This window comes from Dermacentor silvarum, chromosome 2, assembly GCF_013339745.2.
Source record: "Dermacentor silvarum isolate Dsil-2018 chromosome 2, BIME_Dsil_1.4, whole genome shotgun sequence".
Taxonomy (NCBI): Eukaryota; Metazoa; Arthropoda; class Arachnida; order Ixodida; family Ixodidae; genus Dermacentor; species Dermacentor silvarum.
This window is the reverse complement of record NC_051155.1, coordinates 214989560-215100714: the sequence shown is the minus strand read 5'-3', so window position 1 is coordinate 215100714 and position 111155 is coordinate 214989560. Positions and strand designations below refer to the sequence as shown.

Below are 111155 nucleotides of genomic sequence, written 5' to 3'. Positions count from 1 at the left end.
TGCTGCCTTATCTGCTACTGTGTTACCGTTTTGTTATGTACAGAAAATATAATATATATATAATATATATATATATAATATATATAGAATATAACACTCCCAGGGTGTTAGTTCTAGTTGTAAAACATACATACCCCAGAAATGGATGGGAAGAGAGAGAGAGAGAGAATAACCCTTTAATGTGTAAGTGCAGCTTTGAGAGGCTCCTCATTCCAGAATGCCTTGAGCTCGGGCCCGCGTCCGGGGCCCTCGCAATCAGCCGTTGCTGATCTTCGAGGTCGGAGTTGGCCAAGGCTCTCTCCCAAAGCTCGTTCGTGTGGTAAGGGTAAACGGCTCCGCGGTAGCTCAATGGTAAGAGCATCGCACGCGTAATGCGAAGACGTGGGATCTTTACCCTCCTGCGGACAGTTGTTTTTTCATCCATTTTCATTTCCATTAATTTATCATTTCTTTAATTCAATTAGTAAGTACAAGTAATGTCCCCTATGCTATCCTTGGTGTGATTCTTCGTTGGCTTCTTATGATATGATTAACAGAAATCGGGCCCCTCGGTTCCCTTTCTTCTCGTTCATTACATAACGAGGGCTCGAATCCGGCAACATTGATGCCTTAAGGTAGCATATGTGGGTTTGTTGACCAGTTGCCATCACCCAAAAAGGTCACGTGCCCGTGACGCCTGCGGGAGAAAGGATGTTCCACATCCGCCGCCATGGTTTGTGAGTGGTGGTGCTGGCTATAACACTCCCAGGGTTAGTTCTAGTTGTAAAACATAAATACCCCAGTAAGTGGATGGGAAAACGGCTCCGCGGTAGCTCAGTGGTAAGAGCATCGCACGCGTAATGCGAAGACGTGGGATCGTTCCCCACCTGCGGACAGTTGTTTTTTCATCCATTTTCATTTCCATTAATTTAAATCATTTCTTTAACTCAATTAGTAAGCACAAGTAATTTCCTCTATGCTATGCTTGTGTGATTGTTTGTTGGCTTCGTATGATATATATATATATATATATATATATATATATATATATATATTAATATATATATATATATATATTATATATAGTTAATTTGTGCTTCAATGCATAAAGCAACGTTTTTGTAAGAACTTAACCGGAACACCAATGCATTTCTTTCTCCGCAAAGTTCGGGATTAATATCTCGAAAACTGGTGTCATCTCGAGAATTCGTTCCAAGTGGAACCGCCTTGCGAACTCCATGGCTAAAATTTGTAAATTGGAATATGGGCCATCAGGTAATTAGTTAAAACTTAATTAGCGAATTGCTGTTAATTATTTTAATTATGAATTTCAATTTATATGCCAGTAATGTCCGCCTCTTCGAGTAGTCCAGCTCATGAACTAGAATTGTGCCATCTGCCACAGGCAACCTTTAGGAATTTTTGAAAGAGTTCGCTGAAACACCCTGTACAATATATATATATATATATATATATATATATATATATATATATGATACTGAGAGAAAGATCGCTCTTCTTATTCATGACGTTATGTCACAACGGCTACATCAACTGTTCCAAAAGGATGAAATGACAGACCTGATATTGCCGGCATCTCTCAAAGAAATCCCACACAGAGACTGCCATCCTAAATGCCTGCTTCTTATGCCGTCGTACTTATGTGTGCTATCCATATGTACCATTTTCTTTCCGCGAAAACTGACTGTGATTATTTACAGCAGCATATTAGTTCCGCATTCCGCGATGAGTTTGCATATAAAGTTTTTCGATACATTTTTTTTGTTCAGCGCAGTGTAGTCTTTGCATAAAGCATTCTGTTTAATGAATTAGATAAAAAATTAATTATGTTGACTCAATTATAGATACCGCTTCTGCGAGAACAGCAAGGATGAAGTGAAGTGTGTGTATTCAAATAACTGGATGAGGATTAGTGTATAATGCTTAGCAAAATGCTACCGTATTCCGGAAAGTGTGCAAGAAAACAACCACTAATGAAACTATACACTCGGAATCGGAACTGTACATTTATCACCGCCTGACCCGTCGAAAGGTGTGCGATTATGCCAGGAGTTTGATGATTGTTTCATCGAGCGATTTATTCCTCTCGCATTTTATATGCGAGTTCAGTATAGTTGTTTCCTCTTATTTAAAATAAGTACCACATAAAATAACACCAGAGCACACACTGCATTGAAAAAAAAAAAAAAGCGAAGGGGAACTGGGAGGTTTTGAGCGATACGGTTAGTAAATAATAAGAGACAGAGATAGAGAGAGATGAGCTTACTTGAAACGCCGCGAAGCATTCGCCCCTCTGACGAAGAACGAACGTTTCAAATTAAAAGCGCTGCAAGGGATTCACTGTTTACTCGGGCAAGCAACAAAAGAGGGAAGTGTGCTCGAAAACTGGATTTGCATACAATCCCACCGACGCGTGTCTGCGCGAACGTTCGCGTCACCGCAGGAAATAAGCCCGACCGGTAAAAGAACGAAATAAAAGCCAGAAACAATCATGACAGGAGTGATACGAGGAAAAAAAAAAGGGGAAGAAAAAGTAATAATAAAAGCTGTTTGATATGAGCATTAACCACGGCTTGCGGGGAGTTTGAGCCGCTAGAGCGCGTACGATTCATTTCCATGATGCCGCGGCGAGGGCCCGGGGCGGGCACGTAATGAAGCGCGCAACTATGAAGAAGGAGAAAATTAAAGAACAAAAACAGTAAAACAGGCAACAAAAGCCCGAAAAAGAAGGTAGAGGTAGAGCGGGTTCTCAACGAGTCAGGTTAAGCCACAGCGAAGGGTGATTCTGCAGACGAGCTCTCGAAAATGCTCGTTTAATGCAGAGTGTAGGGCACACGGTCCAAGCGCTCCATAGTCATAACCAATAAAAGGTCACATTTTATTCGGGGATTTGCACCTGGAACGAGAGGGCGATTGCGTTAATATGATGGTCTCTTTGGGGAGCAGCAGTGTTCTTTTTTTTTTTTTGTCTTTCTTTCACGTGGCTCTCTGCGTTCTTTCCCGGGGATGACATTCGAGTACAAGTATGGAAACGCTCTCTGCGACAGGAATGTGCTAAGTGTCTTCAACGTTTGCAGCTTTGCTCACCTAGAAAGGGCGGCATACCAGAATACGTTGTGCCTGCAGCTGATACTACACGGACCTTTGAATAAGTAAATTCACAACTACGTTCTCAAGGCGTGAAACAGTTGTTCTTACGTTTAACTCTTGAGATGCCGTGTGATTTCACGCGCCGAAATAAGGAGCAATGCTTAGCAGTTGCTATAACAGAAAAAAAAATATACCATGAAAGGGGTATTTATTCAAATTCGTCCAAGAGAACGAAAGATAGGAACAGTCCTATAGCTCTTGGCATCAACAACACGAGAGCTCGGGTTTCGCGCCGAAGAGATGGCAGTGCCTACAGCGCTGCATGCATATTCTCCACTACAATTTCCCCCCGCAGCGAACTTGAGCCATCTGGTGACCTAAGGTGATGACACGACGAGGGGGTCGTGGTATCGGCTTTAGGCGGTTGACGTGAACCGTCTCGCGGCCACGGCGGCTCATGTCCGACGATGGCGTCACCGGCTGGACTACATAGTTCACAGGCGATGTACACTCGACGATCCGGTACGGACCCTGATATTTTGGAGCAAGCCTTGGGCTAAGGCCTGGGTGTGGAATGGCAGCCGAAGCCAGACGTGAGAATCAATGGCGAATGACGGTGCAGGCTGATCGTGGTCGCGGCGATTCTTTCTGGATGCGTTGGGTATCGGACGTCAATGAGCGAGCCAGCTGACGGCACTCTTCAGCATGCCGAGTAACTTCTGAAAGAAGGGTGAATTCAGAGGCGTCGGGGTGACACGGAAGTACGGTGTCGAGAGTAGAGGATGGGTGACGTCGATAAAGAAGATAAATGGAGAGAAGCCTGTGGTAGCCTGAGTGGCGGTATTTTACGCGTACGTAACAAAAGGGTCGTCCCAATCGGAATGGTCAGACGCAACTTATAATATAAGCATGTCACCGCGGCTGAACCGTTCCTTCGCCATTGAAGGAACAAGAAAACTCGGGTCTCACGCCGAAGCGATGGCAGTGCCCACAGCGCTGCATGCATATTCTCCACTACATTGAAACATTCTCTTGTTAAAATTTACGGATAAGCTGAACAAAACGGCTGTCCCTCGTGGCTCTCCCAAATTTGTGCGAATGAGCTCTTCAGGCATACTACCGATATGAGTGATATTCTCGGTAGACTTTCTTGCACATTTGGGACTACGGCTGATAGCGTCATTATTAAGAAGAATAAGAAGAAAATTGACCCCTCACACTTATTATAAATAACTTAGAGCATCGGGGCTTGAAAGAGTCGATTGTTAAGACGAGCATCGTTAGATCTATTATTACTGTTTAACGCGACAGCTTTAAGAGCCCTGTGTTGCAGAAAATCTGGCGTCGGCAACCGGCGTGCGATGCAGGTGGCGGAGAAAATCCCCAACCACCCCACCGCGCAGGCCCTCCACGTGTTGCAAGGTTTAGGTGAACAAAAATTGAATTTCGCACAGTGATATCCGTCAGGAAAAATGGTAAAGTACGACTTTACCATTCGGCGTCGGACTCGCCGTCGGACTGTTTACCAATCGGCGTCGGATGGTAATTTGAATGTACGAGAAAACCTCATTCTGCTACGAGGAAACTCAAACACAAACCCCTTTTCCAGCATTTCTACCAGACTTACAGCCGCGCGTTGTGATGCGCACGGGTCCCGATAACGCTATCGCGTTCTACTCTTAAAGGCGAAGCTTAAGCGTTCTCCAATTTTTTTGTTATCATGTATGATTAGTGATGATGACTATGAGATGATTACGTGCCACGAGTAAACACAAGGAAAACGAAAAGTGAGTTTAGACAATTGAAACAGCTGGAAGGCCCTTTTTCCGTTCGAAATGTTTGAACGGTGCTGGACTGACTGGTGAAATCAATAACTTCCGCCAGCACGTTTATTCCAAAATACAGAAGCATGTGGGAAAAACAAAGCGCGAATGTACTGCGCAAGTTTGTGGACGAAATGAAAAAAAAAAAATAACGGTCTCAGAAGCAATGTAGGTGAAAACAGCTCTACGACTGCGTCAAACCTGTAGCATATAAGATGCACTCGAGACATTGCTTCGTGCACTGCGTGCCAGACTTTCGCCAAAAGAAAGGAAATGACAGACGCTCGTGATGCGGGCATCGAATATACTGGAGTGTTCTCCAAGACCAAGACGCGCTGGCAAACGAGATCACAGGAACTGAAAAATCATTGGCTCGTTCGCCTTTGCACAAAAGAAAGAAAAATTGTACCGACTTCAGGAATAACGTCTCTCGGGCCTGAGGTCTGGGACCTTGTAGGACCTCGTGGTACATCGGCGACACCTACTACACAAGAAGCCGCTGCTCTTGTGCCAAAGAAGTCTGAAACTTTTGTGATCCTCTTTCAAAACCTCCTGCCGCGCACAAAGTCGTTCCCACTTTGAGCACTGTAATACGACGACGCTCGCCCTCCCCCCTCTTCTCGCTATTGGTTGGAAACAGGTGCGACCTAGGTAAGTTTAGTTTCCTTTCAACTCCGAAGCTCCCACTTCCAGACGCAGAAAGGTCTAAGGGAGCAAAAGAGAAATACGGACATATAAAAGAAAGTGTTTCCTCGCGCCGACGCCGCGAGATGCCATTGACGAAAAGTCGTTTCGACAAGCACACACCGAGTGGCGCGATCTTCGGCAAAAAACGAGGACCGTTCTCCCGCCAAAGGCGGCTCTCAAAAGCACGTTTACGGCGCGCACTGGATGCTCTTCCCGGCTGCCGACGCTTTAGAAACTGAGACCACGATAGCGCAGGAAACTTGCGAACATCCATGCAAGCGCAGAGCAGGCGCCCGCACGCGCGCTCTCTCAATCGCACGCACACACACACACACACACACACATACACACACGGAGCGCCTGCTACCAATATTGCTGCTGGAAAGTTCTTGCATCGTCGCCTTTTCTTTCTTTGTTGATGTCGGGATCAAGTTTTAGGTCTTGCCTTCTTTTGTGAAGACATCCGGTAACGGCAGAGTCAAAGGCGGCAATACCCGTTTGGCTCCGGAGAAGAGCTTCGCCGATCGTGCCTGGCAACGCAAGTGGTTTCGCGGCAGCCACCACGATGAACGAAATTATGGGAGTCATCAACAAGGGGCAAAAGCAAAACGGAAGACTTGGCAGGCAATAATAATAATAATATAAAAAAGAAAAAGAGAGAAACGAAGAAGAAGAAGAAGAAGCCAAAGCTACTGGCGGTGCTTGCCACACTTTGAATGCCGATGGGCGTAAAAGAAGTTCTGCGTTAGGAAATTTGATCTTGTATATAGCAGTTCGCTCGCCTTTTCTTGCTAGTGGGTAGGAGCCAACAGATCAGGACAGCTAGGAAAAGGATATTTTCATGCCCAGTTGACTACTTGGTAAAGCGAGGCTAAACAAAGACTGTTGATTTCTCATGCTAGGTTTTAAAGATGAACGGCAGTTTTCGTGTTTCGGCAGTTAGTGTTCCTCGAATGGATATGACGCATGGATTATTGACTTCCGTGTCGTTTACTCGCAACGCTTTTCATGTATCAGATAGCTATAACAACGCTATGGAATGTCGACAAGCGATGTAGCGTATTGTTGGCTCATTGCGAAGACACAAGTATACGTATTTATCTGAAGAGCAGCCATTCGCAACCGATAATCTCCTGTCCATGTAAAGAAAAGCAATGTATTTTCTCATTTGTTCATTTGTTTGGTGATAATGAGGTTTAAAACACCCTGAAGCAACACAGGGTCAATGGGAGAGAGAGATTGTGGTTGTGAATTTTCTGCAGCCCTTTAGGGAGCATGACTCAGTGCCTTGGGGAAGAGGTGGGGGATGCAAAGAAGTAAGAACAGATGAAGAAAAGAGAGAATGTCGAGGCGATTACACAGTCCTTGGCTGTCAGGGGTAGCCAGGCGGTGCATTCACAATTTACACGACAGCGCCGTGTCCCCCAGGAATGTGAGAAGGCGCCTGAAGGATGGCAATGGGAGATACCGCAGTAGGAGACGGGGAGGGGGGGGGGGATGAGAAAGAAGAAAAACAAAAGAAATGAAATGAGGACAACGAAGTGACTCTAGGGGCATGGGTTCTTCTTGCGCCTTCACAGAAGAAAATAAAGATGCTATAGATGGTCCACGTTGAAAAGGAATCAACATCAACACTTTATTCGAGCGAAGCTTGTATAGGCTAGCGTGCGCCGGCGATGTAACGCTAATACTACTATGGCTCATACTCACATTGGATATGCAGGTATGAGCCAGGGACAAGAAATAAAGAAAGACAGAAGGAAGGAAAGAAAAACAGATAGAAAGGAAGGAAGAGAGAAAGAAAGAGCAGGTGCGAGGAAAGCTGCGCTGGCGCCAGATCACGTGACGCGCGCGACCAATCAGGCTCGTTTGGTGTGTCGCGAGGAGGGAAAAGGAAGGAAAGGGGTTGACGCGTGCTCCGACGGGCTTTCCTCGCCTCAGATAAGTTTAGGCGTCCGGATGGGAATGCCACGCGTGGTGCGTTCCGCCGAGGAGCAGGCCGAGTTTGAGGCGCGGCGCCGCGAACTTGCTCGGGAAAGGGCTTGTCGTCGACGTGAAGATTCTAACGTGAGGGCTTCCGAAGCCCAGGTGAAACCCCGAGTTGCGGACTCCGAGTTGCGGGAGCGCGATGTTGAGGCCAAACGTCAGCGAAGAGCCGCCTACCCTGAATTTAGGGCAAACGAAGCGGAACACCTGTGACAGCGTCGTCTTGCCACAAGCTTCGCTTACCCTCACTCAATTCCTGGACCGGGGAAGGGCTCAAAAGTTTTTTTGTGCATTCCTCCCGCGTTAACTTACAAATAGTATTAACCTCCCTGCCTTTCCCACCCCGATTCTCTCACTCTCTCTATACAATTAGTATTTTCTGACACCCCTCCCGAGTTGTCGCATTGTTTGAAGGTTATATACACGGCCTATATTTCTCAGCTACCGATTCCGATGCACAGCACATGGGGCGGACGAGTAGACCGCATAAAGCTTTGTTGCAATTTTTGATTTGTTGATGGGAAATCGCAGCCGTGCTAACCGGCCTGTGCATATATAATACATAAACAAGTACACTTTGTAGACTGTTGACTTTAATCCAACATTTTGGTGGGGAGGCTTGCTCTTGAGCCGGATGAAACGTGGGATATCTTTAGATGGCGGAAGGATTGTTGTAACCCAAAGATTAATGTTATATAAAAACAGGAACTTTCAGGGCTGTACATTTTTCGTTGTGCTCTAGACGACTTCACTGCTAGAAGCATAACTCCAGGAATGACCGGACATTAGTGAGAAGAATACGGGTTTCGTGCCATGAGAGTACGCTCACACTGCCAATAGAAGGTGGACACATTTTTTCCCCTGAAAAATAAACGATGGCGCCAACGATGAATTTTATGTCGAAGAGGTGGTGCAGTCGCTATGGAGGCTCTTGTCCTTGGAGCTACCTTACTGAAGTGAATGAGTTTGACTTTTTTTCAGCCTTCTTTTAGTTTCTTGCAGCTATGAATTGACAACGAGCGTGTTGCGTAGTGAATGGTCTTATCATAATCGTGCACAATCACCCTCATTATTACAAGCCAATTTTGTGCCGTTCTCTTGTTCCCGATACGGTTTCCATTTCCTCATACCACTAGCCATCCTTTTCGAAATAAAAAAATTTTATTTATTCATTTAAGCCCACTGCGGGAACAAGCCCTCTTCCTGAGTCTTCCAATTGCTTCTCACTTTCGTCAGCTGATTCAAACCGGTGCGTGCAAATTTCGTAATCTCATCCCACCACCTGAGCCTCTATCGCTCTCGACGTCGCCTCCCTTCCATTGACACCATATCGTTATTAAATTAGACAACCGGTTATCAACTTTACGCATTACATTAGCTGCCCAACTTCATTTCTACCTCTTCATCTCGACACGTTCGCTCTTTCGACAGACAGACACCTTCCGGTCTCCTAAAGTTACGCCTTTAATTTTTCTTTCCAATGCTCGCTGCTCCGTACTTATCTTCATCTCAAACGTCTTGGTTTTCTCTGAAAATTTCATCCTCGCAAGTAGTTCCTGGTTGAATGCACTGATTTTATACCTTGCTTTTTTAAAATAATGTTGGTAAACTGTCTGGGCTGCGACACACGCTGCAAGCCATCTTTATTTTGAAAATTTAATAAAGGGTATCCTTTGACTACTTCCACTAGATAAATATGCCCTTTCCTTGATAAAGTGCCATGACTCAGGTTCATTGGTCAAGACACGGGACCGTCTGTCTGTCTGCCTACCATCCACTCCACGACAAGTCGGTATCGTGCCGCGCGCGAAAACTACAACCTCCTCATCTAACATCGCTTAAGCGCTGCAAGCGAAAAATGTGCATACTTCCGCGTAAACGGCAACGACCCTAACAGAGGCGTTATATACAGAGTCACCACCGGCTCAGATCTCGGCTTCTCAAATCTGCCGCCGCGCAGAGCCCACCACCTCTCTTTCAACGAACACATTACGAGAGAAGGAGAGAAGCGCGCAAAGCGTCTGAGCCCCGAAGCAGAAGGTTGCAACGCCGTCTCGCCGGCGCTCGTACCGCTGGCCACCAGCGCGTCGCCTTGGCAAGGTGGCCAGCCGAGGGCGCCCCCGGCACAATCGGCTCACAGAGCCCGCGCGTTTCCCCGCCAGGGAAAACACCGAGTGCCCGAAGAGCATGCGCAGCCACGGGTGCATCCCCGCGAGCACGCCGAGCGCGAGCTCATCTCGCTCCGCGCTGCCGGTGGTGTAAACAGAAGCCCGGCCGCAGCCGCCGAGTGCGTGTGTGTGTGTGTGCGTGTGCGCGGTCTCTCTCTCGGCTGCTGCAAAAACGCGCGCCACGCTCGCCAGCTCCCTCCTGACGCCGCCGCGCGCTACAATTCCGAAGCGCACCGGACGTTCTCTCCCTTATCCACGGTTTCACTCTTTCTTCTTCTCCGAAGCTACCACGGACAAGTGTTTCTCTCTCGGGCGCAAAGTTATCCGACCAACCAGTCGCCGAGTTCTGTCGTCGTCGCCGCGTCGCCACGTGACATTCGGAAAAAAAGGGACACCGGCACTGACGCCTGCGACGACTGTCAGGAGATGCATTACCGGCGGGTCGTCTCGGTGACACAGTTTTTCGTGAGTTAGTCTAACGTGATCACCTGTCCGCCAAAAGTACGAGTAAAGAAAGTCTATTTCTCTTGTTCTTGCTTCTGGAAGAAACTCAAGTAAACTTTCGACCGGAAAATGGATGGGACAGCAATGGTCAACTCTGTGTGGAGAACGCTGCTGTGGGCTGCGGTCTCCACGGTCTGCGTCGTTTCAGCTAGTGGTGAGTGAAAAAAAAAAAAAAAAATACTCGATGTCAGTAGCGACACGGCCTGGCGTTGATGAGGTGGCATTAAACAGCAATGCGGCCGCCGCAGCCGAGATTCGATCCCACGACCTCGCGCTGCTGAGCACGAGGTCGTGCGATCGAATACCGGCTGCGGCGGTCGCATTTCGATGGAGGCGAAATGTAAAAACGCCCGTGTGCTTGCGTTGTAGTGCACGTTAAAGAACCCCAAGTGGTCAAAATTATTCTGGAGCCCTCCACTACGGCATGCCTCATAATCAGAACTGGTTTTGGCACGTAAAACGCCAGAAAAAAAGAACAAGAAGAAGAAAGATCGAGATGGAGAGTGTGTGGACATAATGCGCTTTTCGCATCTGTATTTGAATGCACAGTCACGAACAGGTAACATAAACAGGAAGTAAACAAATAAGTGAGAAAGGCAAACAAGAAAATTCCGTGGCAGAGAGATAAATTATGCTAGATTATGAAGTGTGCAGGTCCTTAAAGTGGTTCAGTTAACGTAGGTAAGGATGATCGGAGATGACTGGCAGATGTTTCTCGCCTGCACTGGCGTAATACATAATAACGGCAACGCTAACATAACCGTGATGCTAATGCATCTTAACACACGTACTGCTTGCTGTTTGTACGTCATGACGATAACTGCAAAAGTAATGTCGAAAGTGTAATAGTAGTCTTTGTTTATATATTTAACTATCCTGGGAAATGAAACAATCATTCAAACGAAAAAAGGGGTAAGTTTGACTGTATAATGAAACACACTTTATCAGAGAGGAGTGCGCTATGACCGCCCTTTTCGCTTTGTCCAACTTCGACACTATAGAATCGAGTGGTGTTATTCGTGAAACATGCAGAGACACAGACCTCCAAGAGGTAAATGCGGCACGCATTATCGACGTGCCCTTACAGAATGTCACCTGCAAGAGGACGTCCGTTTTCCTGAATTACCTCTGCCGCCAGCGACGTCAAGTGCAAAAAAAAAAAAAAAAAAAACCACTGGCGATGTTCCGAAGCAACTCTGCTTTCGCGATCGTTGTTTCCTTTCACTTCTCCCTCTCTCCCTTTTTAAATTTCTGATTGCTATTATTATTTTTCCACTGAAATGTCGTGATCGCGCTCTTTGTTTTTAGACACACTGGCAGACAACTCACGGCATGTCGGGACTTTGCCAGTCAATTTGCATTCGTCTGTTATGGTCGTATCGAACCGCGAAACGGCAAAGGTCGTGCCTGTACCGGGGTGTCTTCGGGACCAGCGTTCATGGATACATGCTTGGCTTGGCTGACATTACTTATTTATTGCATGGGCATGGCATCGTAATAAAGGTTGCGCAGTCGATCTCATTTCCATTTTTTTGTTGATTGATTTCTGCAAGTGTGCGGCGTATCGTTTTAGGCGTATTAACAAAAACCATGTTGATTTCCTGTTATTTGTCTATAACCTGTGTACAATTCCTTGATCAGCTTATGAAAACTGACGCATTGTGCCTTGTGACAGTACGGGCACCGATAGATTGTTATGTGGCACTGTAAAATATTTCTTGCTATAATTATTAATACTAATAGTGCAGCAATCGCATGCGAACATCTATCTCTTCATTATTACCCGAGAGGTAGCACGTCCCTTTCTAATGCAGAAACAGTACTCGTAGTTCTTACTACAACTCGTTACAGCCTGCAACTTTAGCTTTTGGCAATGAATAATGCCTTTTTAGGTGTCTCAACTGGCTATAGGTATATACACTTGTGCAGGTACGCGAAACGGAAACTTATTTTGTCAGAATGCTTGGAGCCATCGTACATAAAAAAGTAGAAAATGTAATTAAAACATATTGCAAGCAATAAAAATGCAATAAGCGCAATTGTGTCTACCAGCTTCGCCGAAGTTCCGCTTTCATTAAATACATGCTCAACGTCTGGGAGCGGGAGCCTCGTATGGCGCACAGGTACCACGTCGTTTGAGTTTCTGGCAGCTCCACTTTTACCGCAAGAAAGTATATAAGTCATACTACCTTTCCATAAATTATGCGGCAGAAGAATAGCGTAATAAAGTATCCTTATTTCCGGCTTTTCCATTTCGAGGCGCCTTTTTCGTCCTTAAAGTCATTCATTCATGTGCGAATGGTTTCTTCGCTAGTCGAATAATAAATTAGGGCGTCGTATTTGCTACGCAGACGATAACCTGTAATATAAATTTTAAGTCTGTGCAGTTTGAGGCTCAAACAAGCCATATTGCCTTTGAAAGGTATAAAGTATAGAAAAAGTTTAGATGGCTATTCAAGCAGACAAAGCTTTCGACTTCGCAGCAGAAAAAAAGCCCAAGTCGAGGAAAACAGAAAAGGAAGAGTGGACATAAAAAATGGCGAATACGTTATTTGTTTTCGGCAATTAGACTTGGCGAAACTAATTAAGAACGGGAGGTGACTTAATGGTCTCTCTGAATTCTTAGCTGGCGGGTTGTAGCTCATTTGTCAAAAGGAAACTGCATAAGTCTGTGTTGTGCGTCGGGCTTATAACGGGACATTGAACTCTACCATAAGGTCCATCTTTAAACTGGCGGCCACCCACTTTGTTTAAGAACACCTGAATGACTTCTTTCGAAATCTTCACAACATCGATTTTCTCTTTTTTAACACACAAGCGCAACATCTTGTCGCAATATTAAATTGAATTAATTAGCTCCTGCCCAAGAGTAGAAAACTATCATTTGAGAAACTTCACTGCCCGCACGTCTGCTTTATCGGATAGAGAAACAATTATGCTGATTAGCTATTGGGTAATATACTGCCCTTAAAACCTTACTTTATCTGCGTGTACAGGTAAAGCCTGCAGTGAGTAGACTATTAGAGTGAGGCCTTTAACGTCCTATAGCACAGCACAATGGCTAACGAGGGACGTCATCTGGAGTTCATTGTAATGGGCACCCAAGAACGGTACACGAGCGGTTTTGCATTCCGCTCCCATCAGGATCGATGGGAGTGGAATGAGCTCGATTGTTCAAATGCGTTCGATCGAATGCGTATCGAACCGGGATCGAACCCGAACCTCGTGCTCGGCGGCGCAACGCTATAACCACGTATTCTTCGTGGCAGGCACGGACAGAACATGAAAGTTTATGAACTAGCGTTAATGGTAGTGCGTTCATGCTATCGTGGGTGTGTGCACGTGAGCGCGTTTGTGTCTATTCCGACCCGTGTGTTTGTGTGTGGGCTTGAGCTTGTGTGTGCGTACATGGGTGTGTGTTTTTTTATAGGTGCGTGTTTTTTGTGTTCGTGTGTGCGTGCATGAACACACCAGCCTGCGTGCCATGTTAGCCCAAGCGAGTGGCATAGAGAGCGGCCTTATGCTCTGGAACAAGCACTAAAATTGTACACTTCCCACTTTGATTACCATTCCAAAAACTTCGCCTGTTCCCATCTTAGCTATATTGCCTCATTTGCTGAGCAGTGCCCGTGACGTAGCGACGATGGCTCGCTAAGCCGTGGGTTTTTGTAGGTTCCTATTCGTTTCGTATTCTAAATCTGCGATTCACCATTTAGAGAAGGTGAGTGAAATGGGCGAAGTGTTGATTAAAATATCGGATTAAAAAAACTCGTAATATATAACAATTACGATTCACGGAACTCTAACTGGTCCTAATGAGGGCCTTCTCTAGGAAGCAGAAACTAAGTGTTTTCCCCCACACTGTTTAGTCATGAATACGGCTGTAAAGATCCTTTTTTTGCATAACTAGTGCGTTTTAAATGCCCTTTTGATATTGCGCTCTTCACGTATGCGCGCTTCTGCCATAAAAGCCAATGAATCGTATTTGGAATAACAACTGCTATGCATCCGTCTGTATTTTAGCTCTGCAAGAACGGTGTTATAGTCAGTACTTGTTTTCAGAAAATGTATTTCGGAAGCCTGGAGCGACCCACACTGCTCCCAACGAGAAGCCTTTTTAGAACAGCAACAAAACTTATTTTCTCTCTCTCTCTCTTATTTGGACTTTTCGGGTAAACCACAGTCACGCAGATATAGAGCTTACATGCAATGTTTAAGATATTACGAAAATCAAGACAGAAACCATTCTCGATCATTATCTGCGTCATCAGAAATAATCAGTAAAGGTACAGACGACGCAAATGTGTGCAAAGAGTGCGGACGATGTTATGACGATGGTATGACGATGGTATGACGATGGTGTGACGATATAACAACGCACTGACGATGGCGACGATATGACGATGGCGACTATATAACAACGCATTGACAGCAATAGAGTAAGAATGGCGGAACGGTGACGATGGCATGAAAACGAAAGAATGACCACAGTATCACGAAGACAATGAAATGACGACGACAGCATGATAACAACGGCAAGTCGGTGTTGGAGCTTATGTCTGCGCTCACGTGCATCACCTGCCACCGAGGGTTGCCTTAATTTGCACTATACCCGTGTGTTTGTTTGTACTATGTCCGGTGCCCGCCCATAGGCCCACCTTTTTTTTAAGGATAAGCAGCGCGTAATAAAGGCTACATGTTCAAGAACACTAATTTTACTGTTCTTGAGTATTTTTCTTTGCAAACCCGTATCGCTCGACACAGACTCATCGACTGCGCGCAAACCTAAAATACGCAATTTAAGCTAACCTTCGATAAACTAAGAATCGATAACAATGTCTACAAATACGGTGCAGCATCCGCCGCTGTAGTTCCCCTACCGCGATAGCAAAGTCCTAGCCTGGGGACACGTTCATCTAAGAAATAACCCAATTCACCACAAGATCCTATCGTGCACTCGCACATATCTATATCGTTAGGTAACATTCGTAGCATTCTTCCTAAAGGCAATGAAATTTCGTCATACCTAGATGGTTGTGAATTCGACATATTGGCACTTACGGAAACATGGCTCAGCTATGAAATTACGGATGGTGAAGTTCTACCCGATTCTTACGATTACATTATTTATCGTAGAGATAGAGACGACAGAAGAGGTGGGGTATTGCTCGCAATAATATATATATATATATATATATATATATATATATATATATATATATATATATATATATATATATATATATATAATGTCATTTCTTGTGCCGATGCCTCAGAGTCTCGGATATTCTGTGGGGCTGCGTATCATTTCACCAATCGAATGCAATTTATGGTATATGCTACAGACCACCCAATAGCTCCTACAATTTCATTTCCGAATTACACGATAACATTACCTCTATTCGATCCAAATATAACAAAGCTGACATTATTCGTCCTAGTGTGTCTAACTTTCCGGACATTGACTGGCAAAACTTGCGAGGCCAATCACGTGCATCTTGTGAGTTCGTTCAACTAACACTTGATTTTTGCCTTGCGCAGTTAACTGACCAACCAACTCGTATCAATACCATTTTGGATCTTGTTGTATCGTCCTCGCCCGAGAGGGTTAACACTATCGCTTTTGCGGATGGGTTCAGTGACCACCGGTTATTACAATTCACAGTTCGTACACCTTCATGCTCACGTCACCTAAAAACTAAACAATATTCGATTAAAAAAGAGCAAACGTCAGCGCTATTAACAATGGCTTGGAAAGCTTCACGTCGTCATTCTTGGCAACTTTTTCTGAGCGGACAGTGAACGAGAATTGGTGCCTGTACAAAGAAAAGTTAATAGAATTAGCACACGCGCATATACCAACGGTTTCATTTAGCGTAAACTCATCGAAACCATGATTCAGTAAAGCTCTTCGTACTCTAAAAAATAAAGAGAAGCGTCTCTATACAGGACTGCCAAATGTGTGGACACACCTGTATCTTAGAGCAACCGCAAGTCTCGTTATGTAGCCTACTGCAATGCCCTGCGTCTAGCTAAGCAAAAGCATTTCTCTTGCGATCTACAATCCCTGCTTCAAAACAACCGCGAAACATTTTGGAAAACGATCTCTCCCGCTGAACATTCCGACATTTCACAAGTACTTGATAGTTCTGGCTTGCCGATTGCACGAGAGCTTTCAGCATCTACCTTTAACAATTACTTTACGGCCGTATTTAGAAAGGAAGACCATTCGCAAATACCAACACCCGTTGAACTCGATTATCCATACATGGCCCCTTTCAGTATAACAACCACCGGTGTTGCTGAGCTGATCAACAACCTCAAGATGTCAACTTCTTCCGGCATGGATGGTAAAAACGCAAAAATCTTAAATATCCAGTAGTACCCTCTCGCATAGTTTTTACTCGCTTGTTTAAACAGTCCCACGGTAAGAGCGCTGTTAACAATTGCCGCCCAATATCACTAACAAGCGTTCCCGGTGAGCTACTAGAACACAATCTTTTCAAACGTAGCAAATCGCTTGGAAACTAACAAGTTCTTCTTTAAACATCAGCATGGTTTTAGAAAAGGACTATCATGTGAAACACAGCTAATCGAATTGACAACAGATATTTTCGTAAACATGGATACGGGCCCACAGACAGATTCCAGTTTCATAGACTTCGCTAAGGCTTTCAATCGCATTGCTCATTGCCTTCTCATAGCTAAACTTTCATGCTTAAATTAACATCGATTCCCTAACAGTATCTTGGATAAGAAATTTCGTGTGATTCCGTAAGCAATTCACCGTCGTCGATGACTACACTTCCAGGGTCAGCGATGTAACATCTGGTGTACCACAAGGAAGCGTACTCGGACCATTATTATTTCTGATCTATATTAACAACCTGCCATCCAAAATAGCATTATCCATTTGCTTTCTAGCAGACGATTGTGTGATCTATCGTCAAATCTGCTCACCTTCCGATCACGTCGCTCTTCAACGAGATCTTGACCGTATTACTAACTTTTACGCTTTCGTTTACTCACTGGATGAGAACCACGTTACACGCACCAACTCATACGAGTACCTCGGCATTTTGCTTACACCTAACCTGTCATGGTCTGCGCACATCGAAAAAAATAACTGCTACAGTTTCACGTACGCTCGGGTATCTTAAACGTAATTTGCGCGATGCCCCTGCCCTCACCAGACTAATCGCCTATCAGACATTCGTAAGGTCACAACTGGAATTCACAGCCCCTATCTGGTCACCTCACCATGCTTACCTAATCGCGACTCTCGAGTCAGTCCAAAACCGCGCCGCCCGCTTCATTGTCAGAGATTGTCACCGTGACTCGAGCGTGACTAGCATTAAGTCATCTTTATCCCTCTCATCTTTTGAAGAACCGTAGCATTGCTTTGTCTGTTTCACAAAATAGTCCATAACACGCGCCCGTCCACCCTGCCGCTCACTCGTCCATCTCGTACATCTTGGCGTCTGCATAATCTCAGTTTCTAGCGTATCTTTGGCCGAACCAATGGTTTCAATTCATCCGCGTTACCACGTGCCATTCAGCATTGAAATAACCAACCAAACGACATAGTTGACATTTTTGACCCTGTATCCTTCAAAGCACGCTTATGCATATTATTTCCATAATTCTTCACAACTAATCTTACTGCGCACCTAAGTAATTACCTTTAGCGAAGTTGTATAGTTTTGTTTGTTTGTTTGTTTTATATTGCGTTAACATTGTTAGAGACTTGTTCTTTCATCTTCACCAGCTACCATTTGTATAATTTCTTGGTACTCCTTTTTTTGCTATTTCACACAGTCGTTTTGTTTCATTCATCGCGTTATTTGTGTTGTTAGATATTTGTTCTTTCCATGTTTGCCCGCTAACAATGTATTATTTGTTTGTACTACTTTCGTTTTGCTAATTCCCTGTGTCCTCCCCTCACAAAATACTCATCCGGGAGCCTGTGAGATAACTGATTAAATAAATTAATTAACACTATGATTGCAATATGTCCGACGCTGGCCAATTGGACCACCTTAATTCGCAATATATCCGGTGTTTGCACTATTTCCGGTGGCTATTCGAGCTTCACTATCTCTGGAATCGACCAACATCTATCGGAGACGAAATTGGTACATCTTTGCTGTGACTGGCTCCGACTAGGCAACGATACGCGCCGCATTTAGAACGAAATTAGCAGATCTCGTGCAGTGTGGGAGTCTATGTTATTACGAAGCCAAAACATAGGAATAAATGTTTACAAAATGCTTATTACACAGATCTCAGGCAATATGGGTGCCACGCTTAGAAAGGCGTGAGCGGCCTATGGAGATTGGAATAGGAGATGTCGCCGTGGATCTTCAAATTGGAAAGCCGCCTTGCGAACACATGATCAATGACTCCTCCTGCGCGTGCTGTTGGTATTGTGTCTCAATTGTTCAGATAATATATTGCCCTTTTAAATTCTTAAATAACAAATACGAATATTTGGTGGTATTATGACACATTAGCTATTGGCCAAATATCGTACAAAACATACGCGCATGCGCGCGCACACACACACACGCACACACGCACACGCACACACACACACACACACACACACACACACACACACACACACACACACACACACACACACACACACACACACACACACACACACACACACACACACACACACACACACACACACACACACACACACACGCGCGCGCGCGCGCGCACGCGGACAGTGCAGTGCATGCAGACAAAGCGCTCTAGAAAACTGCGTCCTTATTAATTTTTTCTATGTGTACGCTAATCCGCTAAATGGAATGCCATAACGACCAAACCTACACTCTTTCAAAGTGGCGTTACTCTTTTTGCAAACACTCGTACGGCGCGGTAACACCTTCCTGTAAATTAGGGCACGTGTGTCCGCTCAATGTTCCGCTCAAAACCACCTAGCCTCCGCCGCTCGATGGTTTTTCCCGCGTTGGTTTACCCAGTCGGGCCAGAACACTGCAGGACTCTTTAAGGATAGAAAAAGAAGAAGAAGAAGACATTGCAGCTAACTGAAGCCTACTCAGCACTGGGACTGATGCTGATACGGGTCTAGTGCTAGAGTTGCCTCCTAACGTCAAGCCGTCGGAGAGGAACGCATATGGCTCGGAGAAGAGCAGGAGAGCGGGCGGCAGTAATGGGGGAGGCGGTGGAGAGTACGGGCGAGGCGGTGTAGACGGCCGCGTAGCAGCGGAGACTAAATATCCGCGCTCTCATTCCGCATCGATCGAGGCGGGAAATTAACGGATGTCCCCGAGATTCCATTTGCTCTGCCCCCGTCGTCGTAAGTTTACGTTTATGCCTGTGTGACGGCGCGCTCAAAATGAGAAGAGCTCGAGGAGGGAGGAGAGGCCGGGAACGAGCTGACTTTGCCGCTTTGCGCCCGCGCACTGAGGGGAAGGCGAGCTGAGTTTCGTGTTGACAAAGCAGATTACTCGCATTATCCTAATTTCACGACGCTCAGTTTTTGTTCGGTTAATGACGCCGCAATAACATCCGGAAATTCCTTCTTATATATTTTTTTGAGGCATAAGCGGCAAGTGTCGCTCTGATCGTCACGATACGTGTGTCAAGACGTGCAAATATGCGCACAACGTAGCTTCATTACACAGACTTGCGCGATTACTTTCCAGGAAATATTCCCTGAACAGATACATCAGGCGCGTGCTTCACTTTATCGTCTTTCCACGTGAGTTTCCAGACTGAAATCTGCCTCTTCATTGTTACATATTTTTATAATGAGCCAGTATTTCTGACATCTTCCCCATTTTAAGCTTTCACAACGAATTATCGAAACATAAATAAGTACTGCTAGAAAGCAAATATAATTGGTAATATTCTATGTCTAGCTGTACAACCTAGTCAGAGGCAATTGATTGAAGCACTGTGGAGATTTCGACATATTAAAGTAAACAAGTATAGTTTATCGCGGCTAGGAAATTACAAGCAATTCTAAAGGTTGGCCTGCGCATGAGGCCTGCGCATAAAAAAGGGCAACATTAAGGTTGCATTCTTCTTGCCTGCTGATCGATGTGCTAAGCGTCCTTATGACCTTCACGGCATGTTGCGTGTTTTGCCTCGTCGTAATAGTGGCGCATAAATCTTGAAGAGCTCCTCAGGACCTTAGAATTCTGTAGTATTGCGCAAGTACACGTGTCACCGGTGTGGCTAAAGAAGAAACAGCTAAAAGGGAATCTCCGTCTTTCGTAATGCGTGCACGTCTACCATTGTGTCGACACCGGTCGTTTAAATCCACCGAACGATATGCACAGCCTTGCTCCCTACTGGAGCCAAATACCCTGTCTTTACATTGTTTCATTATTATTATTACTCATGTTACCCCTAAAGGCCCTCACTGGGGAGGGTATTACATGGGGGGAGGGGGGACGATAAAATAATTAATAAACGCTGTACATATTGAGAAGAACAATAACAATACACAGAGTAATAATAAAAAACAGCAATTAAAACATAAAGCCTAATACGGAAGGTAAGGATGAACAAAAGAAAATCAACAAAGTATTATTACACATCTCCATCACAGCGAAGTAAATCTTGGAATTTTTTGTGTCAGTTTCTGTGGCAATGTGTGATGGCAACTTGTTCCATTGAATGATCGTGCAAGGAATGAATGCGTTGGTATGAGAGGATGAATGACACTTTACGCGTTTAACTTTGAAAGAATGATCATGTCGTGGAAAGATGGCATAGGGTGACTGAAAGAAATCGTTGTGAAGGGATGGATGTTGATAAAGCTAATGGAAAAGTGTTAAACGAGCAAGTTTACGGCGATACGATAGGTCTTCCAGTCCGGCACGTTTTTTTTTTTTTTTAGTTTTGAGACGCGTGTATAGGATGAGTAGTCTGAAAAAAAAAATGAAACGAACAGCACGGCTCTGCAATAATTCGATGTTAGTAATAACGTAGGCTTGATCGGGGTCCCAAATCACCGCAGCATATTCAATTTTAGGACGTATTAGAGTAGCATAAGAAAGGTCTTCTTGCGTTTCATATGACAACTTTCTTGCAGAAATATGACAAACTGATTGTTCGAAAGTTATTTACGTGATTGGTATTGTTTTATAGTCGCAATCTAGCAGCAAGTCTTTCACTTCACAAGGAACATTTAAAGCCGCTCAAACCTGGGATTTAGCAAGTTAAGCTCGTTTAGCCTTCAAACTTGCAGAAACCTGGGGCTTTTTGCAATCGCCTGGCCGCCTTCGATAATAATATATTCAGCATGAGGATTGGCAAAAACTTTCTCTAAAGAACAATTCTAGCGTAAGAGATTTTTGTGAACACGGGCTCTTGTCTACAGCCGCTATATATTTATTTGCAGAAGGCGGAACAAAAAGAAAAAAAAAAAGCGCGAACGCCGGGCAATCTCGCAGTACGATCGTAGCGGTGGCTGCAGCTTTCAAGGGCCGATGGTTCATGCATTTGCGTCGACTGCGTCGAGTTTACTGACCTCCTATACGAGGCAAAATTCATCATCCGGTGAGGACTACAAGGACTGGCCAAGAACAGCTACATGTAACATTTACGTAGACATCTCGTTGAGACTAAAGACCGTTTTCAGAAGCCTAGATCCTTAGACCACGGCCGTGCGCGTCGCTGTCGCAGAAAGCCACGAATGCGTGGTTGCAATGTATACTTCAAGTCGACATGAATGTGCGACTGTTTTTATACTTGGTGCGCTCCTTCAAGTGTGATAGCACCACGTACTCCTTCTCCTTCCATCTTTCTGTCCTTTTCACTCCTTTATCCTCTTCTTCCAGCGCAAGGTAGTAAACCGGACGTGCGTCTGGTTAACTTCCCTGCATTTCCTTGCTCCTGTCTCGCTCTTTCGTAGAGAACGCCTTCTTTTTCAAAGATTGCGTCTTCAGTTTGGCAGTGCGCATGATCGTACACTTGATTACTATAGGACATGACGTCTACGCTCATTATTATTGTTGTTGTTGTTCAACAGTTCGCACACTAAAACGATAAAGGAAACCTCATTTCTTCGTCCTCGTCCAACTGGTCAAACCACCGCCGCTAACGACGACGACCACGACTCGCGTTTTAATCAGGTCGTGTAGATCCGCGGGAGCACGCTCTGCGGTGCTGCAGCATACGTATGATAAAATTTTGAAGCTGGGTGGAAAAGTTTTCTTTGCATTTTGGGCTAATATTGATTACGTCAAAGTCACTGCAGTATCTATGCGTTAGCTTAAGTTAGGTTAGCCTCACGCTTAAAAGCGAACACCTAGTCAGCATTCGGCTCATTGGAGTACAACTAAGATATGCATGAAATCCCGCAGACTATTTTCTACGCGTAAGTACTTGGGCCTAACGCCACTTATCAGCCACTTCATTCCGAAAAACAAATCTAAAGAGTGCGATAGTTTCTGACAGGCTTCATGCTGTAGAACCTTTGTGCCAGAAAAAATAACCTTTATAAGAGCATTCAAAGCCAAAATGTGCCTTTCCCTCGCCAACGGGGTGTGAGATAACTTCGTAGGTAAGCAAGGGCAGATCAACAATGTAGTGTACATCGGTGCTGTAGGGGAGCTGTTGCCTCTGTCAAGCCTAAACAGCTGGAACAACGCGTTCACGCTCTTTCGGTATTGATGCGTCGCATTCTCGGGCGCATATTTGTCGTCCCGCCTTGCGACCCGCCGGTGACACGTGCTCTATTTATCTACCACGTCGTACCAACCTTTATGGCTGGAGGAGACCAATTAGTCCCTGCGTCGTATGGCACCACCGGCAGTAGAGCTGAGTGAGAAAAAAAGAAAGAAAGTACATATAAAATGAAACTGAAAATGTCCCCCGAGCCAGCAAGTTTTACCTCGACTTCCTGCTTTAGCGAAACACGCGGAATTTGCTCCGATACAGCTTAGTTCATTCCAAAAGAGCGGATTTGCGTTCCACTGACTTGTCAAAAATATACGAAGGCGAAGTCTCGGATGACATTGTTTCGCAGTGGCATCGGCGGCGAGCAGTGGATTAGGCTATATAGACATGAGGCTGTCGCATTTTTCTTTTAGATTTGTTTTTGAAAAATTGAGTGTCCCTCTCAAATCGATAGGAATACGTTCAGAGAAACCACGGTGGGCAAATATAGTATTTCAGTCTTTTTATGTTGGTTTGCAGTCTTGTCTATAGTGGAGTCGACCTACGTCCCCGTACATCCTGGGCTTCATTAAATTGGCGCACGTGCTCCCGTTCTTGGCAGTGATAGATGAAGGGCAGTGTAAATGATAACGGCAATAAACACAGATGCCCAGTCAAGCAGGATAAAAAGATATAACTGGAACAAGTGAGTTTATCGCTAATGATCGAATGAAGCGAGTGTACCTTTGTCTAATTAGCGGGATAGTGATGTTAACCAGGCAAGTGAGAGAAAGAGCACTTATATTAGGCAGAAAGTGAACGCGGTAATGAATGCTGCTTTATCGCTGAAACATCGGTGGCTCGAGTTCGCATGCGCCTATTGCATCTTCCGTGCTTCTGACAGGTATTTGATATAGAACACAATTGTCCGCTAAACGTCCTTCATAATTTTGAGTTCTCTCTCGGATTTTGTTTTTTTTTTAAGTTTTACCTGTGACATTGGGCCATTATAAAACTGCACTTAGGCAGCGAAAACAAGTCGGAAAGCATTTTAAAAGTTTATTTTTCTGCCTCGTCGTCAGTACAGCGTCGGCGCGTCTATTTCATGCCACGCTACAACCGCGTTCTTTCCATGGTCGAAATGTATACAGTTAAGCGTCGGTTTTAATTAGTAACCCCACAAAACAAGTCTAGGACGCCGTTGCCAAGCGCACATCGCACAAGGTGAAATGTGCGTCGCGAGGCAATCACGCACAGCCGAAAACGCGTTGGAAATACTGGTCCCATCTAGTTACCTCCTAGCGATTTCAGGCTAACCTTTCAATCAGTGGAGGTGACGTAAATGGTCCTTTTCATTTCAACTTTGCCGACGCAGTGACTACCTAAAACAAGGAGGTATGACTAATAAGAGCCTGGCAAAATAAGGGTAGAAATACAGGACCAATAGCTATTTTATAATAATTTATACTAATAGGAATATTCAGTGACTCAGTAGTAAGAACAACGACATTTAGTGACTATTCAGTAGTAAGAACAACGAAACACCTATGAAACTGAACAGCACAGGAAAGTCAAGCATTGTAACAGATCCATCATGACACATTAGGCGTAACTGACAAATCATTTCACAGCCCTTTGGCAGTGCTCAAGAAGTAGCGAAAGACAACGTTAAAGTGGCGTTATGAAAATAAGTGGCGTTATTAAACGATAATCTAGCTTCAATATTGGCATTATATATAGTCCTCCAATTCGCGCAACAGTGCTTAATTACGTGACATCTGAGCACTGAACGAGCGCTCTGAAACAACTAGTCGCACATGCCAATAGATACATCAGTACATCTGCTTCAACCGGAAGTGACAAAAAAAAAAAAAAAAAAAAAAAAACGAAAGGCTTCCTCTACAGAACACGACACTCCATTTCTCCCGAGGGCTGTTGTGGCCACGAAATTCGGAACGTTTGCCGCGTCCACGTTCATTGGCAGACATATTCCACAGAAAGAACATTTTTCGAATGAACGAAGAAACCTGGACAAACGTGCTTTGCTATATGCAAAATACTTGGCTATGGCTCACGAGTCAGCTGTAGCCAAATGGCCAACATCCTCTCAAGATATTTTTTGAGTGGACACAGGGTGAAACAAGCATTTGAAGAAGAAAAAAAAAAGGGGGGGGGGAGGAGGGGGGTGCATGGCGTTGTATGTTGTTGTGCCTTTTACTGCGTTATCATTAGGAGTGTCAAAGTGAGGAAAAAGTTCTTCTTTTTGGGGTTTTACGTGCCCGAACCAGTTCTGATTATGAGGAATAAGTGTGTGTGCGAAATACGTAACGCAGCCGACGGCGGTCACCACATTTTGCAATGTGGTGAACGCGGTTTCAACCACAGATACGGGGCATTAAAATTATTATGGGGTTTTACGTGCCAAAACAAGCATCTGATTATGAGGCACGCCGTGGTGGGGGACTCCGGATTAATTTGGACCACCTGGTATTCTTTAGCGTGCACCTAAATCTAAGTACACGGATGTTTTCTGCATTTCGCCCTCATCGAAATGCAGCCGCCGTGGCCGGGATTCGATACCGCGACCTCGTGCTTAACAGTCCAACACCATTAGCACTAAGCAACCATATTCTGGGAATCAAAAAGGTGCAGCGTAATGCTAACGCGCTTCTCTCGCATTTACCACTAATCGCCACTATTAATTATTTATTTTCTTGCTTTAAAGGAAAATTTGTCATCCATCCAGCAGTAGCCGAATCTGCAAAGGAAATCCATACAGGTTTATCGGAAGGAAAGCTTGTCAACTCAACAAAGATGTTACGTGGTACGAGGATCGCACTCGGTACCAATGCCTCTTCTAAATGTTCGGTCCACCGTCTGAACTTACTAGAAGGCACTAACTAACTAGATGGTAGAGGTAGGCCGAATTATTCAACTCTAATCCCAGGGAAACAGAATATGGCAAATATGTCGAGGGCTCCTTCATCGGGCGGCAACTCTCCTGCGTACGCTGTGCCTTGCAATTGCACAGTTGCTAAAGCCTACTCCACCTTCATCGAAATGGGTGACAGTTTAGCGTGCACTGTCTACGGTTGCACCGAGACCATCGACAACCTTCTTTGTGACTGGTCCTAATATCACGCGCAGAGACAATCATTCCCCCACACATTACCACAATTGGACGACCAACCTTTGTCTCCCGACAAAGTCCTACAGCAAAGAATTCGCCGTTCATGAGCGCACAAGGCTCAGAAGGCGGTATGCGCTTTTCGAGATAAACGCATCCGTATGGCCGCTTTTGACCGAGTGACACTTACCGTGTTCGCGCATGTTTTAGGAGCTGTTCTGTTTTTATCCGTTCCCTCTCATATTTCCAATAAATCTTCCCCCTTCTCCTGAGTACGGTAGCCAACCAGACGGTTTACTTTTTAACCTTCCTATGTTTCTTTTCATATTATATCTGTCTCTGCTTCGTTAAAACATCGTCATTTGTCACATATATTTATCATATTTCTGTTCTGGAGAGCATACATACATTATATATATATATATTGTAGTAACTGGATTTTTCAACGGGCCAAGCGTATTTAGAAAAATAAGAAGCACAACTTCGCGGTTATCTTAGGTTTATTTATCCAACAGTTTCCGTCGGTGGACCGACAAAGGTCGGTCCATAACCGTGAAGTTGTGCTTCTCATTTCTATCTATCTCTCTCTATTCAGGCTAACTTTTATACATTGAGCAACTTTCTTGGTTTTGTTGGTACAGGGCACTCGAGGAATGCGGACCACTTTGGAGCCATATTCAAAACAAGCCTCCTAGACAGGGACGGCCTTCTACCTCCCTCAAGCGGTACGTAAATGACATTCTTTGGTGGTTTATACGTGAGCGTAACTGCCATGTTTTTCGTTTTACAGTAGAAGGTTAAGTCACCCGCTGCGAATGGCTCACTAGCTATGGCGTTGTGCCGCTGAGCTAGAGGTTGCGAGTTCGATTACCGGTTCCAGCAGTCGCGTTTAGATCAATGCAGAAAGCAAAACGGGCTTTGGGTTCACGCTAAAGAACCATATGTGGTCAAAATTAATCCTAACTCCTCGACTACGTCTCATAACCCACTGTGCAGGTTCGGATGTTAATCTCCACAATTCATGTTTTAATTTTTTTACAACCGTATATCGCACAATAATTATGGCCGGTACACTTGAAAAGGAAGTACTCCACAGTTTTAATGACAAAAGAGAAAGTTGGAATCAACTTACATGGAGCACGAAGCTATCAATTCTAAAGAATTGGAAAGTGAGCATTCACGAGGGGTCAGTTCAACACAATTGCAAACACTGTCAAGGCGAGCGAAAAATATCAATTTGTTTATCTGTTGAGGTGGTAATATGATTTACACCCATGCTAGTATAAACAGGGTGTAGCCAGCTGAATTTAAGTCAGCAAGAGGATAACCCACCGAAAAAAAAAACATAAAATATGTGGCTCTTTTATAAATGTAACCGATGAAGGACGGAATATTTAAGCCTAAAATCTATTCAAAGGCTATTCTCTCCCTTAATACAACTAGGTATTTCATGTATGCGCATTTTGAAAGATAGCTGAATTTAGGAAAGACATGAAAAAATTACAGAAAGAAAAAGAACAAAATGTCAAAAGCTGGTGATAAGAGCGAAGGCTGTATTGTGGTAAGCAATGAAGGGACAACGTTCCTCTTGGTCTTTCTACGGGCTAGAATTAATCAGCTCATTGTACGTACCAGTTCAGCCAACTTGAAAATATGAGCATTAAAACATCTCTTAAAAGGGCTGTAAACCAGATTATCATTTTTTTTTAATTCACAAGCGACTAGACAAGAACAGCAGTTCAGAATCCAGTTTACCAGAAAGTAAACACGAAGAATGTATGCCATTGATACCATTGGAAGAAACTTTTCTGGCATAGACACCTGTGCCGCTTAAAATTGCCTCTGAAAGAACTTCCATAGGGACATAGTTTTACACATCCTGGTTCCTTGATAGACGTGGTTGTGCTTCGCTGACGGACATCGCGCAGACCGGTACAACCATGCATGTGTAATGAATGAATGAATGAATGAATGAACTTTTATTTCCCTTTTTAAGAAAGGGGAGGGGCCGGGGGGGAGAGAGGGAGGCCTGTGTGCTCCAGTCTTAGCACCTTGTGCTGCCAGACGTCCGCCTACCAGTCGTGGTAGGCCTCCGCTACCTCCTCAGCCCACCTCAGGACTCGGTCCTGCAGGGTGGGATCGGAGCTGCGCAGGGCAGTCTCCCACAGCTCCTCGCTACTAATTAATGGTTTGAGGTTGCGGGGGGGATATTTGATGGGGCATTTCCACATTATATGGGAGAGATCTGCTGTTTGGACAGGGAAGAAGCGACACTTGGGTGTCGGGTATGTGTCGGGAAAGAATAAGTGCAAAGTGCGTGGGGTAAGAAAAGTGCGAGTTTGTAGTTGGCGCCACAATATTTCTCTCTGGCGCGTGCTCGACACAGAGAGAGGTGGATACGTTAGGCGTTGGTGTTTGTAATGTGTGCAAATTTCATGGAATGTGTGCATGTGTAAACAATCCCGTATTTGGCCAGGCTTTCTATTTAAACGATATTACTTTGAGCGCGTTCTTGTTCCCAGTTGTGAGCGTTGTTGTGTCTGGCGGTCCTTCGGGACACAGGAGGCCGGCGCCAACTCAGACGCGCCAACTTGGCGCCCCTTTATCGCGGCCGAGAATTGTCACCTGGGACTGAGGGATTAGCAGTTGGTCTCCGGGCTACCTCATGCGTGGCTAAACGGCAGCGTCGCCCCTTGGTGCGGTCCCGTGAATTACCAGCGCCGCCCGAACCACGACGACGCTACGCCGACTGCTGCCTTTCGAGACAGCCACCGCCCTACCTGGTTCCGCGAACTGACCGCTATGGAGAGGCGAATCTTGAAAGGGGCCCGCGTCTGGCAATCCCGGGGGAACGACATCAACGTTCGGTTCCCAAGGTGTCAACCGCTGCCTGTGTTCGGGGGCGACCTAACAAGATTGGAGGCGGAGCCCGGCGGGAAACGACGACACATCACGTGCGGGATATCGCCACCTGATCCAAGATGCTGATTGGCTAAAAGAACTACAGTGTATTCCCTCGTCGAGTGAAAGAGGGAAACGAAAGGGATAAAACAGGGGACTTGAGTGACGCTTGACGCTTGACCATGTAAAGAGGCTTGACCATGTAGAGCACGCTTGACGATGTAGAGCACGCTCGACCATGGAGAACGCTCCGAGATGTAAACGCTACCACATGCAAAGATGTTAGCACGTAGACGGCTCCAATATCATGGAGCCCATCTTGTAGTATACCATGTACAGTGTATATAAAACAATTTTCTAATCTCCCTGGATAACTCCTCCTCTTGGCACCTGGCACGGCATCATACATGGAACCTTCGTGGCCGCTCGGACCATCACCATTCGCAACAGCGTACAAGGCAGCGCATGTGGGCCAAGATCTATAGGGAAAGTGCACGCGTCGCATACGAGCACTTACTGTCTGTACACGTCAAACTAGACCATTTTTGACAGGTATCAAGCAGAATAAGGAACGCACTTGGGTAACCAACCTACCGCCACGCAAGCGCACGTAGTACATGAAATATGCTACGCGGTAGCAGAGGTTCATGACTTCTATTCTAGATGGCGAGGCTTGGCCTTTATTTATAGGCAGCTCGGCTGACAAGTTACTATAGACGATAAAATATCAAGCGAATACTAGTAGGAGATAACTCGACATCGCTTCTGTCTTGCGTAAAACTAGTTTTGCTAAGAGCTTTATGATTGAGAGAAGAGAACGAAATTGCTCAGTACTCGCTCGAGATAGCCAGAACAATTGGTTGGATTTAGAATATTTATTATTCCGCTGACGTTCTTCAGAATGTTCATAGTTTTCGGACGCATCACACAAGCAGTCTCCTTAGGAAAAAGTTAAAGCCCTTTCAGTTCAGAATCAAACTGAATGAGTAGAAAAGTTAGAAAGAGAAAACAAAGCCTCATAATGGCACTAAGCCTAAAACACAGAGTGAGAACCAAATACTACGTCCTTTTATCATTTGGTTCCATTATTATCTTCGATGAGTATTTTTTCTACTTTCTCTTGCTATTTGCTACAACATTGTTTAACGTTGTTGCCTTAAGATGCTTCTCGATATTAGATCACCTCCTTTTCGAAAGCCGAATTCATTTCTTTCGTGTCCGACTCTAACCCCGATTGCCTTATTGCTGATTCAGTTCTCTTCTCCTCCTAGTGGTGCAGTGACTTCTCAGTGTTTCCTCTCCAAACTCAACCACGATGTCCACATACTTCATTTTCTCACCCATCTCACCCAACGCACAACACTCCACTTCAACACTACACGTGCACTGGAGCCTCGACATGGCTTGACCAAATTAAACTGATATTACTTCCAACATATGGAGGCCCCCGTCTGCGGGGGCATAGGCAACATATAGATTCACTCTCCGATTCCTTTCTTCCTAAGCGTCAGCCCTCATCTTGCGGAATTGATGGGGCAGATCTCATCGGCTTCAATTTCTTACGCGGACGTACAGAGACAGTGTATAAGACGAGAAGAAAGGGCCTATTTTCAAATGCGACAGATGTGCCAACAAGTCTTGCCGGCTGGCTAATGGGGAGCGACGTCCTCAAATAGAGAGAGACAGAGAGGACAGATGATCACTCGCTACGCCGAAGGGATTCGCGAGTCTGCTCCTTCTCATCTTCCGCCCATCACAGGCGGCGCTTTTTCCATTCGGGCCTGTTCCGAAAGAGGAGGACGACAATGCCCTCTATTTTGTTCCATCTTCATCGTCCCGCAGCGCTGTGCGAAGCTCAACAAGTACCCGTGATGGGCAAAAGAGTATCAGGGAGAAATGAAGCGCAAGATAATGAGAGAGAGAGAAAGGGAACGCAGCTGACGCACGAGCGCGTACCCAGAACGGCGGCTCATGCTTTCTGAAGCAGGGACGCTTTCGTACTCAGCGGGCGCGCACAATGGGACGCTGTGAGAGGGAAGTCGAGAGGGTAAAGAAGGGAGAAAGAAGGCAGTAAGGCGTGTTGGGAGGGGCCGTGCGGGAGCGGGGGAGGAGAGAATCTCGCCACGCGCATTCACGCGTGAAAATAATACTGCATTCTCGCGAGGTGAAAAGCAAAAGCGAAATGACTCAGAACAATAAAAACGCCCGGGCCAAGACAGAGCCGCCGCCGCCGCCGTTGCCGCCGCTAAAATATATTGCGTTCGAGATTTCAGCCAGCGCTCTACTTGTGGACACTTTTCTCGCCGTACGCCCTCTTTATTTTAAGGTACTTTCTTCCATGAAACCTTTATTCGTCCCCAATGCGTGCTCCTCTGCACGTCTAGCGTTCGCTTTACGTTCTTCTTCGCGTTCGTTCATTCTTCTTTCTTCTTGCGACGGCCGAAACTCAATTCATTTTGCGTAGCTGGTTTCGGACCATCCGTGTTCGCGTCTCCAACAGCGGTGAAAGCACAGGCGGTAGGCAAGCCACGCTTCTCTCCGAGCAGATTGGAGCGAGAACGAAAAGAACAGCAGAAAAAAAGAAGAAAGAACGGTTTACATTCACCCATGGTAGGCAGATACGAGGCTTAGCTACATCTGTTTCTTTTCTTTCTCTTTCTTATTTTTTTCTTTCCTTTTGCCCGTCAGGGTTTTGTTGTTCTTTGTGCCGGGAAGAAAAGTCCGAGACAACACAACATGTTTGCCATAAAATAACAACAGCTTTCGAAAGGTGTCCTGGGTGTTCTACCGGTTCTCTATCACCGAATTCCCACTCGCTCTCTCCTCCATGCCCAAAAAGCGGAGTAGCTGGGGGCAAGTAAAAATGGTAACTAAGTGAGTCGGACAAAAAGAATATGAAGAGATGGAGCGCCAGCGGCGAACGAGGAAGGCGGAGTGGAACTGTGCGGCGGAATGCAATTTTTGCGTGCCCGGGACATGCATGGATGAAAGAGTGCGCAGATTTCGCCTGCAAGTTTCCTTCCCCTTCCTCCCGCTACGAGCGTGCTTTTGGTCCACTCAGCTTGACGGACAACGCATGAAGCCGCGGCTGCCACGGCTCGCGCACGTAAACTCCGAGAAGAGAAAGCGAGAGCTTCGGACGATCGAGTAGGTCTTCGCTTCCTGCCACCGGCGGGGTGCATTCTTTTTCTCTCGCAGATGCGCGCATATGCGAGCTGCACCCGGGTTTCAGCGAAAACCACGACGGAGGAGTCGGGTATGAGCCAGAGGCCGAATCCAGCAACAATGAGGAGAAAGGAACAGGGAATTTGAATTAGAGTGCGAGTTCTTTTGTTGAGGTTGTTCCGTTGATCCGGGCATAATTATCTCGAAAACTTATGCGCTATTGTTTCCCGGAACCAAATTGCCTTCGTCGCTGAAAATTATCTTTTGCCAGATGGAGTTATATGTTAGGACGGGTAATTTTCTGGCAGTACTATATCGTACGAGAAACAGCACTGGTTGTGTTCTGATAAAGTCGTTCAGAGGGGGGTCCCGACTATTCTTTGATTTGAACGAAAAAAAAAAAAATATGACGTAGCGAAATCCCTCCACACATCGAAACCGGACCTAATTTCTCAACATGGCTTCGTTCTTTAAGTCTTTTAAATAATTTCTGCAATAACCGGCCATTCAGGAGCATTCAGTAATCGATTAGGACTTCAAGTGAACTTCAAGTGCTAACCAGCACTGCAATTGATACCGCTCACTAAGTATCGAGCTGAGCACACGTGATGCTTCCCCGCATAAAGAGCATTATTGCGGCTGTGCACGCTCTACAGGAAAAAAATATAAAACCTGCTCGAGTAATATCAGCGCTATCATAATTTAGGTTGTCCTGCGTGCGACTCGTTACTTCGAGGTATATCCAACATTTTATGATACCACGCAGCCGTTAGTTAGCGAAAGTGGAAGAAATGGTTACACTACGTTGATGATCGCAAGCCGCTGTTGCCGAGCTCATATTCCGTGGTACGCAGTATACGCGTAATAAAACGTTATCTAATACGCAATAGTGTTGCATTGTCTCCTAATACACTTCTCCCTTCATTCACATTATGTGATTGCACAGACTGATAAATAATTCTGTGCTAAATCGCATTCGGGGTTACTATGCTATTGACTGCTGACTGTTTATAACAGCACTCCACGGTATGCCGTAATAGAAGTCTCCTTGAAGTCGGTGGGTGTTTTCCGATCTTCTGGAAAGAGAAAGAAAAAAAAGAACTCTTTAAATAAAAAGGTAACTGTTAATTCAGAATCCTGATAAAGGAAAGTACATTAAATAAAGCAAGAAATAACGGAACCATCAACAAAGCGTTTCTATAGTCTTCTTTATCGAGCACAATGAAAACGAAAGAACGAGAAAGAAAAGAAAGATAGTTCTCTAGGGCACCACCCGATTCCTGGCTCATATTACATTCTGGGTATGGGTAATTTTAAAGACCATCATCATCCTTTGGTAGGCAGATGTGTTGTATCGTGTTCGTCACAAATGTTATGCGACATAGATGGACATCAGTATGAATGTGCTGGATGCTAAACATTTCTCTAGTGAAATCTCTCGCTCCCCTCATCTCCCCTCTCGTCTTATTTCTTTCTTGACTTTTTTTCTTCTTTCTTTTATTTCATTCAGAGTTGGAACCTGCTTCGGTTACAAAAACGGCTATGCGCGATAATTCCCAACTCTACTGGTTGTGGCTGCCGGTACATATGGCGGACATCGACTTTCTTGGCTTGGATTAAGTAATCTTTGCGCTAGCGGTACTCCACACACTCTTTGAACTAGGTAAATTACGATGCCATACGAAGTACATGAGAAGTTTTGCAATGTCTCATTTTCATATACGGCGCAAAGGGCACGTAGCAGCAACTACGTCTTATTCAATCGCGAAAAGACATATTCACTTTATGTGGAATTTTACAGCCACGGAAAGTACACATAACTCAGAAAGATATAAAAGCCGATGCGAAGGGGTGAAAATGTTTCTTGCGAAAAACACACATAATTTATGTGCTGCCACTGCCGTATGAGTTAGATTATTCCAGCGCTTTTGTTAATTTTGATAAAACATTGATCAAGCTTTTGTAAGGTAAATTGTGTCACATACGAATAAAAATAGGGGGAAAAACTCACTCAGCGATTTGCTACATAAAATAGCATGCGGTATGTGAAGAAACGAAAAGATAACCGAAGACGTGCAGTTTTTGTTTGCTTGATCATTTGAAAAAGCAGCTATTCGGAGTCCCGAATCTTGCCCTTCCACCCCCACCCCCTCCCCACCGCTGCTTTCTGAGACACTATAGCAGGATTACTAAAGCGCGCGATTTGTCGCGTCCTTTGCTAGCGCCGCTTTTCTTGCGAAATGACTCCCCATGAATGCGTTCTTGCATGACGCAGCCGATCCTTGTTACGAGGTAAATCTTGGCAGCGGTACAATCGTGTGGCATTGTGCGACTTCCTTACAGGCAACACCCCAGAAGCAGTAACAGTAGCAGCAGCGCCTTGTTGTATCGATTCAGAAGAACGCGCGACCGGCGCGTCAATTGGGTTACAATGCCGCCATCGATTAAATGGCGGCGCTCGACAAAAGCGAAGTTGTGTCATCTTTTAACCTCATTTGGCGCCGAGGGCCTGACGCAAGCCTCTGCGCCAGCGCGTGCAGAACGAATGCTTCCGTTTTGTTAGCCGTATCGACTCGCTTCCCGGACGTGCCGTGGCTAGCGACGCTGACAATGCATCATGCGGAGACCCCCCTCCCCCGACCTCTGAGTGTTGGCGGTTGAAGATAAGCCGATCCTTTTGTTTTCTGCGGCGCTGCCGCGGATCGATGTTGCTTTCCTGTGCTCCTCTGCTTGTGTACATAAAGCGGGATGATTGTGCAACGAGGTAAAAACGCGAGGATAACGAAGCGTTCCTTTGGTTAGCTTCTTTTTGTTTTCGATTCCACTGTGCATATAACTGTCGAATGCGATTCAATATGGTGTATGCACGCGGTGCATACGCGGGACAATAAAGTTTACTAATACGGGTGCACCGTTTGCTGTGTAACTCGGCATCAAATGGAGAAAGTGTGTGTGTGTGTGTGTTTGTGTGTGTGTGTGTGTGTGTGTGGTGTGTGTGTGTGGTGTGTGTGTGTGTGTGTGTGTGTGTGTGTGTGTGTGATGTGGTGTGTGTGTGGGTGTGTGTGTGTGTGTGTGTGGGTGTGTGTGTGTGTGTGTGTGTGGGTGTTGTGTGTGTGTGTGGTGTGTGTGGTGTGTGTGTGTGTGTGTGTGTGTGTGTGTGGTGTGTGTGTGTGTGTGTGTGTGTGTGTGTGTGTGTGCTGTGTCGCGCGCGCGCTGTGTGTGTGTGTGTGTCGTGCGTGCTGTGTGTGTGGGTGTGTGTGTGTGTGTGGCAGAGAGCAAGAGGGTGAGAGTGGCAGAGGTACTAATAGAGAGTGGTGAGTGGTAGAAGTTATTATGCGCTGTTTTATTATTTTATTATTTTAATAATTTTTATGCCGGGATGAAGCACTTCATGTCGTTAGGTGGTCTAAGCACGGCAAGCAGTATATATTACGGTGTTTTAACCTATCATGAAAGGGTAGCGTCCTCTAACAGCTAGCAAGAAATGTGACAGTAATAGGAAAGTAAACAGAGGAAAGCTGGGCAACTCGGCGCCCGGTACATAGCCTTAGGAAAAAAAAAAGAAGAGTGTACGGCTAGGTTACTTCGCGATAAAATAAGATGCGTACAAGTGATAAGCGACCCGTTTGTGTTTCACAGACATTTTGAGATAATTTGAAAGTGCACGTCTCAACGAGTACGACAATTACAGTGACGGAAGTTGTGTTATCAATTTTGGCAAGAAGTCGGCCGGAGATCCTGCCATTGACTGGTTCATGATGCTTTACGTCTAAAAAAAAAAAAATAAGAGGCAGACAAAGCAAAAAAAGTGTAATGGTAGCAAGGTCCACCACACGAACGTCATCTTTCCTACCATACACAGGGAGTAAAAGAAAACAAAAAAAGTGTAATGGTAGCAAGGTCCACCCCACGAACGTCATGTTTCCTACCATACACAGGGAGTAAAAGAAAACGACATAGAAAAAGAAGTTACCTTCGAAAGCAGGGAGAGAGAGCAAGAAAATGACAAATAAAAGGCACGACAGTTAACCATAACCGAGCCTAGTTGTCTACCTTACGTTGGGGTAAAAGGCAAAGGAAGGAAAAGATTAAGAGAAAGAGAAGAAGTCCAGAGTGTATGCGGCCTAATGTCGTAAATACAAATGGCCTCGCCAGGGGACACCGAGCTTCCTTTTGCCCACTTTCTGTGGACAATGTTATAATATTCGGATAACTAAAATAGGCATACAGAAAAGAGACTGCGAAGTTGACTGTAGTGGACGCCGCAGGAGAGGGACACGAATTGAAGTCGGCCACTTATGGTTCCCTAACGTACATCTTAGTAAAACGAGCGTTCCTTCCGCCTCCACTAGAACGCAGCCAGGTGTTTCGAACTCGAACTCGTAGCTTGATGCTTAGTAGTAGAACGCTATAGTTAGCCAGCCACTGAGGTGGAAGCAGACACGTACTTAACAAATGAAATGTAATTAATTACTTGCAATCAATTACGTTCTCTGGTAATTTAGTAATTTAACGATTATTGTATTTACTCGGTAACGCTCACCGCAATTCAGTTACTTCTTTCAGTAACAAGTTACTTGCAACCAGTTACATTATGGACGAAAAAAGCTCGGACAGACGACTTCAATTCATCCCGAAGAGATGAAATCATGTATATGGGTTACCCTCTGCTTATGATCAGCATCCTGCAGCGACACCTCGGTCACCTGAACATGGCAGGCTTACAGGTCAGCACACTTTTCTTAGAAGACAGACCATTAAGCTTTTTTCATATAAGTTTCTCTCTCTCTTCTTGAAGCGCTTATAAGCACCCTTTATAGACGGTAAGATCTGCTGCTCAGTCCTTCTTCGCTTAGTGCAGTCTACGACTTATCTGATATAGAGAGAATTTTTTGCCTGCTAAGCGCATATCTATGTACCTGTTTGATATTACGTGACTAATAAACACATATTTTTGAGATTGTAACACACGAACAGTATTTCTATGGCTAATTTGCAGCTTAATATCAAATTGAACTACAGATCTGGCCATCTTTTCAAAGAACGTGAACGTTTGCTGGCATCCGTTACAGTTAGTCGTGCAAGTCTAAATGGCTAACAAAGGAAGGACGGCAAAAGGAGGTCCATCAGATGTTGACCGACCAATTGAAAGGCTGCGTATATGGCTCAATAGAGATGGCCACTACGAAAATTGATGCCAGGAACTCACAAAATACATTTTTTTTTCACTGACCCTATCGAGACCTCCTTCCTCTGTAATTGAGCGCGGCTCGCATTGAGAACCCCAGGCCTGATCATCGCGACGTTGAGTAACCACACCCTTTTCAGCAATTCACTCGTACGTTACTACGCAGCCCTTCATCTCTATGCGCGCACATCGAGCTAGTGTTCACTGTTGCTGCAGGTGTCCCGTCAAAGAAAAAAAAAAAAGCCGGCAGATCCCACTTTCTGTGGGAACGATGTTATGCGAAGCAGTGTGCGGGGAGCCTAGCAAGTTAACGAAACGACCATGAGAGCAACAAGACGTAGGTGGCTCTTTCATAACCTACATGACACGCATGCCATGACATTCATGTCATGGGTTTTCTCAGGAGTCCCTTTAGCTACACCTAAGAGACCTTAAGGCGAAAGCCTTAGTTATGATGATGACTATGACTTCGACCATCGACCTTTAGCCTTTTCCTTCACTTAGTGCCCACGTCCGAACCCGTTCCAGTGGTTTTTGAGTGTTAATCTTTTTTCGCTGAGTCATTCTCATTTTTGCTGAGTCTTCGTCATGACTATGACTTCTAACACAATCCTTTACTGTTTCCTTCACTTAGTGGCCACGTCCGAACCCGTTCTAGTGGTTTTTAAGTGTTAATCCTTTTCGCTGCATCGTTGTCATTTTTGCTGAGTCATGCTCATGACTATGACTTCCACCAGCATCCTTTAGTGTTTCCTTCACTCAATACCCACTTCCGAACTCAAATCAGTGGTTTTTGAATGTTCATCTTTTTCGCTGGGTCATTGTCATGACATTTATGTCACGACATGCGAATTTTGGTACCCACCAAGTTACCGAAACGACCATGAGAGCACCAAGACGTAGGCAGCTGTTTCTTGACCTACATGACACGCATGTCATGACATTCATGTCATGACATATCATTTATGTTCGTCATATACTCTTGTCATAGTATGCCAATTTTGGTACATATCAAGTTAACGAAACGACCATGAGAGCACGAAGACGTAGGCGGCTAGATAGATAAATAGATAGATAGATAGATAGATAGATAGATAGATAGATAGATAGATAGATAGATAGATAGATAGATAGATAGATAGATAGATAGATACTGTCAAAGTAGCATATGTTCGCCAAGAAATGCTTCGCATTTAAAAAAGCGAGGTGAGATTACGAAATAAAATTTTGAAAAGCCATTCTTAGTGGAGATAACTTGTGAAGGGCTGCATTGAAAGAGTCAGGCCACCTGGTTCTATTTGCTGCATTTGCGGAATTTTATTAAATGCAGGGAGGAAAGTAACGTTAAAGTAATCTATTACTTTTTAGTAAATGCTCAGTTACTTTCATGGGGCAGTAACATGAAACTGTTATCAATTACATTTTTGAAAGAAGTAATTGTAATTGTAATCGGTTTCTTTATTTTTCTGTGACGTGTACAAACCTGGGCGGATGTGTCTTGGACACTGAAGGAATTAACCGATAATGCCAGACATGGAAAGAATATGGCTTTATATGAAATGTGGCTTTTATAGTGAGTGTTTATGGTCCCGCCAGACGATCCTTTAAACATGGTTCCGCGAAGAAATGAATCTAGCACGGGAGTTGGCAAAAGAACGTCGGAGACAAAAAAGTCTGGAAAGTCTGGCATTAACTGTATTCATAGAATGATAAACTGAAACTGAAGGCTTGCCCTATCAGGCGAAGCATTGAAAGCGATACGCACGGTGTTCTAACAAAACGCGGAGGGCGACACAGAACTTCGAAGCACGCGATAAAACTGCTGCTGCGTGTCAGGCACTGTAGCGCTCTGGCCGGTTTCCAGGTGTGTCACAACGCTGGCACAATGAGGAACGGTGGCGCACGAGATGAGATCGGCGGAGAACAGTCGGCGTTTGTCGGCGCTGCAATAAACAATTAAATACTTCGAACTTTACTGTCCGTTATGTTCAGACCAGTGTACACGTGCTATACGGGTGCCCATGGCATGGCCTAGGACCTGTTACAAGTTATTGGCGCTTTCCAGCGGACGCACCGTCTTGCAAAAAAATATCTTGCAACATTTAGCGATAGCATGTATAGCGCAGCCGCGACTCGCGCTTCCCCTCGCGGGAGCACATTTATAGCATTATGTGCGAATAGAAAAAAAAAACTAAAAACTAAAATGACACGTGGAAATGTTTGCCACGCTAGGAGAAATTGACATCCTACTCTTAATACGAATGACGGCGAGCGAGAAAAAAAGGAAAAGAAAGACTAAGCGCCTGTAAGCTTTCGATAATTGCATCTTGTATCCTATGTGTCATGGTAGCTGTGGAGCACCCTAATAATCTATCTGGCCGTACAATAACTAAAATCTTTTTAAAATTTTCTAAAATCCTATTTAATTTCTATTCATTTTTCTTGCTGTCTTATTACGCGAACAAATACTCAAGTTTAAGAAGACAAGACCGGGGTAGCACCATTTGTCAACGAAAGTCAACCGTTACGCACTTGAGTCTTGCTTTCGATTTTTGTGCACGATTTCAACTCGTTGTGCAAACACGTACCTGTTTTATTTTTTACTCAGCACTTTTTTGGGCAAGTAGCGCTTCTTGGCGGCGCCGCGGTGAAAAAAAAAACAGTGCTATTTGTTGCCAAGGCAAAGTACCATGATTGCAAGAATACACGATAATCCACGATACGCCAAAGACGAAACTATGCAAAACTTATTTCCTGAACGAACAGAAATTCATGCACCCCTCATAGCGAGAATACGTTCCTGCTGCTTCCTCTATTGCATGCTAAAAGTGCGTGCTGAGGTGGCTCGCTACACTATGCACAGACTGCCAGTGTGTTTTGCCACCTCGCATGGCTGAAAAGTGCCCCGGGCAGCGCCTGACGACACCCGGGGCCCGAAATCACACGGAGCGTAGATCATGTCCATGGGACAGGGACAGATGCCTGTGCACGTCGGGGAATGCTCGGGAGCTGCCTCTTACTGCATCACCCGCGGCTAGCGGTCGAGAACAGACGGTGCCAGAAATTAAACCGCTCCCCCAACCCCAGCCTCGCCTTTTCCCCCGCTGCGGTGTCCCTCGTATGCAGAGCGCCTCATCAGGAACATTAACCCTTCACTGCTGCAATGCTTCCAATCCAAAACGTGCACTCGGATAATGCGGTGTGCGTGAGGCTGTGATGAAAGGAATTAGAGCATGCTGGAGGAGCTCGTGTAACACGAGCGGCGCCTCTTGACTAAGACAGTTGGGCGATTTGTTGCGCCGAAAGAAAGTGGTTAGCTACCTTAATTAGCTGCATGTTTCGTACAAGCATGACAGTGTAAGGACAGCTTGGAACTCTTCCTGAGCTGATGACACCGTCCTTTATGTAGGGCTCAGGGAAAGTACCCACGCAAGGGTAATAAAAAAAAATCGGGAAAAGAAAGGCTACAGAATCAGGTGGAGCAGGCTGGGTTGATGGCCTCCCACATGAGAAACAGCACACACGCGAAGGTATCGCACTAGGAGTAACGCAAGAAAATAATCTGGGTATCTCGAAGCAATGGCAAACAACGTTACCTTGGTTCTGTCCAGCTATGTGGCATTTGCATATTTTTAAATCTTGGCGCATGAAAGTTGGGACACCCTTTATATGGTGCACGAAGGGAGAAGGCAGGACCCGCTCGTCATCTGAGAGGTTGAAGTTGATTTATTGAAGTTCATTTATTTACCACACAAAGTACAAAAGAAAATTGCACATCAGATGTGGTTGGGAAAGCGGGCAAAAAGGCTACAACATGTAGCTTGACTGGCCCCACCTCCCAATACCCGGCAGCGGGCACTTTGGCAGAAGTAATACATCTTAGGTAATACATCTTAGGTGATCCTAAGAAAGCTAGTTTATAGAAAAGGCGAAAAAGAATGTAAAGAGGGCACCCACAATTAGCGTCGACGTCAATAAACATAGACAACATAAGATAACAGAGAAAAGGATAAGTAGATGGCTGTAAATACACACAGTGGTGAGTGCTCGTAGGTCTACGGAACGCCAGTATAGCTATGTGGAACGTAGATATTAAGAGGTGGAACCGGAGTTGGAAACGTTTGGGGACTTCAATTATATGCGGTACGTAAAACAGACAACGAGTAATCTTTAAGCGTACCAAGGGAATGTGTACCAAGGGAACAGAAATGCCGTTAAATGCGGCAGAGCGACGATATCCGAAAATGAGCTATGACGGGTTTATTTGACGCACTGCGTGCATATAATTGCGCCTTTGCGTTGCAATGGATCTGAAATGGTAACAATGGCACCTACCGAACGGTGTTCGTGGTGTGGCTTTTAGAGGGCTGCTCCAGGCGCAACGCAATGTAACAGTTTATTCAACCTTATCTCAGAGCACACATACACGAACGGGTATAATATTGGGGGACAAATACTATGTCTAATGTGCGTAAACACGAGTTCCCAACGGTGTGTCGTCCCGCCACAACCATGAGATTTGCAAGGCACACTATAGAGCGACTATAAAACGAAGCGTAGAGAGAGAGAGACAGACAGAAGGAAAGGGGAAAGGCAGGTATAGAAATGTGTATAGAGCCGCTATGCGGAGGAACAACTTTAAAGGCGGGTTAACTGGTACCAGGAAACGTATGCTTCGTAAACTGAATTTACGGCTCTGCTTCTTAAAAAGCGTCAGCTCACTCACTTGAAGGCAACAATGCTCTCGAAGTTATTGTTTCGTGAAATACCAATATAGAGAGAAAATGAAGACGTGAAAGGCGCAAAAAAAAAAGAAAAAAAAAGGAAGAAGCGATTGGGAAGCGATTTGAGGAGCCAAAGGGAGTTGACTGTGGAGGTGTGTTTTCCCTTGTGGCTCCGGTGAAGAGATTTATGAAACCGCTTTAACGAGACATCGCAGCCGGTCGCACATCTCTGCGTTTCGTCTTTTCTCCCTCTCACTACCACCCCCCTTCCCCCTTCGCTTCTTCGTTTATCTATAGTTGAGCCTTCGTCCTTATCGGTCTTCATTGCTTTCTTCTCCCACTGTGCTATCGCTCCATCTTGTTTTTCCTTAGTTTTCCTTGCACAGGAAACGGACGCGCAGGGACGATTTCTGGAAAACTGATAGTAGCTATTCCTGCGATTGCGCTCCCGACACATCTTTCCCTTCTACGAGGGGCTGCGCGTTAGCAAAGTAATAAAGCACGCATTTCTAGCTTCCGTTTATTTCGTTCGAGTTCGTAAGGCTATGTTTCGTTTTAGGGTATTTGGAGACGGAGGTGGCAATAATGGCCTAAGTCAATCTGCGCTTCTCTCTCCCTCCTTTTTTCAACTTTGAATCGCCTCTCTCGATCTCGATCTTGGGAAGTTCTCGTAAACGAGTTCTCTTTCTTTTTATTTGCCTCTGAGTACCTGAGTTTGTGCGTACCTGCGTGGATGTGTGCGTGCGTATGTGTTTGCATGTGTGCGTGCGTGTTCTCGAGCACCTTTATTCACCAAGAGAGTTCGTCACGTTAACACTGCGCTGCCAAACCCGTGACCTTTCGAGAGGTGCAAGGTATTGGCGAAATATACTGCCTCTCTACCCTGGAGTCCTCAGAAAAGATAAGTTGCAATGCTGGCTATAGCCACGCTCGTAGTGCCTAATGCCATTTCTCGCATGGCTTCTGGGCAAGTACTTAGAAAATAATTGCGCATATCTATATACAGGGTGTTGAAAACTAAGCTTTACGGAATTTAAAAAAACTGCCTGTGGCAGGTAGCATAATTCTTATCGTTGAGCTGGGTAATTCGAAGAGGCGGACATTAGTAGCACAAGAAATCGAAACACATATTCAATTAATTAACAAAAATTGACCAATGAACTTCCTAGTTAATCACTTTACGACACGTATTGTAATTTACAAATTGTAGCCGGTGAGATTGCAAGACGCATCCACTTGAATTGAATTTCCAGGATCACACCAGTCTCGATATTTATTTTCCAATGTGTGGGACGAAATACATGGGGATTCCAGTTACTTTTCCAGAAAGTGTACGAGTGGCGTTGAAGATTAATGCGAAAGCATCATATGCCCCATTACGCGAAAATACGACGTCGGCGGCGGCGTGACCGAGCGTCGAAAAAAAAGTTTGGGTACATCTTGGTCTGGGTGGGCATGGAACCCTGGCCTCCGGGGTGAGAGACGAGCACGCTTCCCGGACGCAACGGCGGCTCCACGGTTCCGGTTGACTAAAGGTGTGCCCAGTGCGTGCGTCATTGCACACATTACATCGCAGCCATCTGACTGCCTAAAAGTGTGGCCTATTTCACCAAAGGGGACTATAATGCTTTCAAATTCGCACGCGTAAGCAGTCTTAAGGGCCCATGCCTATTTTTCTGTTTTTTAACTTTTTTTTCCAAAGTGTAGTGTGACATTCATCGATGTGCGATGACCTCGTGTCCACCGAGAGGAACATCGACAGAAATGGACCGAGCGCAGAAGTCGATGGCCAGGCCGATAAACATTAGCCGCTCGAAATCGGAGCCACCGTGACGCAAGCGGCTATCGTGGTCACTAGGAACGATTGGCCGCCGAGCGACGTTCCACTGTAGATCAACAAAACACGGCCGTCCATCGTTTTAGCCGCGCCTGAGCGAGTTCGATAAACTTGTGTGTCATTAAGCAAACCTCGCCACGTAGTGCGTTTCGCAAAGGTGACAGCGTTCGCGCGCCCGCACTACCCCTCTCTTACGCCACGAGCGGTTCTACTTCGGGTCATTGCATTTAGCACTGTCAGAATGGTCCTTGTTATGACGTTTTTCTCTACCGGCGCTCCGCAGAGCGCCTTTGGGGAACTCAGTCAGAACTGACCACTGACAGTGTAACCTAACCGTCGAGTGGTCATCGCTGTTATCGATTGTCGGGCAAAGCTGGTCGGCTACTGCGTGGTGACCCCCTCTTTTTATGGGTATATAAATAAATAAACAAGTAAATAACGTTTCTCGAAAAACGAACAATTCAAAAAAGGCCAAGTTCGCACTTGTTGGAACTGCAAAGTAAGGCGAGTGCTCATTTTCATTAACAAGGAGGCAAGCCGACAGGATCCGGTAGAAGAACACTACACGAAGAACATACGAGTAAAGCAAAGCTCCTGTTTTTCTTACGTATTAATAAATTCGGACGTGGAGCGATATCCGATCTCATCGTCACGTTCTCTCAGTGAGGGTAACACGTACAAGCACAGAAAACGTGAGAACACACTGCTTACGGATCGGACTTGAGCTTCCTATAAAGAACTGTGGAATACTGAAAAGAACTCTGCGATACTGTTGGCGCTGGATGTTTAGAATCCAATTCTGCTACTTTCGGCTGAGTTTCTGTGTAGGCGTCTGCAACAAATCTCACTCAATTATTGCGATTATTTCCGGAACGATTGCAGAGCCATGACGGATATTTTATGCAATATCGCGGGCGACCTTCGCACAGATACGCGATAATACCACCGGTCTTCGATGCATCAGAACTAAAATTAACATGGCGCCCGAAACAGAAAAAGAGATGTCGACACTGGTAACTTTACGCCTGTCACTGCGAGATCAGTGTGAGTTCCAGATACGTGTGTGGTACAGCTGAAACCGATGAACAAAAATGATTAGTTGTTTAATATAATCTTTATTACATCCATTCATGTCACAGTTACATATACAGCCCACATATGCAACACTACTTGTGTGCGAGGCTAGGCAGTCGGCAGGTAGTACTAATAAGTGTACACAATGGATTAATATATCACTAAAAAATAAAATAAAGTAATATTGGTACATAAAAAAAGATTGAATACTGTGATATTGAAAACGCATGCACGTACTGTGTCTATATGTTAGATTTAAAAGAAGTCGCAGTTTCGCAGGAAAGGCGAAGCATCGATTGCGATAGGAAATTAGTTGACAGCTACACGAAGTAAAAGTATTAGCGTTATCGGCCGTATAAACTTGCAAACATTCGCTCACTAGCTAAATTAACAAGCACGGTATGACGCGCGCACAGGTAAACATGAACACATCTCGCTCGATGACCGCGGAAGCCCGCTGTCAAAACGCTGGAGTGAGGAAGCGCGGCTGCAGCAGCGAGCGAATTTACCTTTGAGCTGTCTCTTGCTGCAACGCGAATTAAACGTCTGAAGCACAGCGCATGCGAAACTACCGGGACTCCATGTACTTTGTCCGCATCGCAGATCGCTTTGATCGCAGGTCGCCCACGCCGGCGGGCACTTTGTTCACATCGCAGATCGCTTGCAAGATAGGGTGCCAGCGCAGCCGCACTGTAAGCAGCAGCCGCCGGAGTAGAAGCACCCGCCCCGCGCCCTGGCGCGACAGAAGACAAGACGGCGCTCTTCCGCCCCGCTTTCCTCTCTCGCGCGCGTGAGATTGAGCCGCGATCGTCGGCAGACCCTCGCAATATTTCACTCGCAAATACAGCGTACTGCGTGCGGCGACGATGTTATCGAGCTTGACTTTATACGGAACATCACGGCCTCGGCGACGACAACTGGCCTTTACTAAGCCCAGTTGGTCCCGACATCTAACGAGAGCTGGACACCCTCCTTAAATAACAAGGCTGAATCACGGTCGTATCTTGCTTCCGTGGGTCGAAGACGCTTTGCCTGCTGTGCCTTGTGACGTCATGTACTCAGTCTTTTCGATTTATGCCGCGAAAGCTTGTTTTGGTCGAGCGTTGCTGCTTTCTTAAACTTCAGGCGTTTCCTCCAACGCGAGCAAAGGATCGGTCGGTCTCTACTAATTGATCTCTACTACACTGCAAGTACGCGGCCGGACTGCATCAGACGCCCAGCTGGCAGCGCCTTTATGAAATTTCAATCCTATTATACATATTTTAGACCAAAATACATCGCAATGTGTTTTTAAGATATGAAAGATAAAATTGATTCCTCAAGAAAATACGGTTTGCTTGAATTGACCTTAGAGGAGGAGGAGGAGGAATAAACTTTTATTGCAGAACCAGCACTTTAAGATGGCCGGGCCTAAGCCTCCCATGAGGGGACGTCGAGGGCTTGCCTCGCCGCCGCCTCACGGGCGTGCTGGGTCGCCCAGGTTTGGTCGTCGAGGGCGGAGCTCTGCAGAGCCTCACGAAACCTCGACGAGAGGGTCGTGGTGTTAACGTGTGTGTACTGTGCTTACACCTTAGTCTGAGGGAATTTTTTTTTGTAGCGTCAAGCTGTTCTTTTATTCTTGGCCTCTCTTCTTGTGCCTTAGTTGTTGCACACATCTTCCACAACATGCGCTTGCGAAGAGAGAAGACGCAAATAAAGAAACGTGGCAAGGGTAGTGCAAGCGTGTCGCGTTACAATGGCAAATAGAGTACACACGCGCACATGCACGTTATAGGGAGCGTGTACCAGCGATACGATGTGTTGCTGAGTCCCAGTGTCGTCAAAAGCGGAGCGGCGTAATTACACGAATTCAGAGAACACGTGTCACTGCAGCCGAGGGAACCAAGGGCGGATGGATAATAGCTTACAAGTGTTTGTTCCCATAGCGGGTCGTTGTGGAGCTTATCGGAGGCGACTTAGAGCACTCGGCAATGCTTGCGTGTATAGCGACGGAAGTCGCGAAATAATACATGGTCATTTAATCGCAGCAGCAGACGTCGCCGGGCAAGCGGGGGCTGGGCCTCCATTCCAATTATAAGATGACATCCGCCTTTTAATGGAAGGCCAAACCGCAAACTGAAACGTAATTGGGATTCGTGTCGAAGAAAGCCGGACGGAAAGCAGTTCTGCTCGCGAAAACAAAAGTGTGAAGATAAGGGGTTCAAATGTGCTTGAAGCAAGTATCATGATTACAACGCGAATCGCGCATGAGTTCGCTTTAAAGAGTGGCTGAGTACGGCTGAAGCATTTTGTGCAGCTTAAATAATTGGTTTCACTGAGGCAAAGAGCAAATGATGCTGAGTTGCTCCCATTTCACATGTCTTAGATGTCCAGCGCACAAATCAAACGTTACAGTTGCGCTTCGCCACAACATAGCGGCTGGTGAAGAACGACCTACTTTAAGAGTACACGGTTCCTTTCGGAGTTGCTATTATCCATTTGTCCGATAGACAGACATTAAACACTGGAGTGAAATCGACAATACCCTCGCCTCAACTTTGGTGGTGTCAGGGCCACCTTAAAATAATAACAAAAAAGATTAATAGAGCATGTAGTACCAGCCAGCCGGAATTCGTCACTACAGAGAGGAACTCCCCGAAACTTCGCTTCGTGCGGCAGCCGGATAGGTCCGCGTCTAGCAAGCACGGCTTCGCGATCGCTTCGTATCCCCCCCCCCCCCCCCCCCCCCAACTGCTCGAAAAAGAAGCAACAGACTTCGCCGTTGCGATGTATCGCACTCGCGCGCGACCCTTTACTTCGGGAGGCGCGAGGCTGCCTCTGCGCTCAACACAACAAATACGGTCGGAGCAACCACGCAGACAATGCGCGATGCCCTAACGTGGACATAAAATACCAACCACCGCCAGCTTTCGTGGTCGCGGCAGCAACAGCACTAAAACTCCACAGTACACTAAAAATAAAAACGATAAACTAATAAAGAAAGAACGCTAACGCCGACAGTGCGCCGAGCGCATGGCTTTTCCTCACTGCGACCCGACAGCGACGGCTCGCCGCTGGCCAGCAGCAGCAGGAGCAGCCAGATGAGAATTCCTGGCGGCGCAAGCGGATGAGTGCGAGGCGTGCAGAATATAATGCCCCTCTCTTGCTGTAGATGGCGCCTCCGGGCGTCGAGTGCCCTGGCCGGCACAGTGCAGCAAGCAGAATGGCCCTGCGAGAGCCTTCTCTCGCGGCATTCCTACCAAATGGAGCTTGACTAACGCCTCGCTGCAGCGGCCACTATACCGATGGCGGGACAGAGAGGTTTTCCTTCGGGGGCAGCCGCTCCGCCAAGCCGGCCCAAATGCGGGCACAACGGCCGCCCCCGCTACGCCAAACAGCCGTCGGGGCCGAGAGCGCGCTAGAGCGCGCGTGGGGGTTATATGACCGCGGACCAGCACTTCTACCGGCCGGGGCCTTTTCTCGTAGTTCGCTCCACAGCGCAAACCTCGGCGGCCGGTGGCAGCCACCACGATGAGTGGCTATACCGCGCGCGGCACGGCTGTGCAAGAACGGTGAACCGCGCGCTCAATTTGGCCGCGCACAGACAGCTCAGCTGATTCTCTCCAGAGAGAGAGAGTGACCGGCCGGAGTGTTTTTCGATAGGAGCGAAAGATGCGGGATTTCGCCGGCGCTTTGCTTTCGAAGGTCGAGAAAGAGGACTCGACGGGGTGATCGTCTTTGGAAGACTCTACTCAAGACGAGATGCCGAAGCGTTTGACAGTGGAGGAGAGGGAACAATGATAGTTGGGGTGAACTTGGCGCTGCGGAATGACTATAACGACGCAGAACTACAACATGAAGTTCCTATTTGGGATACCGTCGGGTGAATAAAAAAATAAAAATGGCGAAAGCTTGCACTAACCCGCACAAAGCTCACGACACAGTGAAGCTGGCCGATTGATTGCGTCTCTTGGTTGTAGGTAGCTAGGTTATCTCTCTTTCTTACTTCCTCTCGCTTTCTTTCTTTCTCTCTCTCTTTCTTTCTCTATTTCCTTCTCTCTCTCTCACTCTCTCCTTCTTTCTCTATCTCTCTCTCTCTCGCTCTCATTTTCTCTTTCTCTCTCCCAAAGGAAGTGTTGTTGCAATCGTCAGTACAATGCAACCATATGTTTCCCATAAATGCACGTTCTGCAAGCGTGGGTGTATAGGCCGTTTCACTGATTACAAACATAGGCCCTGCACGGCTTCCGGTTTTGCCCACTGGCGTAGCTGCTGAATGTAACTGGCATAGAAGCAACCATGCGTTAAAGCATAAACCTGATAAGGCACGTGACCGGAAGTTTCTTGGGGGTGGCACGCTCGCTGCTGTTATCGCGAGCATGAAGCCGTCTATAGCGCAACGGTTATGATGCTCGCCTTCGGACCGTGGGAACCCGGGCTCGAATCCTGCCTTGCCAAGAACGTTTATTTTGTTCTATTTATTTATTTATCTCCAGCGGCGAGCAGAGACGTGCCAGGATGACGTCACGACGCATGCGCAGTAGCGCGCAGCTGGCGGGAGCTCGGCGGAGCCGTGTCTGCGTGGCGTCGCCTGGTTGCCATGGCTACGGTGCGGCAGTTTCGTGCCACACGCACAAATTACGGCTGGCTTAAACTGCAGAAGAAGACGATGACGCTCGAGTCAATGCTCATGATGATAATTTCGTGGCACACGCACAAATTACGGCTGGCTGAAACTGCGGAAGAAGACGACGACGCTCGAGTCAATGCTGATGATGATAATTTCGTGGCACACGCACAAATTACGGCTGGCTAAAAGTGCGGAAGAAGACGACGACGCTCGAGCCAATGCTGATGATGATAATTTCGTGGCACACGCACAAATTACGGCTGGCTTAAACTCCAGAAGAAGACGACGACGCTCGAGCCAATGCTGATGATGAAAATTTCGTGGCACACGCACAAATTACGGCTAGCTTAAAGTGCGGAAGAAGACGACGACGCTCGAGCCAATGCTGATGATGAAAATTTCGTGGCACACGCACAAATTACGGCTAGCTTAAAGTGCGGAAGAAGACGACGACGCTCGAGCCAATGCTGATGATGAAAATTTCGTTGCACACGCACACATTATGGCTGGCTTTAACAGCTTCGCTGTTAATATGTAAAGAGCAGGAAAAAAATACGGATAAGACGGATAACAAAGCGAGCGATCACTCACGCCTGAATGTTGTAACCCAAGACGAAGCCGTGTAGTTTATTAGGATAAATAACTCGATCCTACGTAGCATCCATGGCAAGAAGGGTAGAGGGGCTGAGTTAACGAATTGGCTACTATTATAAATGCCTCGACATATTGCGTGGACTTATTCGAGGACTACGAAGATTCGTACAGTATAACCGCACCTCACAGAAGTATTTACAAGCCTAGCACGTCATTAAACAACCAAGTAGATGAAGCTTTAATGATTAAAGAAGAACTCTTCCTGTTATTAACAATAATGTTGTCACATTAAAGAATGCGATCGCCTCAGGGTGTAGCAGACTTAACATGCTAAGACGGCCGATGTGAGCCCTTTTAGCAGCATGCGGGCCGCGTTATGACCCGCGGCTTTGACGACCCTCTGTGAGCTAGTAAGCCGCCACCACCCGAACTCTGTGTCAGCAGTGAAGAGAGAGAGAATGAAAGTGCGAGGATCTGGAGCCATCAGGAGGGTCTCCTAAATCTCCCTTAATGGGGCTAGATTTAATGAGCCCAATTAATGGTGGTAAAGCAAGTTGGCGTCGAGATGAGCACAGGCCCGCCGAACTCGGCTCATACGTTCGGCTCGCGCGTGGGTGCACGCCTTGCGCTTGGCTCGCAGCTTCGTCGAGCGGCGCCGCAAGCAATGCTGATCGCGTTCCGGGTTATTTCCTGCGCCACCCTGGAGGAACCTCTACTCCGCATCGCCCAGGGCGCCGGCAGTCGCAGCTCCGTCCGCATGGATCTCCGGTCAGGAGGCTAAGCCCCTCTAAGTACATGGTGTTAAAAGATCTGCTAACGCAAAGCGTGCACACACGATGGCTTGCTTGGCGTAAGAGCGTGTTTGAAAGCCCACTTTTAACTACACGTCATCCTCCCCGACATCCTGATAGTGAGCCGTAGACAACAGTTGCGCGATTGGACGACCGCCTTGAAACGTGCGACTACTTAAATGTCAGTTTCTCGTGTCACTAGCTGCTGCTGCACAGTTCACGGAAAGACTAATTAAAGCTTCAACACTCGAAGTTTAGTGCGCAATCACACTTTGAACCTGAACTTTCGTACATTGCGAAATGGCTTTCTCCTCGATGATTCTTCTTTCTTTCGTAGCTGGGTAGGTCGTTGCCTCTTAATATAGGAACATTCTATGCCATGATAATTGCCGTTGACGTTAAGCAGCGCAAGAATTGCAGTTAGGCTAACAGTCTAAATATTACCTTGAGCACATAATTCAGCAAGACAACAGCTAGATTGCCTGCAGAAATGACAGTTTAATGAAGGCACACTTGCGGGACGAGTGGCGTTGCTCTCGCGTCACATCTAATAAATCCGTACGCTAAATCAAGGTAACCATATTAGTCGAAACACAGTACGGGAACGCGAGAACAGTTGCGCGTTATGCGTTGGGCTCTATGCCTCTCGCTGATAAGCATGCAAAGTAGAAGTGACAGTAGTTCGAACGCTTCCGTTCTGGCGAACGTAATTGTTCAAAACTTCGAGGCAATTCCACGTCAGAAATGTCCCCTGAAAGAATGCCTGCCGCTACTTTCTCAGTACGGCGAAGTGGTATATAGCCTTACCGATGAGTGATTTATACTACTTTTACTTCTAAGAGATTCGTTAATCCTCAGATTACTATTTCGAGTCAAAATTTTGATCAATGCACCTACAAAACAGAGGCGAAGCCTGGCTATGCCAATTTGCTCTCCATAGTAGTAGTCTTAAATAGTATCACGGCTGTTAAGAGTTCAAAGATCGGGCGGAGAAAACGGTCTTGCTTATTATATCACCATGTTTGTTTGTCTCTTTATTTACGGCAGAGAATGAGAGGGAGAAAGAGAAAGAGATAGAGACAAAAAGTAAGTTTTGAGGAAGGTAGGCAGGTAAATCAAGAAAGCCAAAAGCTATAGCAAAAGAAGAGCGCGCACGTTACGTACTCCGTGTGACGCGGACGTTTCGCAGTCGCGAGCATTTTTGTGCAATATACCTTGAAAAAGGGGGGCGGGGGGGGGGGGGTGAGTGACAGACGGACGGACGGACGCACCCAGCGCTGACGTAATGTCACGTTCTAACATTCTCGCGTATTGTAACGTAACAGTCGTTCGATTCTATTAATTTCTTATCACCCACCGCTCGCGACTGGTCGAACGACAGCGGAGCGGCGCTCGAACAACTGACGCTGCGCGAAAAAAAAAAGAAAAAATGTAATAGAATTATTGCATTATCTTTACCTAGTACGTTATCGTCTATCCATGTGTCTATCGATACACCTTTAAGGTATGCTCTTGGAGAGGGTAAACTGAGGCACCTATAAAATGAACCCATCACACGAAACCCGTAAATTTAATACAGAAAAAACGTCTTCAAGCATGCGTCCAAGGTTGTTAACGACAAACTGGCTCGCTATACTCACATATGGCACAGCTATCGTAATTTCCGATATTCTCTCTCTCTCTCCCGCTATTCATATTATATTGCAAACTCCACATTTCAACACATCCTCCTTGCTGAATTAGTAACCCACTGTTTTTGTTTGAACAGTTTTCACGAAGCAAAGCGTGATCCTCTTGAGGTATAGCCTCCCCCCCCCTCCCCCATTCCCCCCCCTCCCCCGCCCTTCTTCCGAAAGGTTAAAGCAAACTAATAAACAATACTAAATCACACATACACATAACAACCCAACCACACGACCACACAAATTCATGCTCGCACGCGCAGACGTTTACTATAGAAACGATACTACAGTTCGTAGTGCCTGATGTAAGTCACCGCCCGACGTAAGAGCACACTCGATCGACTTCGGCCGAAACCCACGGAGAAGCCCACTGGCACACCGAAAGTGACGCCGTGATATTTGCGCTGCCGCAGCCTGCTTGCATGCAAAAACGGCACAAGTGTCGAAAAAGTATCGAACCCCCGAAAGATAAAACAAAACACTGATTAAAAAAAAACGTGTGTCGTGCGTCTCCCGTTTCAAGCGGAGCGTCTCCCATCGTCGTCTCCTCTGTCCGTTTATTATTATTTTTTTTTCTATCCCTCATCGTCGCCCTTCGCCGCCGTCTTTCGCACAAAGGAAGGGCGCTGTAACAACGACCGGGGCGTGACCGCGCTCGGACGGAGGCCGTCGCCTCTCGTCGTCGCCGTCTTCGTCGTGCGCGGCTCCTCGGAAAGCCGAGTCTTCGCAGCGCCGTCCTGCGTGCGCCGCGCTTCCTCGCACGGCGCGCGGGTACCTGCTGGGACGCGCCACCAAATGCGAAGCAGAAGAAAAGTGCCGCCGCACGCACGGGGCCCCGCCCTGTCAATATTTGATCCAGCCTTCTCGCCGTCGTTCCTCCTGACGTGGTGGCTATTTTCCTCATCTTACGACATTCCCCACTTTCTCGGGTCAAAGTTTATGCTGATTTTCGTATCTTTTATTTCGTGTGTGTTTCTTTTTTTTTTATTGATGCCGCTTTTGCCGGGTCCATACCCTTTTCTTGCGCGAGTGCGCGGCCGCTGCAGGCGACCGCAGGTATCCGTGGCGGTCTGGATCTTTCCCCGCTGCATGGCCTTATAGTGCGCAGTTGTTCCATTCTTGTTACTTCATTATGTTAATGTTGCGATGACTTTAGGAATGATGACTATGCGTCCAACCGACGATTACAATATGCCCTAATGCGAAATTTGAGCGCAGCTATATACGTGTTTTCATTTCGCGATATATTGTCTGACGCGGACAATCTGTCTCGTGCGGCACGTTGCAAACGGGCCGAAGTGTGGCCCGACTGCCACGCTAATCGGGAGATCGCGAGAGGCAGCGCGTGGGTGACGCTTGGGCGCGATTCACAGCAGCCGCTGCAGACAGCCCTCTGTTCATGCAGCGCTTTGTTTCCATATATGGTATCGGTGGCATCATCCGTGAGCAGACGATGCGCGCTACTCTGGCGCCATCTCGTAGTCATCGTCGCCGCAGAGCCCGTCTTGCGCGGCACTATGCTCTTCTTCTCACGCTTTCGCCATGCCCTCCTCCTCCGCTTTCCTCCTCACGCTCTCTTCGCTATCGCTGTCTTTCATCCCCCGTTGCGCTCCGCGTTCGCTCTTTCATTCTTCGCTGCGCTCGTTTGCTCGGTTACGCCCAGGGACGCCGATGCCGACGATCGCCGCAGGTACGGACGCTTAAGAACAGCGCTCTAAAACGCGAGGACGCAACGGCGAAGGCTGACTGTCCGCCGTATGCTCGTGGACAGCTCCAAAAGCCAGCTTAAATAGACTGTTGAAAGGCTCCGCTGCCACTCATATACTGATTTTGCTGTTCTAAAATCAATAAATCAATATCGTGGTACTTATCTGCGACATTGCGTTACATTGCGTTACGATTGTGGCTATGACTGACCACGAACAACGTATTTTGTTACGGTTATCAGTCAGAACTGTAGTTTGTGTCTCTGTGGTTGCTCTAAATAGCTTGCATTAGGCGCAGCAGCTCGCCGGAAAACGGCGGCTCATCTGGATTGGGCGTACTTCAAAGCAGGTGTTCTTGCGCGCTATATTCCGAGCCGTATATATGCTGCCTTAATAAATGGCCTAGCTCCTGAGTTATTTTTTTCTGCATAGAGGAGGGAGAGCTGTTTTTAAAGCTGACGTTTTTTTTAATCATCATTTTACTTTAAGCACACTAACCACTGTCCTATGCAAAACAGACAGTCAAGTATTTCCATGAATAGTGTTTGATATACCAGAAATTCACGCATTCATCCCTTCAAGTAGCAAACCTAATATGCGTTCAAAGCGGCTTCCACTAATTGGCATTTTTCGGTCTCGATTTTGGACGAAGCAATGAACAATATGCATTTACCTGTAAGGTAAACACATATTTTAGATGAAGAAGGCGTCATAGTAGCATGTCCGTGAACATCAGTTCTGTTCATAGAAAAAAATGTGCGGTTGCATGTCCTGACCAGTTAACACGATTGGTAAAAGGAAAAGATTCCAACTTTTTAACACACTTATAGTAGCGAACATTCTGTTGACCTGTTCCTGTATGTTCCGACTTGTACCTGCCGTGCGTGTATCAGAAGCGTTCTAAACGCTGCAGCGGCTAGGAAGGGGACTGCCAAGCGCTTCACGGTTACCTGGTTGCTCCGCAACCGCGTTGATGATTCACTTCGTTTCTTTTTATTATAGCGACAAATTACGCAATTAAATGACGTAGAGGCAATGGGCTGGCGGTGTGGCTGGCTACCAAACGCTTCGGAGAAGGCGCAGCTGTAGTGAACAACAAGAACCGATCGAATAAGCAAGAAAACGCAGCTATAATTCTGGCAAAATAACGTCTAAAGCGCGAACATATCGAAATGCGCTGAGTCGTTACGGGAAGACTTTCGGGAAACCTCGTTTTTCCCCTTTCCCCCGAACCACCCCCGGAAGTGTGCACGCACGGAGAAGCAAAAAGCCGGAAGTGTAACATAGAGGGAAAGAAGCAAGGTGGGGGGAGAGGGTGGGGGGGGGGGGGGTCAGAAGCAGTTGAGAGGTAACGGTGCAGGGTGGCTGGGGCGAACGGCAGAGCGTCATTACGCGGCATCCACCATACTGCTGCTGTGGCGACGAAGCGCTATAGTAACAAAACAAACAACAAAGAAAGAGCAGGACCGGTGTGGAGAGCGGCGGGCGCAAACCGGATGTCACGTGATCATGCGCGACAAATGCCACAGAGAAGAGAGAAGAAGCGGATCACTAGAAGAGAAGAAAGAAAATTGAAGAAATTGGATAAGAAAACTGTGGGCGTAGGAAGCACCGTGTGAGGGGGCAAAGATCGGGCCGGGCTCGCGAAAGGAAAGACGCGCTTTATATGGGGAGGAAGGAGGGGGTGGGGGAGGAGGAAGCGGCCAGCGAGCAGAGGGCGAGCCGAATGTCCACACTTTCAAAGATGGCGACGCTTCCTGCCCTCGTGGCACGCCTGCCTCGCGCAGCGATGATTTTCCTAATGGTTTCGCGAGAAATTGCTTCCACGCACGCCACGTCAAGCGTTGACGCCGACAGAGTTATAGGCTGCACGGCTGGTGTTTCCCGGCAGTGTATAGAAGCAAGACTCTCACCCTGTTCAGACGTCTGCGCGAGGTAAAAAATTCCATCCCTCCCCCCAGCAACATCACCCCTTCCCCGTCCTCCCGCCTCGGCACCCATCCTTTTTTTCAGCGCTCCAGTTGCTTCCCCGGTGTTTTCGCAGGGACATATTAATGTCGGCTGACAAAAATTCCAGCTCGCAACCTGCGCGCGCGCCCGCATGCTTTAGGCACAGAAAACAAGTGGTCTCCCAAACGGCTTTGCGTATACACGGTCTTCGAGGGAGGCGCGCGACATGTTTGTGTGTGTACACGGAACGATTAACGGCCGGGACGTTTCTCTCCCTCTCTCTCTTACTCTCTCTCTCCTACGCACATTGCGAGCACCTTTTGTTGTCTCCTTACAAACGTAGTAGCCTCGAGGGAAAAAAAAAGAAAAAAAAAAACGATGCAGGGAGAGACAGGAAAAGCGTAAGGGTGGCCCTTATAGTAAGCCTCTTTTTACTCTCGTTAAAATTGCACGCCCTGTCTGTGGGATGGTTCGATGTGGACAAAGATGTCAGGTTTAAACGTACATTTATGTAAAAAATATTTACTATAGAGTAATTTTGCGCAAGACCAGGGCACCGCGTGACTTTTATCAAACCAGAGAGGACAGGTTGGCTTTGGAGAGAAATATTCAAATGTTGATTGAATCCATGTACACAGCCAGTCAATTTGAGTCTACTGTGTTTAGCCAATTTCTCTATGTCGCCTTCTCAGATTAAAAACCGCTCGATATCACAGAAGCATCATTACGCATTCATGGATCAAAATAAGCATTATTATGTTTAACAATTCCACTAGCTACGATAATTCTTCACAAGAATGACCGGTCTTTTATTGCAGTAAAGAATTAGATGCCAAGGGAAAAGGAACCGCAGTCGAAGACTGCAGTTAATTATTTGGTGTGAAGAGGTCAGGAACGTTCGTTTTAAAAAGCGCCAAAAAACACGGACTAGGAAGAGCACGGGATCAGCTCTGGTGCCGTGCTCTTCCTTGTCCGTGTTTTTTGGCACTGTTTAAAGTGAATGATCCCTACCAACCAGCTCGCGCACAAACCCTTCTGAGATTAGGAAATTTACAAGCATAAGAATCAGGGGAATCAGCGGCCACAGTGCAAAAGTAATTGAAGATCGCTGAGAGAACCGTTCATTCCGAATAGGACTTAAGATAGTCTGACGACGATGATGCACTAAATGTTCTTACGTTCCATTCTTACCATCTTTCTCCATCACTCCGCCAGAACACATTCAAGTTATTCTACACAACAAACCTTTCGCGGCGTGAGCTCAGTACAGTTCTCTTTATAGCGAGAGCGAAGTGAATCTGCGCCAAGAGGGAGAGTAATACGAAGAAAACGAAAAAAAGACCCCTTGATTAAATGGCGTCTGTATTTCTTATTTTCCTCGAATCAGCCGGAACCGCAAGGCTTCCATTACGAGCTTCGAGAAAACCTCGAAAAGAGATTATTACTTGAGAAACTCGAACCGATAGTGGAGGCGGAGGCCGAAAACGAGAAGTTCAGCGAATGCTCGCCGCTATTGCACCGAGCTCACAGGACAAGAAGGAACGTCGGCAACTACGACAACTATACAACAATCGCCAAAGAGAAGAAAGAGAATCAGAGCAAGCGGCTGAAGAAATAAAACAGTAGGAGAAAGGGAGGAAGATAGAGCTAACAGCTATTGACTGTCTCTCTCTCTCTCTCTTACCTCTTCTCTTTCTTCTTCGTCCTGTGGGGCGCCTCTTATCCCCGTGAGCCGGCAGTTATGTTTTTTCAATTTCGCGGACCATTCTCTCCGCGCCCTGGGCGCACGTATCGCGCCCAAATAGTCCTTCTCGTATCCTCATGACCCGAAAACAAGGGCGGCTCAAGGCTCTCTCTCTCTCTCTAAGCTGCTTCGACGATTATCCTTCCTCGCACCACCACTGAAAAACGGCCGCTATACTGAAGCTAGAGCAAGCTGAGCCGATCGCAAGCTGGCTGTTCGTGGAAATCCTTTCTCGCTCTCGGAATGGGCAGAGAGAAAACAGTCTCGACTTGTCTACAGGAAGCACCTTTTGCCGGCCGGCGATATCCGAGTCGGCTCAGAAGCCGAAGCAGTCTTTCCTCTCTCTCTATCTCTCTCTCTCTCTCTCTCGCTGTAGGGAAGTGGCGACCGACGCTTCCCATGTTTGAGGTATGCCTGCTTTGCTGGACTCGACGAAGTTCTGTTTGTCCGGCTCGCTGGCTTCGTTGTGGCGTCGGCGAGGGATTATAGCCGCAGCGCCTTGTACCCGGTCTGTTGATGCGCCTTGCCGGTTGCTGAACGCGGGCTCGTAGTTCACTTCCGACAAGGCCAGCTATGCTTCGATAGAAGAAACGTTATGAAAGATAGAGAAAACGAAAATGAAAGCAAAGCTGTATGCACGCTGAATGCACGTTGGCTGAAGACACGCGAAGTGCCTTTGTGTATGTTCATCCACGCGTAGAGGGCCCTGCTGAAGCGTCTTCGTATGCAGTCGAACGGTTCCATTCCGTGCTTTTATTGCGATAGCAATTATATGGATCCTCCAAGCGCATTTCTGCCGTCGGCGTAGCCGTCGTCATGGCCGTGAGGTTCCGTATGAAGTCCAACGGTGGTAAATTCGTCGCCGCGCGCGGTACGCTGTGTGTTCGAGTGAATGCCTACCAGGGTGAGCTGGCAATCGCGGATCACTGTAGCGCACGCACGCGAGGGAGGAAGGCAGGCCGGAATGGTGCGTTCTTCTTTCGCGCGCGAGGCACGGGGGCGAGGTAACGGAGAGGGAGCGGGTGTGGGGGGGGTGCGTTCTTTTCGTCGGCTGCTGCTCCCAGTGCGGCTGCGCGGGCGCCGTATCTTGAGAGCGATCTGCGATGAGGGCGAAGTGCACGCCCGCGCGGGCCTCATCTTCAAAGCGATCTGCGATGGGGACAAAGTGCATGCACCGAGTGCCGGTAACTTCGTATGCGCTGTGCTTTCAACGTTTAGTTCCCATTGAAGCGAGACGAGGGACAGCGCGAAGGTCAATTTTCCCGCTGCTGCTGGCGTGCTTTCTCACTCTGGCGTTTTCACAGCGAGTTTCCGGGTCATCGAGCGATATGTGTTCATGTTTACCTGTGCGCGCGTGACACCGTGCTTGTCTATTTAGTTAGTAAGCGAATGTTTACAACTTTCTAGGGCCTATTAAACTACTATCCTTGCTTCGTATAGCTCTCTTCTAATTTGCTATCGCAATCGATGCTTTGCCTTTCGTGCGAAACTGCGACTTTTATTTTATGTGTCCCTGTGCTTTGTTAACGACGCCTCACCCCCGGCCCAATTTTCTTACAAAAAAAAAAAAACCGAAGAAATGTAAGACGAATAATATTTTTTTCATGAATGCAAGGACATTCTTCAATTTTTGAGTGTAGGTCAACTGCCTTCGAGGAAGTGTCGGGGTGAAAATCTGTAATACCTACTGAAACGTTTCTATATCACATTCCATAATTCCACACATTTACGGTTTTATGCTTAGGAAAGCCTTATGGATTGTGTCTCGATTTCGCATAACTAACGAAAAAGAAAGCGGGAGATATATGAACCGGCCGGACCGCGAGCGGAACTTTTCAGCAGATGTGTCGAGTACAGCATAATAAGGCGGGTTATCATGAACGAGAAAACAACTTTTCCTCTTTTGCTTTCTTTCTCGGACATCGAAATTGGATGGAGATGCAGCTCAAGCGGCGGCTCAAGTTCGAGCCCACGGAAGTGGCTATAAATGAGTAGGCTGATGGATGAGCAGTCGCGATAGCGCGCTTTGATCAAATACCTTTAACAGAGGAAACCATTTTAGAAGCCGACATCACAAGCCATCGATGTGGAGGGCGACATGCGCATTGTTGCAGTTTTTAAGGACAAGAGACTTGGACAAGCGGCTGTAGCCTGAAGTGATGTTTATAGTGCTACGTGTGCTACTGTGATGTGCGGTGATAGTATGCGGTGACAGTGACGGAATGTGATTGTCTATCTGTACTCCATTTATTTCTCTCTCTCTCTACTTTCCGATCACTTTACCCCCCCTCACCCCTCTCTCCACAGCGTGAGGTAGCAAATCAAATCTTTCCCTCTGGTTATTCTTCCTGCCTTTGCCCTTTCTTCGGTCTCTCTCTAAACGGCTTACTAATGTTGCTGTTTGGGCTTTCCGGTGCACCAATAGAGCAAAAAACGTTGCACGAATCAGAAGCAACTTGTCCCCCTTTCGTATTCATGGGTATAACAAATAGGGAGCTCCACAGGAAAGAACCTGAATATATATATATATATATATATATATATATATATATATATATATATATATATATATATATATATATATATAGAGAGAGAGAGAGAGAGAGAGGTGGAAAAAGCTGGGAGATAATCAGTTGCTAGTTTCCGGTTCGCTACCCTATACTGGTGTGAAGATGAATGGGTCAGAAAGTTGGAAGAAGCAGCAATAAAGAGAAAGTGTGTGTGTGTGTGTGTAGGGGGGGGGGGGGGCAGAAAGAAAGCACAATGATGCTTGTAACGCCTTCCAATGCGGTGATGAGCCAAGGCCGATCGTCCAACTTGATGAGCATAGTGATGGGCACATGTTACTGCAGCGAATATCGTGAGCACTGGCGCAGAATATGACTGATAGTTTGCTGTTCACCCCAGTGGTCACAGGGTGCAGTGCAGGCGGTCCCTATGTGGGAGGCGCAGGCATTGGGGAATGCCACATCCAACCATAGTCTGCATAGAATACTCGCGTCTCTTCGGGGTAACCCTCACAGTAATCGAAGGGCCCCGGAAATTAAGTCGAACAAATCTAAATTGCAGTCCGTTCCGGCCAGATTATATGCGCCGATGTGTTACACATACCGAGTTTTCTAGCAGCGACAGTCTTTCAAAGGAGGATTCATAAATGCTAGTGTTCTGCATACGGACTTATCGAGCAGCTTTATCCGCTACAATAACTTGATAGCCACTGAAAAGTTATCTGATGTCTTTTGTCAGTCAGATGGTGCACGGTTCTAGCAATGTTAAACAATAATTGTTTATGCTGACCATGACGCAAGGCTGACAGTAAGCACTGCAGTGCACCGAGTTGCAGAAAATCGACCATTTATGTGGTTGCTCCCCAACAAAAAACAACACAGTCGAATTTGAAGGGCTGCTAGTTCTGCAGCCGCTGATGTTGTTCAAAGGTTTCGAAATTGATGGTGAGGAATGTTCCTGGGATCAACGCACCTCCCGCATAGATCTGTTCGACAGGATTGAGTCGTCAGTGCATAAGTGCCTGTACTTACTGATCCTCCCATACCAGAGGAGCAGGGTGAGCTGCTTGAGAGCCGGCGACAACAGATCTGTTTTAAAGCGATAGCTTTCATTAGCAATTTCGCCTACTTTGGATCGATGTCGGCCGATCTCGCACAATCAAAGCTGGCAGGAGAGTCAATTTGGGTCGCTAGGTATTTGCTGTCTGGCCCAGCAGACAATTTGGGTCACTGGGTTTGTGCCATTGGATATTTTCAACTAACTGATAACTTCGCCACAGCGTATGTAATGCTGGTACGTGCACATTCTTGGCCAATTCCCCAGAATGGATGTGCCAAGGAGACATAAGGGGTATGCCGCCTTAAATAGCTACTAGCTTCGCCCACTTTGGATGAACATTGGCCGGTCTTGCACAATAAAAACTGCGAGGAGAGAGAATGCGCCGGCACGGAGGAGGAAAGCAAAGCACTCGATTGGTTGGCGTGCGCGCGGATGACGTCACGCACTAGGGATGACGAAGTGAGGACCCCATCGGCGAGAACCCCATCCACGACAGACTCCTATGCGTCGAGCGTGTCCGCTTGATGGATAGACATTGCAACAGAGTTTCAGCCATGGAAGATACTAGGGATAGTGGTGCTTGCTACGGAGTTTAAACTAGAGTGCGGTACTTAAAGAGATACTGTGTTGCATCATTCGGCATTGTGGCTGGCAGCGAAATGGCCACTTCATGTGTCTGCTGTGCCCATACAGTTTAGTGATTCACGGATGGCATGGATATATGCAGCATTTTACACAAACACGTTATCGCTGACTTTGACAATCGTCTTGGATGATTTCTGTAACATATCTTTTGTTTATAAACAGCAAATATTGCGATGTTGATCTAGGGCTCATTGAGACACTAGGTTAGAGGAGAAAGACTCGGTGCAAGCTTGAAGCAAGACGGTAACTAATCAGGCTGAGCTGATGTTGTTCGGCAGAACGCGGTACGGTGGTCTGTGCGAGGGTAGGGAAACTATATAGTGGCAAGGTGGCCGAGAAGGATGCATTGTTTGCGCTCGTGACGCTTCAATTGTAATGCGAATCGTGTCGTGATGAAGTAGTCTCGGGTGACTGGGATAGTAGCAGCCATTTACACATTTCCAGGAATGTCTAGACTAATCCACAGAGCCTGGTTATGAACACTTCGGATAGTACATAGGCTTGTTTCACTTGCATCGGTCAGAGAGAGCAAGCTTTGCCTCAGAAAGCTTAGAAAAAGCCGCGTATCTAATTATAGCGTAGCGCCCACGGACAATGCTCTCTTTTTCTGCGCAAACTGCTTGAAGGAGTGACAAATACTGTAAGCCACTTCGTCATATACAACGCATGGGGGTTTCGCGAGAGGTCTCTATGTATAATGATGTCGAAAAATTCTTCATGTCCAAACTTGGTCTTCAAGGAGATCTACTTACGCGAAATTAAACGGCGTCAAGCTGCAGTACACCGTCTGAAAGATGCGGCGGCACGTGTAATGCGAAGCAATAGAGGGATCAGTGGGACTAAGACGCACACGTATATAAGAAAAAGGTTGTACATACAGCTAGTTGTATATCCAGCAACACTTCCGACCACTAATGCATGCCGCTTCGAGAATGGTGATGATGGCTTCATGTGGGATGCTGTCGTACGGTCCGTTGAGATCGAGGGAGATGGTAGTGTAGAGACACAGCGTAAGCTATACATAAGTAAACCGAAACAAGGCATACGGACTCAAATTCCATACGTGTTTGCCACACGCACGTAGTCATAACACACAGAGACGCGCGTCCTTTCTCTTTAAAATCGTTAAAAAGTATTTTCCGCTTACCGATGCTCTCTTCTTGCTCAAATTTCGCACAAATATCGCATTTCATAGTTCGAATCGTTCAGTACAGCAGTTGGCATGGTTGCTTCCCTAGTTTTTAAGAAACAAATGCCAATTCGCTTTCATTTGCGTCTCTAGGATGCACCTCTGAGCGGTTAATCAAAAGCAACATCGAAGGCCATGCCTTGCTTTATTGCAGACGCCAAAAATTACATAACCGCCATGTTTTAAACATCAGTCACTGCAACAGGCGCGAATAAAGGGAAATTCACAGTGTCTTCTTGATGAACAATGCCAGAAATGGTGCTAAGTGTTATGCTGAACGATCCCCACCATATATAAACTGCGAATTTTCTGCGAATTTTTAGCAAGACCAGAGCATTGGTAGGCGCGAAATGTCTTTTTCTGCGATTTTGAGAGGAAGACCACACGTCTCTGCACAACAACCTATACAGAATCTTGAAGAATTGAGATGTCATGGTAAAGGTCAAGTCTTCTCGTCACCGTCAAGTTTCTTATGGTTACTTCTGTCTTTGTTGCTCTGCTCATCATCATTATCACCACCGACTTCACCACGATATTATTATTATTATTATTATTATTATTATTATTATTATTATTATTATTATTATTATTATTATTATTATTATTATTATTATTATTATTATTATTATTATTTATATTATATTAGTAGGAGGAGCAGTAGTAAGTATAGAAAGAAATCAGGAAGCCTGCATATTGTCAGTCTTCACGGATCATGCGTTCAGTAAAGGAATCACGCGGTCCCTCTTTATTTGTTCCTTGTTTGTTTGTTCAGCCTTTGAAATAGACGTCTTCTTCAAAGGCTGAAGATCAGTTTGATCGCAGGAAGCTTTGCTTCTGTGATCCCGAACAGAACCCGAAGTATAGAAACACAACCCGAAATGTATTCTCAGAGGCCCGATGACGGTGGCTTAACGACGGGCGAGTGCGCGGGCCCACGCTTCCAAAGCCCTCCGGAATTTCGGGTGAACATGCGGGCAACGTGCGCTACCTCTCTTATGGAAAGCATGCGTAGATTGCGCTAACGCGGATAAGTGGAGGAAGCGATGCTCGTGGAAAATTCATGAAAGAAGAGGGGAGCTCATCTCATTTGTCATGGAGGTTGGGTCTTCCTCCGCATATAGGCATCAATCTTTCCCATAGCACTCACAGCCACGCGCGCCGCAGCGCACCGGTGCTCCTGACTGGTGGAACTCAGTGAGCGCGAGACCTCGACTGGCAGGTCAGTCCGACATCGTTCGGACAACCCAGTTCTCGAGTATGTATGCTGGCAAGCTCGGATGCCTCGAACCACCGAAGTCAAACTCGATCGCGCTTGCACCAGCCGCGCATCCTCGCTTTCGATGCCTGCGGAGCGCCTCGAAGAGCGGTCAGGGTGAGCCTTTCAAATCCAGCGTCCACCTCGAGCCCGGCGTCCCGCAAGGCAGGATTGACTGTCTGCACCAGGGACGAAAACGCATAGGAATAGTCGTATGGCTCAATAAGGAAGGCCGCGGTCCGTCGGAGAGAAAGTCACGCACCGATGGCTCGCTGCGGGTGCTATAGGCGTGGATTCACTACACCCTCTAGTGCTTCCCGACAACCCGTGGTGAAGCCCCCCCCCCCCCCCCCCCTCCGCCCTTTTACCGTTATTCCCGTTAACCTTCCGCCCCTTCTCCTCCCTTCCCGACGCTACCGCGAGGAATGCGTAAACATGACAGATCGAAGAAGGCGCAAACATGACAAGATCGACCTCACGCACGCAGTTCCTTCGACCGTGTGCTTCGTCTTGGTTTTCGCCCTTGTCTCGCTTTCTTTTTCCTCTCCACTCCCTCTTGAGTGGTGCTCCTGGTCGATGACTCTGAATAATTCATGAAGTCCTTTGTACTTTCAAAAGTTTCTGGATCCCGGTTTTCACGGTTGACCGCCGTGCCAGCGACAGCAGCTGCTGGGACGAAAAAAAAAAAAAAAAAAGGGCAGGGAAAGCTAATGTTTGGGCGCCTGGGGCGCGAGATTCTATATCGCCTTTCTTTCTTGCGTTTGCTCGAAAGACAGGTAGTTTGCCTGTTTGGCGGGGTCAAATAAAATTAGCCGGAGCCATGTATCGCAGTGTCCCGTAACAACTTTAGCGCGCGCGCGAGAAGCTCCTTGGGGGAAATATGCCTCACCTCGAGAGGTCAAGGTCGTCGCGAAGGGTTCGTTATATCGAACCGATGTTCTGAAACTCGGCTGTATTGAAACGGAAAGCGGCGTCCGGAGCACTTGTGTTCTGGCGATACCGGCACGCAGAGAACAGAGTTTTGAACATTCGGTGCACATCGAAGCAGATAAAGTGGAGGCTACAGGCAAGAAACATTCGTGCTGAAAAGCATTGTCACTAGACCTTTAATACAGATCAAAGTTGCGAGATTCGACCGGCACATTAGGCGGATTCAGTTATAAAAACGAGAACTAGCAAAAGCTCCGTGCCGAAAAAAAAATTTAAGAGAACGTCCACGATAGAAAGCGGTAAAAAATGGGTAAACGAAAAATTCTGATCCGGTCATCTTGTAAGTAAGCCTGCTTGCAATAAATGTTTTGCTAAGTTAGCACTTTGCACTTTATTTAGGAATGATATTGGAAAATTAACTAATTTTAGTATAGCTAGAGCTGAAGTCCTGCTTAGTTCAAGTTATGCAATCGGGCCAATGACATTGCCATGCTGGATACTCTAGTCGCCACGCACCACCGAAGCTAAGCTGCAATGAGCAAGTTCAGTTTTTTACAAGACTGGCCACCAGAGAACGTAGAGCTTCTGCGGTGGTGTAGAAGTGTTGACTCTTGAGCGAGTTGATACGGGATCCATTATGAACTAAGAGAAGTGGACGGACCAGGACCAACAAAGGAGGCACCACAAGTGTTTATTCAAAACTATTTTTTAGTAAGAAAATGCATTAAAAAGACAGCGTAAGATAATCTAACCCATCTGCTAGAGCGCCCAAATTTAGCCAGGGTGGACCAAAGCAAAGTTGTTACAGGGTCCGCCATAGAGTAAGTATTACTTTCTTCGCTATGAAATTAAAGATGAATGTTGTGCATATAAAATGTCCACTTAACTTTTTGAAGGACCGTTTTATTCTTTAAGACATTGATGAGAAGCGATACATTGTTTGCGCTAAGGAGCGGTGATGGTTCCGATGCTGTTTTTCGCGTTTTGGGCGTTAAAATGAGCACGCGATGCCAAAGCGTTAATGAAGCTTACACAGTAATTATTATAGGTTAAATTTCTACTTTGATACAAAGAGAGAAAGAGAAAGACAAAGATAGAAGACGAGGAGGTCCAACCCGAGATACCACGACAGGCAGATGGATGAAACTAGAACCGGTTGGAAAAAGAACGTAAAGCCCAAATCCGCTTATACGAAACGAAACTGGTCAGATCAATAGCGAGCACTTATAGATACCATGAAGTCTTATGTGTGGCCAGAACTGGAATCCCGGAGGAAGTCCTTATCGAAACTCTCCAGTAAAAGATAACCAGCCGGGCAAACTTCACGTTAACGTCACTTCCTTTCCTTGGGAGGGTTTATCTGTTTTCTTTTCTTTCTCCAGGAGTGCAAAAGCTCACCCCTTTTGGCAGAGAAATATACGCCGAGTCTGATTTTTTTTTCAGCATTAGCTCTGAGGCGCCGTGGATATCGCTGCGACTATCAAAAGTGTCAGCCAGATGAAAGAAAGAAAGATTTCTCTTGTCGGGCGCATGTTTTGACATACAGGGTGTTTCAGCGAACACTTTCAAAATTTATTTAAGGTTGCCTGCGGCAGATATCCCAATTCTAGTTAATGAGCTGGTCTACTCGAAGAGGCGGACATAACTTGCACAAGAAATTGAAAAGCATAATCGACTAATTAACAAAAAAATCGTAATTAAGTTCTTAACTTATTACCTGATGGCCCATATTGCAATTCACAAATTGTAGCCGTGGAGTTCGCAAGGCGGATCCACTTAGAATTAATTCTCAGGATGACACCAGTTTCGAGATATTAATTCCCGAACTTTGCGGAGAAATGCATTGGCGTTCAGTTAATTTTGTGCTTCAATGCAAAAAGCGGCGTTTTGTTAAGAACCTAACTGGAACGCCAATGCATTTCTCCACAAAGTTCGGGAATTAACATCTCGAAACTGGTGTCATCCCTAGAATTCGTTTCAAGTGGATCCGCCTTGCGAAATCCATGGCTACAATTTGTAAATTGCAATATGGGCCATCAGGTAATTAGTTACAAACTTAATTAGTGAATTTCTGTTAATTATTCTATTATGCATTTCAATTTCTTGTGCAAATAATGTCCGCCTCTTCGAGTAGACCAGCTCATGAACTAGAATTATGCTATCTGCCACAGGCAACCCTTAAGAATTTTTGAAAATGTTCGCTGAAACACCCTGTATATAAATGCTTGAAAGCACATTGAAACGTGCGTATTCTCGAACGAAACAAAATGCGGCAATTTCACGCGTCATGTGGGTGCTTGAACTGTCACTTGCTTGAACAGTTTGCTGTCCCTCAAACCAAGCGCTAAATTAAAGGAGGGCTGAGGTGAGGGAAGTGTGTGTACGTGTGTTTGAGAGAGAGAGAGCGAGAAAAGAGGGAGGATGGAGGGGGAGGGGAAGGGAGGACCCTTTCTCAGGTGAGTGCTAAGGGGGGCCATGGTAAGCACCGGCAGACGAAGCCACCCTCCTCCTCGATTTTTTACACCAGCCCTTTGTAAACCAGCATACGCTTAAAGGCATTGTGCTTAGCTGAGATAGTACTGTGAGGTGAGTTCTTGACGAGCTTTAGCAGCTTCGTCCAAAGTTCAGCTGACCGAGCGGTACTACCACGCAGTCCTAAAAAGAGCGATCGCAATGTCGCCATCCGGTTCAGCTGAAGTATGCCAGAGACTATTCGTCAGTTTCATTGAAGACATCGCGCTACAACCTCGCCGAAGGAGAGGAACTCCTGCTTTAGCGCCAGGTAGCGCTGGAAACATTGGATTGTCTGAGCCCACATACTGCCCACCGTACGCGATGGGAAGACCGCTGCGCTGGCCGACGTCGTTATTGAAAGTTTCGGTCCCTTAAAGACGAACAGAACGACGAGGCGGGAAGCCCGGCGGAACGCCGGTATATGATGGAGAGGAAGGCATGTACTCCGCTGTCCCTTTTACTATATCTTTCTTTTCTTTCTTCTTTTTACGAGCTGGCCGGAAAAGGAAACGGCTGCTGGAAGGAATTGCACATGACCTACCTCTATCTTATGAACGAAGCGTGACCTCTTCTTTGCCTTCGCTTTACGCGTTGGAAAAGGATAGAAAAAAAAAAAGAAGTCCCAAATGGGTGTATACCGCGTAACTAGGAAAACGTTTCCCATTAGGGCGCACGGTGTAGGGAGTCGGTGTGGATGACGTAACTGTTGGCCGTGACTGGCGGCCCTGCCCCTGCGTGCAGTACGCAACACGAGCGTGCAACTGCGGTTCACGGATAAGCGTCCGTCAGGGCGTTGTCATTGTTCGTTCCGGACGTCATGCTGTCGTAGACTCGGTACGCACATGCTCTCACGGCACGAGCTTCGAACCTATGAATCAGCTCGCTGGGATCAATTCCTTTTGACGTTTTCTTTGTCTCCCATTCTTCTCGCTCGCCTATCGGTTTCCACAATGTCTTGCGGATTAATCCAGCGCTCTCGAGCGCTGGAACGTGACCTAACCGTGGATTCAAGTGATGAAGTTGCGTGCACACAAGATTATGCACGGATGCCCGCGTACAAGGCAGTGGCAAGAGACAGCGACACGACTGAGACGCCGAGCAAGCACTGATAGTCAGTGCCAATGAAAGGCTTTCTGGCCAAAATCATTATGGCTAGGCTGCAAACCAGCTACGTGTTGCAAGCGACATGGATTAACAATTCGTTTACGCGTGTTCGCCTCGGACCGGTTACTTGACGACTACGCATCGTATCCGACCTGCATCGAACGCTGGCGAGGGCTACGGCACCAACGTGCATGCTGACAATATTCGGCCGTTTGCGTAGCTAACAACAAAACACATTGTGCAATATGCTCACCTTTGTCACGAGCATCGTTGGCTGGGATAAGTGATGCCGCGCGCACGACGATTAGCTGCCGCCGGCTATGGTTTAAGTAATTTCTGCAATTTTTCAGTTCGACGGGACGCTCAGCAGATGATCAGCAGACGACGTATAGTTAGACGTTGAGGCCGGCCAAATGGGTGCAACCGGCATCATCCGTGAGAAGCAGAACGAAACAGTCGGCCGGCGTTCCCCAAACGTGCGACCGGAAACTTTAGACGGGTTGCAGCGACGTTTTTCTATTGCATTAGCGGCCGACCGCCCCGTAACGCGCGTGCGTGCACTCTCGGGCTCGTTTATTCGGCTAGCTGTAAACGTGCTTCCGAACACTGACGTGCGCCAATTACGCACGCGAAGAGGGGCAAGCAACTGCTCCGGCGTCAAACGCACCACCGCTGCAACCCTCTTCTTCTTTTTTCTTTTTTGTGTGCCCCCTATTTAAAAAGAAAACCCTCTCGTGCGCTCTGTCGGCCACTCCCATGTCTCTCGCCAGCGCTTTCCGTACAGCTTTGAGCTAAGGCACTTCCGACACGCCGTTTTTCTGTTTTAAAGCTGTAAAACGAGGCGGAACGGAACGTCGGTGCGATAAGGCGTCGTTCGCGGGACGCTTCTCAGTGCGTGTGCTCCGCGCTTGGCCGCATAAACCGCTCCTGCGCGTTCGTGCGGCGCTATATGATTTTCTTTATTTATTTAAAGGTGTTTGTCATAGTTCTATAGCGGCTCGAGAGCAAAGTTCGGCAGTCATTTGTAAATGGCTTCGCCGGTTTTCCGGCCCCCTTGGCTGACGTTCTCGTTTATTTTTCCAGCGTTCTCGCGGGCCTTCAGTTCGCAGGTTTACAAACAGTTATTACAACCGCGTTTGTTACCATACGGTACGTTTTTGTTTCTGTTCTTTTCTGCACTGTGTTTTGGGAGCTAAGCTTTTTTTGTTATTCGCATTGAAAGAAAAGCACGCAGGTATAGGCTCTGTAATGAAGCAGCAATTCAAATTTCGCGTATCGTATTTCGCGTACACTTATCGGATTTGCAAGAGCTGAAATCGGTAGTTAAACATTTCTTTCTTTTTGAACAAGCGCCTCGTTTTCCGGTTTCTGGGACCCTGAAAATTTAACAAATACGCTTTTTTTTTTACCTTCGTAATACATTAACGCAAATAGTACGGAACTCGAGGTAAAGAATATAAATTCATAGTTCTCATTCTGGTTTTGGCAAGTATATATCCTTTATAAATTTGACCCAAAAGGCTTCACGCAAGCAAGAAAGGAAGATCTCTGAGCAAAGGCTAATCTCAATAAGGCACCTGGGTGCAATCACAATTCCTTCGTCCTTTTTTTTAAATTTCATGGAGTCTGCTACCCTAGCCTATGAGCTAATAAGTTAGGTAGCGGTACGTTCCCCGTTCCAATTTTTTGTTTTACCTTTGCAATAATAACGCAGGCACTGACAGCTATTTTTCGATTGCGTCGATTCCTTCGTAGTGCTAACATTCCTCAATGCGCCTCTTGTTACTGTACGAAGAAACCGCAGAGCCTGAAATTCGGCCTAACACGACAGCAAAGCGCTCAGCGAGATTACAGCAAGTGCTATTAACTATCGATGAGCTTCTCGCGCCTCCTACGGCGCGAAAGGAACGTTTTCTGGCTTTTATCGTATACCTTGCGATGATCGCGTCCGCCAGCAAACGCACACGTATAGAAAGCGAGGGAAAGCGCGAACGTCAGCGTTATAAGCAGAACCATTACGCGCCGACTGTAATCCAGCCGCACTTCCTCGGTACCAACCGGTTTCTGCGAACTTTTGTTTCCTTATCTTTCAGCGTTTCTTGGAGAAAGTGAGCAGCAGCAGCAGGAAGCTTAAAAAGAAAGTATAATAGTCGGAAGCGGCCGTAAGTATCGGGAGGAATAACGTCTCTGCCAGACAGGCCATCTACGTTTCAGCACCACTGCCGCCCATTGTGGAGCGGCTGCCGACTTTTGATGCGTTTTGATGACTTTTCGCGACCGGTGGGACTGGAAGAGAAAAAGAATATCTATGTGTGTGCGTGTGTGTGTGTGTGTGTGTGTAAAAGAGATGGTGAGTGAGAGCGGGCAGTCAGCGGCCAACGAGTCAGCAGCAGCAGCGGCGGCGGCGATGGACGTTGGTGCCTCTGCAACGGGAGAAGATCGCGCGTCGTTGGAAGCCGATGACGCGGCACCTCGAAAAGTGCAGCAGTGGTGCTGGCCCCATCTGCGCGCGACCATTCGTACCAAGTGAGGGGGGCCCTCACCGTCGATCGCCCTGGTCCGGGCTCGCCTGATGTCCCTCGGTTTTCCCTCGAGTGCCACGGATGGGTGGGGTCTCGCGAAAGTCGGAAACAAGTGGCGAATTAAGTCAGTGGTCGGCGCCGCAATGAACCGCTCGCTTGGCGCGCGCGTTGCGGCTACGGCTTCGGTTGCGGCCACGGGTTCCCCCACAAGCGTCGCGGCAGAAGTGCGCCTCCGTGGCTAACTGTCCTTTCCTTTCTTGCTCGCTCCCACCATTTTTCCTCCTGGTTCATTCACGACGCTGCCGTCTCCATCAGGGCTGCACTGCTGACCACTACCACGCCAGTGGAAGGAGTCGTCTCCTTTCTTGTCTTTTTTTTTTCTTTTTCTTTTCTTTAGTGTTTCTCAAGCGGTGGTCATGTCAAGCCATGATGAACGGAAAGACAAAAGCAAACCCGGAAAGCCTTCGCGGCGTACACAGCTCGGGCTTCGTCATTGAGAGCTTTCCTTCCGCCAAACGGGGCTTTGTGTTTTTCTGAGATATTCGGTTTCAAAGACGAACGCTGCACGGAGAACGCCGATGGTAGTCGGCACTCAGAGTCCCGTTAGCGGTCCCCATTGCTTTCATATCTGGCAGTCCTTGCTGCAGCACTTAGCTCTGCTTGCGAAGTTCATGTACGTGGGGCGAGATCGGTAGAAACGGGGGCGTCATCGAAAAAAAGATTGCTGTCCGGTGGTTCCTAGATATCATCACTGATCGCAGATTTTTAATTCTCGGCATTCACCAAACCAGCCTTCAAATGAGTTCCTGTTTCTCATATATCAATCTATTGCATCGTGCCTGTGTTCAGTCGTATTAAACGTATTTATAAGAAGTAGGCGTAAACTTTGTCGGCGCTATCGTCCCTGCTCACAAAACAAAACAAAAATTAAAAATAAGTAAATAAATTAAAAGCAGTCTGACTTCCCGTATGCTTTGTGCCGCGAACATGGGCACGTTAATGCTCCTTAACATTTTCTCTCACCTCTTAGTCCCTTTCTGTCTTCTCCAATGCAAGGTAGCCAACCGGCTTCAGCCTGGGTAACCTCCCTGCCTTTCCCTTATCCCTTCTTTTTCTCTCTCTCTAAAGTTGTCTATGCGTTGCTCTCAATCTGTCTCTATGTCTGCGCGTGATACTAAATCTGCACTACTATCGTCACAGGTTTGCTTGTAACAAATTCGCAAGGCATTTCGGAGCAGATAGTTGGAAGCCGTTGCTTTTGAGAGAGTTCACATTGATTTAGCCGTGTCATATCAGCACTTACAATGCCTTACTTAAGGCACCTAATTAAACGTTAAATAGACAACCATGTAGTAATTTTAATTGCTAATCTATGAAATACAGAATTCGGCCGAAGGAATTATAGTTGATGCTCTAAAGAATTAAAAAAAATGATATACCCTTCTGCCACTGTTAAAATCTGTCAGGCTGCGATCTAAATTGTGGTTCAAATAGTCATCGCGCACTGGGACAAAGCCTCCTCGATGAGAAACTGCCTGCGCACTTTGACAGTGACGTCATTATCAGAAGGCCGACAATGTAATCAAAAAGCACGTTGTTGAAGAAAAAAAAAATAAAGGCACCATCGTTCAGCGTCCTGCATAGAAATATATGGGCTGCAGGCCTTCCTGCGTGACTACAGGGCTCGAAGCGCGTGGGGTTTCTGTTACCTGGGGGTGTTTACTGGAAGCAACTTCTTGTAGTTGCAGTGTATGTAGCGCGAAGACGTATATTACGGAGATCATTCCTTCCTTTAGACGTGCGGTTTACTTAGCGTGACAGCACAGAACGCAGCGTCATAAGAGCCTCTATTCGAGATTACTTCGACGACAACGTATCATCGGAGTTTGAAGAAAGACTTGTTACAACTTTTCTGGCAAACTTGGGGAGCCATAAGAGAGAAGTCGGTTTCAAGCTCGCCTATTTGCACCCTCGCCTGCGCGCTTGTTCCTGGACTTATTTGGTCTTCTGCTCTCTTCTTTATTTTTCTTTCAGGCTTGAACGGACATCTTCAATATTGCACAAGAGCTCACGTCCTTGGTCCGCGTACTTCAATTCTGAGCAAAAAAATAAAACAGAGGCAGAAGAACAAGAAAATAAAACATAAATGAAGCTGTAGACGTCGCAATGATCCGCACTTTATTTCGTGATCTTTGCGCGCCTTAAACGACTTTTACACGAAATGAAAAAAAAAGAAGAAGAAAAAGAATACCAAGGAAACAACTCAATGTGGCAGGCTGCGCGACACGTTCTTATAACATATGTTTGTTTTTCGGTACGAGTTTTACTTCGGCTGTGAATTTCATCCCTCTTTCTTTTGTTTTATTTTCTCTCTCGTTTTCCGTGACACAGGATGTGCGTTTTGCTTGTAACACGAGTGGTCCTTTGACGCCCAACATAACGACTTACTCCCCTATCTGCTTCCTGACACGTCAAAATGATCCCTCGGGGAGACGCAACATTTTTTCCCGCTGCTCCGTGAACTGCCGGGCGTGCGCGTGTCTTTATGGGCTTTGTTTTTGACTTGCTCGAAATAGCTGCCGAAGAATACACAAATAAAGAGAATGGCTCATCGAAGCGAAAATGCCTTCATCTATTCCTGTTCGATATTTTCGAAGACCTTCCTTTTGTTTTACGTCGTGCCGAACATTAGAGCATCAACTGCTCAAATAACGTAGCCTATATGAAAGGGAAGATACCTTGGCATTTATTTCGTATGTTTTTTTTTTTTGCACTTTGAAATATTAAGTATACAACAATGACAACAAAAACGATAATATTCCGGCAAAACACATCTCACGATGACTGTTGGCATTAATTAGATTAGCATTCAATCATTGTAGCTATATATACACCGTATTGCATAAGACGCCTTTATTTACAATCTTTACGGGTCATTCTGAGCTCTCCATTACTTCGGTATCGTTACCATTTGCACATGTGAGGGGTCCACTCTTCGATATCGCCATCTGGTAAGGCTCTCTTAGGTGACACGTCCTAACCGCAAGACAGGCTCTGTAACCGGTTTTATACGCGTATAGTCGTGATTTATGTCACAGCCGGAGCAATGGGCATTTGTTGTATTTAACATTGGGAGACCTTGCGCACCTTTGGACGCCACAAAGAAACCGTCACTAAGCATGGCGTCCCAACCACGACCAGTTTTGTCACGCTTGCACTGTATAATTGAAGTTACGCATATCTCATTTCGAATGAACTATGGCGCGACTGCACAGGATTCTTTTGCTGGCGTAAAGCTTTAGTCTTCACTGTCAGCTAGAAGAGCACGCGTTCTCCCATTTATCAGTAAATTGTTGCCATGCGACCCGAATCACGTGCCTAGCGTGTCACAGCGCTGGCTTGCATGATTCAAGCTGGTAAGGGTGTTATGTGGGATATCTATAGGCGTGTGTTCATGACCTAATTCAGTAAAAGAAAAGAAATGGGAAAACTGGAAAAGGAAAACGTTCGTGGCCTAATTAATTGTTAGAGCATCGAACCGCTGTGCTGAGAGAACAGGTTTGGAAACCAGCCGTCGGGCTCTTCTTTTTAAAGAGCGGCATGGGATAGCGGTTAGAAAGCAGCACACGAAAGTGGGCTTTAAGCAGGCTAAGAATACACATTTGCATTAACAACAACAACAACAACAATTTCGATGGAGGCGAAATGCAAAAACGCCCGTGTGCTTGCGTTGTAGTGCACGTTAAAGAACCCCAGGTGGTCAAAATCAATCCGGAGCCCTCCACTACGGCGTGCCTCATAATCAGAACTGGTTTTGGCACGTAAAACCCCAGAAAGAAGAAGAAGAAGAAGAAGAAGAAGAAGAAGAAGAAGAAGAAGAAGAAGAAGAAGAAGAAGAAGAAGAACAACAACAACAAAAACAACAACAACAACAACAACAACAACAACAACAACAACAACAACAACAACAACAACAACAACAACAACAACAACAACAACAACAACAACAACAACAACAACAACAACAACAACAACAACAACAACAACAACAACAACAACAACAACAAAACGTGGCCTTGGCTACCGATATTACAACGTATGCTTCTAATTTGCTATGTTAGCTACGTTGTGATTCGTTTGTCTTGTCAGTGCGCATTTTCCCCCTTATAATCGCATCAATGCATCCAAGTTATTTGTATTTTCTCTGAACTGATCATGGGATATGATAAAGCAAACTGGGCTTTGTAGGCCACCGATGTGCTACGTATGACGCAAAGATCTGGAAACAGTTAATATTGTTAAAATGAAACGGTTGCGTAGTTTTGCGATGCATTATACGCTAGTCAGCCTAACTATATAATATGGCCTTATCTCGCTTCGCTGCATTACGGCGGCCGGCCTGCCTGCCCTGCGGCCACAGTTTGCGTCTTTTGTTGCAGCAGTCAGCAGGCTTTCAGGCTGACGAAATCAGCAAATCAGGCTAACCGTTAGTATGCAGCTTGTGAGCCGTTTTGTTTACTAAAAGGCGTCGCAGCATAAGAAGTCGCCGGGTTTGCCATTCAGTACTAAAGGCCATTGTTTATCGCGGTCGTCGCGAAAAACAGCCTCTCTATGTTTCTTTCGCGAGTTTTGCGAACCACAATTCTTCGGCCACCAACAGAAAATGCGAACTTAGCAGGCTTTGCTGGAATAGACAGCAAACTGGGGAAAGGTTTTTTTTTTTTTTTTTTTTGAGGCGTTAAGAAAATTTTGTGCGTGCTTAGTCTGGAGCTATCCAACGAACTTTTGCTAGATTTACGATGACAATAATTCACAAATTGTCACGAAACTAGGCATACTGCGTGTAAAGCGCCCCATGTGGCATTTTGGTTTCTTCTTTTAAATTGTGGTACATTAGGTTGAATAAAGAGGTTAACAAAGAAGGTTAACAAAGAAGCTCGAGAACAAGTTAAGGACCGCACAAAGAGCAATGGAACGAAAAATGTTAGGCCTAACGTTAAGAGACAGGAAGAGAGCGGTGTGGATCAGAGAACAAACGGGGATAACCGATATTCTAGTTGTCATTAAACGGGAAAAATGGAGCTGGGCAGGCCATGTAATGCGTAGGATGGATAACCGGTGGACCATTAGAGTTACAGAATGGATACGAAGAGAAGAAAAGCGCAGTCGAGGATGGCAGAAAACTAGGTGGGGTGATGAAGTCAGGAAATTTGCAGGCGCAAGCTCGAATCAGCTAGCGCAAGACAGGGTAATTGGAGATCACAGGGAGAGGCCTTCGTCCGGCAGTAGACGTAAATATAGGCTGATGATGACATTAGGTGGAGATTGTATGGAAATTATTTTTTAATCATTAGTAAAACTACCTTTAACTATTTAAACTAGCGCTACCAATCAGCACAGTTTTGCGCATAACGCACACTATGGATATTCGCAGTGCTAAATGCATAGAGTTTCATATTACTATAACTATTTAGAAACTCTATGGCTAAATGCCTTCTCTTTCTTCCTCTTTCTTTTCTTCTATCTTACAGATTACGAGATTCTTCCCGAGTTCGCCGAACCCGTTCCGAATGTGAGCGCTATTGTCGGCCGCACGGTGAAGCTGCCTTGCGTCGTCAACAACTTGGGACAATACAGGGTGAGTCGGTGTTCACGCAGTCATACTTGCTTGCTCATTTAAATTTATTCTTTTAATATCGCGCTCTCATCGCTACAAACAGGGCACTCCTGTGCCTTTTTTTTGGCGCTAATATGTAGGTACACTATCTCACATAACCGCATTCACAGTCTTCTAGAATACGCCAATAGTGCCACATTTACCTTTGGCTATTGGAGGCAGTAGCCTCACTAAAAGCTCGGTTTTCTTAAAAGTATGAGTAAACTGTCAGTTGAAAATTGACGGCAACATTTATATATATTTCATTTCCCAACGTTACAATAAATTGAAGAGCCTTCGCGCATGTATTGTATTACGTTATTCAAAGGAACAAGCAAGAAAGAGCAACGAATGACAGAAGAAGGATCTTACAGGACAGCAATTTATCTGCGATAGCATAAATACCTATCGCTTTCCATCTAGCTGGCTCTTGAAATTAGGGAGTGCAGGCACAGTTAACCAGTAACGCAGGAGTCCGCCCGAACGTGCAGTGCCTAGAGATTTTCTGTGATCCGTTTCCCTGTTAACAGACAGTGCAGCGGGTCTCGTGGCCAAATACTACACAGAAAGAGAGCCAGCGAAAGCTGTTATAAACGTTGTTAAATTCGACAAACTTGCGAAGGAGAGTCTTGGTATAGCTTAACCATGACGTTCTGACAGAGTCTGAGAGAGTTAAGGTCGAGGTTGTACGCTGACCTGTAGCCCTGCCCGCGTTGTCGGTTGTCGCTTTGCGAGAGTGCCACCTTTCGTATCTCCCTACTCGGTGAACCTGTATCTGAGCATCGCCACTTTAGAAGTTGAAATAGAAACAGCACAAGCTGAAAACAACACAGGTTTAATATCTACCGTGCAGTCAGTACCGCAAAATGGCTGAACCTTGTTCGAAGATATATGAGATACGAAGAAAATTTGAGTTAGCATAGAATAAACGCGCACAACTGCGCAAGGTCCAGCAAAGTGAATAACGATAGAGATGGGATGTCGAGCACGAAGCGGTGGTGTAGAGCAGTGAGATTGAGATGGAGGCACCATGACCGCGTCAGGAAGCCTAAACTCGGCAATATATGAGCAGGGAGGAAAAGCACGAAGGACAGGGAGGTCCGTAAGGAAGTGCGGCAGTGAAGGAGCAGCGGGAACTGCAGAAGCTTGTATATTAGAAGGAGCCACAACGTACAGAGTGAAGGGCCGCGCAAAAATTAGGAGCTAACGTTAAACAGCGCGGATACCAGACGGGGCAGGAGCGTAGGCACGAGTGTAGTAGGGGCTCGCGGCTGTTAGTGGCATAGCCGACAGCGAGGCTGGGGAAGCGAAATAAATTACTAGCCAGCTTTCGCGCCTCGCGAAGTAATCAAGTCGTGCCCTAGGCTTCTACCTTCAACGAGCGCGCGATGCTCGACCACATGATATTTAGGCGACACCATCTTTTCTTGCGAACAAATTTAGCCGCTAAGAGAGTCGCAAAGCTGATGTTTGTAAGGAGGAAATGGACATGCACACGAGCGTCTAATTCTCCTCGGACACCGGAAAAGAAAAAAAGTATATATATATATATATATATATATATATATATATATATACATAGATATAGATATAGATATATGTAATTGAAGGAGCGGTTGACGCCTCTATTGGTGTCGGCTACTCCTCTTCGTTAGGCAAGGAAACCTAAAAACACGAAAAGCATTGAGGCAGTCAAATATCACGAACATCTGCGATGTTGAGCGCAAAAATAACGGAGCTTCATAGACGAGAGTAAAATAACACTAAGAGACACACAGAGATCCGCAAACACAGACGAGTTCGAAAACTTCTTCATAAGTTGGTAATTCTGCAGACGAAGCGGCTGACAAATGTAATATCTACATAACAGGACAAAAACACCATAAGAAAATCAGACGTCTCTTAAAAACATACAGAACTAGCTGAGCTACTCATATACGATGTAAGGTATTTAAAAAAAAAAAAAAACGTTAACAGTGGCCTCTCTCGCGAACATTTTATATGAGCCTAATGTATTTTTACATTCCACAAAGATTTTAAAAGCCATAGGTGTTCTTTCCTGTATCTTCATTTTTGGCCATGTATTCTTTTTTTTATATAGTGAATGACGGACGGTCTTGCAACATTAAATCAGCCTTTAGTCTTCGCCTTGCCGAATCTTGTGGTGGGCACTCCAGAAGGTGTTGCACATCTTCGTCAACATGGCCACAATGGCACTGTAGATTAGCAACGCACTGAACTCGGTGCAAGTATTTACTCGTATATATGCTGTGCCAAGCTGCAGGCGATGCAATAAAGTTACAAAATTTGTATTGTTGCTCAATTTTGGCGGAATGGGCAATTTAACACAAGGGTCTGTGAAGAATAAGTCTGAGCACTTTGATTTCTCCTCAAACCACTTGACAGGATATCTGTCTCAGCAAGAGACATACTACATTACGGGTAATAGGGAGATGTAACTTATTTTCATTTTCATGCGCCTGTTTTGCAGTTGGTGTTCGCTCCAGTGTGTCCAGGAATATTCAGTGCCCCGGTGTCCATTGATACGCTATAATGCGATTTCTAGCGCTGGTTTTTGCGTGCTACTTGAGGCTTTGATATACCCAATGAGTATTACTCAGTGGTAAAACCACTAATACCTAAATATTCTCATTGCAGTAAATATTCGTCATCAAGAACACAATTACTTTAATAAAGCAAACCTTTCCGACTTTTCTATGCCTAATTTCCTAGCCATTGCGTCGACACAAAATTGGAAATTATCGCCATGTCGCAGATTTGCGTGATGATTGCGCGACGAAGTACGTACATGGGACAGATTTTCGATGGAGACTGGCATAAAACACTGTCGTTGTAAAATAGGAACCCCGCTCAAGTACGACGCTTTATAACTAGAGCTGTTGGCTCGATCTGTCCCTTCCTTACCACACGACTAACGGCTCACCGAAAATGCAGGTTCGTAGAACTCGTCAATCACGAGCGCTGGAAGTCACCGGGTGCCAGCTGTAATGCTAAGCGAGACATGCAGGCGAGTATTCGGCATTTCAGCCTTAAGTTCCCAACTGCTCGGCAGCAATGCGAAAAGCGACCTAAAACAGGGCCGGTCACCGGCTGATCGCGGCCTGGCGTTCGCGGAAAGATATGAACCGCCGTAATAAACGGCACAACAGGACGGAGCTGAGGTCTCGAGCTCAGTGCGAGAGATAAGCCTCAAGAGCGTAGCCATACTACTTCGTTTTTGTTCATTACACGAGTCCGGCTACTCGCATCCTGTCCTGTCCTAAATCGCCAGAATTTAGGCCAATGCGCCATCGCTTTCGGCAAATAAAGCTTTAGGCATTAATCCATTAGCCCGCATATTTTCCCGCGCGAAGTTATTCCAGTTATTCCACGGCGGGCACACGCACTCGAGTGCTGATATGCACTTTACTCAAGCTCCCTTTCCTTCCCTCATACGGGAAAGAAAGGGAGGAGGGAAAGATATAGCGGGGGCCTCGGCGAGAATGGACAGCGTGCGGGCGTCGGGAAGGGCGATGTCCCGCGTAATTAAGAGACGCGCTTAATTCCGCCCACACCACGTTCCCCGCTATGGTAGGCGCTTTCTGCGATGCATCCTTATTGCTTATGTTTCTCGCTCTTTTTTTTCTTTTTTTTTTGTTAGCGACATCTCGTTTCACCCTTCCGCGCAGATTATCAAGCAAGTTTCCATGCAGCCGTAAGCGGTTTCTCACGAGCGAATCTCAAGTATCATTTATTCAAACAACAGCTAAATTCGCTTCAAATACTAAGGTCAAGACTGAACGTTAGAAGTAAAAGCGTGAACTTTGCTCAAAGAAATAGTGCAAGATGATTGTGCATAACCCGTGCGCGAAAGTAGGCCGAAGTATAGGATGCCCCTAAGATGATGTTATAATCGGGTGTTCTAAAATATATATATATATATATATATATATATATATATATATATATATATATATATATATGTTTGATCCCACTTTCATAGGAATCGGTAGAACACGAAAGTGAAACGTGTCTTCACAGAAGCTGGTGCATGTTTGCTTCGTGAACTCACGGACCGCTGCAGCTAAAGGCGCACGATTTGCGGGTCAGCGACCATGTTGCAGGTTTGTTGGTGAGCGGCGACCTGTTGGCGAGCGCCAGTCCTGCGGGTGAGTGGCTTCGGCGAAGGTGCGAACATTCTGGTTCGGCTTCGTAGTGGCTACGGCAGCCAGTCGTGCTGCGACGCGCACAGCTGCAGGAATGCCCGTGGCAGAGTTCGCACCTGTGCGCCGCGAACGCGCGAAGGCATTCTGCTTCACGCTAGCGTGTCTCTCGCCGGAGCAAAGCGAGATTCGCTCGACGACGGCGTTGCTTTTTCTGCGCCTTTTAGCGCAGCAGTTGTCTTAGGTGGTGCCATCGCAAGCGAAGAAGTATGCGATGCACGGCTGGTGCACGTTGAAGCCGTAATCCGTAGGCGACGAGGTGCCACAGGCTAATCCGGCACTAACTGCCCACACGAGGCCACAGAAGCACATGGATTTGTCTGATCTTCGTGCTTGTGGATTTAGAAGTTCTTGTGGCTTTATTGATTGCACCTTATATGCCTTCATTGCCGTAAATTTCAGATCAATGCTTACTTTTCGAAGTGCTGAAGATGCTGCGAACACGAACAATCGCTACTAATTACAACGGTTCAGCTTGGCGAAGTGGTCAGATCGAAACTTGCCAAGCGTCTCAATGCACTGGCTTGCCCGTGATAAATTAGTAAGGGCAAATGTCGCGCGTCAAGGCGTTCGTCCGTGGCGTAATGGTTTCCACATCGGGCTTCTCTTCCAGAGTTCCGGTGTTCGAATCCTGCCGTCGGACAATATTAGTCATGTTTTTTTTTTATTGTATGACTCTTTATTGTATAATTATTGTATGCAACTTCACGCACGAGGCTGCACTTGGTGCAGCTCGTGCAAAGAGTGCAGCTGGAGCTCGTGCTATTCGGCCGCTGCGACCGGGATCGAACTCGCGACCTTAAGCTCAGCAGCACAACGCCATAGCCACTGGCCCACGGCGGGTAATAAGCGGTTTCGGTAAATCAACCTACCACAACGTAATTTCGCTTCTTAAAAAAATCATACCACTTGGTCTGCAGCGATTATCGGTACGCGGCCATGGTTTTAGGGGAAGCAGTCAAAGCTGCAGTTTAGTGTGTTTCTCTGGTTGTAGAGGCCATACTCATACAGATCTTACAAATCTTGGCATGTGCTATCAGCGGAACCATATATGACTCTCTTATCCGTTGATAATTTTTGCGTTGTGTGCACGTTCTCCACCGTAAAATAATCCCCCCCCCCCCCCCCCTATTCTTACTGTAAATTTATTCGAGCGCCTGTAATTTATTCGAGGATGTAGATTCTTCTTACGACAGACGCATCGCGCTATGGAACAATCAGTAATTCCTCTGAGGCGATTAATGATGGCTTGCAGCTAAAACCGGCCATAACCTTCTCTTGCAAATAAAATCACGTCTTATATAGTAATGCCGTAAGACTGCAAGCATTGTCAAGGTACAATATGTTTTGTCAAACTCAAGATTTAATACACAATGAACTTAAGAAAAAAAAATCCTGATAGTTTCGTTCCTGAAGGCCGGCAGTGTCCGCGGTCATCACGTTCGAACAAGAGAGGAAAATTCCTTGGACTCGATCAGCACTGTGTTAGCCGCATCTTTCTTTGAAGTTCAGTTCGTGTAGTTGTGCACGCCATCCATAACTTGCTAGAATGTCGCGAGTCCCTGTTAATGTTGCCTAAAGGAAACCATTCGCGATCAAGAGCAGTTTATTTGTTTATTTATCGTAAAGAGCAGTTTATTTGTTTATTTATCGTAAAAGTTTGAATGTATTCACTGGAAGACTTTGCATGTGAGAACCCCTTCTCAATAGTCTCGAATAAAATATATAGTTGAACAATTGAGTCAAATATTTATAAATGTATGGATATGTGGCGCTATCCGTTTGGTGTCTTCAAAAGTGGGAGTGGAGCGCCAAACGCCCAAAAGTAACATATTGCTTGCTTTCAACTCGGGTCGTATACACTGCAGCGATAAATACAATGATGCTTGCTTTCGGCGGTCCAACCGTATAGCTTTTGCTTTGCGATGGAAGCCTGATGAAGATTTCACGATTCATGATGAACTAATATTAATTGCGTTAAATTTTGAATATTTCAGAGTAAGGGCTACATTGGTTGAATTTCCATACATCCGGACAGTTCGTCATAAGCGTTTCCCAGCCACGACGGCCACATTTCCACGAGAGATGAATGCAAGAACGCACGTGTACTTAGATTTAGGTGGACGTTAAAGAACCGCAGGTGGTCGAAATTTATCCCGGAGCACGCCCACTCTCCCTAAGTACGCCGTCTTTCAAAGCCCGTGTGTTGCATTGAGATAAACGTCGCAATTTGATTTGATTCTTTTTTATCATGTCATCAATGGGGCAGTTGCAACGATGGAAAGCCGAAAATAAACCTTTCACTAAATGCCTTATTCAATATATAGAGCTTCATTAATTAATTGCTTCACAATATTGCAATGCTTGAGCGTAATATATATATCACTATCGAGAAGCGTCATTGTCGCTAAAGCCACCGCTCTGCCTAGTTCGGCTTTCCTATTCCTTGGCAACAAAAAGGGGGGAAAAAAAAGAAGAAGAAAAAAATCAAGAACATGAACATGATCGTGTCAGTGAAAAGAGATGGAGACGCAGAGCGCGGAAGAAAAGGAATGCGCGCAATCTCTGTTCCGAGTCGGGCCGCAACAACGCAAGGAATTGCGGCGCCGCGGCTTCTTCAACCCCCTCCCCTCCCTCCGCGCACGCCTCGAGTGCCTCTCGCGCCTTCCTTGATGAGGCCGACCCTCAAAAACAAAGGCGAGAACCACGCGCAGCCCGGAGCCGGATATAAGATTCTCGCTGCGTCTTCATGCGCCGCTGGGTGTGCAATGCCTGCTGGCTGTCACGCAAAAAGAAATATGCGCCTCCTCATTCGTACTTTCTTTTTTTTTTCGACTGTCTCACCCTCTCTTTCTCTTCTCTTCACCCTTCCACTGAATCCGAAAACGTGTTGTTAGAGTTGATTGCGGGCGGCGAGACGAGCAACGAATGCACGGGATGCCGCCGTGGAGTTACTTTCTTTTGGCGCGCTGGTTTTCCCTAACGAGCACCTTTCTCTCTTCCCCACATCCCCTACTTCTTCTCTCTCACTCTTATTCGCTTCCCTGCGCGACGCCTCCATAAAGCAGACCAGAACCACCAGCTGCTTAACTTTGTCCCGGCAGCCTTTTTGCTTCTCGTTAAACAAAATTTGCACCTCGTGTCGATGACACCCGCATACGCCAAACATAAAAAAGGACGCAGCAATTAGGAAACAAAGGGGAAAAAAAAGATCAAAGATGCCACCAGAACGGCCGAAGAATAAGGAATAGGAGGGGGGAACGGCGCATGACACGCTTCCGGAATTATTGTTATTCCAGGTGCTACACTCGTCCCTTTATTTTTTCACCTCTCCGGCTGCCTGATGCATGGTTCCTCTAGTATATGTACGCACACACACACGCACGAAGTGAACGAGACGCCGCGCGCGCATGAATACGTTCATGCTGGCGGCAGCATCCTCGACCACCGCCATCGCGTACGTATACACTTTCGATAAATGATGGTTTTAGCTGGACACTCTTTCTTCGCTTACCATGCATAATCCCGCCACGCTTTCCCCCCTCGCCACCCCCCTTACCTTCCTATCACATTGGCCACTGCTTCCACTCTCTCCGTTCGCTCTGTCTTTCTTGCGAAATGCCCCTCTTTCGCGTCTCTTTCTCTCTTTCATTTTTTTTTCTCCAGGTCGCTCTCTTCGTTTTCTTCCCTTGACTCGTCGGTCTGGCTTTACGCACTGCGCGCACACGCTAAGTGAAATTTTTATTCCCGCGGCGTTGAAACGCTCCTTGGGTATGGGCTTCTGCCCGTGTCCCGTCCTCCGTTAACCTCCTTTTTTTATGCGTTTCTCCGTTCCTACCGCTTTAATTTTACCCTTACTTCCGCGGGGGCTTTCTGCTTGCTTGTTGAGTGCAAATCTTTGTCTATTCGAGAAGAAGAAGAAACGTTCGCGAGCCGGTGGTGCGCGTTCTCGGCGCGTGTTGGTGAAAGGAAAGAGGAGAGCCAAAAAGAAAAGAAGGAGGTAGGGAAGGATAGGGAACGGGGCGAGGAAGGTGCTTAGTAATGCAGCCCGTCAGCGACGGTAGGGCACTGAGCCTAGTAATTGGACCAGCTCCGGTCTCATGAATTATTCCCGCAATGGCCCCATTAAACGAGCGATCCCCCCCCTCCCCCTTTCCCCCACTACTCCTCATTTCTTCGTTTTTTTTTGCCCTCACTGGGCAGGTTGCGCTGTGGCATTCTCTTTCCTTATTTTCTTCCCCAAATCCCGAATGCGAGTGTGGTGCTCGCGCACTCCCGCGCGAGCTGGCTATAGCTAGTTCCCATATTGTTCTTTTCATTGAGTTTCTTCCCTCGCTGTCTGTTTCCCTTTTTCTCCCCGCAATCCATTTGTGCACGTTCGTCGTGTCAGCGTGCGGAGTAACAGAGAACGGCGAACCAGCCAGTTCTTCCCTTTGGAACCTTCCTGCCGCGATATCTCTCGCGTTTCTTTTGCTGGTCTTGCGAGTTGCACTGATTCCACCTTGGCGGCGTGTTCGCGCCCGTGGTGCTCGCTTCACCGCCGGCTATACCCCGGCAGGAGCCTGCTTTCGTCCAGCGTCTGTCAGCGGAGCGTCCACATTTGCGAGGGCGTCGCAGAGTGCGAAATCTGCGCTTTTTTTGCACGTCGAAGAGACGTCGGAAAGGGAGACGGTAACGTTCGAGCTGTCTTCTCCGGTTGTGTTCCCTCTTGTCGTTGACTTTCTGTTTGCTGTGCACTCTATCTGGACGGTATAGGTTCTGCCTGAGTCGCTACGAGTGTGCTTTCCTGTCCACCAACGTGGGGTGACCATCGCGTTGAGCCAGTTTCGTGTTCCCACGCACATCAGAACGCTTTTGCCTCGGTGGTTCTGCTAGTTCATAAGCATGTTAGCTTTACCTTGTATTTTTTTTTTTGCGAGTTTATCTGTCTGGACGGAACACCGTTGACAGGAGCTCAGAGACAGCTTCGTGCGTCTGTATCTTTGGTATCTTCGTTGTTGGCTTGCCCGATGTTTTCGTTTTAGTGCGCTATGGTTCACAAAGTTCTTCGCTAAGAATAAAGATATCCCGTTGCCGGATCTCGAATAAGGCATGAAATTTCACGATGCATATGTGTAGTTCGGTCTTTTGGACTAAGGCTCCGTTTTAAGTCTCAGGGCTTCGTGCACACTATCCATACGTCGACGTTGTCGACGTGCTCGAGTTGACAGCTGTAGCATCACTTGCTTTTTGACGCTCCATATGCGCACGCCTGTGTTTCCTGGTAAAACAGGCGTAATACGCTGACATTGAAGTGTCTACTTAATTCTGGGACAAACTATGATTAGCAGAATGGTCGTCAACATTCGCCACGCGTATGAGTGGTCAGAATCCGTAGGCCCGACCTATTTCCAGCGTAATACGAATGCACTAATTGTTTGTTGTTTTTAGGAAAAGCTGGTGACACAATAGTTGGAAACTTTCTCATTATTGTTAAAAAAAAACACAAAGCAAAGATACACAGCCAAAGAAAACTGGCAGCTATTACTTCTGAAATAGCAACCTCAGTTAAGGTCGATTGTACAAGTGCAAATATTTTCTGGGGAAAAAATAACGTCAAAACGAAAAACGAGGTATAGGGCCACTTTTAAGTACCAAAAGTAGCTTATTTTGATTTCACAAATAGTAGTTCGTATGACAGATATTCGCCTTCTACAGTCCAAGGATTTCCCGCCAGAGAACGAAACAAATCAGATAAGAGAGTGCAACTTTTCATCCTGCATGAACGGCAACATTGTCTCAGAGAAGTTATTCTCCCTGATCTAACGTCTGTAATTCTACAGTACATTAAGCAATTAATCTGTCAGTCACTTTATCAACGAGGCATATGATGGATGATCCTTTGCCTAAAAGCCGCGGTTGTCGCTTGACTGGGCCCAGAAGACGTAGTTTTAATCTGGCGTTTCTTATCTTGAACGCGGTGGAACGCGTCTCAGGGTTTATGGCGGCCTGCCTGTCGCGGTAGCTTTGTGGCTATGGCGTTCTGCTGCTAAGCACGATGTCGTGGGTTCGAGCCTCAGCTGTGGCGGCCGCATCTTGATGCGGGCGAACAGCGAAAACCATTCTGTACTTAAATTTAGAATCATGCGAGAAAAAAAATTCGGGCAGTTTCGCACTAGTGGCGGGAAGACTGGGAAACAGCGAAGCTGGCGGCCCCACCTAGCTTACTCTTGTTTCGGCTAAGTTACCACGTGGTTATGCTTCGAGACTCGGCCAAGTTTTCTGCGAGGTCTTGCTTCGAGACTCGGCCAAATTATGCGTGGTTATGGTAGATCATGTTCACTTGCCGCTGGAAATTATCCAGGACTCGCAGACCCGGATCGTTTTGTCGACGCTTGTGGATGAAGGCATGCCTTTGCTCGCACATGCGAGCTCGCAACTCCTGATCGCTTGCAACTCGCTGTCGTTTATCCGCCGCTTCTACGGCGCGATAGTCTGGATTGGCCCGAAGTCGTCTCACTCGCTCTCGAGTAGTGGCGCGTCGTCTTTCGCGCCGCGCTTCCTCTTCCTCCGGAGTGACGATCTTCTTCTGTCGTCTCGTTCTCTCCACAGCAATGCTCACACGGCGGCGAAGTGGGAGCCATGTATACATATACCCCGCGGTCACTGACATCCCGGCTTGGCTCTGCACAACTGGGCCTCTTCGATTATCCGTCTCTGACAGTCCCGGACTGTCCGAAAGACTGCATACGCAACGCTCATTGGCTGAAAGCACCGTCTCGGGTAGTCCGGGACTGTCAGGTACGGATAATCGAAGAGGCGCACTGTTGCGACCAATCCTGCACGGTGTGGTGACGTCATGGCTAGGCAGGCGAAGCGATGCGGGGCGCGCGCATGGCATGGTGACGTGATGGCTAGGCAGGTGAAGCGATGCGGCGCGCGATGACGTCATAGATCGGCTCCCAGCAGCTGTTGCGAGGCTCGGCGCAGCTGGTGCGAGGCGTTGCTAGGCGACGCACGGGACGCAATCTCTCCGCGAGGTTTTTCGGCGTACGATCAACGGACTAACTTCAGGCTTAAACAGTTTCTCTCTAAAAAAAAAACGAAAAAAATGGGTGGTCAAAATTAATCCGGAGTCCTCCACTACAGCGTCTGTCAGAGTCCCAGCATTGCTTTGCGATGTTAAACACCATGAATCAATGAAGTGATGGCAGTTCCCTGCTCGAAGCCTTCGAAGAGTTACTTTTGGTATCCACGTGACGTCATGGAGAAGCGAGCAGACACACGTGGTCCGATAATTATTATTGATGGAATAAATTTTGTTGTGACGCTCTTGGTCCGCGACATACATCAATAAAAGAGTTACACTTCACAAAGAAACCAGCTTTCCTCTTCACTCTTACTTACATTCAGTTTACCAAGAAAGAAGAGTGTCAATACTCGTGGTGACAAGACAAGGAAATCTTGCCGCAACTCTCATCGCTGCAGGTGCTCGGGCGAGAGAGAGTGTTAAAAAATTGCGGCAGAACCAATCTCCCGATGATTGTCGACGGTAATGCATTCGCACTGAATCCACACGCGACACAACGCATTGCCACCGTAGAAACGAGTTATGTATGAGGCGTGTACTGCAGCGGCACTCCGGTTTCGCACTTCCCTAAGAACACTCGGCGCCATCTAGCGCCACCACCGCGAAGCCTACGCGTGGCCTCCGAAATGCATGGCGCGCTGATGCGTGCGAACGCTGACAAACGCGTCATGCGGGAACCGGACTCCTCTCTCGCGCTTTTTTTTTTTCTGTACACGCTACGCCATCCACTGACACTGCCGAGAAGTCCGCGCCTGGCGCGCCGGTGCCCTACGGGCGCTGAGAATCGTTCGCTCGCTTAGCCGCACACTCAGTGGCACATACAGAGTGACCCAAGTGAGCGAGACGTTCAGTGAAGAGCGGCACACACCGAGTGCACTTATGTCGCAGCTCGCTAAAGCGCTGGCGTGAAAAGCGCTCGCTGGAAAGCGGCACATACACAATGCATCTGTGGAGAAGCCTGCTAATGCGTCGGGTTGCTGTCCTTGAGGAACCCTTGTGACGTGGGCTCTATTCCGCTCAGCTTCGGAGAACTTTGAGGAAACGTTTTCGTCATTGTAGAGCGGCACATTCCCAGTGGCACGTACCTAGTTTCACAAGATGTGCGTCAAAGACGTTCATTGAAGAGTTGCACACACCTACTGACAGGTACAAGTTATCATCAAACAGCTTCATTAAAAACCAGCATGGACCGAGTGGCACGTACGCGGTGCTCCAAGTCGGTGAGAAAGCGTCTCTTCGAACAACGGTGCCTACACCGCCCGCATCTGCAGTGACCCATGTCCTCGTGAAAAAAGGTCCAATGAAGAGCGGCACGTATGTAGTACACATTATTAGACACTCAGTGACCCGAGGTGGTTCGATGGTTTGTTTCGAACCCTGTTACTTCAGCACAGCAGCCCGATTAGCTACGCATTCTACTACGGACTATCCAGTGACCCAGGAAAGCGGGAAAGCGGTTAGACGCAAACTTACACAGATACAGACATGCATAGGTAAATATGTAGATTGCCCCGGGAAAAGTACGTGAGGTACCCTAAGGATGCTAACGCATTAAAATAAAAACAGGGTGTGACAGGAATTGACAAAAAGTATAGCTTGTCGTTGAATTGCGGCTTTACGCCACAGTAAGCCACATTTTCTTTTTTCTTTTTTTTTTCCTCAGTGACGGGATCAGAGAATTCTACTATTACTTACAGATGTGTTTACTTCTTGGGGCTCCTCCGCAGAGGCCCAATTATTATCGGTTTGTGCTTTTCGGAGTTTGAGTCGATCGTAAGCTATTTTGGGAATATTTCCGTTCCCTGAAGCGCTTGACTGAAGATGACGTCTGCCATTAGGAGCCGTTTTGCAGTTTGTACAAAACTCTCCCTGTTAAGGTCATGAACGGCCCATGAAAACGACAACGAAGAACAAAGAAAAGGAGATACATAAACACCCCTTCTCACATATGAACTTAATTTATACCGAGTGACTCCTCATATTTCCAAAAGGATATGCTATGGCCTGCAAGGAAGCTACACACCTTCTTACATTTCTAGGAGACACTGACCTGTTGTGACCGAGGATCACTACCCCAGTAACGGTGAAAGAGGCACTCAGGGGACACAAATTCCGACATCAATCCCTAAGCTAAACCCGCCTGTAGCTACAACACATTACAACCACCATGACTGATCTATAAGCCTATAGCAACTGTGTATACAAAATCAAATAAAGCAAGTAAAAAGCAAACGGAACCATTCATTATTGCACAGAATACCTGCAATGTCAGACTTTCAGAAATTACTCTATTCAACTGGCTCCAGTTATCCAATGTAAAAGGCTAAACTGTGTTGATTCATAACCAGAGAAGCATATAGTATACCGTATACCTACAGAAAAATAAATTATTCTCTCGGCTCACGCTTTTGGTACTTCTGCAAAGCGCGCGTCTTTCCAAATAGCTCCGTTGCGAAGGAGCGCGCGCGCAAGAAAGGCTTGTAAGATGATCTCCTCCAAAACGCTTACGCGCACCTCTAACAGCAGCCAGCGTGGAAGAAGCCGCGGCATTCCTCGGCGCTCCGCCGCTCGGAGGCAGCGGTGATCGCGAACGCACCGTCGGCGGCAACGCCGGAGGAAACGGGAAAGAGAGACATTTTCTCCGAGAAAGGTTTCGGGACCAAGGGTCAGGCGGGCGGGCATCTGTTTGCGTTACGGGCGCCTTGGGGGGGGGGGGGGGGGGAAGCGACGGCAAAGCGGGAACAAAGGAACAGTGATGCTGTGTCTGTAGTCGCGTGACTCTCGCCGTGCAGTGCACACCCGAGTGTCGTCCTCGCTCCATCGGCGAAGGCGCGCTCTCCTGGAGCGAAACTGTACCAAACAGATAGACAAAGAACGTGGAAGAATCAAGCAGTACAGAGAATACAGAGAGTGAGAGCGGGAAAACGAAGGGAACAACAAAAACCTCGAGAGCGCGCGCGCGCGCGCGCCAGCAGAGGAGCAGCACGGCACTTCGTCTTGAGCCCCCTCCTAATGGCGACTTTTTACCGGAACATGTACCCTGATATGCTCTCCTCTCCCCGGCTTCCCTACCTCCCGTCGCTTCCCTTACATCCCTACGCCTCTTTCCCGAAGCGAGACAGTTGCGAAGAGGAACCCCGCGGCTTCTTGTTCTTAGATTTAGGGCAGAGGAGGGTCCCGCCTATATATGTTAGGTCGGGGTGCACATCCCTCCTTCGCATTCACCACCGCCGCCGCCTCTTCGCTATCTCAAAACGAGCGCCCGTAGTGCTGCCTGTGGGGGTGCTAGTGGTGGTGCTGGTAAGGCAACGGCGCGCCGTCTCTCTTCCCAATATTTTCTCTCTTATCTGCGTGCCGCGCGACGGGGCCACGCTGGATTCCTTACAGTAAGGTCGCCGAGCGCTCGCGTGCGCGGCGCGTCTGCCTCTTTAACCGCCGCAGCTTTCGCGGCGACGAACAAAAAACCGCGCAGTGGCGGCCGTCGTGAGCTCGCCATCTTTCTTTCTGCCCTTTTTTTTTCTCACGCAACTCCTCCCCACTCCTTTCCTTCCACCTCCGGTTCTCCTTTGCTTAAGGGATGTCGGAGCTTCTCGACAAACTAGCCTCGTCTCATCTCTTTCTTGAGCGTGTGCGTGCGTTCTTCCTTCGCTTGGCTTTCTGTCAGATTGCTATCTTTTGTTCTTCGTCTCGACTAACAGGAACGTGAAGAAGACTAGCCAGAAAGTCACGGATCCACTCAGTTATCTACATGTTGCCGTTTTCATGTACGCCAGTCCACTCTTCATAGTCTTTTTCTTAATTTTAATTGTAGCTTTCTATTTTGGCTAGAGTGCTTCTTGCGAAAGCTCAGTGAGGGCACACGTGTATAATGCCCTCTCCTTCTTTTGCCTTTTTTTTTTACCTTGTCCAGAGAAACTTAATTAATCAACCCGTTCCTCCTTCTCAGCGGGAATGCGTAGGAAAGACGAAGCAGGGCATTACGGATCCGCGCTGTGAACCGGGGTTAATGCGCTCGGTCCCCTGTTCGGCTTGTCAATCTCATTTACAACCAGATACGCCGAAGCGTGATAATTTGAGGCTTGCGTGGCTTAACAGAGATGTACGCCACTGCGATTACCATGGTAGCCTGTGTACGAGGTTGGTTCCTAATGCGAATGACTACTACGTTTTGGCAAATCTCGTTACAGTGTTATTCTTCGTAGCGCAAGGAATGGCTTCGTTTTACCAACTGGCGTAAAATTTCTTATTGATTCTGGTAGAAACCTACCAGAATCGATGACTAGTGGTTTCTTTTCTTTTATTGTTATTTTCTTGCAAGTTAGGTCTCATTTTTGCAGTAATGTAACCTCCCTTAGGCCTCATTTTGCTGAATTCAACCATTTCAATGGTTTTTGTAGCAGGTGTTGATGATGCGCTTGTCGAAAATCAAACTTCTCGACGACATACGGGAACAAGGACAAATCACTTAGCTTTTATAGAAACATACGAATAAAAGCATCAGTAGGATCATAGTGCTATTGTCCTCACGCTTGCTTGCTCGGCGCGTATATAGCTGATTCAGGCAAATCACACAGAGGCCGCAAACGGAAAGCAGCGTTGCACAATGTAATTAGGATAGCAGGGTGACCTGTATAAAGTAGAACTAGGTTTCTTGCTTTTAGCAATTTTGGGGATGGATGTGCCACTATTTCTCGTAGCGCTATCAGAATTGTTTGAAACATGCTTTCCAAATGGCGGTATAAATGACATCGAAGGCTGGGCCATAGTGAGGAAGTCGTACGAATGCTTTGGTTCTCGTACAGTTCAAATGTAATGCCTGTAGTGGTTGCATAGTGTGCTGTGTCACATTCCGCGCTGTAATCTTAGGGAAAAAACACCGCATATCCACGAAGTGAATGATGATGAGTGGGCGAAGCACCGGCCGGGGGATCATTCGGGCAAAACGCCGGAAGCGTTAACCGGAACCGGAAGACGGAGCGTGAATGAAGAAGAGTAGCTTGCGCCTCAGCGGCATCGCCACCGGCGTGAGCTCGTGGTTGCTGTCCTTGGCCGAACGCTTGTGACTATATATATATATATATACTTATGCGCCCCTAGCTACGGACAAGAGAGAGAGAGAGCGTCGGGAACGAGGGAGATAAAGAGCACAGCTGCGCCTCTAGCGGGAGCGGCGAGTACTAGCGTGGCTACGACGGCGCGACGAGGGACTAGGTTCGACCCTGAGGAGCTTCGCCCCTAAAATGCAAAGATGCTTTAGGTGTCAGGTCCCCAGGCACAGTTCGTAACAGATCCTTAACCTTAACGTACCGACACCAAAGTCACAACAATTTTACAATATGAGCACTGTATTTGAGTCAGTCAAGAATGTGGGTCGAGACAATCAGTTGTTGCAAAGATGTGCCCCGTAACGGATTGGATCGTAATAGCGGGTCGACTTTGCTTGTCGCGAGTACGAGTCGACTTCTGTAGTTCTGCGCATTGTTTTGGGAAGAAAAGTGTACGGGTGTTTCCATACGCATGGTAGGAAACGGCAGTCAGCTCAGGTCGTCGGCGATAAGTACGGCACCTAAGTCCGATAAGTATGGAGGGAAACTTGTAGCTAAATTTTTGTGGGCAACACGTCGAATCAGGCATGCGGAGAAAAATGTTAGTCGCGGTGATTGAGCAGTAGAGTACTGACACTACCGTGCGCACACAATGAGCACCAATCATACCAAGACGTGGGGGATTATTATAGCAGAGTGCCGCCAGAAACGCTTCCTGCATTATTAATAAACGTTGGTTTGTAATGTCTAGCTATCACACCAGTAAAATGTTGGGGAGAGCACATGCCTTGCCCTCGTAATAGCCAGATGTTAAACTTGACTGATTTGATTAAATCCGAACAGTGAGATTAGTAATCAGCGTTAACTGCGTAATAAACTACTTCGAAGTAGAAATCTAGAAGGGTCTGCGTAAGTCTCGCTAGTTCGAGGTAATATTTCGAGGCTATGCATCAAAGCCTATCTTCATTTGGGAGGCTTACGCTGTGCTGCTTAATATATCTCCAGAATTTTGGCTAAACATTCAATTGACTCTCTAGTATCCTCATTTATACCTGTCGGGGACACTTCCAGACACCGACCCCGGTATTCTATTAAAATACTTCAATCCGGGATTTCTCTGAGGGGCTGCCGCACAACCTGGCTCGTGCGCATAATTCTGTGCATTTTATTAGCACAAATGCATACAGAGAAGCATTCGCAGTTGTCGGGAGCTTGCAGTATGAAACTCTTCGTTCACTGTTTTCTCTTTTTAGGTTGCGTGGCTGCGAGTGGAGAGCAAGACGATCCTGACGATCCACAAGAGCGTGATCACGCAGAACTACCGCGTCCACCTGAGCGCCTCGGACCGCACGTGGCTGTTGGTCATCGACAACGTCCAGGAGTCGGACCGGGGGGGATACATGTGCCAGGTCAACACGGGGCCCATGCGCAGTCAAGTCGGATATCTCGACGTGCTCGGTGCGTACCAATTCATTCATTCATTCATTCATTCATTCATTCATTCATTCATTCATTCATTAGTTCGTTCGAGCACTATAGCTGCACTGACAGCTGAGATGTAGGTATCCGTTATTATTTGTTGAAACGTGATAACAGTTTGCTTTAAGGAGATTTTGTTTTCGTATCATGAATGGGCGGAAAGAAGGGATAATAATCTTTCTTGTGCACAATGCGGCGTTTAGGCCTGTAATTATATATCGACTTCTCTGTCTAGAACCCCTATTTATTCTGTGTTAATTAAGAAGCGTTCCTAAGGCTCGTTGCAGAAACATAAGCGAAGACACGGCTTTAATTTTCGCGAAATGGAGAGAGAGACATTAAGAGGAAAAGGTAGGGAGGTTAACCAAGGGCGTGCCCGGTTCGCTGCCCTACACTTGGGGAGGGGGAAAGGGGAAGAATAAGTAAGGAGAGAAAAGAAAAAATGTGGTTGATCCCTCTTATATAGGAATCGGTATAGAACACGAAAGTGAAACGTGTCTTCACAGAAGTAGTGTAATGTTTATTGCACATTGATATATAATGTCTATTGGTGTTTTGTGGCTAAAGCGCCCTTAGGCGTTGATGCACCCACGCTGACGCCTGGTGGCACGTCTCCTCCATCACGACTACCAACGTCGATGACCATGAGCAACCGTCGTGCATATGGAAGCTGCACTACGCTGCACACGCTAGCACAACGCGAAAGACGAAGCACGTAACTGACACACTAATACAACGCGCAAGACAAAGCACGTAACTGAATCGTCACCGAGTCAAATCAGCGCGTACAGCGCGTCGTAATTGCAGCCTCCGCGATCAACTTCAGAAACATTTTCAGAGCTAATTGCGGAGGCCACGCTCCGCTGTGCTGAGTACGGTGAACGCCACCTAGGTGGCGTTGGTAGTGCTTCTTGATGCCAGCGTCCCTTCGAATGCTGGCATCGAGGCGTCGTAGTGCTGAGACCACCGAAGCGTTCACTGTCGGTGCGCGTAAGGCCGGAATACATGGAGCGAATAACCGGCGTCCGAGCGAAGGACTTCGTCGGGCGGCGAACGTCCGACGGCCGGCGTCAAGAAATTTGCCGTCCGCAGCCGATCTGCCTGTCCAAACATTTTCGTCGGGCGAACGCCGCCGCCGGAAGCGTCTAGCGCGCAGCGGTGGACGACAGCGAATCAGGAGGCACTAGTTCCGGTCGCAATGCATGCTGGTGTTTCGCGCGCGCGCGCCTTTTCGCGTCGTCTGCAATCGCGTTGGTGTTGCCGTGTCTGCATGTCTCTGCACCGATTGAGTAGTTCCTAGTATGATCTCTCAGGAATCGCGTTGTATTTGTACATCCCATATCCGCTGATCTGCGAGGAAACAGACAAGCAGTGCAAGCTCTCTACAACCACCTTCAACAGAAATCTTCTGATCTCAGAGGCCACATGCTGTCGTCATGCCTATCTCCCGACTTCACCGATAGATGGCGCTGGCATCGGATATTTCTTTCGCTAGGCTTAGACGCGTTCGAAACGAGAAGCGATCTCGAAAACTACTCAAGGTTATCCATAATACTCTGTCGTCGAAGCGGCCTGAGACTAAGCGAAAGCCGTTTACGCAGTCATTTGCTTCCAACTAAGTGAATTCTACAAGGACAACGCCAAATTCAGTTCGAAGCGGGCGGCCGGGACCGCCGCCAACACGGCGGCCAACGCGCGGCGGCGTTCGCCGCATGTATTGCAACACAGCAAACATCCTGCGTCGTGTCGCCGCGTCGTTACTCGACGCGTGAAGTTCGTCGAGAAAGTTCGCTCCATGTATCCCGGGCTTTAGTGTCATAATGCAGTACTTCTCTTTTCTGCTCGTAGGCGACGGCACCGCCCCGAGCAAGAGCGCGGGTACACGGAGGAGTGTTAGATATATAAGGCGCGTCTGTGTAGCTCTCTGCAAATGCGTTTGTGGCGCAATGGGTTAAACGCTCGGCGATCTCTCGTCGCGGACCGAGAGGTCGTGGGTTCGATTTCCAAATTTTGCATGTTTGTGGAACTTTTTCTTCTGGTTTCTTTCTTTGTATTATGTTCTATGACGTATTTCCGTGACGGAAATACGTCAGTGAAGTCTTGGTGGACCCAGGCATAAAACACTTTCGTGTTAAAAAATAGCCAGTCATTCGCATGGTCAGTCACAGAGGAATCTCCGCTGTCATAAGTGTTCGTATAATCCAGTATCCTTCACGCACTGCCGAAGGGCTTTTGTGGCATTTTGCATGCAAGAGTGCATAGGCCGTGGTCCAAGAATCATTTCTTCCGAGAGTGCCCTGTTATCTAACAGGTTGAGTTTAGCTTGGAGAGTACGTCGTTGAGTGTCAAAGGATGGGCCGTGACACAGAAGGTGCTCTAGAGTCTCATCACAACCGCACAAATTGCACGCTGCACTGTTGGCCATCCCTATTAGGAATGAATAGGCGTTGGTAAGTGCGACGCCCAACCACATGCAATACAGTAAAAGTTGTTCCGCGACGGGATAGTCCGGGTAGTAGGCGAAGTCGCAAATTAGGTTCGAGAGAGTGCAAGCATGAGTTGGTGAAACCCGGTGAATTACATCGTAGAAGTGTGATGTGACGAGCAAGCGATTGAAGTTGCCGCGCAGCATCCGTTCCTGAGAGTGGTATAGAAACACGCTGATGTTTTTGATGAGCCCAGCGCGCCAGCTTCGTCTGCTGTGTCGTTGCCCACAATTCCGCAATGGCTCGGCAACCACTGAAATACAATGTCGTGTCCTTTCTCGAGCGCGTGATGATAAACGTGCCTTATTTTATGCACTGTAGCTGCTCGTGTAACCCATGACGTAGGGAAAACTGCAGATTTTGTAGGGCTGCTTTGGAATCACATAAAATGACCCAACGATTTGGTGGCTGCTGGAGCACGTAAGTGAGTGCGCCTTGAAGAGCCACAAGTTCTGCTGCTGTAGACGTGGTATTGTGTGAATACTTAAACTGTAAAGAGACGGCGTCCGATGGAACAACTACTGCTCCGATAGAGCTGTTGGAAATGGTGGAACCGTCAGTGTAAATGTGTAGGCGTTCAAAATAAGACTCGTCAAATAAGACGCGAAAGACGACACTACAAGCAATAATGGATGGAACACTGGGCTTTTTGAGCCGCATTGAGTCTCCTGGCTTAAAGAATTTGCTTCCTCAGGCGCTAAATTCTGAAGACTTCAATTTTTTCCACGTGTAGTACTGCGAGAATAACGTTGATACGAAAAAAAAAAAAACGAAGAACAAAAAAAAAAAAAAAACATAGCGTAGTTGGGGCAGAGGATGAGGCGGAATTTTAGCTTCACAGCCTGAACGATTAACACGCAAATAGCGTTCTTGTTAGGGTACGGGAAAAGAACCTACGCCAATCATCGATTTCTCTTGTGCAAGAAAAAAAAATAAAGACAGCAAAGAAAGAAGAAAAGAATAAAAAAAAACTATATGAATGTCCTTGCGCACCTCTCCCTGTTTTGTTATGGACAACTATCATTTCTTTAACGTCGTCGCGTACGTAATTCGTATTGCCACATTCATCTCTGGTCTCTTTATGTATAGTTGCATCGATCCGAATTCTTCGTACGCAGCCCGTGACTCAGCGCGACTGCCACATAGGACACCGGTCAGCCCGGCCACGCGATTATTAAGCAATGAGCGGGACCGACTCATCCGCGACAGCATGGTATAGCGCAAGCATATATTAACGAGGACACGGTTACGCTGACGTGACTTGTTGAAACAAGACAAATAGGGAGCTCCGGCTCCGACATCTCCGTCAGCGCGGTAATTAAGGCAACCTCCGGGCCTCAGATACGAAGCGCCAAGGAAGCGTCGACGCGGCTGCTTCTCTTAATAAGGGCGCACATTGTTTCCCATGTAAACACACACATAAGCGCTGCACACGCACATGCAAGGTCCGGTTCCTCTTCTTCCCTTTTGTCCCCGTGTCGTCGGTCCTGCCGGTGGAAAAACTCTTGCACCAACCCCCCTCCTCGGGGGCACGAGTAAGCGGCAATCGACCGAGCGTCCCGTATCGAGCGCCTGCACGGAGCTGCGGCGTCAGCTTCTCTTATCAAAATGACAGCCGCAGAAGCAATCGACGCCGAGGCACAAAGGAGCCACCTCCTTCCTTCCCTGCAACCAAGCCCCGGGCGACACCCGGCCTCGTTCCTTATTCTCCCCCCATTTGCTCGATACTTCGCCAAACCAAGCCCGAACGGCAGCTCGGCGCGAGCTTCGCACTTCTGATCAAACACAGATCATCGCTGTTGGAGACCTTGCGGCGACCGTTGCCTGGTCGAGGAGGTGGCGTCTGTCGCCTCCTCTGCGGCTGTTAGTAGGCGGTATACGCTGTTCTCTTCTTTGCGTGCAGGCTCAGCGAACTGGGAAAATGGCGGCTGCCTAAATAGCTGTCGGGTGTTGTCGCCTTATGCATTGCAATTAGCTTACTCCGCAGTGCCGTACTCGTATAGTGCGAGGCTGGATGTTTAGGATATCAGACTGGTGCCGCATCAGCGGTATATGTACATGTAGCTGTCGTGAGGGCGACGGGAGAAGTATACGCTAGCGTGAGGCTATAAGGTCATTGCCCGTGTCAGCTATGATTGCTCTCAGCAGCCGCTGGGAGGCGGGTTAAGGGTGCCTCAGTACAGTGATGCTCGGAACGCCGTTCCGTTGTTTAGTGTAGTAGGAGGACGGTACTTGAAATGCGCGGGCTTCGAATTCGGTGCTTGTGTTGGGCACGCTGCAGGGCCGACAATCGCGAGTGTGCGCGTATTTGGTGGGCGTGTCACGCGAGATCGGCCCAAGGCGATGGCGCGACGAGCTCTTCGAAGCGGCACTGTACGTGGAGCTCTCACTGGGCACTGCGGATCGAGGGCCGGGCCACATCCCGACGTCATCGGTCCTGACCTTGCTGGATGGAAGCCGGGGCGGAGTCCCGACGTTCATCCAACAGTCGAAATGCCCCGCTATGCGAGAGGCGTCATGGAGACCCGTCTCCTTTTCCTCTGGTCTCGCTTGGCGAAATCTTTCGCCGTAACCGTCGGCGGTGTACCGAAATTGCTACAACAGAGTAGACTTCAGCTGATCGCAGGCAGAGGCGGAGCCAAGTCGGCCAATGACAGATAAAGCGTCTCCTCTCAGGCACAAACTGAGCGATTGTGCCCATTTGTTTCGTGGCCTCTCCTGAGACACTGCGATGCGCTGAAATCATTGCAAGTATACGCGTCGAGGTCATCCCGCGTCTCATTAAAGGGTGGTAATAATACCCTGTGTGGACTACAGCCTTTTAGCGCAGCGCGTGCGGTTGCGTCGTCACTCGCTGAACAACCCCTATCGTCCGCGTTCGAACTGGCTGTCTGCTCTCGAAGCTTCAGTTTCAGCTGCAGAACTCGTTCTTCGGCTTGTAGCCACATTTTTCTCTAGCTCCAATTTCTCACGCTCATCGTCACGAGCTTGAGCGTGGAGTTCCCTTTCTATCACGCTTTCTCGGCCCCGCACGCCGAACATGAGCAGCGAATTCAAATTCCGCGCACTTCGAATACCATCCTCCTACTACATTAGACACATGAGCGACAGACTCGTTGCTTCTATGTCACAAATTGGCACGAGAGGAGCACTGATAAGGCCCTTCCTGAAGTCAACCTGGTATGCTTCCAATAGCTCGGCATAACGGACACCGCGGTCAGAAAAATTACTCCCCTTTGATTTCTTTAGTTGCCATGCGATGGCTGCTAAGTAAAGGACAAAACACTTGCAACGGGAGAAAACACCAGGTAAAGTCAACTGTCAACTGTGAACAAACAAACAAACAAACAAACAAACAAACAAACAAACAAACAAACAAACAAACAAACAAACAAACAAACAAACAAACAAACAAACAAACAAACAAACAAACAAACAAAAGAACAAACGCACGGACACTGAAAAAAATTACAAGAGTCAAACGCATTCCAAGGCTACTCACACAGTCCATCCAGCCCCGTCAGCCATCCTACTTGTGTGGGGTGATTGCATGATTTATAGGCGTGTTTTGCGCCAAGTGATAACTTGATAATAGTGAAAATCCCGCGAAAAATGATCACTGACAGGTAGCAATAAAACTCAAACGTAACAATATCGATAATAATTATCTAGTACTGCACCGGCCAATACACAAAGTAGCGATGAGCAGAAAAAGTACTTCGTACAAACAACCATAAGATTTCGAGCATACTAGCAGACCACCTATTGGTGGTTTTGACACGCCGGCACGTGCCTGTATTAAGAGAGGACAACGTCTTCACTATGCGCCACGTTCAGCACATGCAAGAGCAAGTTGTGCGCGCTCGGATCCGAAATCGGTCACTTGTGGTGTCAAGCCAAGATGTAATTTTATGTTTTTCTGTTAGTTATTGCCGAATTTTCAACAGTTTATATAAATAACGTTTGAAATAAAGCATCGACGAAGATGGCCACAGTGATGAAGTAGATGCCGGCTGCTGTCTCTGCTGGACGACGAGGACCACCCAACGACGCGTGAGGCTGTTTTCCGATGAGCCAGGAAGAAGCCGGCATTTCAGATTTGGATGAGATGATGTTGCCTGTCAGCGTATCAGCTGCACAAACTACAACTATGGTCTGCAACCACAGGTTACCATGGCCCACGACCTGCTATCAACCCGACCTCTGGCTTGCCGCCAGCTGTTGCGCGCCGCTTACTCACAGCCATGTACTTGTTGTTTGTTCAATGGTCCCAATAATTCAAAATAAGCACCAGGGACTAAGGAATGTAGAGGAAAAACAAAACATACAAAGGAAGAAAGAAAAATAATTGAATTCTGGCGCTTTCCGTGACAAAACCCCGATTCGATTATGAGGCACGCCGTAGATGGGGACGTGGAATAATTTTGCCACCAGGGGACTTTTAACGCGCCCCTAAGCACGGGATACGGGCGTCTTTGCATTTCGTCCCCATCGAAATGCTGCCGCCGCGGCCGGGATTCGATCCCGCGACCTCGTGCTTAGCAGCGCAACACCATAGCCGCTAAGCCACCGCGGCGGGTGAAGGAAAAAAAGCTAGAAAGGAAAAATTACGGAAGAAGTTACTTGATAGAGAGCATCACATAGAGAGGAACGGTGAATATGCTGACCGAATAAGAAGTTTTACCGCTATTGACGAGGAAAAAAAAAAAAGAAAAGCAATGATCGTAGAACAGGTCCTCTAACGACGTTTATCGTCTACTATCGAACATTATTGTCGTTAAGAGACGCTTCGTTGCCCAACTAGGACTTGTTTTCAACGGCAATTGATTAAAACGAAGACGGATGCGGCTCTAATCTCAGGCAAATGAATCCAAGAGCCAGTTGATTCGGCCGAAACTTAGCGAGGGGTCAAGCGAGAGTGAGTAGAAGTTTAGATGCATGTCCGCCGCAAGTAAAAGAACGAGAAAATAATCTGGAAAGCAAACTCCCGGAAATAGTGAAGGCGCGTCCAGCGTCTAAATCTAGCAGTATATTAAGGTCTCCGCAGGAAATGGAATTCTGTTTGCAAATACAATGACAGTGAAAAAAAAAAAAAGGAGAAAGAAAGGCCGCAATAATTTCTTTCCTGTCTGCGGGGCTGTCTGTTCACGCCTGGGTGTTATCTCCGCTGTTACCGTGCAGGAAGCAATGTCGGTCGCTGTCTTCGAGAGATGTACTTCTGGCCGGCCGGTCCATATCCTTCGCGCGCGCGAAAGTATATAGGGGCCTGCGAGCTAGCTTGTTCTCGAGCCGTTCGGATCCGAAGAGAGGCCGCACACAGAGCAACACACATCGCACACTCGTCGGCCGCACACGGAACAGCAGCAGCAGCACCAACAGCATCGTGAGAAGCAGCGCGAGGCATGAGGGAGCGCACGGATACTGCAAGGGAAGCCGCCGCGGCAGGGTTAATCATGTGACAATTTGGTTGGCTGACCTCTCAATCAGGCCGGATCAGGGGCCGCGCTCCGGTGGCTACGTCTCGGGTGTCACTCGAGCGCAAAAATTGGACCCGACAGTCTTGCAGCCAGGGGGGTGAACAGTATATACGAAACCCCCCGTAGCCATGCACACCCTGCTACCACCGCCTTCCCCGATGACCGCTTCCAGATCTTCAGGACGTCTGCGCAGCACACAACACTCTTACCGCCTCCCTTCTTCCCTTCCACCGGTCGTCTCATTGCGAGGCCCTTGGGAACGGCTTGGAGCTTCTCCGGCAGGGGGCGCTGATGAAAAAGTGCCAACGGGGACCTCGCAGACCATGCGTCGATGAGCCGCTCGCTGCCTCCTCCTGGCCCCCGCAGCCGCCTCGTACGGTCGTTCCTGCAGCTGCAGGACTTCGGCTCGCACCGGGCGTTTGATGCGTGGCTGCCCCGCAGGCCTGTTTCCCTCCTGCCAAGTCGTCGTCGTGGCCGAGCGTTTCTGACGCGGACGTCGAACGCGCGCTTTACAGATGTAATTTGGTTTAAGCCTGGGATGTTGTGCTGTTTGGTCTTCCCCAGTGCACTTACCTGTCGGACACGTCGGGGGCCGAGGCTGAATGCCTTTGTCGAAGGGGTGAGAAGGCGGTATTATCGATCGCGACGATTTGATGGCAGGCTCGTCCAATTAACACCTAATTAATGACGTATGTGAAAGTGCGAATCACACTGCACTAGCAAATCACAAGGTGAAAATCAAGTCCCGCACTATATATATTAGTAATTGCAGCTTCATAATGTACTGCAAACGCATTTTTTTTCCGTCTTTGAAAAAGAAAGGAAGAAAAAAAGGAAGAAAAAAAGGAAAAAAAAAAAAAAGAAACGCTATTTCGACAGACTTCCACATCACAAGCTTCGCAATCGTTTTAAACCAGACGTCAGGTAACGTACTACCGCTACAGACATGCTGTGAGGCTAAATGGCTAGTTTATGTCTTCTACCATTTTCCACGTATAGAGCATCCGCGATTCAAGTGTTCGCGAAAAACGGTGTTTCAGTGACCGTCCTCCGATAGTGGCTGCTAGAGGCGCTGACTGCTCATGCCGAAAATTTCTGCCCTTGACACACATCAATAAATTACCAGACACCTGTAATGTTCTTTCTCCCTTTCTTTTTTCTTTGTTCGGCCGTGAAAGTTTATTTACTTATTCATAAACTACGAGCCGTCTCCGACCGAAACCTAACCTAGCCTTATTTTTCATGGTCCCTATTTGATTTAGCAGTTCTTTCCCGCGCGTTAATTACGGAAGCTGCAACACCGCGGCCCAAGTATCATGAGAGAAGCGCTGACCGAGGTCAAAGTTAATTATGCACTTAGGTTGCCATTCAGTGTGCGCGCCACGCATTTGGTGACGAGGACACAGTGCTCTTAGCCTTAACTCCTTCGTTTGCTAGCTTTTTTGAATACCTAAGTGCACGAATAAAAGACACATCAGCGGATTGCTCCTCGTTGGAACGGGAGGTGTTCGGGGATGCAGAGAAAAGCATCAAGAGAGTCGCGAAAGGCAGAACCATATATATATGGGCAATCTGGAGGCAAGGAGAGAAAGGGTCTATGGAGCGCGACGTGTTATCGGCCCCCTTGCGAGCGAAGACAGCAGCGGAGTGTGGAGAGTGCATGGCGGGACAAGATTCGATTCCCGCGCACCCTTTTGTTTTGCACGCGGTCACGCGATTCGGTCTGGTGGGTCCGCGCGCGCATAGTGGGGCTGCGACCCACACGATTCGGGCAACCCCCCCCCCCCCCCCCCCCCCCCTTCATATACCGCGCCATGCGGACGGGAAATACCCTAAGAGGGCCCACTTGTGCGTAGACAGCTAATTAGATTTCTCTAACAAAGAGGGCCACGCTTGCGCGTCTGAGGTTTCGGTTGCGCTGCTTTCTTTATTTCTTTCCTTTTCTCTTTCTTTCTGTCTTTCTTTCTTTCTTTATTCCTTTCTTTCTTTCTATCTTTCTTTCTTTCTAGCGCAGTTCTCTATCTCTGGCATCCCTGCCGCGAAAGCTCCTACTTCCAGCGTAGCAGGTGACATCTTGTTGGCATGGAGCACCAAGTATTGTGATGACGAGACCAACGTGTTCTTTTTTCTTCTTTCTCTTCTTTTTTTTCATGAATGAGTTCTTTCTTTCTTGATTTTCTTCTTCCTTTGTTTTCATAAATGAATGTTCCTGCACTTATTTTTCTGAAAATTTTAAAGTTTATTACCACTCAAATTTCTTGATTTTTTTTTTTGAAATTTCACATTCCACCCTAATCATCTGTAGTACCATGCCAGGCATTTTGCTTGACTAGCATATCCAGCACCGAAGAAAGTCTTCCTCTCTTGTCGCCCTGCTTTAATAGTTTGTAAAACTATAAAACACAGAAGCGGGACTCAATGTTAGCATTCACTAAATTTTCACTATTCTCGAAGCGCTGATCCTTTGCTAGGCTTCATCTTGAGACTCAGTGATACTATCAGCGCGCTGATGCGATTCTGTCGTAGCGCATTTTTCTTTTTTGATAATATGATGTACATGATTTTACATTTCACGTTAGTTGGGACAGGCAGTTGTGCGTATAAGTAACATTAATTTTTCTTGTTTCAGTATCTTGAAAAAAAATATATACCAACGTTATTAAGCTAGGTTGGTCACGAAGTGGTGACACTACCTCTCCATGTCAATCGAATATTCGTCCGTGTCACTCAGTTGTTTATATTGCGATGTTTTAATACACGCCGCTCCAGTAATAATATCTGGGGTCATACCAGGTAGATATGAGAACAGCACGAAACTTGAAGTCAAATATAATGCACCACGCACGCCTTCATGATGATACGGAACAGTGTGGCTGCACTGAAGAGGAGGAACACGACGTGTTGCCGCTTGATACAGCGTCGCCATCTTGGCTTCCGTCGGCTTCCGTGTAAATAAATTGTAAGCCGCCTTTGGCATTTACCGACAGGTGACATTATTTGGTGGTGGTGCGGGGTACTGCACCGGTCATTTTCCGTCAGTGTAAGATTGCTCCTGGCGGTTCTGTACATTTTTTCCATTGTTTTAACGAAGGGAGACAGAAAAAAAAATGATAGGGGAGAGGCAGGGAGGTTAGGCGGCAGAGAAGCGTTCGGTTTGTTAATACAAAATAGTGGATGGGCATAAGGAGAGCGAAAGATAGAATGTAAAGGTTAAAAAGTAATCACTGGCTTAAAAAATATAAATAAATAAAAAATATAAAAATTTAAACACGGGAGTGCTAGACTTGTTTAAGAAAGTCATGAACGACGGAATTTCTGCAGCGCCTTCATAGCCTTTCGGGTGTTATGATTATAAAAGCTTGTATTACAGGATCGTCTGCTCCGAAAGTGACCGGCCTCAGTCACGCGCTAGCACGATACGAGCAACCGAACAATTGTCTAACTTGGAAAACTGCTTATCGAATCCAATGTCAGTGCGTGAACTCTGTAACAAGTGTAACGGCTCATCTGCGCTCGTCGCATGAGTTCGATGGAAGGTCCATATCACTTGACTTGCACTGCAGTTTACCAGCCAGACAATCCGCGAGGGTAATATTACTGCGTGGGTGAAGAGGCAACCAGCTTCGCTCTGTTGTTCCTCGACTTTTTGACGCTTCTGAGAGGATATAATGAGAAGGAGCATGTCCAACCTAATTTTTTGGATAATTTACAATGAGCTAGCAAATATTTTGTTAGGCAAACTACTTGAAATACGATCTTAACGAGCCGAAGAAAAAACATTGACAGAACAAGATTGACCTGACCCAGCGACTCGGCGTATAAGGCCCTCTGTTCTTTTATCACGTATTCGGCGGCTTCATTTGCATGCAGCCCCTTCCACCCTCTTCCGTTTATCCCAAATATTCCCTACTGCGCGAGAAGGTGATGTCTTGACACACTTCTTGCTCCTGTTCCGGTGCTCGATACATATTCCCAAATGGCGTAAACTGGTTTGGATACGTTCAACAAGGCATTCAATAGTCATGTTGCAGCATTGGACATAAATGAGCGAGAAGTGTCGTAACAAACGTCTTCCTCCTATTCCGATGCTTGATACATATTCCCAAATGGTGTAAACTGATTGGATGCATTAAACAGGGCATTGAATAGCCATGTTTCAGCTTTGGACATAAATGAACTCACCTGCACATGAATCTTTAATTTTATCTCCTTTTCCTAATTTCATTTATAACTTGCTCCCTCTCGGAAATAAAAACCGATCACCAATCCCCCCCCCCCCCCCCCCAAAAAAAAAAAAAAAAATCTTTCTACACTTACCAAATGCAACTCACCCTCATCGCAACGTGTATATGCTTGCCGGTGTTATTACCAGCATTTTTGTATCTCCCACTTCCCCTTACCCCAGTGAGGAGTAGCAGGCTAGAGACACGCTCTCCAGGCCGACCTCTCCTCCCTTCTCATCATTAAAATCTACTCTCTCTCTCTCTTTTCTCTCGAGTCATCCTGAAACAGAGCCTGAACGTATGAACGTTGAAACCAAACTACACGTACGCTTGCCGGTGCGTGAAAGCTCGCGCCTGTGCACGTTGGATTTGCCGCACCTCACGAGGAATAGCGATTTGCATCTACAAGAGACGCGCGACAGCACGCGCCCTCTCAATTGCCTCACTGATAGACGTTTTTGACAGAGATCGTCTCGTACTTTGTTATAGACCATGCTTTAAAATGCTGAAGTATCGATAAACGCAATTGTTTTATTTTACGAGGCTTTCGATCAGCGCAAAAAGTAAATAAAAAGCCCATTCCCACATGACAGAAATCTGCCTCACCGAGTGTTGACTGTACCTCGCCGTAGCTGCGTAGCCGGGCGAGTGGAAATGCGGAGCAACCAGAACCCGCTCTCTGTCTGTAGCAGATATCCGCGCTCGCGCTGCGCTTCCACGCGTGCGATCTCTCCCGCACCATCTGCGCATGCGTAGACGTGCCGGCAAGCGTATGTGTATAGTTTGGCCTTCTTTAGGTGGTTACTCTACGAATGGACACGCTATAAAAGTCCTTCCAATGCAGTGCCCCCCGACATTGAGGACAGCGAGAGCAGCTCGGACGTTCTGGTACGGGAAGGGTCCAACGTGACGATCGTGTGCCGAGCCAAGGGATACCCGGCGCCTCGCATCACCTGGCGACGGGAGGACGGATCGCCCATAGCCGTGGGAAACTGGCAGGAGCAGCTGGGGTCTGCCGCAGACAGTGAGTGCATTGCATTGGCGCCGCGATTGATACGTGCACGAAAGGCCCGTTGAAGCACGAAGCCGTGACGACTGGATCTATACACAGGCGGTCGCCTAATGGAGCGACAGAACCTAACGTAGCTGATGAATCTCCATTACAGTTGATTACTTTCTAGAGAAGAATAAGGGACAAAAATAAATACGTCATGAAAAATTGCTTTGCACAGCCGCGGTGACATGCACCAGTTGCCGGAAAAAAAAAAGCAAGGCCAAGATTAATGATCGCGTTCTCCCAAACTAGTTCGCTGCTGCTGTTTTAGCCTGCTTTTCGTTTAAAATGTCATATCCAAGCGCGATGAATTTACCGCTTGTTAAGCTATTGTGCTGTATTGGTTTTTCGCTAACCACTTAAGGCTTAATTACTTTGCATTCACGACAACCAACATAAGAAATGAACGACATTTTGATATCGAAACATTTCCGGCCGCGGCGGCCGCATTTCGATGGGGGCGAAATGCAAAAACGCCTATGTACCGTGCATTGGGTGCACGTTAAGCAACACCAGGTGGTCAAAATTAACCCGGAATCCCCCACTACGGCGTGCCTCATAATCATATGATGGTTTTGGCACGTAAAACCCCAGAATTTAATTCAAATTCAAGATTGAAACACATAGGAACTTCGTAGTGTTATTGTGCACGGAACGCAGTACTGCGGCAGAGAAGGTGCTTGTAAATATATATTATAATTTATTAATGGCTTATGAAACGCGACCGCTGTGCGCGATGTCCGCAGCTTCAATGCGGACTACCTCCAACGGCTTAATGCTAAATATTTATCTAAGTTTAGCTTTGTATCCGAAGGGACTTGCGCTTGAACATAACTCTTGTGTATTCAATGCTTACCACTCAAATGAAGTTCTTCCTTCCCTGAGTCACCTAAGTACAATAGTGAAGGCAGGTCCGCTGCAGTTTACGACACCATATACATATCCTCTACTTGCAGCCTATAAAGAGTGCATGCAAAGATTAATGCGGATATAATGTGCCGCGATTTCCGCTGTGGTTCCAGACGTATCCTACGAAGGTGAAGAACTGAGCATCACCAAGGTGAGCCGTCTCCACATGGGGCCCTACTTGTGCATCGCATCGAATGGCGTCCCGTCACCCGTGAGCCGCAGAATCCTGCTTCAAGTACACTGTGAGTGAGAGTATTTGCCTCGATACTGGGATAAACGATTGCTAAGCCATGGCATGCAGCGTATTGCTTGAATAACACGTAGAACTTCACATAAGGGCACCAGAAGCGAGCAACAACCAAACGGCTAAGGTATACTCTCTGGCCTCGTTCTTGTACGAGTGGGATACGGTGACCGAATACGCATAGTCGCACTGCTATCCAATGTGACGTATTTCGATATTGTTTGCAACTGTTTTTCGTGACGTAGATTATACCGAGAGGGCGACCTTGTTCAATGTTGCTTCGCAAACATAAAACCCTTCAGAAACTAGAATGAAAAAGCAGGATTGCAGAGTTCAGAAATGTGAACTTAGAAAAGCTCGCGGTACTAGAGGGACCGACAATTACGCTGTTTCAGTTCCGCCGATGATCTGGATTCCAAACCAACTCATTGGGGCCCCCCTCGGTGGTGAAGTGGTGATGGTTTGCAATACGGAGGCGTATCCGATATCGATCAACTACTGGACTCTGGAGAGCGGCGACCTCATCGCCGAGTCTGCGAAGTATTCGCTCAACCGCACCGAGAACGTGTACAAGGTCCACATGAGGCTGCACATTCGTCGCATCGGACCCGAGGATTTCGGCGCATACCGATGCTTTGCCAAGAACTCGCTCGGCTCCACGGAGGGTTCCATACGACTCTACTGGTGAGCTATGAACTTGAATTTGACTCTATGAATTTGTTTGCCACGTTTTCCCTGCAGCCGTCCTGAGCACATTCATGAACGAGTGTAAGTGGGAGCCCTCAATTTCTTACCTGTCCAAAGAAAAAATAGTCGAGTTTCTGAAGCACACAGCACCATTTTTCGTCGACATTGCTTTTGCTGGCAGTGCACAAAGAAAGTGTTCTGTGGTGCTAGGACTCCGTCTATATGCCAAAAGAGTCGCATCTGCATAAAGAAGTTTTGTGCACTTATACGTCCTTTTATGCCATTTTATTACCAGTCAGTGATGTTCAATGCCTGCCCTTCCGAGCCATGTAAGGCAACAAAAAATAGTCTTTCCGTTTCTTCCTATCAACTTCTCGCCAGCTTAAGCAAATAAAAGAAAACAGCCTTGGCCCTTTAACATAGCTATTCTTCCATGTTGAGACGCTTCCGTATAAAATAAAATAATTCTGTATGTTTTCATACCTCGTTTGTGTAATTATTACAGAATCATTATTGAATGTATATAAATTCTGCATCATTACAATAAAAATGACGCCGCGAAGGTATGAAACTATTCGACTGCATATGGAACGTTTCAGTGGACCTTCCATACCACGCAGAATGAGAACATTTCCAAATAACAGGAGAAGCCTTTCACGCGACAAGCTGATGACTGAAACCTAGTTGCTATGGCTTAATAAGCACCTGTGGTATTAATAATAACCAGAACAAAATCAATACTAAAGCGAATAGTTTCCTTTGGCTCTTAGGGTTTGCGAGTTCCAGGTAGAAGTTAACGAATTTTTTACTATAAATTACATTTATTAGTACGATTCAACGGGTAACGGTAAATGCGTACCATGAAGGCAGCAGCGGCTATGA

General features: G+C 46.9%; 1 protein-coding gene across 1 annotated transcript; it reads left to right on the top strand.

Annotated features, from left to right (window-relative positions):
• Positions 1-10222: 10222 nt before the first annotated feature.
• Positions 10223-110274, top strand: LOC119440702 (lachesin-like). The gene is made up of 7 exons (XM_037705591.2): positions 10223-10412; positions 26672-26755; positions 77253-77359; positions 94968-95172; positions 108224-108403; positions 109456-109584; positions 109982-110274. Exons 1-7 carry the CDS (start codon positions 10328-10330, stop codon positions 110272-110274), a joined length of 1083 nt encoding a protein of 360 aa, XP_037561519.1. The 5' UTR covers positions 10223-10327.
• The last annotated feature ends 881 nt before the right edge of the window (positions 110275-111155 follow it).

What these genes read in the sequence shown, in the direction of transcription:
- LOC119440702 (XM_037705591.2), top strand. Translation starts at nt 10,328, where the DNA reads ATGGATGGGACAGCAATGGTCAACTCTGTGTGGAGAACGCTGCTGTGG. An exon ending in CTGCGTCGTTTCAGCTAGTG is followed by an intron (nt 10,413 to 26,671) that starts GTGAGTGAAAAA and finishes TTGTTGGTACAG; the next exon opens with GGCACTCGAGGAATGCGGAC. An exon ending in GCTGGGGTCTGCCGCAGACA is followed by an intron (nt 108,404 to 109,455) that starts GTGAGTGCATTG and finishes CTGTGGTTCCAG; the next exon opens with ACGTATCCTACGAAGGTGAA.